Source organism: Fundulus heteroclitus, chromosome 7, assembly GCF_011125445.2.
Source record: "Fundulus heteroclitus isolate FHET01 chromosome 7, MU-UCD_Fhet_4.1, whole genome shotgun sequence".
NCBI lineage: Eukaryota > Metazoa > Chordata > Actinopteri > Cyprinodontiformes > Fundulidae > Fundulus > Fundulus heteroclitus.
Window position 1 is genome coordinate 30,516,840 of NC_046367.1, and position 144,179 is coordinate 30,661,018.

A 144,179-nucleotide genomic window follows, 5' to 3' on the forward strand; every position below is an offset into this window, starting at 1 on the left:
AAAAGTTATTATTAGGTCATGAACAACGTGCACCTAGTCGTTCTCAACATTGTTTCTGAAATTAGTTTCCAAGTCCTGGTAAATTTTTCCTGTTTTCCTCTTTTTTTTTTTTTTTGGTGCAGTTTTATTTGTGTGTGTCCCACGTGTATCTATATATATGAACACATACATGTATATCTCTATCTGTCCCGCCCTGTCCTGTCGTGTCCTGTCAGCCCAACAGGTTAGGGAAACTGGCTGAGCAGGTACTGTGGGATGAGAGCGGCTGTTTGCTCAGTCTGTGTGCTTTTGTGCCCGTTTGTTCTTTCTCTTGCATGATGTTTAAACGTGCTTTGCCTCAGTTCACATTTATCCTCATTTGCTTTTATTTTTCGTTTCAATGAGGCTTGGCTTCATTTAGCTTCATTTGTTTTTTGTTTTAGCCAGTTTTCCTTGCAAAAAATTGGATTCTCACCTATCCTTTGAGAGGATTTATTAGCTGTCATTGACCACATTATACTGATTGACTATTGTTTTCACAAAATATTTAGGAGCTTTTTTTAAATAAAGGATTTGCACCTTTTTAGACATCTTTTTATAAAGATAAGAATAAGAAACTATAGCTTGTTCAGCTTCAGATATAATCTGTAGCTGGTTTTACAATGTTAACTGTGTCTTTTGTTTCCTGGCAAACACTAACAGAGTTGTTGATATTTTCCAACAACGATCTGCCGCTGAAACGGCTGCTATGCTTCACGGATTGGCCAGATTGAGCTAGATTAGCTCGTTTTCTTCACCTCACAGACCTCGCTCGCTCGAAACAGCGACTGCTAGCGTCGGCGCCGTCCGCACATTGGCAAAGGAGTAATGGAAAACATCGTTTGCTGTCGCTGGGTGTGCCGCAGCAAAGATAACAAATCCCACCACAGATGGGATCAATTTCTGCTTGAGGAATGGTTCGGTTAAAATCCCGCTGCATGGCCGGCGTTTAATCACAACAAACAGTTCACAGGGTTTTAGATCCTTAGACAATTACAGGAGGGGAGTAAAGTAAAATCATATTTATTTATTTTTCTGGTGGAGTTCCAGGAAAATCAGCCGTGGGTGTTTCCCTCCGTTACTACAGTAGATGGCATCAGAGGATGTGATAGAGGAAAATATCTCTCTGTACATGGTTGAGTCCTAACTCCTGTGGCCTGGCTTCTGGTCGGCTTCTGGCTGCCTCTTGCTTTCCCAGCAGCTGTTTCATAACCAGCTTCCTCCACCTCCTCACACAGACCGCACACAGAGGTCACATCAGGGCTCAACCGGCTTGGTAACGTCCCCTTCTCTCTGTTTTCTTCCAGGGAACATCCGGACCAGATCCCACCACTGTTTATGTGGACATGAGAGCTCTACGGCACGACAGGTAGTGGGCAGCATTGCAAGACTGCCAGCACAAGCAAACTTAATATAATATAATATAATAATTATGTTTCTGCTATTTATTTAATGTAAGTCATTGCTCATTTTGTTTGCCTCGCCAGGGTTCGCCTTGTTGAGAGAGGATCCCCTCACAGTCTGCCCCTGATGGAGTCTGGCAAGGTGAAAAACAATAAGCACAAAAAGAACAGATGTTTTATTTTATTTTTTTGTTGTACAGAGGATTCACTTTAATTAGTGAATGAGTTGTTAAAGTGAAGCATGGCTGTCTGCTTGTGTAGATCCTTCCTGGAGTGAAAGTGATCATTGCCAACACAGAGACCAAAGGGCCTTTAGGAGACTCACATCTAGGAGAGGTAAGTGCAAGACTAATAATAGAACAAATAATGAAAAACCAGGATAGAAATATAAAAAATTCAAGCTATAGAAAAAGTTTCCAGCAGACTAATTAATCCAAACATTTGCATTTTCATATCCTTAAACTTTAATGTAAATTACTAAAGCTTAGGACAAGAAATCCAATTGAAACTTTGTTGGTAAAGCCATTTTTTTTTCATAAATCCAGGTTATTTTGTAAATATTTTCAGACCATTATTTAAAGGTGCTGGTTTTTTCTTTCACCCACCATTGGGTACCTTTTGTTGTTCTTTTCTGTTACATACCCAACTTTTTCAGATAACAAATGTGCATACAGACAATTAAAGGTATTCCCTTAGAAAATGAATATATTGAGAAATGTTACGACCAGTTGAAAGTATTTTGGACAGTCAATCTAAATTCTCCCCCCTCAGAAAGATAAATACACTACGTTAGCATAAAACCTGTTATGATGATATAAAATAAGTTTAGAAATAAAATATGAGCACAGTTTAGTTTAGCTGTAAACTTGAGATTAAGCAAATTTTAACACGGAAATTTGTTGCACAGCTGTTGTATTGATTTAATTAAAACACCTCAATCAAGAGGCACATTGTAAATCATGAGCAAGGCTCTGTGCAAGATCTAAAACTTGCACCAGAAGAAAGTGCGACCTTTAGTGTAACCATTAGTGATGGTGAACCACCTGAGTCAATGTCTTCAGGAAAGGGTTCTTTTCTCAAAAGCTTAATTTGCAAATTAAACCACCTAATGGTCTCGCTGCGAGAAGGGATAAAAATGTAGAAGTGCCGGTACTACCTGCCCACTTAAAGCGCTGCTTATTGGGAAAAATCAACTATCAACTATGCTCACATAGTTAAAATCCTCCTCTTCCATGCTGGCTCCATCCTCTATCATCTCCTCACTCTCTTCAGTCTCCTCCTCTCACCTAAACTTCACAAACTGTCTCCAAACTATGAAACCTCTATCCAAACTCTACTCTCCAAACTATCAAAATTTTATCAAAAACCTGAACGGACCGCAACTCTCCAACAATCAACCTTTATCTGTGTCACAGGTCTGGGTGAGCAGTCCTCACAACGCCACGGGCTACTACACGGTTTATGGCGAGGAGGCGCTGCACGCTGACCACTTCAACACCAAGCTCAGCTTCGGAGACACCCAGACGGTCTGGGCAAGAACCGGTTATCTGGGCTTCCTGCGACGCACTGACCTCACTGATGCTAGTGGAGGTGAGTGCGATGGATACCATTTTAGAAATGCCTCACTATGGAAAGCTTAGTTAGTATATCTCTATTGTTACGTCTGTAAATGTGTGACACAAACTCCGCACGCGTTTTTGTGTGTCAGAGCGGCATGACGCCCTCTATGTGGTGGGCTCTCTTGACGAGACTCTGGAGCTGCGGGGAATGAGGTATCACCCCATCGACATTGAGACCTCTGTTATCCGTGCGCACAAGAGCATAGCTGAATGGTGAGACACCTGCAGCAGCTCCAAAAAACGTCATCATAATCTGATGAGAAATATCCAATATGTCGTATTCCCTCTCCTCCCTTAAATCCTCCTTCTTCATGTCTTCAGTGCGGTGTTCACATGGACCAACCTCCTGGTCGTAGTGGTGGAGCTGGAGGGCTCCGAGCAGGAGGCCCTGGACCTGGTGGCGTTGGTGACCAACGTCGTCCTGGAGGAGCACTACCTCATCGTGGGAGTAGTGGTGGTGGTGGACCCCGGCGTCATCCCCATAAACTCCAGAGGGGAGAAGCAGCGGATGCACCTCAGAGACGGATTCCTGGCCGACCAGCTGGACCCCATTTATGTGGCGTACAACATGTGAGGGGTCCGTCTACAGGAAGCCCCCTCCCTCCTCCTGTGTTTTTTATTTCTTCCCTCTCACGGAGCAGCGGGACAGAAATGGCTTGTGTGAGCTTGGCCTTGATTGAAAGACCCTTGCTCTTCAGAACACATGGCATAAGACTGAAACGTTGATACAACAATTACAAAAAAAAAAAAAAAAAGACAGTAGAAACCTCCTAGCAGGTATAAAACTGACTAATCTCACATCTGTTTCCCTTGTGGATTTTGTGCATCAGCAAATAACGTTTTTAAAGGGCATTTTTCTTTTACTGATGTGAGTTTTGGGTGTGTGACGTAACTCTGGACCCCTCAAACCCAGGTGCAGCACAGCGGGATGTTTAGAGTGCCAATAAATGTAATTTATTTTTGTTGAGCTCAAAAAAGGTTGAATGTCGAGTGTGCGCTCGTGCCAGTGCACCAAATATGATTAAAACGTCATTTTGATGCCACTTTATGCTACATGTCCGACACTTTTCATGGAAAAACCCTTAATTTCAGGCCACATCGTGATTATGCATTGATGAAGGAGCACACAGCTATGGTAGGATGGGTTGCTGTTATTACACGATGTGAGTCGGAAACACAGAATTGCGGCTTGTGCTGCACGTTTCACACACTCCTCCGTACCGGTGTATAGATATAAGACCCAAGACACCGTTTTCAAAGGGTTTGCTGGTCATTTTATTTGATTATTTCACTCCAGATGAACACTGGTTTGTTGTTAAAAACAGGAATTATCAGAGAATGATAAAGGATATAATGAATATAATGAGGGAGGATGCAGCGCTCTCTTCTGGTGGCTATTGGATATAGCAGCCTAACTCACTGGAAACTGCACTAAAATATAAACCAGCCACTTAGAACATGTTCAGTTTCAATACGAAAAGACCCTAAAAATGTTAAACTAGCTTTGTTATACAGGCGAGGTGGGGTCTGGCAGAGAGAGATATCATGACTCTGAATCGAGTCAGACAAGTCACAAATGTATGATTTTTGACTTGACTTGATTAAATCATACCAGACTCGTATTGGGACTTCAATTGGACTTTCATATCAATGACCTGTAGAAAGTTCACCTTTATACAGTTGTTTAAATGATTCAATTTGTTATTTTAATAGTATTTTAATCAGCATTGTTTTGTTGGAAGTTTGTGAAGTTACTTTTTTTTTTTTACTAGGTGATCTGGCAAACAATACGTGTTTTAAAAAGAAAAAAAACATACATTTTTGAAAATACTATTTTAAGGTCAAATTAAATATTTGGACTTGTTTAAAGTTCAACATATAAAGTTTAGTACTCATCTGGTACTCATCGGGACTTGACTTGTGTAGCAGTGACTTGGTCCCATCGCTGGGTAGAGTAGGATGAAAACCGAATTTCCACTTCCTGTTTATGAACGAGCTAACCTTAGCTAGCATTTCAACGCCGATGAGTAAAGCTTCTTCAGCAAAGACCAGAGCTGACCGGCAATAAGCTAACTTCTGCTTGGGGCCAATGCAGGTGGGGACCAAGCCAAATAATAGTAGTTCTACCTAAGATCCATTTATCTACATACGCTAATTGGCGACTTCATTGGGTACACTAGTGCAACTGCTTGCTAACAAAAACAGTGAATAAGGCAATCATATCAAACCCATTCAATGCTGAGCATTTCAGGAAGTGGTTATCTGCTGGGATTTTAACACACGATTATCTCTCAGAAAAAGAGAAGATAGAGATGTGGTGTTGATGTCAGCGGTCAAAAGAGAATAGACACACTGTTCATCATAATCATGTTAGAACCATGGTTTGCAGAATACTGTTGCTGAATGCACAAAATGCCGAAAGTTAAAACAAACAGGCCCGCTGCTTAATACACCTGTCAGCTGAGAACAGAAAATTGAGGCTAGGATTCATGGGCGCTCAACAAGATTAGACAATAACAGATTTGAAAATCATCGCCTGGCCTGATGAGTTTTCTGCGACATTCAGACGGTATGGTCAAAGTTTGGTATAAACAAAATGAAAACATGGATCCATTTGGCTTTGTATGAATGGTTAAGGCTGGTGGTGGTGACTAATGATGTGGGGGGGTATTGTCTTAGCAGACATTTGGACTCATTGGTCTCATCAGAGCATTGGTGAAATGCCAGAGCCAACATGAGTGCAATTGCCGACCTTGCACATCCTCCAGCAGGATAAGGCACCACATCACAATGCTTCGATCATCTCAAGCTGGCTTGTTGAACAGGACATCAAAATCACTAAAGTCCTCCACAGTCACCAGATCTAGACAAAATAGGTTGCCTTGGGATTTACAATTTGGAGGTCACTGCAAAATCATTTCAATTAGAACGGAAACCTCTGATAAATGGTTAAGAGACCTTGTTAGCCACAAACAAATGAAGACAGTTCAATAACAAGTAGCAAGGTGTTGCTAATAAAGTGGCCAACATGCTCTGTGTAGTATTATACGTTGTGCTCACATTGGGATTCAGCTGCACGTGTGACTCACATCGCACAGCAACTCGCATCAGGTAATAACAGTTTGTTGTGTCACTAGCCTTCAAATAATGTCGAGTGCACGTTGAGTCCTTCACGTAGTTTTTTTTTTTCTTTCTACATCTTAATGTGTAAAATAGTAGCTGTTTATAACATGCGATGCAGGTGATGTGAGAGATGTAGCTTTGAACGACTTCATACACCAAGTGCTGATCGGTTTAAGTCGAACGACGGACGGGATGAGGATGATGATTGTTGATGTCTGTTAGCTGTGAGCTAAAGGATATAAATGAAGCCTTAAGAGTTTTTAATGATGCCTGTTTCTATCCCAGCTTAATTTGACAGCAGTGCGAGGGAGTGTGAATATGCAGATTGAACTTAGGTTTGGTTACAGGGGTATCTTGTTTTAGGTTGATAAAAGCATCAGCCACTGCAAACACTCCTTAATTTTATTTTTCTCATGATTGAAGGTGGGTTTTGTAGAAATGGACTGAAATTATTTCCAGCTGTAAAGGGGTTTTGTTATCTTAGGCTAATTTTTTTTGTGCCATAACCTTGAATGAGAGTTTGAGCTGCAAATGTACCATGCAAACCCAGTTCCTAATATCCTCAGATCATCCTTTCATGGTTTCTCTTTTTGTTTGTTGCTCCTTTAATTTTAAAATCCCCCCTCAGAGGCAAACTCCAACCTTGTAAGTATGTACAGATTTTGTGTAAATTATTTTTGATGAGGAGACAACAGGAGACTTCAAATAAAGCCTAATTCTGCTATATCTGTGAATCTCTCACTTGTATAAAAAAGAGGGTCTTTCATGTGTGAAGCCTCGCAAAGGTTTTGATGGCTGGAATGGACGCGTCGAGAATGAGATGAATTAAATCCAGCACCAAGAGAGGATGGCTGAACTCTGAGACTGCAGGGATGTTGCATAATTTGGAGCAAAGTTTTCTGGTAATGTACAGAAAGATAAAATGGTCTAAGATGATGGTTAGTTGTTATTATTTTGATAACATGATTTGATATTAAAATAAAATTCCAAAAAATACTTTTGACTTAAATTGTCTGTTGTTTCCACCCACTCAACATATTAGTCTGCTTCTCAGCAATGACCAGTAAAATTAGTTTGAAACTAATGGGTGGCCTGGAATGGTCACAAAAACTTATTTTTTTCCCTCTAAAGGCCAAAATCTAAGGTATGTTATATAACAATAGAGGCATATTCATCTATTGTTGTTGAATAGACGCAGCTGTTTACTTTCATCCAAATCTTGGCATTTCTATGCCATAAAACATACTACTTTACTCATGAGATGTGAATAATAATATTTCTAGAGCACAGATTATGACTGCCTTCTGCTCTATGAAAGAAGGTATCAGAAACTAGAACCGCAAGCAGTTCTGAGCACTGGGAGGTTTTAAAAATGTACAAAAATCCATAATTTATTGTAACGTGCCAAAATATTTGCAATGCCTGTTGGTATGAAAATTATATATTATGCTTAAACTGGTGAGTTTTGAAAAAACTGTCCACACACTGCAAAAAGGGAACTAAAAGTAAGTAACATTTTCTTAAAATTAGTATGTTTTTCCTTGATTTGAGCAGCTAAATAAGACTATTTGCCAATGGAATGAGAATTTCCACCCCTAAAATAGGATAATTAGATATCCTGCATTTGAAATAAGATGATAGAGATGAATTGTTCTTATTTTAAGTACAAAAATCTTATTCCATTGGCAGAATGATTTACCAGCTCGATTCAAAGAAAAAATACACTAATTTCAAGAGGATTTTACCTACTTTTAGTTCCCTTTTTGCAGTGCATCGTCTGATTGGCTACATGTCTGCAGTCTAACCAGGTTCAGTTTGGCTTTGATTGCTGTTGATGCGTTTTGGAGGAAAACAGGTTTCACATACTATGCAATATTGTTACTAGCAGCGTAACTCTACGATTAAAGGTGTGTTCATACTGAACACGAATGTGGCAGCCCGAGCGACAGATTTACATGATATCCCTAGGTACGTGTAAACACAGGAGCGATGTGACGCTAAGCGAGGCCACAGGGGCGATTCTAGCGACGCAAAAGGAGCGATTTGAGCGTTTCAAGCGAAGCCAGAGCGATACGATGCCTGTGATGGATACGAAGCAACAGTTGTTGGAGTTGAAAAATCTGAACTTTTGTGTGTTGTCACACTGCGGCAACCAATCAGGAACTGGAGGTGGCTGTGATGTGGTATGAAAGACGGCGGCGGACATGAAGCCATTTTCATTCAATATGGAAGAAAAACTGACAGTGGCGGTCTGCCAATAGGCCTCAGTTGTATGATTCATCCGGTTATCACCACCCTGACCAGTCCAGAAAGGACCAAGCCTGCAGAAGAGATTTCTGGCATGTCGCCCGCCTACACCGGTGCGCTGTCAGGTGAGCAACGGCATGCAAAAGAGGCGACATTGTGGCGGGAATTCGCGTTCTGCCTGAATGCACCTTTATGCTGCGTTCAGACCAAAAGCCTTTTCAGCGTCAAAATGACATCCAACGACTCAACTTGGACGCTTGTGCACATAAAAGTGAGACGTGCTTGTCTAGAGCCTCAACGCTCTGACGGCGCGTCTGACAAAGTGGCTCCCATACGGAGGTGCTACCCTGGACTCTTTGAAAAAATAAATATATATATATAATCTGCACCGTGTCTAAATTCACAAATAATTCAGAGGCGTTTTGAGTTTCACCACTCACTGCAGGAGCACTATTGATGCTCTCCCAGCCCATCAGTGCCCACATCTCCCACCAGGACACCAACGACAGGTGCCTCATTTTGGCTGAAGAGTATCTATCTGTCTCAGGTTAGTGAGCATCTCGGTGTTAACATTTATCAGTGATATGAAGTAAAAATATTTTTCCTGTTGGTAAATCCCCACTTTGTCACATAGCAGAGTCTCTCTGATTGGTTGACGCCCGCATCCAGCTGCAAAACTTCAGATTTTCCAACTCTCGGACACTCTAGAGGCGCTTAACGCATGTCAAACCAAACTTTCAGCACAAAACGCGCAGAAAGTTTCAAAACGCGCAGCGCAAGATGTGCGTGACGCACTGCAGAACCTCTCGAAAACCAATGTGCGTCAACCATAGACTTTGCATGTATATCTGATGCCCTTGATTCTCAAAAGGCGTTTGGTGTGAACACAACATTAGAATGACTCAAATAACATGCAAAGAGATTTAGTCTCTGCAACTAGCAGGTCAGTGCGTTCACACCGAACGCGTTTTTGCCGACAGTCGCCACATTTGCATACTTTCACTTGCCTGATATATCACTGGAAATTCGCATGGCAAGCGACAGACCAGATATACAGTAGTACAATGGTGCTATCTAGGGACGATTTCGCTTACCTGCCATTACAGTCTCTTTACTCACTCTTCTGCAGGCTTGGTTCAGTTACTGATTCAGGTAAATATAAAAATATATTTGTAAACACACAAACTAAAAAGAAAACTCAGGATTTTTTTCGTCATGGTTTGGAGTATATTTATTTTACTAAAGGTGTCTATAAAACTGATAGCCAACAAGGCAAACCCAGAAGAGTGAAGCCTAAATTTGGTCTAAACATTGATTGTAAATGAGCAGAAATCTGATTAACCTAAAATAAAAAGAGGTTCATTTTCTTGACAAGGCTTTTCATTACAACCCCTACCAATTAAACAGAATTGTTTACGGTTAACAATATTACTCCATAATTTAAGTCAGTATTATATCAGACATGTTGAAAAAATGTAAATTGAAATTTAGTTCTCAAAGACATACTAAAAAGCATGGTGTGACAGAAATATTTTTTTGAATTAGTCTTGAATACATTACATAAAAGAAGAAAAGAAAAAAAAATTAAATTCAATGTTTTTTCTGTATAAACCACAGTTGGACATGATTCATGTGTAAAGGGAGCAATATTTATTTAAAGTTTTTTGTCAAAGCTCAATTAACGGCAACTAAAATATATTTATAAATAGAGAAAACAATTCCAGTTAGGTTACAGTACTTAATTTGCGGTTGCATATCTAAAACAAGCCAACACACAATACTGTATAATGGGTCATTGTTTATAGGCACCGTAGTTTCATTATTTTGAAAAGCAACAGTACAATTCTTTTATACTTGTGCTTGGCAAGATGGTATAAATGCATACATAAAACTAAAATTAGGAACATTTTAGATAAGGTAAATATAATACAATATAACGTGGAGTCTAACAGCATTAATAATTAACTCCTAACTAAAATTAAAACACGTAAAAATTATACTATAAACATATTTGGTCATGAAATTAAATGGATAGGAGTATAACGCCTCCAGGAATATAGTGTAAACATGTTATAAAATCATAAAACGGAACTGAAACATAGATAAAAATAAATGCAAAAATTCAAAATTACAATGAAATAACATCACAATACCCAACATAAAAACAGCAAAAAACATAATACAGTATACAATATTTGTTCCATCCTGCTTGTTAAAACAGTATATTAATATAAGAAATGGTGAGAGTCAATATGTGCATTGACACTGAAAAGCTGCACAGAAAATATGAAATACATGTTAAAAGGGTGATTACTCTGAAATATCCTGCTTTTTAAAACATGCTTTGAAATTAGACTTTTCATAAATGAATCCAATGTTTTTTTTTTGTTTGTTTTCTGTCTTGAAATAGAATAATCAAGATACATTTTTAATTAAACTCTATTGTACTGTTGATGTTTTATTACAAAACAAATAAATGGTTTACAAAGCCAGAAAGCATCAGATTTTAGCATTGATCAAGATCTGAAAAGTTATCGCTCGAACTCCAATCTAATTTATATACGCGTCTACTTTGTCGAGTAGCTCAGAGGCCTTGTTCACTGCTAGTACTCCATTTTCCGACCTGAACCGCTCATTAGGAATGTGGGGATATGGATGACAGTTGGGATATTGAGTCTTTTTGGCGTCCACTCCCAGTGACGTCAGTTCGTCCACAATCTGAGGCAGGTCCCTGAGTTGACGGTGGTAGCAGGAAACTTTTGCTGCTGTGGCTGAAATCGAGCTGCCGGTGGTGTGTTTACCACTATGTTTGTATTCTGCTGCAATGAGAGCTTTCTCCACGGCCTGATGGACTTTAAAGAGACACCACTCTGCCCTGCCTTCACTTGTGTCTGCATGAGCGGCGTTAAGATCACAGCGAGCCTGTTTATACCAGCGTCTGGCTTCCTCTCTGTTTGGCCTTGGAACGTTTGTGTTATGGGTCCAAAAGTTGTAGGAATGGAAGCCTCTAGATCTAAAGAATCTTTCTCGACCACTTCTGTGACGTCTGGCCTCTTGGTTCCATTGCTGGTAGAAGTCTCTGTAATTTGAAGTTCTGCTTGAATTGGATGGATTTGTGAGCTCTTCGATTCGATTCTGCAAATATTTAAAAGCCTCTGTGGTGAGGAACTGGCTGTCAGGATTTTTGTCAGGATGCCATCTAAGGTAAAGTCTCCTGATGGCTTTATTCCTCTCCTGTTCAGGAAGTATCCAGATCTCAGCCAAACATTTGTCAATTTCTCTTTTAGCTTCATCAAGAGAGGCTGGTAAGGAACTTTGTGTGGGCTGTGAGGAATGAGGCACACCTCCTACCAGTACCTCCAGCTCCATTGAAAACGTATTTCTTGTCCCTTCTCTTTTTATCTTCTTGTCTCGTTTAAATTGGTACAGGTCAAGATGACCAACTTCCACTGGTTCATCACCTCCAATATCTATCTTGTATTTCCAGGAACATCTTCCAGATTGTCCAGGAAGCTCTTTGATGATAACTGCATAAATGTATGTGTTGTTGGTGCTGTATCCGACATATTCCCCCTCCTCAAAGTTGTTCAGGAAGCTCATGTCCAATGAATCATGCCATTCATCTGGAATATCTGTCCCTGGGTCTGGTGGATTGAGAGTTTGTCTTTCAGTCTCAACACTATCATGGATGTCATTATCAGCCAAGGTTTGCTGCACATCTTGCAGATCATCACACATGAGAAGCTGTCCAAGCACTGGCAGATGAACTGATGCAATTTTGTGGTCTAAAAGAGCATTTATCCCCTTTGTCAAAATCATGTTAACTTTGTTTATAACCTTAGGAGCCATGTCATTGTTGTGTTTCAAGAACAAGGTAAGACCTCGTTGTTCTTGTTTGACAAAAACATCAGTTTCTCTGGCAGTTTTGTGTAGCGGCTCTCCATCCAGCCACAGCATCGTTTTTAGGGATTCACAGCAGACAATCTGAATACTACCAAACAACTTTAAGCACATCTCTGTTGCTTCTTCTTGTGTCATTTTACCCTCGGTCTGTTCTCTGAGGAGACAAATGAGTCCATGTTTGAATGCTTCTGAGGAGAGATGCTTATCAAACCAACCACTGAACTCACAACTGTTCCCAAGCTCACAAAGCTGCATGTTTGACTCCACAACTTTCTCCTCAGTGATCTGGGATAACATTTTAGGCTTAAGTTTCTCAGGTAACATCTTCACCAGTCGATGGTGTTCAAAGATGTCACTCTCCAGATGACATGAACTGAGTTTCTCCAGCAACAGGAACCTATCCTCCAATCCTTCTTCCAATCTTTTGATCTCAAACACTGTGTCGTTGTAGTAGAGTGAACTTGATGTGTGCAACTTTCTATCGACTGCAGGAAGATACAAAGTCTGAACATCACCACTGACAATGTGGTTTTCTTGATTTTTCATCAAGAGAAACAAGTGCTGAACTGCTCGTTTTACCGTGATCAGCTGGTTTGCATTTAGCTGTTGTTTATCACAGGAATCAGCATAAACAGCCGCCAGGACATTACAGTAATGCTCTGCAGTGGCTTTCTCCTTCACACCAACTTTCTTAAAGAACTCTTTATACATTGCATCTTGTGAAGAAATTTCGTATAAGTATGGTCTGAACTCAAGATCATGATTAAGTGAGAGACAAACACCATCAGCTTTAAAAAGCACAGTGTCATTTTCAACTAAGACAACAGGAAGGCCATACAATGAGTGTCCATCAAAGTCATTGGCTTGCAGGTAGGCATACGCACATCGAAACACATCTGCACGTGTTTTGATCAACGGCTCACTTTTACATGGTGACTGACAGATGTTTCCCATGTTTCTAGTCACATACTGTGAAGGTGGTTGTTGGTGAGCTCCTGCATTCTTCATCTTTTGTGGCAGATTTTGAGAGATATAAACTGGCAAATGTATGATTGGCATTGAGGACCAAATCAAATCCTGATGTTTAGGATCTCCATGAATCAAAGCTCCTTTGATCTGAACAGCAGTATTCTCTGAAGCAAATGGTTGGTGGTAGTTGCAGAGATCTTCTCGAATCTTAACTGGATAAATGAACTTGATGTCAGCAATGCTCTTTAGCAACCTTTCGTCTTTGTCTTTGCTCACTTTAGTCAAGGCTTCCCTGAAAAGCAGCTTTGAGTTCTGTTTCAACTTTTCAATGTTTCTGGTTTCTTTTGCTTCTGATTCCAGTTGGTATGCAAACCTGATTATGTCATCATTGGTCACCTCATGTTTCATTCCTAGATCTCTGACCAGCTGTCTTGCTTTTTCTGTTTTATATTCATCTCCCCCAGTCAGGTATGTCCAGAATTTCTTCGGCACAAATTTCTCTGGGGGAGCCATTTTCTCATAAAGCTCAACACTGTCATCATAGTAGTATGAGGCAGTCTCTAGTTGACCTTGGGAACTGGAAATGAGCTTTACAGACTTCAGTGAGGAGATAATGTTGTCCTTGTACTTGGAATACTCAAAATTCATACAATCCATTAACAATAACAACTTTAAGCAGTCAAGAGTCTCTTTCTCGCTGAGTCTTTGTACAAATGGTAGAATGAACTTCATAAAATACTCAAGATCATCCAGGATTTTAATCTTCAGCATCTCTGACAGACCCAGATTTTCTGAGTTGTATTTCAGGAAAGTGTTTTTGCTGTTGCAGAGGGTGAACAAATGTGGAAATGTCTCTGAATGTTTACTGTTAAGGACAAACACTTCCTTATGTCCATCAATCCTCACTCGTTCACCAAGTGTTGTTTCAAATATTGGTAAAGATTTAAACTTCCTCTCATATTCCTGACGGGTTTTGGACATGGATACTCCTGACTGCAGGAAGTTCTGAAATGCCTTCATATCACCACTTGACAAGCGTGAAAACTCAGACTGGTTGATTTTACATACTTGGTCCAGCACTGAGCTTTTATCATTCACATCCATGAGTTCCTGGTGTAGAATTAGCTTAAACTGTGGGTGCGTTTTTAAAAAGAAGAGAGTATGTAGTTTTAAAAAACCAAGTTTGCAGAGGATGGATGATATATCTTTTTCTGAGACATATGGGATTATACTTGGCATGTCTTTCATTGTTTGCAGGAGATGCTGGTTGTTTAACCTTGAATGCACAACAGGTAGGATGTAGCAGTCACTGAGGAGTTCTCTCACATCCCTTAACGTCAGACTTTCATCATCAGCACTGGATGTCTCAAGTTTAATTTCACTTACGATGAACCACCAAAGGGATTCCAGCCACTTCAGCATTTCTTCACTGGGCAGATACAAACCAGTGTCTGGATTAACTGCACAACTTTGAAGAAGTCTTTGAATTATTGGTTTTAAGTATTCTACGGCGTTTGGAAGTGTCAGTTTCTTGACGAGGTTAAAGGTTTCCAGAACACGGTGCTTTCCATTGATTGTGTGATCTGCAAATCTTTCTTCATAGCCAAAGAAAAGCCTGTCATAAATTGATATCAGTTTAGGAGATTTCGAATTAAACTTTCTCAAAACCTTATCTTTTGTCAGAAGAAGTGGAAGCCCATCAAGCAAAGTCAAATCATTCTGCTCATTTTCCTTTAACTCAGAATCCTTCAAACAAAAGTCCAGCAGTTCTGAGCATCTTTTTTTATCTCTGATTAGAGTGGCATTCACAGCCAAGGGTAAATCCATATCGGTTTTGGTTGGATCGTTAAGGGGCTTTGCTTGCAAAAACGCACGCACAGAAGCAGGATTGACTTTTAGCACTTTAATCCCAGCTGACTGCATGTTTTCCCAAATGTTGTCCATGTTTGAGAAAGCGGGAACAAGTTTCATCCTGAGAGTTTCTAAAATGAGATTGATCTTTTCATTTTCTGTGTCTGTAAGGTAAGGTGCTTTAACAGAATCTGTTTCTGTAAGGGAACACCAGTCAACAGAATACTGTTTCATTTCCTGATTTGCAGTTTTACTAGTTAAGCTCTTCAGCACAGGAATTACATCAAGACCCTTTTCTTTCATGGACCTGTATACTTCCTGTATCATTTGATGCCACTCTGGACCAACATTTGTCGATATAGTTGGCCAAAAACGCAAGTATGACTCACTGACTTGATGTCCAAGACTTCCAAGGAAGGCTTTCTTTATGTTAATTTTAGTTCGTATGTAATGCAAGAGATCTGCATATAGTGGAGCAATGACTAGTTGTTTCAAACTCTCATTCCAGTTTAACTTCACACTTTGGCCATCTTCTTTCCAAAGATTTTTCCTGGTTGCATCTACCTCAAAGTTTCCATTCACGTGGACTGGCAGTCCAGTTTTTCCGGGCAATGGAAGTGAACAGAACACAGCCCCTTCAAAAGCATTACTGCTGTACAGGCTGGTATAATGAGACTTTGTGTTCACACGCGCAGCAATTGCTCCATGAGGAAGTTGGTTAGTTAGCTTTAGTTCATCATTGCTTTTGTGTGAACCAAACTGTTCAGCCATAATCCATTCACTTTGTCTTTTATCTGAGGTGGAAACTGAGATGTCATAAAAGGTCTTGCATGGGGTTATTGGCTTCTTAGACTGCAGTGCATTCTTTAGTTGTTCAGCAAACACATCCTTTTTTACTCTGCTTTCTTGTTTCAGAGTTCTTTCAACAACGAGGGTGGTCTTAATGTTTCTTGAATTGTCATCAATTACATGAACATTTATCTTGCAGATATTTTTCAGGAACAGTATTAGTCCTTCTGGATCTTCAGACAGGGCAGAGATCAGTTCATTCATATCATCTTCAGTTACTTCCTGGTGGGATATTTTCGAGCCTCTTGCTTCCATAGTTGTCCTCAGAGGCAATCTGAACATGGTGCCTTCTTTAAGAGGGAATTTCTCAGGAAGAAATGATGTGTAGACATCAGTGTACATATCCTTGAAACCACTACCTAGTTTGTAACCAATGCCCGCTGGAGGTTTGTCTGAATGATTTTCAATGTATTTTTGATTGGGATCAGAAATGCAAAGTAATTTGTCTCCAGTTAGAATGGAGGGACAGTCAGTAAGGTGGTAAACAGAGTTGAAGCCAACTCCATATTTACCTATCTTTCCTCGTAAGTTTTGTTTCCCTCCTTCTCCTAGCTGCTGGATGCCTTTCAAGTCATCATCAGAAAACACTTTGTTGTTGAACACACAGAGGGCTGGACCCTGCAGATTATTCCATCGTTCCCCAAACGTTTTTTCTTTGCCATGCTGCCGTTTGTCCCAGATGAAATGAAGTTCTGTTGCCTCAGCATCATCAGCATTCTGGATCAGCTCTTTAAGAATGTCCTTCTTCGATGGATAAGCCGAAATTATGTTTTTAATTCGAACAGTTAGTTGTTCTTGCTGTTCAAAATGAAATGAAAAGGGGGAAAAGTTTTCAACTGTGATGTTTTCCAGAGTATGGTGCTTGGTTGTTTTGATTCCAAAGTGGATAGCCATTGGACGAGGGATATGTTCATGACACAGTGTGATACCCGAAGCAACTGGCATCCATGGGCTGTCATTGTAAAACAGTTGTTTGGCGGGTTGTAAAACTCCATGTTCGTTTGGTACAAAACAGTCTTCAGTTGGTTTTTGCTCTGCCTTAAATATCCCTTTGGTTAAAATTGTGAGGCAAATTGATAGATCATTTTTTGGCAGTGCTTTGTTTACATGTTGGGAGTGAATCTTTCGAAGCACAGACAGAAACTGAGTGGTTGTGAAAAACTTTTCAACACCGACAGTCTCCCAGAGATTCCTGAAACTAGAGAAGGCACGTGGAAGTACATGGAGATATGGTTCAGCTTCAAACTCCTCATTTTCAGCAACACAGTTGACATTAACGAATGTGTTGCCAATGAGGATGAAAGGGAACGAATTGGCTCGTTGTGAAATTAAGGTGGTATTCTGACATCCACTGATTGACTGATCCAGAAACTTATAGCACTCATATGCTATTTTGTGAAGCATAGATGCGTCAGCTGACTTTGAATGCTTACAGGCTTCTTCTAGCTGTTGAAGGACGATCTCTGGCTCTGGACTCTTTTGTACTCCTAAACCATCTAGGACTGGATCTGCGTTGTGTATTTTCAGTCCTGTGTTATCCAGCACAGGATGAATCATGTTAACAAGCAGAGAGGATCTGTCACTGAAAACAGCTGTGGGTTTTTGAAGCGTTGTGTTTTTATTCATCATTATGTCACTGGGGGAAAATGCTGGGAGAAACTGAGTCATTCTCAATGTTTTCCAGTGGGGAGAATTTTTGTTATCCAAGTGGTCCTTCATAAGTTCAAGGAGGCACTTTACATTCTCATATGCTTTCTTTTTGTCTAGACTGAAGGTTTTAGCCATCGTGCATGCTTTGTGGGTGATGTCCTCCAATGTAAGATGATCATTTGCCATTCCAAGTTCCAACAAACGTTGAATCCTTTTGGGTGAACAGAAGTCCTGTTTGGTTCCACCCAGCAAGCGTCCGTCTTTTGGCTCAAAAAGACAAGCCGCTCTTCCAGAGGGATTGACAAGTTTCCTGATATACTGGAGTTTTCCATCTGTTGTGGGTATGCAAGGATAACATGTCAGTAGATGGTCAATCTTTTTCATATTCAGGTCAACAGCATGCAGCACAAGTGTGTCTCTGGTCTTAGGGTCCATGGTTCCAAGGTTTTTGAACACTGCTTCTTGATAGAACTTCTCCCAGGTCCACGTCCTGTTTTGTAAAACCTGTTCTAGGCCAGCTTGCTTGAAACTTTTTCTTAACCACAGTGGAAGAGGGACAACACGGTTTGGTGCTTTTATATATTTCTTACACACTTGAGAAGCAAGTTCACTGATTTTGTCATTTTGCTCAATGCTCTGGTGTAGAAAGATGGCATTGTTCATAGAGCACCAGTGTTCGCCATCAAAAAAGAGCTCCGGACCACTGGAGGGTTGAGCAAGGTTAGAGTAAAATTCATCCACCAAAGGCTTGAAAGTATCACTCACTTTCTCTCTCTCAGGCCAAAAAGTGTGATAACAGTAGGCTTCAAGTTGCTTGTTTTCAGACATTTTCTTTAATGCCGAAAGTGCAGTAACATATGCAGTCACCAGAGGATCCTTTAGAAGAGCCTTGTTCCATTCATGTTTTACTCCACTTTCCCACAGACCTCTTCTGTTGCTCATCACAGCAAATGTACCATTTATATTTACTGGGAGACCAGTTTGAATGGGAAGAGGAAGGAAGCAAAATGCCTGTCCCAGTAGATCAGTTTGTAGAGGAGAGAATTTTCCAGACTCTTTTTCTTGTTGCAAACGCACAGCAACGCCTCCAATGGGCAAAGAGTATGCAGCTTTCTCCTTTGCCTCAAGCACCATTTCCAAAGACTGACCTGTGCCAAAGCAGTTGTAAATGAGCCAAAACTGTTGTTCAGTTTCACCAGAATGCTGGCTAGTTATCTGGACAATTTGCACTGTGGAGCTATCAATGACCTTTGTGCGTATAATATTAGCTTTCAGTGATTTCTCTGCTTGTTGCTGCTTTGTGACAACAGTTTTAGGTGGAACCATTATTGTATCATCAACAGTTTTAAAGATGTTTAGAAGAGTTGGTATTTCTTTATCTGTCAGTGATGTTGATATATTGTTTGACATACATTTTAGAGACAACATGTTGACATTCCTGAGAAAAAGCAGAAGAGTTTGAGAGTTCTTTGTGAAGTTTTGCTGTAAGGCAAGGATGTCCTGTTTGTGGTACACTTTTTTGCAAATTTCTGATCTCATTGCCTCTTTTTCACTTCGGAAAGGTAGTTTGATTAGAGTGCCATCATAGGGTTCTGGAGGACATTTCTGGGTGAAGTCACAGTCAAAAATACTTTCATATGGTCTAAAGAGACCAGGAAAGCAATGGAAAAGTCTCTTTTGAGAGAGATCCAGTTTGATTCCAGGGTTTGTACTCTGCTGGATGTGCTTTCTCAGGTGAGTCACATTTGGATCAAGTATGAGAAGTTTATTACCACTCAGGATGGAGGGAATATCTGTCACGTGATAAACAGTATTGAATCCAAGTCCGAACTTTCCAATCTTTTCTACTTTATCTTGCTTTGAGGCTGAGCCAACTCTCACAATATTTTTCCAATCGTCCTCGGTAAACTGCTTATTGTTAAAGGCCCAAAGACATGGTCCCTGGCAAAGGGCCATGTCTGGATCAATGAGACTTTCAGGAGGATCTTTATGTTCTCTGAAATCCACCAAGAATTTACAGGCATCAGCTCCAGCATCCTCTGCATTCTGAATGAGCTCTTTGAAGATGTCGCCTTCTTCATCATACTCTTTAAGGATGTTTTTAATCCTCGTAGTTATTGGCTCAGATTGTCCACACTGTTCAATGCCAATTAACTCTGGAGCAAGGATGTAGTTACTGAGAAATCTTATTTTAAACCATTCAGCTGTTGCGATTGGGATTTCTTCATGTAAGAGATACATTTCCTCCTCGCTAAATTGAAGTTCTTTCAGTTTATTTCTACTTACATCGCAGAGGAGGGCTTCTGATTTTGGTTTAAGGGTAAACTGTTCATCTTCTGTAATGACTGGCACTGGGATGTCACCCTGAACTGTTTGCTTTGTTTTCCACAACCAGTTGAGAATCTCAAGGGACACTTTCACCTCAGCCGGACTTGCAAATGCGTGTTGTCTTGCTTCGATGTTTTGCTTGATAGAATGAAGAATACCAACTATGTCTTCATTTGAAAGTGAAGTTCTCAGACCAAACTTCTGAAGCAGCTTCTTGTATGGCAAAAATTCATTTGGCACTTTCCTGATGTAGGAGCTCAGATCCAGTTCCTGTGGGTAGTTAAGAACCAAGTCACGAGGAGAAACAAACTGGTCATGGGCCCACAGCCAGTCTGGCTCTATGTCCATCAACTCTGCGAATGCAGAGATGTTTTGCTGCATGTGGCTGTAAATGCTATGTAGTTTTCTTTTAAAATCCACATTGGTATCAGGATCATCCATGTCCTGTATGGTTGATTTGAGCAGTGACAGCTTCTCAATCACTTTCTCTGGTGGAGGCAGACGTTTTAGGCCGAGCTTGGTGTTAACTCTGTCACTGAGCCTCCCCATCAGAGGCATCACCTCACCAACAATGTCTTCATACACAGTGTGTCTCATTTCCTCTGGGCTGTAGAAACGCCTTTTTGTAGATCTGTCAGATAGATGTTGTCTTTCAGTACCAGGCTGATCACATGGGACCCATTTAGTCATCTTGAGATTATTAAGTTGCACATTTGAAAACTTTGACAGTAGATCATAGCCATCCAACATTTCCAAGATGACCTGACCTCTTTTAAGGGCCTCAGTTTCAGAGTTCTCTTTTTGTTTTTCAATCATTGTGGTTGCATGCATCAAATGCTCAGGTGTCAAATCTGACTCTTTGTTTATCAATCCAAGATGGGTGAGGCTTTGCAGCATCTGTGGTGTTTCTGTGTATACAGATGGGGGAAAGAAGTCTGACTCCAAGATCATTTTAAAGGTTTTAATTCTTGGATCAAAAAAGTCTGAAGCCTTTTTCTTTCCATCAATGAATCTCAATTCCTTACACTTGTATTTTAGGGACTGGTTTTGAGAGAAAAGGATGTCACCATGCTGCAAAATCCATGTCATTATGTTCTTGGTTTCTTGATTGCTGCAGGCACCGTTCTTGATGTTGTCAATCAGAATAATGCCTACTTCAGCTGGGCCTAAGAGATTCACTTTCAGCAGCTGTAACAGTCTGCGATCAGCCTCAGTTGCACACTGGATAACTGAATCAGGCACAGGCAGCTCCGAGGGTATATCTGGACCAGATGTTAGAACCAAAGCTTGTTTTGATTGAGCTGTGACCCAAGATCCTGTCATAGTTTGAAACAGAGGCAGTGTTATTAGCAAACCTTTCTCTTGACCCGAAAGGGAACTCAGATGGGAGAGATAGTCTTTCAGTTCTTCTCTTGATGTTTGAGACTCAGACTTCATGTCTCTGATGATTTGCTGGGAGTTTAAATTCAACAACACCTTCATGACACTCCTTGGAGATGGGTTTAAGACATAATTTTCAAGGTCTTCGTGCTTAAGCCACTCAGTTCCTCTCACCACTGTGCCACCAGCTTTGGTCACCAGCTGAGCTATTTGGTTGGGCAAACTGTTCTCACCTCGTTTCTGAAAAATGAGGGTTGTCTTCTGTTGTAGTTTTGCAAGTGAAACAGGATGACTGACAGAGAGGGGACTGACAGGTATCAGGGGTATTTCTTTAAAACAACTTAACTCATTGTAGTGAGAGTTGAGAAACCTCCAGAATTCTTGGAGCCAATCTAATGGTGGATGGTGACTGTTGCTGGTGTCCCAAGTAACAAGTCTTTTCTCCGTCTTCCTCCAGTCCTGTGGCAGATGTTTTCTTGTATATTGCACTACATGGTCTTTATCAATGTTGATGACTCTGAATAGTTCTGAAAAACATATGAATAACATATTTAATAGTTATTGCAAAAAAAAAACAAGACAATTTCATCATAACAGTTGTTTAATAAAGTCAAAGTCAACATAACATACTTAGCTTGGCCAGTTCTGTCAGGTGGGTTCTGCAGGTTGAACTTAGATCGTGCGGGATGAAGAGGTTTTTGCTGTATGGCAGTAGCATTCTGGTGAAAAGATACATTTGTTTATTGCACTTGATTTTTACGTCACAAAAGCTGAATCAAGTTTCAGTGACAAAAATAGGTTAACCATGTACTAATATTGCTTAGAATAAGAAATGTCCCAATCAAATCGCATGTTGTAGATTTACTGTTTGTTTTTTTAGACATTGAATCTATAACACTGAGCTTTTATCCAGTGCAATTATGTATAAATTCAACTGCAACAACTCCCCTGCAAAAATACACCTGTAAACTTTCACCTAGAAATATTTGTCTGCAGATATTCCTCTGCAAATGTATTGACTTTCAGGTTACTCAAGCCAAAGCAATAAGCATTAGATTGAGTCAAGCAGCTTTTAGCTAATCAAATTATACTGATTTCATCCTGTGACACACTAGAGCGTCAGGTGTGTTTGGGGCACCAGTTTCTTAACAATTAGCCACAAACCAGCTAACTGTTAAGAGACTGACCTCCGCCTAATGCACTGGTGTGTCACGTCATGTGATCAAATCAGCATAATTTGACTGACTAAAAGCCATTAGACTGACTATAATATTGATTGCTTTGGCTTAAATCACCAACATGAGTCACGCTAGAGTCATTTTTGTTCGCAGGCAAATTTTTGAAGGTAATTTTTTCAGGTGAATATTTGCACGTAAATTTTTGCTGGTAAAGTTTTGCAGCTAAGTTTTTGCAGGTTAAATTTTTGCACTTCAATTTAATGTAAATAATTTTTTTTACTTGATTTAATGATTTGATTTTACAAGATTAAAATTCAGTCTTAAAAAAGTCTGATTCTAATGAGACTACATTTCTTCTTTGTCCTGCAACTTGTTCTGGTTGGTTTTCTCAGATCATATTGCTTAGATGTTCCCAGCACCCAGGAGAGGTTAGCAGAGATGCCTAAACATCAGTCATCATATCTTACAATATTCATAGAAAAGCATTAGGTTTGGGAATAAGGAACCATTATTTTATTTACGTTTTTCTACATGAAATTCCCTAGAACTGAATAGAAATATTTTACACATTCAAACATCAACAAGTTATACCCAAACAGAGAAAAGACAGGCTGATATGAACTTACTGTACTAGTTCCAGTGTTTTGGATGAATATATTTTTAGCAGGAGCAATATATGAGTTTATTGAAGACTATAGCTGTATGTCTGGGGTCAGAAATAATAATGTGCGAATTTCAGTTGTGCCTTTTCGAGAGAATTATTACAGCTGTCTTAACCTAGGTTAACAAAGCTGCCACAATGGAGCAGGACATTGATGCTAACTAAGGCAAAAACTGGGACAAAATGCTGTTTCTGTGGCTGATGGGCAGGGCTCTCAACTCTCACGCATTGACCGTGTGACACACAGATTTCACTGACTTCACACGCTCACACGCAACACATGGCATTTCTCACGCATAAAAATTACAAAGCCCATCTGGGCTGCGGATAATCCGTTCACAGCTGTCCATCCAGAGCTCAGTCTAAACCCCGCCTTCTACCGAGCTGTTTAAGCTTCTTTCACAACTTGTGGCCATCAGTAATTATTCCTGCTGCAGTTCGTGTTAACAGAGCAGCAGGAAGAGCGGTCAGAGTTATAAATAAACCGCCTACCTCAAAGACTCAAACCGAGGCATAAATTATGCTGGTACCAGACATTACCAAAAAAGTGGGGTTTTTTTCTACAGTCTCTTAGGAGCCAGTGAGACGCAGAGCTTAAAAAGCTGCGCCTATACGCCTCAATTCTGGGGTTGCAATCCATAGAAAGCGCTATATTTCCTATAGGATTCCCCATTAAAAATTATTAGTGGGCTAAAAGCGAAACAGAAAGTCATTATTCCCTGTGCTTCGATCACAAACAAAACGCGCTCAGAGAACGACTTCAAACTTAGCCTTCTGCTAGCGTAATCACTCACCAGGGCGCGCTGCGATCTGGTGCTTCAAGGAGTAAATTAACTGTCCTAACAACTGAAGCGAAGCCATTCATACCTTTCATATCAAAACCAATAAATAAATACAGTATCAGACATACCAAACAAACCATAATCTTACCTTGGAAATTCCTTGTTATCAATCAAAGCAGTGTCCTCCTCTTTGTTTGTAAAAGATCTGAAAGATCCATCACTGAGTGGAAGTAGCTGAAGGCCCTCCAGTTCCCTGTATTGTCCATCACTCAGTATGTACTCCAAAACACAGAGTTTGTCTTCCTTACTGATGTTATGAACACCAGACCTGCGGAGAACCTTTCTGAGGAAGCTGGGAGTCACACACTTTGGGTTACTGTGTGGATAGGCTTCAATGGCCCTCACTGCCTTAGCTGGTAAACTCACAAGATTCTCCCCACAGGAAACCAAAGTTCTTTTAATGGCAGACAGTGTGTCAGATGTTGTTGGACCATTACAGGGCATCACAGCCTCTGATAGAGGGATAAACTGGGTTTCATCTCTGGCAAGAGAGAGAACAGCCATGTTCTGATTGAGTAAGTGATGAAAAACATCCACAGCGACATTGAGCCATTTGTCCTTGTGCTGCATTTGAGTAACATCAGGCCACAGGTTGTACACAGAAGACACAGAAAGAGCACTTTGTTGACAAAGTTTGATGGCATCTTGAATGATCTTCACATATGCTTGTGGGAGCACCTCCTTCACCAGCAATTCATTCCACAAGGCATGCTCGTCATGTTTCTGGTCTTCTTCTTCCCACTTGATGTGCCTTCTGTTGTCCGTCAGGCCAAAGCAGGCGTTAACATAAACTGGGAGACCGGTCTTGTTGGATTCATTGTTTGGCAGAGGGAGAAAGCAGCTCAGTCTGCCCTGACTACAGTCTCTCTGCTCATCAAGGGGGAATGCCAAGTCTACTCTGGGTAAAAAACTCAACTTTTTTGCAAGACGATCAAGGTTTGGCACCTTACTCTCTTTCATGGTGCATGTTGTTACAAGCCATTTTGTTTCTTTGTGCTCCTCTGAACTTTCAGTTATCAATCTGAACTTTGTCAAACCTTCAACATCTGACTTATCTTCTTGTTTCAGAAGACCTTCTATTGGTTCTGAGGATTTCACTTCAAGTCTGGTGTTAACAGTACCATCCTCACTAACATGGATCAAGGACACCGAGCTCACACTTTTCAAAAAGAGGAGGCTTAAATCTGCATCTGCGACGAAGCTATCAAAAAGCTCCACCACCTTATCTGAATCATACAGATTGTCTGAAATCTCTGATGCCTTGTTGCGTAATGGGAACCTGAAAAGTGTCCCAGAGAAGTACTGATTCCCAATGATTTGGGACCATTCTTGTTTGCCGAGAAGTGAAACTATGTCTCTGTAGGGTTGGAACTGGTCATGCATCGTCATCAAAGCTTCTTTGTCATCAGGTTCATCCAGAAACCACCAAAACCCCTTATCACCAAATATTTGTTCTTGCGGGTCCATCAATCCAAGGTGTCCTGAGCTGAAAATACTGGGCACATCTGTTGATAAAATGAAAGCATTATTTCCCATTATATTTTCCATTAATGATTTCCAAAATTACATCTTAAGTAAGATTGTTAAGTGCATGTATGTTACCAGTGTTATGAATAGATTTTACCTGTTATGTGGTAAACAGAGTTGAACCCAATTCCAAACCTCCCGATTTTGTTGGGGTCGTTGATTTTGCCGCTTCTTCCAGCCTTTTGAATTCTTTCCCAGTCTTCACCAGTGAACACCGCATTGTTGTAAGCATAAAGAGCCGGACCTATGCAAAAAATTCAGCCAATCAAAAAGTGAATGAATGAATACAAGTGTTTGACATCTCCTCAGTATATCATTCTTAGTGCTTATTCTGAAATTAAGCTTCAATTAACTAAATGGAACTGCTCATCTTTGTTGTAAAGATAGATTCAACATGCAGGAAAGTCATTTTTTTAAAAGGGGTCTGTGTAAAATGGCTTTATCTTTTGCAGTATTATAAGAAACAACTTATTTAACAAAACTCTCACAGTCTTCTGTAATTGTAAACAGCATATTTATGCCTTCTAAAAATTAACAATAGGAAACAACAGGAAAGGTAGATAATTGAGATTCTAAAATGGTAATCTTTGATTAAAGCAAATAAAGACAATGGATATTCTTCATTAGTAAACTGCCACGAAAGTAAGTGTAGCCTATAACTTACATCAGCATAACTTCGGGCTGACATGTCTTTCTCAACTCATCCCAAATATTTACAAATTAGCATTTATACCTTGGTATTGTCCAAGATTGTCACTCCAAAGACTCTCAGTACCATAGCTCCTCTCATCGTGGATGAAAATCACCTCCGTTGCTTGAGCATCGTCAGCATTTTGAATCAGCTCCTGTTTCACAATAAAATGTATAATTAATAGAAGCCAGGTAAGCTCAGAAAGACAAGTCTTGATGCAGATGTTCATCTGGATGAGGATTCAATTGACTTGGACCAGATGTTTTGGTTTAAAGATGAAAATGCTTGTGAAAAATGTATTGAGCAATTGTTTTGCACCATTGAGTGTTTTAGACAAAGCTCTAACCTAACCTATTTTGGATTATTATAAGCATGTATTTTAAGCTAGTGTGCTACAATTATAATAAACAATTTCATAAATGGGATGAAAATGAAGCCGTTTTAAGCAATGTAACCTCACTATGATAAAATTACAAAAATAAGACTGGACAAAACAACTCATTACCTATAATCGTAAATCAGCATCCGTTAGTATTTATACAGACGTTATAAGTTTTGCAATTTACTGCTGCACTGAAATAACTCTAGTTTTGTAATATAAAAACTAGTGCTGTCAAACGATTAAAAATTTTAATTGCGATTAATCGCATAATGTCGATAGTTAACTCGAGATTAATCGCAAATTAATCGCATATTTTATCCTTTTATTTCTGAAAGTGTAATAGCCTGTTTGGGCATTTTAATATGCAATTTTGCAATAAATGACGCTAATAAAATACATGCTTGTACAAAACATATTTTTATGTTATTTTTCAAGCACTTTTCAGAATTGGAATGAAAACATCCTGGTGCCAAATGTTAAACTCTGGACTATAATGGCTAAATGATTAATCATGACACCCTGATGTTTACACCATGTGTAAACAAATGTGTAAATGAATACCTGTTTTCATGCCGATATATTTTTTTTGCCTCTTAAACAAAGCTAGACATGGTATTATGCATAAACATATAAATTAATAAAAATTGTACATTTCAATAAAGTCATAAGTTTTGTTCATTTCTTCACTCTCTCTCTCACACATCTAATTCTGAGCTTTCACACCAACAACAATAATTTCTTTGATTATTTTTGCTTGCTGTTTATATCCATATTCATACAGTTTAAGCCTGGAAAAAGGTTTTAAATCTCCAGGTCATTCCAGTCTTACACTTTGCTTGTAACTGGGCAGGAGCTTAGTACCCTGAATGAGACTGTTTAGCAACTGTTTAGTAACTCCAGGTCCTTCGTTTGGCAACGTGATTCAGCCTTAGTTTGTCAAATACAGAGAAAACAAATTAATAAGCATTAAAGTACGGTTAATGGGTTGGGTTTCTGCAATTTAATCAACGTGTAAAAGCTCATCTTCAGAACCAATGTCTGATAAAATGGTGATCTGCACCATGTAATCTACTTTCAGCAGTTATCACCGGTTATTGCACCGTAAACTGCAGAAAATACGTGCAGAGTTGCTCTCTCTGCCTTTACTACCGTCGGCTCCTATGGCGGAGGGATATTTCAGCTGGATACAAAGTGTGGGCAGTGCAGGCAGGTCTCATAATAACAGCTGTTTCGTCACTTATTTTAGAGCCCAAATAAGCGATTTCACTTTCAGAAACGTGCCCAAAAAAACCGCAACCCGTGACTCATGAAATTTAGAAGCGCTTTTAGAAAAAAGAAGCCCAAAGTCGCATGTGTCCGAGGGTAAAAGAAACTTCGCGCTCACTGATGGCAACAGTGAGCGCAGCGCGGGTCTGTCTTGCTACAGTTTTCTAGCACTCTTGAAACTACGGAAAGCGCCAAGGGCAAAAGAAACACAGTCCGGAGAGCGCGGCGGGGGGAAAAACATTAGGGCGATTAAAATGGGTTTGCGTTAACGCCGTTAATAACGCGTTTAACTGACAGCACTAATAAAATCATTTAGAACCAGTCCACAGCAAAGTTAATAAATGTACTCCATCAGTGACGTGTTGTGCCTTCAGCCAAGTGGAATAAAATCCGATTGTCTGGTGCTGTAGGCTACAGGCCCCAAAGAACTGCCCCTCATAGCAGGGTGAGTGACACCGCAACAAAGCTAAGCTCTCTCCTTCGCATCATCCTCTTTTCCGTGGGCCCTTGTGAGAAGACGTCTACACTAGAGAGGCGTAGCCACCAGGGTCTGAATGGAGTTCAGTGACCCATGAACATGTGCTCAAACTGTAAACGGAGCTAAATAAAGTCTGTCTTCAGCGGAATCAGACGCTGCAGTAAGGACCCAGCCTCTACAGAAACCAGCTTTTAGGATTTTTCTCAGCTTTTGCAGGAAAGCTCATCCAGGACTGCTTGAAGTGCTTTCCTGCCACTCCAGCACAGAACTCAGCCGCGCTAGGAAGGCTGTGTAGAAATCCCCACGCTTTTAATAATTTAAATGGTTTACTTTTAATGTGTTTTTACTGTTTTGTTTTAAGGTTTGACTGACGTAAACAGACCTGGAGCTTACAAGTGGAAGATTTGTAAAGTGAAATATACCAAAGGTGGTGACTAATGTTTCAGACTTTGACTTGAGTCTCAATTACAACGAGGGACGCACGACACGTCTTTCAGTCTTTACTGATTTTGAGAGGACTTAGAGTTCAAAGTAGCAGATTGTGGTTTACACGCCTAGCAACAGTAAACAGTTACAGGATTAGATCAAACATTTCCCGTTTTCAAAGTTATGATTTCATGTTTGGAGTTATGAAAAACCTTACAATTTTCCAGGTGCAATCTCTCCAAAGATTTGAACTTGAAGTGGGCGACTGCACATTACAGATGTTTAACTGTTCCTCTACAGTTAGTTTAATCTTAGCATCTTTCACCCACATTCATTTTAAATACATTGTATAAAGGTTCCTTTAAAGATGTAAGGATAAATATATTTTAGAAATACATTTGTGGTTAACTTTACCTTTAAGTGCCTCCAAAAGAATGTTGATCAGATGAATTTGTTCCTTGTCTATTTGTTTAATGTTTTTACTAAAGTAATCTACTGCCTTTAGATATCTGAAAAACGTTTGATGTATCTTGTGATAGGTTTCTCTAAGCTGTTGAAAGTTTTTCCAGACCTTTATCTGGAGATATTACAGAAACCTCTATTGGTCCATTGCTTAAATCTAGGATCTAGTTTTGCTGTATCAAATGTCACCCATCGTAAAATTCTTACATTACATTCAAGCATCTTTTTTTTTTTTTAAATTGCTTGAACCAGATGTTTAAGGAGAATGCACTAGATTGGGACAGATTTTATAGAGAAAAGTTTTTTTTTTTTCTCCCTGGAATCGTAATGTATGAAAACAAATTATTGGCCATTATTTATCCCAGATGGAATCTGATATCATCCTATTCCATTTTTGTTATTTCTAGAGGTAGGGATTTAAAGAAAAAACAAAGAATCCTCCTAACATAATAATATGGTGAAATTAGCTAATAACATTCCCTCTAACCCTGACCATTCTCTGAATCATCAACACTGACTGTTACCATGTGGTCAAAGATAAAGGGTTCCACAGCTTAATAAGGTTAAACTGAGAAACGCTGTAGCACATATTCACACATTATTTGTAATTGTGATACTTAAAGGAGCAATACAAGCAAAACTTCACCACTAGGTGGACCCTTGAGTACTGTCTGTAGACCAAAACCATATGTGACAAGCCACGCCTCTCTCCACCTCCAACCCAGCTGCAACCCGGCACCCCTTTCGCCATCTCTTCTCACCCGTAGCCTCATATGCGCATATTTGCAAAGGATACATTCACAGCAAAGCAGCATCACCTTCCAGAAGAACATAGCTAGTGAAGGAGTAAGTAGCTCATAACTTTATAATGCTGTTAGCAAAAGAACATTTCGATCTGCTGGGGGAGCTCTACGCCATTTTGCTCCTATGCTACCCTGCTCTGATGGTGGTATTTTATGGGCAGGGAGGGGCTAAGCCCTGAGAGGCAACTGCTCACAAGCATGTTTGTGTGAAGTGATACCATATTCCATATAAAAAGATGCCTTTAGTTCTTCACATTATTTAAGTTATTTTTATCTAAAATTATAAAATTTTGCTTATTGCTCCTGTAAAGACACACGAGGGACTCAGTTATTGGGTTTAACCGAGCCGCTAAGTCCGGATTTGACATCACCACATGTTCTGTCCTCCGCCATCATGTGAGTCGATACACGTTTTTGCAACCATAGATAGTCCCTAACTCCATTCAATTTGTGGCTGCTTCCCTTTTGCTTTACGTTTTTTACTGGTTGTTAAAACACCTAGCAACGGTTGTTCTTTGTTAGCACTAACAACTAGAACTAATTAGGCCTTATTCCAAATCCCTCATAACACATATTGGTTTCTAAATAAATACATATCAGAGCTGAACTATATTACTGAATAGTTTTTTATTAGTGTTGCCCATGGCATTTATTGAGAGTATTTATAACTAAACTATAGTTGCACACCAACCTATAGCAATGCAATATTGTAGACAAATTATAAAGGATGCTTTTTGTAAGATAATGTTTATTTGTGATTAGTAGAGACTTGATATTTAAGTTTTAAACTGAAATTGGGTTATGAGACTTTGGATTTGACTAGGAGAAAATGTCTTGTCAACAGCTCTGTAATAAGCAGGAAATTGTGTTTTCACATGCAAAGTAATTCCTACAAAGCTATGATATCGCCATATAAAATACTACTTAATATTACAACTATATACATGATATTGTGCCATTGAAACATGTAAGAAACATGGACAAATAAAGAAAAAATAGGAGTAGCAGGCTTGAAAAGCTATCTACAGCAGATGAACAGTGTCTGGACAAAAATAAAAACCTGACAAAAGCATCATTCTCCAATGAGTCATGAACCAAATTAATACAGTTTGGGTTTTTTTGTTTGCCTTTCAGGTTGTTTTAGTAATAAATAGCAATTATTATAATCATATTTTGAAAACCATACCAACCTTCAAAATTTGCCCACCATCAGGATATCGACGAAGAATACCTTTCAGGTAGTCAATGAAGGTTGGTGCTGTTGCCCCAAAGGACCTCCTAAAGAAAATAACAGTGAGAAATGAATCATTAAAAGTTATTAAATGCTCATGAATTTAAAACTGTTAAACTGTAGTGTCATGAAAAAGTAGCAAAATGATTGCCAAAGTCATACCAGAAAATCCTGAAGCTGCTGTCACACTGTTTAGTCTTTTCTTGTCTAATAATTTAAGGTGACATATTGATAAACATGGCATGTGGGTCTAAATATAAGAAAAGTTATGAAGATTTTGTGAACCATACACTCCTGTCAAGTCACTGAAACTTGTATGTCACTTTGGATTTAAAACTTTTTCTGTGACGTCAACGTCTGTCTTTATCTATTTACTTTATTTTTTTTTTTTTTTTAAAACACATACTTCAGGATCAACTCGAAAGTTCAATGCTTCCTGAAATTGTTGTACAACTAAAAGGCAAATTAGTTATTTAATTAAACAAAATAAAATAATTTGCTTTTACTTGACTTTTTAATTTTAACTTTAAGCTAAAAAACAGAAGTTCTATGTTACTCCTACAAAAGCTCATGTGCACTATTTACCAGAGGTACACTAAGAAACCTGACCTTCCCCGGAAATTTTTCCATTTTTTCCACAGGTATACAACAACATACTTGCTACTTCCTTGTTTCTAAATAACAAAGAGCTATTTTCAAACAAAGAAGCAATCTGTTTTTCAGTAGTAGGATTTTTCAGTATTACCTACAAGCATGCAATCATTAAGCCTTATAATTATATAGAAGTTTTTTGTAATGATAACAGGATTAAGACATTATACATTGTTTATAACACATGTATGCATTTGACGAGGGGCTCAGAGGACACTAAAATTGACCTATGAATGCTACAATTCTCACTTTTGAAAATAATCAGTCGCTGCATACTTCAGCAAATGAAGATGTGTTTTTCTTCTTCTTGATATTGCCGATTATTTCAAATACCTTCCAGTATTGGTCCCTCTATATGTGTCATAGTGGCGTAGATTTTCACATGACAAACTTTAAATATTGGTAATGCATCAATACAGGATCACAGTACAAATATTGAGATATCAACACTTAACCTGCTCTTACTTAACAAAGTGCAGCTAACTAGGCTGGCTCATGTTAAGTTTTGTCACATTATTAGTCGGCATACTGCATATAGTGCATATAGTATTTACACACGTGGCAATTTTCTCCATATGTTGTTGCTAGTGAAGCATCATTTCATAATCACCTTGTAATGTAAATAAAAGTTACCATTGTGTGTTTTGCACTGGTTAATCTCACAGGATGAGCTTTCCACACTAACCACTGCTTTTGCAATAAAAGAACGTTGAGTGCTATTGAATTGCCTTTGTTCTGTTTAATCCCAGCTATTAATCAGGACATCCATCTAATGCAACGTCTTATTCTAATATTTCAAGTAGTTTAAAAACAGAATCAACAAAAAGCTGACGGTGTCATGCCATGATGCCGATAGCTCAGACAAAACAAGTTATATTATTTCAAAAGCTTGGGAAGAAATCAGCGTCTAAGTAAGCTTCTGCTTTACTTGTGAAGGAGGAGAGGTGGGGCAGCTTACCGGGTTTGATTTCTTGTCTTCCCACTCATCCTTCTTGTGTTTGTTGCTGTAAGAGAGATGTTGTAACATGAGACGATGCAACATATAATCTTTTGCAATGACTTCAAATTTTAAAAAATTAACCTAATCGGGGTAGTTGCTGACAATAAATGACTTCACTCCAGCAAATCTTTGCTTATATAAAACTAATCCTGAATACTAATGAGAACGGGAACTTATTAGGTTGGTGACATTTCCATAATAATGAGCACAATGATTCATTGACAGCAAAATAGGATTATCATTTAAAATGTCTTCATTTGTAATGTGAATGTTTAGAAATATGTAATCAGAAGTATGAGAATGTAAAAAAAAACAAAAAAAATAACACTAAAGATTTCTTTTTCGTATTTATTTCTGTTTAAAGGAATAAATACATAAAATAGTAATACAAATAGTGGATTTCAGTTAGATAGCGGATTGATTTATGAGATGGTTGGCTTATTAAACAGTCAACACAAGCACTACAGTAAAATATTTTGGTGTCAAACAGCTTTAGAAAACTAAGTGATCCAGTTCCAACTGAGACGTCACGTTTACAACCGAGTCACAAAATTCTGCCTGCAAGGCACTAACATCAGATCTCAGGAAGCTGTTGGGGGGGTGCTTTAAAGTAGACTATGGTGGATAATAAAATCAACGCATATGTAGGAAACACAGAAAGGCACACATCACTCCCCGTTTCTCGTTCATGATTAACTTTTGCATTTATGTCCCATAAATTCTATTTCCGTTATTTTGTACGCATGAACCCTGTAAAGATGCAAAGAAGTGATGGGTATTACCTGAGTCATCTCAGAGTAGTTGCTCGTCAGTTCCTCTGAAACGCAATGAATGATGCAGGTTGGGTCTGCCGTTTATAAAGGATCGCTCCACATTAATCCTCCCACCATCGCAGTTCTGTAGCTTTCATTTCTCACGAAGAGCAACTCTGCTCAAAACAAAAACCGGAAACTAGGGCATTTCATCAAAAGCTGCGCTTCACGGATTTTGGCAAGAAAACGAAACTTACTGGAGAGAACGAGAGTCACTTCATTCAAACAACCGCTAGATGGCGCTTTGGTTAACGAGCTGTCCTCACTGGAGCAGGGTGCCCACCCCCTCCTTGTTTAGGGCCTAATCAGTGACACTTTTTTAACTCTTAATCCCCCAGATTTTATTAGTATTTAGTTTAAAAAGTAACAGTTTAGTAGTATTTTAGATATCATAATAAACCTATTGGACAATAGCATTTAAACATCCTGGCCAGACCGCTTTAAAGTCAAACAAATTCACCCCAAGCTAGAGGCAAACTAAACCATTTTTAAATTCTTTGCAGATGTTGGAAAAAACTGCTAACATGGCTGAAAGACTTGATAATTTTCAATTATATGTGCCTGCTGAGCCTCGGCCCCCCTGTAATAAGAAAGGCGTGTTTTCAAATACTTCATCCAGCAAGTGAATTTCAAAATTTTAGTTGTCCTGTGATGTCCTGAGATGGACTGGTGACCTGTCCAGGGTGTAACCCGCCTCTCGCCCAGTGACTGCCGGAGGCACTAGCCACACCCCACCTCCACGACCCTGCAAGGATAAGCAGGTATAGATAATGGATGGATGTATGATGATCTTAACATTATAAATCTAATACTTATTTAAATTCAATTCAATTCAATTCAATTTATTTATATAGCGCCAAATCATGAAACATGTCATCTCAAGGCACTTTACAAAATCAAGTTCAATCATATTATACAGATTGGGTCAGATTATACAGATTGGTCAAAAATGTCCTATATAAGGAAACCAGTTGATTGCATCAAAGTCCCGACAAGCAGCATTCACTCCTGGGGAAGCGAAGAGCCACAGGGAGAGTCGTCTGCATTGTACATGGCTTTGCTGCAATCCCTCATACTGAGCAAGCATGAAGCGACAGTGGGAAGAAAAACTCCCCATTAACGGGAAGGAAAACCTCCGGCAGAACCGGGCTCAGTATGAACGGTTATCTGCCTTGACCGACTGGGGTTACAGAAGACAGAGCAGAGACACAACAAGAGAAACAAAAAAGCACAGAAGCACACATTGATCTAGTAATCTGTTCTACATTAGATGGTAGTAGCGGGTGAGCCGTCTTCTCTGGATGATGTCACAGTTAACAGAACGCCAGACCAGGTGTACCTACTATGAAGAAAAAGAGAGAGAGCAAAAAGTTAAAAGCTGAAATGACGACAGTCATTTCAATGTAATACAATGCAAAACTGGAGAACAGTAGACTGAAGAACAGTAGAAATCAGTAGAGTGAGAAAATTAGACCCTGATGTCCTCCAGCAGCCTAGGCCTATCACAGCACAACTATAGAGATAGCTCAGGGTATGAGCCACTCTAACTATAAGCTTTGTCAAAAAGGAAAGTTTTAACATTAGTCTTAAAAATAGACAGGGTGTCTGCCTCACGGACCAAAACTGGGAGTTGGTTCCACAGGAGAGGAGCCTGATAGCTAAAGGATCTGCCTCCCATTCTACTTTTAGAGACTCTAGGAACCACCAGCAGACCTGCAGTCTGAGAGCGAAGTGCTCTGTTAGGAACATACGGGGTAATCAGAGCTCTGATATATGATGGAGCTTCATTATTAAGGGCTTTATACGTTAGAAGGAGAATTTTAAATTCTATTCTTGATTTAACAGGAAGCCAATGAAGGGAAGCTAAAATTGGAGAAATATGATCCCTCTTGTTGATTTTCATCAGAACTGTTGCCGCAGCATTTTGAATCAGCTGAAGACTTCGAACTGCATTTTGTGGACTTCCTGATAGTAAAGAATTACAATAGTCCAGCCTTGAAGTAACAAATGCATGGACTAGTTTTTCAGCATCACTCCTGGACAGAATGTTTCTAATTTTGGCGATATTCCGGAGGTGAAAAAACGAAACTCTGGAAACCTGTTTAATATGGGATTTAAATGACATGTCTTGGTCGAAAACAACACCAAGATTTTTAACTTTATTACCAGAGGCCAAGTTAATGCCATCCAGATTAAGTGATGAATAGGTACTGTCATAATTTGTGTTTTGTCTTTGTGTTTTGGACTGTCTGGACTTTACATTTCCTTGATATTGGGACCGGCCCACCAACGCTTGTTTGTACAACGAACATCTCAAGTTGCAGTGTGCATGCCCAACACGCTCTCACTAGACAGCCATGGGGCACAAATCCTCTGGCCCCAAGCTTGGATCGTCCAATCAAAATACTTGAATTGCACACGTTATGTTTACGTTTTGCCGGGTAATGGGCGACCATCTTGGTAAGGCCAATTTATTTGTATAGCACATTTCAGTACAAGAACAACGCTAAGGGCTTTATATGATTAAAACATTGGAAAATAAAAGCAAGTAAAAAAAAAAGTTGCCATAAAATGTAGGAAAATTTAAACAAAATAAAACATAGGAAAATGGAAACTAAAAGCAAATATTAATCTAGCGTTGGTTGTCGTTGTTGGCTCATTCAAGGATTGATATGAATCTTTTCTATTAACGTTATTAGTGAGCCTTTATTTGTAATTTTATGTATAAAAATGAAACTACCTTTAGCTTATATGAAATGGATTTTCTAGTTTGTTGGTTTATGCAAATTTATCTGTTTCATTTAAAATTGATCAAAGTCATGCATCACAAAAAAATAGTTGCTGCTAATAGGTTTTGAGTTTTTGTGCCCCACTTAACTTATCATGCCAGAGACGGCCCTGGTTAACACAAATACTTAATCAAATGATGCAGCATGTAGGTCTAGGTGTGGTGAGACTTGCTGTAGTTCAAACCACAAATCAGCATGGGGAAGAGAGGGGGTTTAGGTGACTTTAAACGTGACATGGGTCATAATGGAAGATGGGCTGGTTTGAGTTTAGCTCTAACTGCTGGTCTCCTAGAAACTTCTCACACAGCCATGTCTTGGGCTTACAAAGAATGGTCAGGAAAAGAGAAGATCCATTGAGTGGTAGTTGTCAGGAGTCAGAACTAAAGTGTCAGAGGAAGAGGTTAGAGTGATATTATTAAACAAAAAGTTAACATCAGCTTAAATAACCACTTATAAAATCAAGGTATGCGGAACACATTCCCTGAACGCACATGCTGATGCTCACTTGCTAGATGCTGATTGAAGTCAACAGCAAAGGACCACGCCAGGTTCCTCTATTGTCAGCTAAGAACAGGAAACCGAAACTACAGTTTGTGCAGGCTAATGAAAGTTGTCAAATTACAAACTGTAATATTACACCCTAGCAAGATTTCAGGCTGCTGGTGGTGTAATGTGTCGGGGATATTTTCTAAACCCAACAGCCCACTTGAACATAGTTCAAGTGAGCTATCTATCTATCTATCTATCTATCTATCTATCTATCTATCTATCTATCTATCTATCTATCTATACATATCAGTTGTATATATATATATATATATATATATATATATATATATAGTATAAACCAAACCAAAAACAAGCAATTTTACATATAAATGGTCAGGTAATTTGGAACAGCAACCTTTCACTTGGTCCCTCTCAAAAACTCCAAATTCAAATTCATAACTATTTGTGTCTTTCCAAACATTAAAATTAGTTCAATAGTTTATGGTATCAAAATGTTATTATACATGTCATGATCTGCAGTTGTGTTCTGCTCTCCTTTGTGTATAGTTATATTGTTTTTGTCACTTCCACAATTCCATGCCTTTGCTTTTCCCCCAGCTGATTGTTTTCCGTTGATTGTTCTCACCCATATTTGTTACGTAGTTGGTTCTCAGTTGTATTTATGTTCCTGGTTTGTTACCTGCTGGATTCACTCCATTGCACATCGTTGGTCCTCATCGCTCTGTTCTGCTGTTTATTTTTGTTGTTCCTGGCTCCTGTGTTCCCCATTCTTTGCAAACTTCCTTGTCTTCAAAATTAGACTCTCACCCCTGGCTCTGCACTTTCCCTACCATTCTTTGGATCCTCACTAACATCACAACATGACAATAAACTCTAAAAAGTGCTTTGAATTTATTATGTGTCTTTGGTATTTGCCAAGTTATCACCTAACCAGGTTTTCAGTTTATTTCTTTTATAAAACTTTCTTTTGCCTTATATTTTAATGCCACTATCATGAAGCATAATTTCCTCCGACTAGTTAGATATCATTGAAAGGAATAGAAAGATACTGGATTCTTTAAAATATAATATCTATGGTGTCTTTAAACATATATTGGGTGCACATACACACATATGTGAAGATATTTGTTTTGTTTATTTTATTGCCCCAAATGTTAATATATTTATATTTAGTGTCTGTATGCTGTAAATGTGTGAAACCAAAGTAACATTCCTTATTTTTGGTCACAAACTTAGGCCAATAAAACAGTTTTTCATTCCGTTAGGGCAGTGGTGTCCAAAGCGTGAGCCGGGGTCCATTTGCAGACCATAGACTAACACGAACTCTAGAATGATTTGGCTCACCAGCACAAGTGGATGATGCAGATGGAGACGTTTTATTTCCAAATGTGACATAATGATTACAGACATGTTAACATCTTACATTTGAAAATGTTAGGCACAATACAAAGTATTTATCTTTTAATGACCATACTTTTTTTGCATTTCCATTAATTTCAGAGTAAATAGAAATACTTCTTTATCAATGACTTTTAATTAATGCAATAATTAATTAAATAAAATCAGCATAATTATAGTTTTTTCTAAGAGTGACTTAAGTGTTGTGCTCATTGCTAAGAATAGAGAAAGAAAATATAAAGAATAATCAAATTTCAGCCCAGAAGAATCTGCAAACTGGATGACCATTTTGAATAAGGCAAATGTCCAAAGCTCTTTGTTTTGGATCTACAATAATTTACACATCACATTCCAACGGAATATCTAACTAATCGTTTTAGTAAAATATTGCATTAAGATGGTGACATCTTTTTATTTTTTCAAGAGAAAATACCCATCTTTAATTGCAAGCACAGGGCAGTGAACTCCAAATTAAGTTTGCTCTGTTATTTCAAATACAGATCAGACTGGATATCTAAACAACTAAAGTACAAAATAAATTTTTACCATCCTTTAAATCAGCATCGTAATAACTGTAATTTTTGCCGAATATTCTGTTGTCAAAACCTTGAAATACTTTTGAATTGTTGTTATACCAAACTCATCAATTATATCTGTCTGTTGAAGGTATTATAGCATCGAATATAGTTGTAAGATAACAAAATACGCAACAGTAACAGTGGTGCCTTGAGCTTATCTTTCTAAAGTAGTGTTAAAAGGAAACCAGATCTAAGAAATTAATCATATGAGAAAAAAAAGCATTTATTTTAATACATTTAAGTCATTACTACTAGATGGAGTCTAAACACCATTACTTTGTAACTCCTACATTTTTACCTAATTCAATAATAAAAATCAAACAAAATACAATAACATAGAAAATAAGTATATTTCATTAGACTGCAATGGTTGCTATGTACTTATATTTTAATAAAATGGTAAAAGGGTAGTTGCCATTTTTAAGCTTTTCCCCTAAAAAAAATTAAAAGAAACCTTTATCATCTTGTACATTCAATAATCAAGGTTGAACATTTGACAACAAAGTCATCAATCATGCCATCCTTCTGCAAATAGACTGCGCTGCATGGTTACTATAGTAAAGAAAACAAAAAAATATCTATTTGTAAGATTAAAAAAGGTTTAAAGGAGTCTCAAAAGATAGAAACAAAAACAGTGTTTACATAGTGATCAAACTATAATAGAAAATACCCAAAACATATTCAATCTTTGATATTCAAAATAATAGTTAAACTACACAATTAAAATAAGCTGAAGTAATAAACTTTCCATGGAACTTGACTTAATAAAAATATAATAACGTAAGATGAAAAGCTAAGTCTATATAAATGTTCAAAGTGGGAAATCAAATTGACGAATAAAGCCTCAAACCTTTTCAATATTTGCTTCATACTTAACATAACAACATAATTATTTGTAAAGAGTAATAAACAACAGTAATGGTCAAATATTCATATTTAAATTTACATTACAGAGTTACTAGAATAATTTTGAAAATCTTTATATGCATAAAAAATATACATCAAAGTATACAACTTTTACTCTGCTCCTCATTTAGAAGCTGTATTCGGATTCTAAATGACAAAACATGCTGCGATATCTCCTGTTTTCATCACAAATACACAAAGATTTTAGATGAGAAGTGAACCCCTTTGAGATTGTAGTTTTTTAATCATATGATTGATTATTCTGGCTGTTTTTGGACTCCATGAAGAGTGATTATTTGACCAATAGAAAATATGACATTTTAAAATCATAAGTTTCTTAAACTTTTTGTCAAACACAACAGAAAGTTAGCTCATACTGATGTTGTCATAATTTAATTTACATATGCGTCTACTTTGTCGAGTAACTCAGAGGCCTTGTTCACTGCTAGTACTCCATTTGCAGACCTGAACCGCTCATTAGGAATGTGGGGATATGGATGACAGTTGGGATATTGAGTCTTTTTGGCGTCCACTCCCAGTGACGTCAGTTCGTCCACAATCTGAGGCAGGTCCCTGAGTTGACGGTGGTAGCAGGAAACTTTTGCTGCTGTGGCTGAAATTGAGCTGCCGGCGGTGTGTTTACCACTATGTTTGTATTCTGCTGCAATGAGAGCTTTCTCCACGGCCTGATGGACTTTAAAGAGACACCACTCTGTCCTGCCTTCACTTGTGTCTGCATGAGCGGCGTTAAGATCACAGCGAGCCTGTTTATACCAGCGTCTGGCTTCCTCTCTGTTTGGCCTTGGAACGTTTGTGTTATGGGTCCAAAAGTTGTAGGAATGGGAGCCTCTAGATCTAGAGAATCTTTCTCGACCACTTCTGTGATGTTGAGCCTCTTGGTCCCATTGCTGGTAGAAGTCTCTGTAATTTGTAGTTCTGCTGGTATTTGATGTGCACGCTGTAATCACCTTGCCCTTACTGAGCTCATCAATTTTATGCTGCAAATACTTGAATGCTTCTGTGGCGACTGAATGGCAGTCAAGATTTTTGTCAGGATGCCATCTAAGGTAAAGTCTCTTGATGGCCTTTTTTCTCTCCTGCTCAGGAAGTATCCAGATCTCAGCCAAACATTTGTCAATTTCCCTTTTAGCTTCATCAAGAGAGGCTGGTAAGGAACTTTGTGTGGGCTGTGAGGAATGAGGCACACCTCCTACCAGTACCTCCAGCTCCATTGAAAACGTATTTCTTATCCCTTCTCTTTTTATCTTCTTGTCTCGTTTAAATTGGTACAGGTCAAGATGACCAACTTCCACTGGTTCATCACCTCCAATATCTATCTTGTATTTCCAGGAACATCTTCCAGATTGTCCAGGAAGCTCTTTGATGATAACTGCATAAATGTATGTGTTGTTGGTGCTGTATCCGACATATTCCCCCTCTTCAAAGTTGTTCAGGAAGCTCATGTCCAATGAATCATGCCATTCATCTGGAATATCTGTCCCTGGGTCTGGTGGATTGAGAGTTTGTATTTCAGCTAAAGAACTGTCACGGATCTCATTCTTAGCCAGAGTTTTTTGAACATCTTGCAGACTGTCACACATTAGGAGTTGTCCAAGCACTGGCAGATGAACTGATGCAATTTTGTGGCCTAAAAGAGCATTAATCTCCTTTATCAAAGTCATATTAACTTCATTAATTGCTTTAGGAGCTATGTCATTGTTGTGTTTCAAAAACAAGGTGAAACCATGTTGTTGTTGTTTGACAAAAACTTCAGTTTCTCTGGCAGTTTTGTGTAGCGGATCTCCATCCAGCCACAGCATCGTTTTCAGGGATTCACAGCAGACAATCTGAATACTGCCAAACAACTTCAAGCACAACTCTGTCGCCTTTTCTTGTGTTATTTTACCCTCGGTCTGTTCTCTGAGGAGACAAATGAGTCCATGTTTGAATGCTTCTGAGGAGAGATGTTTATCAAACCAACCACTGAACTCACAACTGTTCCCAAGCTCACAAAGCTGCATGTTTGACTCCACAACTTTCTCCTCAGTAATCTGGGACAACATTTTAGGCTTAAGTTTCTCAGGTAACATCTTCACCAGTCGATGGTGTTCAAAGATGTCTCTCCCCAGGTGACATGAACTGAGTTTCTCCAGCAACAGGAACCTATCCTCCAATCCTTCTTCCAACCGTTTGATCTCAAACACTGTGTCGTTGTAGTAGAGTGAACTTGATGTGTGCAATTTTCCATCGACTGCAGGAAGATACAAAGTCTTAACATCACCACTGAGAATTTGGTTTCCTTGATTTTTCATCAAGAGAAACAAGTGCTGAACTGCTCGTTTTACCGTGATCAGCTGGTTTGCATTTAGCTTTTGTTTATCACAGGAATCAGCATGAATAGCTGCTAGAACATTACAGTACTGCTCTGCAGTGGCTTTCTCCTTCACACCAACTTTCTTAAAGAACTCTGCATACATTGCATCTCGTGAAGAAATTGTGTACAAGTATGGTCTGAAGTCAAGATCATGATTCTGTGAGAGACAAACACCATCAGCTTTAAAAAGCACAGTGTCTTTTTCAACTAAGACAACAGGAAGGCCATACAATGAGTGTCCATCAAAGTCATTGGCTTGCAGGTAGGCATACGCACGTCGAAACACATCTGCACGTGTTTTGATCAACGGCTCACTTTTACATGGTGACTGACAGATGTTTCCCATGTTTCTGGTCACATACTGTGAAGGTGGTTGTTGGTGAACTCCTGCATTCTTCATCTTTTGTGGCATATTTTGAGAGATATAACCTGGCAAATGTATGATTGGCATTGAGGACCAAATCAAATCCTGATGTTTAGGATCTCCATCAATCAAAGATCCTCTGATCTGAACAGTAGTATTCTCTGAAGCAAATGGTTGGTGGTAGTTGCAGAGATCTTCTCGAATCTTAACTGGATAAATGAACTTGATGTCAGCAATGCTCCTCAGCAACCTTTCATCTTTGTCTTTGCTCACTTTAGTCAAGGCTTCCCTGAAAAGGAACTTTGAGTTCTGTTTCAACTTTTTAATGTTTCTGGTTTCTTTTGCTTCTGATTCCAGTTGGTATGCGAAGCTGATTATGTCATCATTGGTCACCTTGTGTTTCATTCCAAGATCTCTGACCAGCTGTCTTAGTTTTTCTGTTTGATATTCATCTTCCCCACTGAAGTATGTCCAGAATTTATTTGGCACAAATTTTTCTTGGGGAGCCATTTTCTCATAAAGCTCAACACTGTCATCATAGTAGTATGAGGCAGTCTCTAGTCGACCTTGAGAGCTGGAAATAAGCTTTACGGACTTCAGTGAGGAGATGATCTCGTCCTTGTACTTGGAAGACTCAAAATCCATTAACAATAACAACTTTAAGCAGTCAAGAGTATCTTTCTCGCGGAGTCTTTGTACAAATGGTAGAATGAACTTCATAAAATACTCAAGATCATCCAGGATTTTAATCTTCAGCATCTCTGACAGACCCATATTTTCTGAGTTGAATTTCAGGAAAGTGTTGTTGCTGTTGCAGAGGGTGAACAAATGTGGAAATGTCTCTGAATGTTTACTGTTAAGAACAAACACTTCCTTATGTCCATCAATCCTCACTCGTTCACCAAGTGTTGTTTCAAATATTGGTAAAGATTTAAACTTCCTCTCATATTCCTGACGGTTTTTGGACATGGATACTCCTGACTGCAGGAAGTTCTGAACTGCCTTCATATCATCAATTGACAAGCATGAAAACTCAGACTGGTTGATTTTACATACTTGGTCCAGCACTGAGCTTTTATCATTCACATCCATGAGTTCCTGGTGTAGAATTAGCTTAAACTGTGGGTGCATTTTTAAAAAGAAGAGAATATGTAGATTTAAAAAACCAAGTTTGCTGAGGATGTGTGACATGTCTTTTTCTGAGACATGTGGGATTATACTTGACATGTCTTTTATTGTTTGCAGGAGATGCTGGTTGTTTAACCTTGAATGCACAACAGGTAGGATGTAGCAGTCACTGAGGAGTTCTTTCACTTCCCTTAACGTCAGACTTTCATCATCAGTGCTGGATGTCTCAAGTTTAATTTCACTTAAGATGAACCACCAAAGGGATTCCAGCCACTTCAGCATTTCTTCACTGGGCAGATACAAACCAGTGTCTGGATTAACTGCACAACTTTGAAGAAGTCTTTGAATTATTGGTTTCAAGTATTCTACAGCGTTTGGAAGTGTCAGTTTTTTGACAAGGTTAAAGGTTTCCAGAACACGGTGCTTTCCATTGATTGTGTGATCTGCGAATCTTTCTTCATAGCCAAAGAAAAGCCTGTCATAAATTGATATCAGTTTAGGAGATTTCGAATTAAACTTTCTCAAAACCTTATCTTTTGTCAGAAGAAGTGGAAGCCCATCAAGCAAAGTCAAATCCTTCTCTTCATTTTCCTTTAACTCAGAATCCTTCAAACAAAAGTCCAGCAGTTCTGAGCATCTTTTTTCATTTCTGATTAGAGTGTCAGTCACAGCCAAGGGTAAATCCATATCGGTTTTGGTTGGATCGTTAAGGGGCTTTGCTTGCAAAAATGCACGCACAGAAGCAGGACTGACTTTTTGCACTTTAATCCCAGCTGACTGCATGTTTTCCCAAATATTGTGCATGTTTGAGAAAGCGGGAACAAGTTTCATCCTGAGAGTTTCTAAAATGAGATTGATCTTTTCATTTTCTGTGTCTGTAAGGTAAGGTGCTTTTAAGGAATCTGTTTCTGTAAGGGAACACCAGTCAAGAGAGTACCTTTTCTTCTCATGACTTGCAGTTTCACTAGTTAAGCTCTTCAGCACAGGAATTACATCAAGACCCTTTTCTTTCATGGACCTGTATACTTCCTGTATCATTTGATGCCACTCTGGACCAACATTTGTCGATATAGTTGGCCAAAGACGCAAGTATGACTCACTGACTTGATGTCCAAGACTTCCAAGGAAGCCTTTCATTAAGTTAATATTAGTTCTTATGTAATGCAAGAGATCTGCATATAGTGGAGCAATGACTAGTTGTTTCAAACTCTCATTCCAGTTTAACTTCACACTTTGGCCATCTTCTTTCCAAAGATTTTTCCTGGTTGCATCTACCTCAAAGTTTCCATTCACGTGGACTGGCAGTCCAGTTTTTCCGGGCAATGGAAGTGAACAGAACACAGCCCCTTCAAAAGCGTTACTGCTGTACAGGCTGGTATAAGGAGACTTTGTGTTCACACGTGCAGCAATTGCTCCATGAGGAAGTTGGTTAGTTAGCTTTAGTTCATCATCGCTTTTGTGTGAACCAAACTGTTCAGCCATAATCCATTCACTTTGTCTTTTATCTGAGGTGGAAACTGAGATTTCATAAAAGGTCTTGCATGGGGTTATTGGCTTCTTAGACTGCAGTGCATTCTTTAGTTGTTCAGCAAACACATCCTTTTTTACTCTGCTTTCTTGTTTCAGAGTTCTTTCAACAACAAGGATGGTCTTAATGTTTCTGGAAATGTCATCAATTACATGAACATTTATCTTGCAGATATTTTTCAGGAACAGTATTAGTCCTTCTGGATCTTGAGACAGTGCAGAGATCAGTTCATTCATGTCATCTTCAGTTACTTCCTGGTGGGATATTTTTGAGTCTCTTGCTGCCATATCTGTCCTCAAAGGCAATCTGAACATGGTGCCTTCTTTAAGAGGGAATTTCTCAGGAAGAAATGATGTGTAGACATCAGTGCACATATCCTTGAATCCACTAGCTAGATTGTATCCAATGCCCGCTCGAGGTTTGTCTGAATGATGTTCAATGTACTTTTGATTGGGATCAGAAATGCAAAGTAATTTATCTCCAGTGAGAATGGAGGGACAGTCAGTCAGGTGGTAAACAGAGTTGAAGCCAACTCCATATTTACCTATCTTTCCTCGTAAGTTTTGTTTCCCTCCTTCTCCTAGCTGCTGGATGCCTTTCAAGTCATCATCAGAAAACACTTTGTTGTTGAACACACAGAGGGCTGGACCCTGCAGATTATTCCATCGTTCCCCAAACGTTTTTTCTTTGCCATGCTGCCGTTTGTCCCAGATGAAATGAAGTTCTGTTGCCTCAGCATCATCAGCATTCTGGATCAGCTCTTTAAGAATGTCCTTCTTTGATGGATAAGCTGAAATTATGTTTTTAATTCGAACAGTTAGTTGTTCTTGCTGTTCAAAATGAAATGAAAAGGGGGAAAAGTTTTGAACTGTGATGTTTTCCAGAGTATGGTGCTTGGTTGTTTTGATTCCAAAGTGGAAAGCCATTGAACGAGGGATATGTTCATGACACAGTGTGATACCCGAAGCAACTGGCATCCATGGGCTGTCATTGTAAAACAGTTGTTTGGCGGATTGTAAAACTCCATGTTCGTTTGGTATCAAACAGTCTTCAGTTGGTTTTCGTCTTTCCTCAAATATCCCTTTGGTTAAAATTGTGAGGCAAATTGATAGCTCCTTTTTTGGCAGTGCTTTGTTTTCATGTTGGGAATAAATCTCTCGAAGCACAGACATAAACTGAGTGGTTGTGAAAAACTTTTCAACACCGACAGTCTTCCAGAGATTCCTGAAACTAGAGAAGGCACGTGGAAGTACATGGAGATATGGTTCAGCTTCAAACTGCTCATTTTCAGCAACACAGCTGACATTAACAAATGTGTTACCAATGAGGATGAAAGGGAATGAATTGGCTCGTTGTGAAATGACAGTGGTATTCTCACATCCACTGACCCACTGATCCAGAAACTTATAGCACTCATATGCTATTTTGTGAAGCATAGATGCGTCAGCTGACTTTGAATGCTTACAGGCTTCTTCTAGCTGTTGAAGGACGATCTCTGGCTCTGGACTCTTTTGTACTCCTAAACCATCTAGGACTGGATCTGCGTTGTGTATTTTCAGTCCTGTGTTATCCAGCACAGGATGAATCATGTTAACAAGCAAAGAAGATCTGTCACTGAAAACAGCTGTGGGTTTTTGAAGCGTTGTGTTTTTATTCATCATTATGTCACTGGGGGAAAATGCTGGGAGAAACTGAGTCATTCTCAATGTTTTCCAGTGGGGAGAATCTTTGTTATCCAAGTGGTCCTTCATAAGTTCAAGGAGGCACTTTACATTCTCATATGCTTTCTTTTTGTCTAGACTGAAGGTTTCCACCATTGTGCATGCTTTGTGGGTGATGTCCTCCAATGGAAGACGATCATTTGCCATTCCAAGTTCCAACAAGCGTTGAATCCTTTTGGGTGAACAGAAGTCCTGTTTGGTTCCACCCAGCAAGCGTCCATCCTTTGGCTCAAAAAGACAAGCCACTTTTCCAGAAGGATTGACAAGTTTACTGATATACTGGAGTTTTCCATCTGTTGTGGGTATGCAAGGATAACATGTTAGTAAATGGTCAATCTTTTTCCTATTCAGGTCAACAGCATGCAGCACAAGTGTGTCTCTGGTCTTAGGGTCCATGGTTCCAAGGTTTTTGAACACTGCTTCTTGATAGAACTTCTTCCAGGTCCACGTCCTTTTTTGTAAAACCTGTTCTAGGCCAGCTTGCTTGAAACTTTTTCTTAACCACAGTGGAAGAGGGACAACACAGTTTGGTGCTTTTATATATTTCTTACACACTTGAGCAGCAAGTTCACTGATTTTGTCATTTTGCTCAATGCTCTGGTGTAGAAAGATGGCATTGTTCATAGAGCACCAGTGTTCTCCATTAAAAAAAAGCTCCGGACCACTGGAGGGTTGAGCGAGGTTAGAGTAAAATTCATCCACCAAAGGCTTAAAAGTATCACTCACTTTCTCTCTCTCAGGCCAAAAGGTATGATAACAGTAGGCTTCAAGTTGCTTTTTTTCAGACATTTTCTTCAATGCCGAAAGTGCAGTAACATATGCAGTCACCAGAGGATCAACTTGAAGTGCCTTGTTCCATTCATGTTTTACTCCACTTTCCCACAGACATTTTCTGTTGCTCATCACAGCAAATGTACCATTTATATTTACTGGAAGACCAGTTTGAATGGGAAGAGGAAGGAAGCAAAATGCCTGTCCCACAAGATCAGTTTGTAGAGGATATAATATTCCAGTTTCTGTATCTTGTTGCAAAGGCACAGCAACGCCTCCAATGGGCAAAGAGTATGTAGCTTTCTCCTTTGCCTCAAGAACCATATCCAAAGACTGACTTGTGCCAAAGCAATTGTAAATGAGCCAATACTGTTGTTCAGTTTCACCAGAATGCTGGCTAGTTATCTGGACAATACGGACTGTGCGACTGTCAATCATCGTTACGCATTGGGAATCATGTTTCAACAGAGATGTCTCAGCTTGACATTGTTTAGACAATGTAGCTTCATTTTCAATCGGTATGTTCACCCCTGTTTTTGATACAGAAAGGATGGTTTCTACCCCATCTAGTACTGTTGGTATGGTATTAATGATACTTTGCAGGGACAGTGCATTAATGTTCTTGAGGAAAAGCAGGATAGTTAATGATTCTTTTGTAAAGTTTTGATATAAGCCAATGATATCTTGTTTGTGATATACCTTTTTGCTTATGTCTGACTTTAGAGCCTCTTCTTCATTTCGGAAAGGTAGTTTGATTAGAGTGCCATTATAAGGTTCTGGAGGACATTTCTGGGAGAAGTTACAGTCAAAAATACTTTCATATGGTTCAAAGAGACCAGGAAAGCAATGGAAAAGTCTCTTTTGAGAGAGATCCAGTTTGATTCCAGGGTTTGTACTCTGCTGGATGTGCTTTCTCAGGTGAGTCACATTTGGATCAAGTATGAGAAGTTTATTACCACTCAGGATGGAGGGAATATCTGTCACGTGATAAACAGTATTGAATCCAAGTCCAAACTTTCCAATCTTTTCCAAATCATCTTGCTTTGAGGCTGAGCCAACTCTCACAATATTTTTCCAATCGTCCTCAGTAAACTGCTTATTGTTAAAGGCCCAAAGACATGGTCCCTGGCAAAGGGCCATGTCTGGATCAATGAGATTTTCAGGAGGATCTTTATGTTCTCTGAAATCCACCAAGAATTTACAGGCATCAGCTCCAGCATCCTCTGCATTCTGAATGAGCTCTTTGAAGATGTCGCCTTCTTCATCATACTCTTTAAGGATGTTTTTAATCCTCGTAGTTATTGGCTCAGATTGTCCACACTGTTCAATGCCAATCAACTCTGGAGCAAGGATGTAGTTACTGAGAAATCTTATTTTAAACCATTCAGCTGTTGCAATTGGGATTTCTTCATGTAGAAGATATATTTCCTCCTCGCTGAATTGAAGTTCTTTCACTTTATTTCTACTTACATCGCAGAGGAGGGCTTCTGATTTTGGTTTAAGGGTAAACTGTTCATCTTCTGTAATGACTGGCACTGGGATGTCACCCTGAACTGTTTGCTTCGTTTTCCACAACCAGTTGAGAATCTCAATGGACACTTTTACCTCAGCCGAACTTGCAAATGGGTGTTGTCTTGCTTCAATGTTTTGCTTGATAGAATGAAGAATACCAACTATGTCTTCATTTGAAAGTGAAGTTCTCAGACCAAACTTCTGATGCAGCTTCTTGTACGGCAAAAATTCATTTGGCACTTTCCTGATGTAGGAGCTCAGATCCAGATCCTGAGGGTAGTTAAGAACCAAGTCACGAGGGGAAACAAACTGGTCATGGGCCCACAGCCAGTCTGGCTCTATGTCCATCAACTCTGCAAATGCAGAGATGTTTTGCTGCATGTGGCTGTAAATGCTATGTAGTTTTCTTTTAAAATCCACATTGGTATCAGGATCATCCATGTCCTGTATGGTTGATTTGAGCAGTGACAGCTTCTCAATCACTTTCTCTGGTGGAGGCAGATGTTTTAGGCCGAGCTTGGTGTTAACTCTGTCACTGAGCCTTCCCATCAGAGGCATCACCTCTCCAACAATGTCTTCATAGACAGTGTGTCTCATTTCCTCTGGGCTGTAGAAACGGCTTTTTGTAGATCTGTCAGATAGATGTTGTCTTTCAGTACAGGGCTGATCATATGGGACCCATCTAGTTATCTTAAGATAATGAAGTTGTGCATTTGAAAACTTTGACAGTAGATCATAGCCATCCAACATTTCCAAGATGACCTGACCTCTTTTAAGGGCCTCAGTTTCAGAGTTCTCTTTTTGTTTTTCAATCATAGTGGTCACATGCAACAAATGCTCAGGTGTCAAATCTGACTCTTTGTTTATCAATCCAAGATGGGTGAGGCTTTGCAGCATCTGTGGTGTTTCTGTGTATACAGATGGGGGGAAGAAGTCTGACTCCAAGATCATTTTAAAGGTTTTAATTCTTGGATCAAAAAAGTCTGAAGCCTTTTTCTTTCCATCAATGAATCTCAATTCCTTACACTTGTATTTGAGGAACTGGTTTTGAGAGAAAAGGATGTCACCATGCTGCAAAATCCATGTCATTATGTTCTTGGTTTCTTGATTGCTGCAGGTACCGTTCTTGATGCTGTCAATCAGGATAATGCCTACTTCAGCTGGGCCTAAGAGATTCACTTTCAGCAGCTGTAACAGTCTGCGATCAGCCTCAGTTGCACTCTGGATAACTGAATCGGGCACAGGCAGCTCCGAGGGTATATCTGGACCAGATGTTAGAACCAAAGCTTGTTTTGACTGAGCTGCGACCCAAGATCCTTTCATAGTTTGAAATAGAGGCAGTGTTATTAGCAAATCTTTCTCTTGACCCGAAAGAGAACTTAGATGGGACAGATAGTCTTTCAGTTCTTCTCTTGCTGTTTGAGACTCAGACTTCATGTCTCTGATGATTTTCTGGGAGTTTAAATTCAACAACACCTTCATGACACTCCTTGGAGATGGGTTTAAGACATAGGTTTCAAGGTCTTCGTGCTTAAGCCACTCATTTCCTCTCACCACTGTGCCGCCAGCTTTGGTCACCAGCTGAGCTATTTGGTTGGGCAAACTGCTCTCTCCTCGTTTCTGAAAAATGAGGGTTGTCTTCTGTTGTAGTTTTGCAAGTGAAACAGGATGACTGACAGAGAGGGGACTGACAGGTATCAGGGGTATTTCTTTAAAACAACTTAACTCAATGTAGTGAGAGTTGAGAAACCTCCAGAATTCGTGGAGCCAATCTAAAGGTGGATGGTGACTGTTGCTGGTGTCCCAAGTAACACATCTTTTCTCTGTCTGCTTCCAGTCTAGTGGCAGATGTTTTCTTGTATATTGCACTACATGGTTTTTATCCATGTTGATGACTCTGAATTTCTCTGAAAAACAGATAAAAAATTAAAATTATGTTAAAACAGTTGTTGTATTAAAGATATTTAAGGCAGCATGCACAAAATAATGTTTCTGTTATATAGTCAACTTAATTTACCAAGTTTAGCCAGTTCTTTCAGGTGGGTTCTGCAGGTGGAACTGAGATTGTTGGGGATGAAGAGATTTTTACAATTTGGCAGTAGCATTCTGCAGATAAGAACAGAAATAATATTGACTTGATTTCACCTTCCGTCACCATAACACACAGAGCAGTTCAGGACATATTAATAAACACCAAGCGTTAGCATGGAACACAAAGAAAAGGTAGTTAGAAATACATAGTTACTAATCACTATGTCTCTTTTTGTTGCAAAGTCAATTTTGATGGAGTTGGTCTGTCAGGCTTTCATAGATAGAGTTCATATTACCAGTTGGCATTATATAAATACATTCATTTTACTCTATGCTGTGGTATGATTAGGACTGAGTGTTAACGCTAAGTCTTAACGCTAATGTCTAGTCCACACATAGCAGGTTATCTGGGAAAACTGAGACATTTTAACGTGCCTGTCATCCACACATAAACAACATTTTACGTCCTATAAAACAAATAATCCTAAAACTCCGGTGAAAGTGGAGATTTATAAATGCCCCGGTATTGAGCCTGCGTGTACAGCCATTGTTATATAGACAGTGGAGTAAAAGATTAATGCTGTCAAAGAGGAGCTGATCTCTACATTGTTGTTGTGATAGACTGTTAACAATATATGTCTAATCAGTGTTAAACTGGACAAATTCGCTAACTTTTGGCATAGTTTATTTCCAATTGACATTTCCTGTTTTTGTTATCGAGACTTTATATTAAGCATAAATGGAATGTTATACACATTATAGTTGGTTCAGAGGCCTTTTATTTGTCTGTTCCTACAAGCACAGCTGCTCCAATACGCTGAAGTGCAAAGGAGAAAAAGCGCTTAGTGGTCAGCTGTTTTACACGGGCACAATACGGTTTAACATTGCTTTTATTTTGAAGGACTGTGACTGGCTGACAGAGGTTGTAACTTTACTACACTGCCCCCTATGCGTCTAGCATGTCTGAAACAATAGTGAATTTACATGGGTTTTTGTGGATTAAAACCTTGCTAAAAAAAACTATCCTGTGTATACAGTATTATTTTTTTAAATGGTGTGGGGCAGATATTCGGTTTTTTTAAAACTCTGCTATGTGTGTACAAGACCTAAGATGTAATGCATTGAAATAAATCAGACTGATATGAATTGAATTTGGACTGGAATTTATTCTGTAATATTGAGTTCCAATGAGACCCGTCTGTCTTGTACAGTAATTTGAGAGGATATTTCCTGAACTAAATTCAATCAGTCATCAGTTGCCTGTTTACATATTTGCAAAGATATACCTATTGAAGAGTTATAACTCCAATGTCAATTAGTACACACAAGCATTTAACTGCAATGAAATGAAGACAGAAGAATGACAATGTCAAATATTATAAACAAATTCTGTCTGAATTTCCCATCATGGAAAAAAGATTATGTACCATACCTATAAATTAATAACTGCCAAAACCGTGTGTGAATACGCCAAGAAACCTGAGTAACTATGACAAATAGAAGGATATTCACATGTATCTTAATTTCAAATCTGTTTCCCCTGGCTCAAACATATGCTATCAATAACTAGTTAAAGAAAAGCAAAATATCAACCAGATAACTGTTCTGACAGTCCACATCTAGGTCTTAAAACAGAAGTCGACAAGCTGAAAAGCAGCAGTTCTGCTATCTAGACCAACATGTCAGCCTGTTCCAAACCAGTTTGAAAAAAGGTAAACCAGAAAATAAACATTTTACCTTGGAAATTCCTTGTTGTCAATCAAAGCAGTGTCCTCCTCTTTGTTTGTAAAAGATCTGAAAGATCCATCACTGAGTGGAAGTAGCTGAAGGCCCTCCAGTTCCCTGTATTTTCCATCACTCAGTATGTACTCCAAAACACAGAGTTTGTCTTCCTTACTGATGTTATGAACACCAGACCTGTGGAGAACCTTTCTGAGGAAGCTGGGAGTCACACACTTTGGGTTACTGTGTGGATAGGCCTCAATGGCCCTCACTGCCTTAGCTGGTAAACTCACAAGATTCTCCCCACAGGAAACCAAAAACCTTTCAATGGCAGACAGTGTCTCCATGTTTGTTGGACCTTTACAAGGCATCACAGCCTCTGATAGAGGGATAAAATGTGTTTCATCTCTGGCAAGAGAGAGAACAGCCATGTTCTGATTGAGTAAGTGATGAAAAACATCCACAGCGACATTGAGCCATTTGTCCTTGTGCTGCATTTGAGTAACATCAGGCCACAGGTTGTACACAGAAGACACAGGAAGAGCAGTTTGTTGGCAAAGTTTGATGGCATCTTGAATGATCATCACATATGCTTGTGGGAGCACCTCCTTCACCAGCAATTCATTCCACAAGGCATGCTCGTCATGTTTCTGGTCTTCTTCTTCCCACTTGATGTGCCTTCTGTTGTCCGTCAGGCCAAAGCAGGCGTTAACATAAACTGGGAGACCGGTCTTGTTGGATTCATTGTTTGGGAGAGGGAGAAAGCAGCTCAGTCTGCCCTGACTACAGTCTCTCTGCTCATCAAGGGGGAATGCCAAGTCTACTCTGGGTAAAAAACTCAACTTTTTTGCAAGACGATCAAGGTTTGGCACCTTACTCTCTTTCATGGTGCATGTTGTTACAAGCCATTTTGTTTCTTTGTGCTCCTCTGAACTTTCAGTTATCAATCTGAACTTTGTCAAACCTTCAACATCTGAGTCATCTTCTTGTTTCAGAAGACCTTCTATTGGTTCTGAGGATTTCACTTCAAGTCTGGTGTTAACAGTACCATCCTCACTAACATGGATCAAGGACACCGAGCTCACACTTTTCAAAAAGAGGAGGCTTAAATCTGCATCTGCGACGAAGCTATCAAAAAGCTCCACTACCTTATCTGAATCATACAGATTGTCTGAAATCTCTGATGCCTTGTTGCGTAATGGGAACCTGAAAAGTGTCCCAGAGAAGTACTGATTCTCAATTATTTGGGACCATCTTTGTTTGCTGAGAAGTGAAACTATGTCTCTGTAGGGTTGGAACTGGTCATGCATCGTCATCAGAGATTGTTGATGTTCTTCATCATCCAAGGACCACAGAAACCCTCCATTTCTTTCTCCAAATATTTGTTCTTGCGGGTCCATTAGGCCAAGGTGCCCTGAGCTGAATATGCTTGGTACATCTGTGGGTAAAATTAAAACATGTTTTCCCATTTATCATTCTATTCAAAGTCCTAAAATACTTGCTAAACCCATATTATTTACTAGCAAATACACTAAATAAGACATTCACCTGTGATGTGGTAAACAGAGTTGAAACCGATTCCAAACCTCCCAATTTTGTTCGGGTCGTTGATCTTCCCACTTCTTCCTACTTTTTGAATCCTGTCCCAGTCATCATCAGAAAACACTGCATTGTTGTAGGCATAAAGAGCTGGACCTATGCAAAAAAAAAAAAAAAAATGAATAAAAAAAGTTAAAATTTATATAAAATCAGATATTTAAACAAATTGTATAAATTAACTTTTTTTTCCTCCCCACAGTTTAAAATCAAGTCAGACTAAATGTAACATGGTCATTTAGCAATATTACCATTATGTCTATTCTAAATACCAAACTAATAAAAGAGTGATATTTTAGACAATTGTCTACATTTGATTTATTTTAATTAAAAATTAAACAACGTTACTATGGCTTTAAACCCATTTGGGACAACACAAATAATGATTGCAGGGACTTCTAAGCTTTTGATATTCTTTGTTTCACAACATTTTGAGTTAAACGGAGGTACATTTGTGGATATACTTTAAGTAACATCAAACATGCCATTTTTTGTGACATCGTGAGAAAACAGTCAGAGACAGAATCGTGGAAAACCACAAGTCTATGTCTTGCGCACATATTGGATTTCCAAATGGGCAGTTATTCTAAGCATATGCCTGTGCAAATTCTCAGTTAACCAGGTCATGGAAACAGCAAACAGGAAAAAAGAAAGTATGGTTGCCTAATTAAAGCCCATCTGCTGTAGCATACAGCCAAATTAGTTACAAAGTCAACTGAGGGCAACAAAGTCAATGTTTCTGAGAGGCCATGACAAAGACCAGATCAGAGTCCTACAGAAAACCTATGATAGAACTAAAAATGTGTCTGCCTTTAACTACTGTTAGAAGCTTGTGGAAGGATACCCATAAAATACTTAAGGTGTATTGCTTAAAAGCCAATTGTAGCAAAGACTGAGGAGACGTCTGTAAACCTCAGGACTTGAAATTTTTAAAATCTGGCAAATTTAATTCCATAAATAGTTTTGTTCTTATTGCTAAATTGCTAAAAATGGGAAGAGTGCAGTTTGGATTAATGTTAGACTGTGATGAATCAAAGATTGTGTATCATTTTATGCAGCGTTTCTGAATACCTGGTCTCAACTATGTCTCTTGATGTGTGACATTCTTTATCACACTTCAACTTTAAATATAAGCTTTAAGTAAGGAAGCTAAAACAACAAGCATTTAAAGAAGTGAAGAAAACCTCCGTAAAGATATATGCTTCTCCTACAAGTGAAGATCCTTTTACTTTGGGCAAATAATTGTTCCTTAATAAAAATAATAAATTTAACTTTAAAAAGCGCCTTTTAAAACACTCAAGGTCACTTTACAAATAAAGATAAAAACAACTAAAAAAAAAACATCATCAATAAAAGTTAAAATCACAGAGAATAAAGAGTATTGAAGAGGTGTGTTTTGAAAGGCGTGTGTTTTATTATATGAAATGTCCTTATATCAAAATAAATACCTTGGTAATTTCCCAGCTCATCAGCCCAAAGACTTTCTGTCCTGTAGCTCCTCTCATCATGGATGAAAACCACATCCGTGGCTTGGGCATCATCTGCGTTTTGAATCAGTTCCTGAAAATATATATGTGACTGTTAAGAAGGCCTAGAGTAACAAAACCCACTCTACAATTTTAAAAGTTCAAAAATAAAACCTTTCTACTGGTAAACTTGACGCTGCTAGCACCAGTCATAGCTGTGACAACTTAGCTTCTTTAGCTCTGTCTAGCATTTGTTGTATGCTAGTTATTTTACAGCAATATTTTTGGGGAAATTATTTTAACAAAATGTTAATCTAAGGCTTTGCAGTCTAAGGCTCTGCAACACAATCCAAGGCTTTGCTGCAAACTTTTCTGAGATCTATTCATATTTTTCATGAAAATTCCTGACGTCACGTTTAAAAAGCTTTAAATATTATGTTAGTTTGTCTCACATCACAATATTTTCAAGGGGATTTGCTGTGTCCATATTTTCTATGTAAAATCAGTTCATGAATTAATAAAATCTTGTGCAGGGATAAAAAAGAGTTAGTCTTAAAAACTAACACACACCAGCAAAGCCTTAAGCTATTTGTAAAAGAAGCCTTTAATAATTTTTTTTTTTAAATCCAGAGATATGACACAATATCTGATAAATGTTTTACTATTGGATACATAATTTTAGTACATCACGCTTCTACCTGGCTGATTCATACCTAAGCTAAGTGACAAATAGAAAAAGAAGCAATTTTACAATCAGAATTTGAAAGCCAAACCTTCAAAATTTGTCCACCATCTGGATATCGACGCAGAATATCTTTCAGGTAATCAAGGAAGGGTGGTGCTGTAGCCCCAAAGGAAGTTCTAAGATAAATAAGAGTAAGAAATGCCAAAACTTTAAATTGACACAATTTACTCTACGCTAAACCAGTTGTGTTTTTCTTTTCAAATTCAATTCATTCTTGTTTAGAATTTAAACTGGCAGCATGTTGAATTTTAGACAATTCATATACAACATTTATGAATCTATAGTTCATTCAAACAAAATCAAGTAATTTAAAAAACTCCTCACATTTCCATAATGGATTCAACAAAAATAGATTCAAATAAAGTATCAGTGATGAATTCCATTTAACGCTTTCAGATGCTTGATGTAATCACAAGCAGCAATGCAACAACATTCATTCAAAAGTAGGTTTTTCCAACTTAATGTAAGGTAGATTAAACACAAGGTCAGTGAAATAAAAGCAATTACACTGAAGCTACTCTTTCTCTGTGTGACTTTCTCTTAGTAAATAACAATCACTTTTGATATGCAAAATGTATCCTGAATTAAACTGATTTATGTATATGGGGAAAATATATAAACCATGGAGTGAGAGCTAGCTGCACTAACGCTACATAAACCTCATTAGAGTTAGTGTAGCTGTCCTAAGCACTTAGAAAAACACTCACAGGCTTGAAGAACCTTTAAAAAATCTATTACACTTAACCAAAGAAACAGACATGTATCATTAAGAAAGAGAATGGCAACAAACGTGATTACAGAGTGGTCACTAACTGCATATGAAATTCAAGATTTTCCTATTACAAAAGAGCAAAATTACAGCCATTGAAAAAAGTTTTTTTTGTATGAGCCACCTTGATAAAATGGACTTTGCAAACACTGATACGAAAATAGGCAGCAATGGCCCTGTAGTTAGAGTATAGTACACTTGCGTCCTAGAGAGGCAGTAAGGTTCTAGGTTCAACTCCCACAGACTGCCACTCTGGGTCCTTGCTCTCTGGGCACTCCACAGTGGCAGCAAATTTCATTGGAATTTATGTAGCAATGAATGGCAACAAACGTGATCACAGGGTGGTTATTAACTGCCTAAGAAATTCAAATGTTTGCAAACACCGACCCAAAAATAGGGAGTGGTGGCATGGTGGTTAGAGTACAGGTTGCTTGTGTCCCAGAGAAGCTGCATGGTACAAGGTTCAACTCCCACAGACGGCCACTCTGTGCTCGGCTCTGTGGGCACCACACAGTGGCAGCCTACTGCTCCCCAAGGGATGGGATAAACGCAGAGGACAAATTTCATTGGAATACCTTGTTTTATTGTATTTCTAGATCTAAATGCATGAAAACGTCTCCTCTTATCCCTTCTCAACAATACTGACAGTATGTTCCAACTTCTGTTTAGTCTGATAATAATTTGCATGGTGTAAACATTTACTTATATATAGAATTTTCCTATAGCTTTTCAAGCCAACTGCACATAATTTGCTTGCAATTTGTTTATTTGTCTTTCCTTTCTCACGCACACACAGCAGCAAAGTCATTACATTTATGGTGAAATAAATATTATTCACCTCAAAAAGTGATCTCAAAGATGGTAGAAGAGTAAACTCAAATATTCTATTGGGGCTCAGGTAAATCTGATTAGAGACCAACAGATCATCAAGTCTCTCAGTTAATATGCCTGAAAGATAAAGCCTATGAAGAAGAGCAGCTGCAGAGAGCAATTTTGCTCAACAAATTAGGCCAAAATCACCTCACATAGGTGTAACTCTTTTTTATCGTGGTATCTTTAAATATTATTGGCAATCCAGTATTTCACCCTCACATGTATCTGAATATCCTTCCATTTGCCTTTCACTTTGCTGCTGGAATGCATGTATTTTCCCCATTGATGGACAATAAAACATTTCTAAACAAAAAAAAAAAAAAACTACCTGCCAGGAGGTGAGTAATGCATGTTTATACATAAATATAGATAGATAGATAGATAGATAGATAGATAGATAGATAGATAGATATTTAGCTCTCTTTAGACTTTGCACTCCTCGGACTTTTCATCCTAAAAAACATAACTTAATTTATTACAGACCATTGTTGTGCTCTTTTAACAGACTGATCAACACACATCATCTGATCAGAAGAGATGCACAAAATCCAAGATCACTGCTCACTTGTAAGTTCTCTGACAAGCTGAACTGGTTGCTGTGTTCGAAAGGCACGGCATAAATGCAAAACAATTGCAAATCTTACCGGGATTTATTCTTCTTACTCATCCTTTCTTCAGTTGGTTGCTGTAACAGATGTAACATCCAATAATGAAGGACAAAATAAAATCTTTATATTGTCAGAAGCAATAAAATAAAAATAATTAAATAAACAAATGAAGCTTTATTGTTATATAACAAATGTTGACTACATTAGCAGGGTACAATGCCAATTCAAAAGGATAACTAGTCAGTTGCCAACTAAAATTAATGTGGTATTTCGGCACTCTTGAACTATAGTGTGTAAGACATCTGGGATTTTTAACGTATTGCATAAGTTTGAGGTATGAATAAAAAGTTAGAGATATTGAATTTAAATCAACCATTTACCTTACCTTGACCACATCAGTGCAGGATGTCTAAAGAAGTTATGTTTCACCTGCCTGTTCCATATAAAGGCTGGTGATGTCCTGCCCCTAGTCACACATGACACTACCCGGGCAGTTTCACTTTCATCTTTAAATCAAAGCCAATTTATTTCAGCAGAAACAAAACTAGGACCGTAGCCAATCACCTTAAAGAGCAAGGTTCCTCCCATTTCAGCAATAAAATGAAACCTGGCACAATAACTTTCCTGGACTCAGCGCTTAGACCAGGTATGTCCAAAGTGCGGCTCAGGGGCCATTTGTGTCCCCTGTGCAGACTTTTTGTCCCCCCCCCAACTGTATTTGAATAATGATTTGGTCCACCAGCCCAGATGGTTGATGCAGATGGAAGCTTTTAGTTTAGGGCAAATTGTGACAGAAAAGTTAAAATCCTACAATTTAAAATGTTAAGCACAACACAAAGTATTCATCTTTTAATAAACACACTTTTGACATTCTCTTCAATTTCATTGTAACATCACTCCAATTACATTTAATTACTCAAATGCAGACTTTGGTGCATTAAAATCTGCTTTGAATTCAGTTCTTAAAACTGGCTAATTACAGCAAGTGTTTTCAAAGAACAATGGAGCCAAATAATTGCTGTGTAATATATATCTATACTACCATACATAACCCACCACCACATTATATATAATATATATATAGTATATATATATATATATATATATATATACAGAATAGATAATACATACAATTACATAATATAATATACATAATATATAACATATAATATTACATACTATATAGACATATATATAATATAGTAATATATATATAATATATATATATATATCAGAAACTTCTATATATCTAATAGATATACACTCTGACACATGTAAGAACTTAGATATATAACAAAGAGACAGAGAGAAGAGAGTACACAGAGAGAGAGAGATAGAGAGACAGAGAGAGACACAGGGAGAATATAGAGATAGAGAGATAGAGATAGATATAGAGATACAGGGAGACAGAGAGACAGATAACAGTAGAGATACACAGAGACAGATAGATATAGACACAGATACAGATAGAGAGACACAGAGACAGAGAGACAGAGGGACAGATATATAGAGGAGACAGAGAGATACAAGAGAGAGACAGAGAGACAGAGAGAGAGACACACAGAGAGACAGAGAGACAGAGAGAGAGAAGAGACACACAGAGAGACAGAGAGAGAGAGACACAGAGAGACACAGAGAGAGACACAGAGAGATACACATAGAGAGACAGAGATACAGAGAGAGACAGAGAGACAGAGAGAGAACACATAGAGAGATAGACACAGAGAGAGAGACACAGAGAGACACAGAGAGACAGAGAGAGAGACACAGAGAGACACAGAGATACACAGAGAGACAGAGAGAGGACACAGAGACACAGAGAGAGACACAGAGACACAGAGACACAGAGAGACAGAGACAGAGAGAGACACAGAGACACAGAGAGACAGAGAGAGATACACAGAAGACAGAGAGAGACACAGACACATAGACACAGAGAGACAGAGAGAGAGAGAGACACAGAGAGACATAGAGACAGAGAGAGAGAGAGAGAGACAGAGGGACAGATAGATGAGACATATACAGATATAGACACATATATAGACAGATAGACATAGATAGACACACATAGACATATAGAGAGACACAGATAGAGAGAGAGAGATAGAGATAGAGAGAGATAGAGACACAGATACACAGAGACAGAGATACAGAGAGAGAGAGAGAGAGAGAGATAGAGAGAGACACAGAGAGACAGATAGAGACACAGAGAGACATAGAGAGACACAGAGACACACATTGAGAGTAGAGACGGAGAGATAGGAAGCTAGATATAGACAGATACGAGAGTATAGGTAAGAGAGAAGAGATATATATAGATAGATATATATATATATATATATACATATATATATATACATACATACATATATACATACATACATACATACATACATACATACATACATATATATATGTGTGTGTGTGTGTGTGTGTGTGTGTGTGTTTGCATATCAGGAGCGTGTAACAAAAGTAATTTATTAAAGTATGTCTGATTCTGATTTAACCTTTGGCTCTACAATGATTTACACATTAATTTCCAGCAGAAATTGTTACTAATTTATGTATTTAAAATTATATTTTGTAGAGCAGGTTAAAAAAAAAGGTTCGAAAATTTTGTGTTCATCTTTTGCCCTTCAAGTTCCCTTAACTTGATCATTTTGGCCCATGTACTGAAAAGTTTGGACACCCCTGGCTTAGACTGCAGCGTTGAGCGCCCTAAACGCCCAGCGGGCCGTCTAGTTGCTCCGCCGCTCGCTAGATGATGCTGCAGCCCGGCTTCCGCACAGAGAACCGGGGCCGCCTCCTTTAAGAAAAGAAAAGAAAAGAAAAAAAAAACCCGACCGAACACGAGCCAACAATATCTGAAATGTGTTTATCATGCGCAGTTTGTGTGGTTATGTTTTAACTGCGGCTCTCGGGGAGAACGCCTTGGACGACAAAGGTCTGGTTTGTTAGGGGGGAAATGAGCACGGTACGTGAAGTCTTTGTTATTTACGGCGCTGCAGGCCGCTGCACGGCGATAGGACCTTTGCTGGGCGGTTTTCGGATATGCAGATATGTTCCGTCTTGCTTGGCCCACTTGCGGTGATATAAATGGCACGTTATGGGAAAAGAAATAAGTTACGAATTAAAAGATAATGCGGGGATATAACTCGGGTAGGTTGGAGGATGAGGCTGTTCTCCTGCGGGGTCCACCGCGCCTGCAGTAGCACACTATGACTGCCTGATAATGTGCTGCAATCTGACTTGTGAATGTTTGCTGTGCTGTACCTTCTGGTTACAAAGTTATGTATGTAAGACACGTGCATCAAGCAGGAAAAAAAATAAATAAAAGTTAGATCGGGCCATATTCTTCCACTGTTCTGTGGTCCAAATCTGATGCTCAAGCCCATTGTTGGACCTTTAGGCAGGGGACAAAAACAACAAAAAAAAGTTGTCTTACTCCTTTCTTGTTCCTCTTTTGATAAGAGGGAGATCACTGGAGATTGGGGCCCCTATAAAGCTATAATTATCCAGCTAGCAAACTTTAGCTCTTGTCAAACGATCTATTTTTAACACTTGCATTATATAGGAAAATTTTGACCAATCTGTATAATCTGATTGAATTTTACTTTGTAAAGAGCTTTGAGATGACATGCTTCATAAATTGGCGCTATATACATAAAACTGAATTGAATTTCCTGCTTCTAATGCGTCAACTTTGAGGACCAAATGCCTTGATGAACGGATGTTATTTTTGCTGGTTTTTAATATTATGCCTCATCTATGTCCTCCTAAAAGCTGGGAACCTCTTTGACCAGTGGCGCGTTTGCATTTCTTTTGCAGGTTATCAGGTTCTCCTTGGTGCAGTTGTAAACATCAGCATGCTGGACAAAACCGACGAGCAGCGGCAGGATTCCAGCCTCTGCTCAGACTGTGGATGCAGTTTCGGCCCGCCGCAGCCGGACCCCCACCCCGATCCCGCCCCGGCTAAACAGACGCAGGCCGACAACGCAGATGCTCCCCCCAGATGTCCGTCCTGTGTGGCTGGAGCCAGCAGCAGTCCCCCCAACGGCCAGCGGGCCCAGCGGAGCGTTCGGCTGGACCCTCACACCTGCAGCATATGCAACAAGACCTTCATCTCGTCCGCCCACCTGAGCCTTCACCTCACCTCGCACAACAAGGAAAGGAAGTTCAGGTGCAACATCTGTGGAAAGTTCTTTCACCAGTCCTCCCACCTGATGGCTCACAGGGTGATCCACAGCGGCGACAAACCTTTTAAGTGCCCTGACTGTGGGAAAAACTTTGGACGCGCCTCACACCTGAAGACCCACCGTCGGCTGCACACGGGGGAGAAGCCGTTCAAGTGCACCTTCTGCAGCAAGTCGTTCACCCAGAAGGCCGGGCTCCTGGCACATATTCGGCTCCACACCGGGGAGAGGCCCTACAAGTGTAACCAGTGCGGCGAGGCCTTCCGCTCCATGTCCAACCTGCTCTCCCACAAGGCTCAGGAGGCCTCTGGAAAGGCCCGGCCCGCGTCGGCCCCCGTTTCCGCTCCTGCCCCTCCGGTCGGCCAGCTTCAGGGGCCGCACGGCAACATGGTGGATCTCAAGTGCGGCGTCTGCTGCCGCACGTTCGTGCGCTCGTCTTACATCCGGCTTCACATACGCTTAAAAAAAGGCCAGCGGCCGTATCACTGCAAGGTGTGCAACAAGACCTTTGTCAAGCTGGAGACGTTCGTGAACCACTGCGACAAACACTTGAGGCAGAAAAAGGAAAAATATGGGGTTAAATATGAAGTTGTTAAGCCGCCGCTGTTTGTTCCGCTCTCCAGGCCTCCGTCTCCAGAGGCCGCACCACCTCAGGAGTTGTCCTCGGAGATGAACGCACACTCCAAAACAACAACAGACATCAAGAGTGAGCCTTAAGACTTGAGGTGCTTCAAAGCGCTTCTGCTTCAGCACCGATGTCTCGACTTTTGACATTTACCACGAATGTTTACAAAAAAGAAAAAAAGAAGAAGAAATCTGAGAAAATGGGTAGTATCTCCCAAACTACATTTATTTGCCCAGTGCAGTATTTTATTTAAAAGAATGACCTTATGAACAGTTTTTGCTTTATGTAACATTGTGGGTGTGATGATGAACATGACAGAAATCTCGTGTTGGTAACAAGTTCTTATTGGGATCAAACTTGTTGATGTTGATATACTTTGTTGCTCAGGTATATCTGTCCCACTTCCTCTTTTTTTTCTAACCTGGTTTTAGTGGTATACAGCTCCATATGTGCAGACATTTACAAGAGGTAAAAAAAAAAAAAGGGCCAAAATAAGATCGCATGGTATGAAATCAATGGGTAATGATACATGTGAGGAAAAAAAGTTAAACATGATCCTATGTTTTATACAAGGGTAAAGCAGCAATTATTACTATTGCTGCTGAAATACTATAACAATAATTATGCCAACTATACGTTTATTATTTTCACGTTATTAGGTCTTTTTTTGACCCTATAGAACCTTGTTTCTTCCTACAGCAGACTTGTTGCTTTATCTTCAATAATCTAGCAAATAAAAATAGTGACATAAAAAAGTTAAATCCAACTATAATTTCATAGCAGTTCCAGTTTTAAAAGCTCAGTGAAGTCAATCAAAAATTTGTGAGAGGTGAAACCAGAACATATCTAAAATATCTCACAGGCGCATGACGGAGAGAAACTGAAGGTGTTTCTGCAGCAATTATTAGCGATAACGCAGCAACCGATAATTCTGTCACAGTAATTGTAATTTACAAATTATGCTGTTACTCTAACCCTTATGAAGAAATAGATGTCAAAAAAACCTTAAACTAATTTCTTTAAGGCAGACTTTTCTGTTTGGCCACTTTTTAGGAGCAAGGAGGAAATGAGAGAGGAGCTCCAGTTGGGATTACAGCCTTGTCATCTAAAGACAAATGCTTATTTAACGGTTTTTATTCAGTACATATATAGCACAAAAGCTGACATAAAATCATTTAAGTGTCCCAAAGGAGTATTTTACACACACAACAGCAGCTGCTTCAGTTAGACCTAAAATCTGTTAAAGGTGTGCATTGCTGAAGCTGTGATTGTTTTGTATCAGCGAACATAATCCCTAACAAAATAGCTTTTGCAGTGCTTCCCCCCTCATTATTCAATAATTTCCCCTAAGGTTAGCTGATTTAAATCATGCATTCCTTCAAACTGGCTACAGTGTAAAACGGTGGTTTTCGACACGAGCGGCTGGATTTAGATCAGTTACCGCTGTTCTATAATTTATAGTTACTATAAAATATAAACTGTACAAGAGTTTAAATGGAGGAAAATGCAAAAAACAATAAATGCTGCAATAACAAAACAGAGAATTACCCTAGTTCCTGTAAGAAGCTCCAACTGTGGAAACACGCAAATATTTAAATAAAACCCCTACTAAATGTATTGGTAGGTTCTTAGACGTTTTTGCTGCTCTCTTTTTTGTAGCATAAATAAAGTAAAACATGCTTCTGTTAGTTGGATAAATCACCAGGCTGTCTGCTCAGATATCTGCCCCTCACGTTTTTTTTTTTTTTACAACAGCCTTACCTTAATTAGATCAATGGGTTATGCTTCATTAGTTACCACACAATGACTTCTGTTTTTTTTTTTTGTATCTCTGCATATTATATTGTCTTGTAAACAGGGGTGCGGGAGACCACTTTTAGCCAGTTGACCAGCAGTGCAACAATGCAACAGGAGTGTTTAGGGGATGGCATCCCTTAAATAATCAAATTTAAACAATTTGTGTTTTTATGTCTTATGGTGTACCTTGTTACAGGTAATCAACCCATTCCTTATTTATTGTTCACTGTAGCATGAAAAGCAACTGAACAAAAATCTCCATTTGTGTTAAGTGTTTAAAAAAAAGTTAAAAATCTTTTGAAATCCCTTCATCGGTAGGAATAAGTGAAAATTTAGATTAAGCTTCTTTTAAAAACAATTGTAAAGCCTTGACGAGTTATAAAATAAACATTAAAACCCTATTTTGTTCTGAAAGAGTATCTTGAGACACGCCAAGTTCAACCCGGCTACTCCTTCAATGAACCCTGTTATTCCTCCATCAGAGACTCCTCGGTTTCTTCTCTTCAGACACGTTCTGCTCTTGCAGAATGACCCATGGTGTGATCACCTGCTCCTGTAGCGGTCGGACGCATCACTACACACTCAAATGTCCAGCCAGGTTTCTCTCTGGGCGTCACATTCGTAGCAACCGCTTCTGATTACTGGTTGGCAGCTGCTCACGGGCAAAGAGCGGGCACATTAGACTGGTTTACTGTTGATTTGCACAGCCGATGGGTGATTTATAGTCACCTCCACATGGGGAAATGTTTTGTCCCAACCTAAAGACATGAAAAGGAGGTTAACAACTGCTATTAAATAAATCAGACTTATGGGTGTAAAAAGATATTTGCCTGGCAGTTGTCGGTGCTGCTGTTGATTTTCCAGTGCAGCGTAACGGTCATGTGGCGTCTCCACACGGGGTTTCTGCGCAGGATAACATTTCCATGGATGGAGTCCCCGGCGTTCACAGGGGTGGGCGTGTCCAGCATGAACAAAGTCTGCTTCCAGTGGGTTGGACTGAGGATTAAAGCATAATTAATTGGGTTTCATTTCATAACACAGCTGGGTCTCTGTAAATTAGAATATCAAAAAAAAGGTTATGTATACCAGTAATTCAACTCAAACTGTTAAACCCAAGTTATGGAGTCATTACACAGAGGGATTTATTTGAAGGATTGATTTCTGTTCATTTTAATAGGTTATGGCTTACAGCCAATTAACACCCAAAACAAAAATCAGTGTCTCAGAAAATTGATATATAAATTGAAACCCATCAAAAACAACATTTAACACAGAAATGCTTTATTAGGACCTACTCAGACAAGAGGAAGACTGCTGGCTTGACAGTTGTCCAGCAGAGAGTAATAAATTAAAAAAAACCTGCATGGAGGCTAAGCCGCAAAAAATGTTGCTAAAGGAGCTGGCTGTTCAAAGAATGTTGCATCCGAACAGATTAATGGAAAGTTTAGTAGCCATTTAAACGGTGTGGACCGCAGCTACAGTCAGAGCTTCAAGAAGCCCGGCATGCAGGCGTATCCAAGAAAACGGGTCTGAAGCGTTAACGTTTCCTCAATGTCAAATGTATTCATTTAGCGCATAAAAAAAAAAGCGCTTCACTATTTCACCAATATAATAGCCTATAGATGAAAACTGTCCAAATTTAATAAAACAAAGAAAAGCCAGAAGAGTTCTAAAAGCTATGCGGTGTCTCTCTCTGAATCAGTCAAAGTGGAAAAGGGGAGAGCTTTAAAGAGACATTAAAATCAATCTCTGGCCAGAGTGGAGCGCACATGTTGAGGTAAGATGCTCTACAGGCGTGGTGTCTGAAGTCAGCCCTTTAAAATTGCCGGGTCCTTACAAAGCCTCTGGAGAACCCGAAGACATGTTGAGCGGGTAATTTAGCCATTTAAACCAGCTGCGTACGAACAAGGACACGTCTAAAACCTGCAGGGACGGGAGGTGGACACCCCTGCTCTAGGGACACATGGCGAATGCTCAGTCTTCTCCACGTTTAACTTATATCTCAGAACATCGAGGAGAAAAGCTTGCTGGTTGATCCTGGATGTTCACGTTAATAATAAACTGGACTGGACTCATAAAACCAGAAGCTCTGTACAAGAAGGGCCAGAGCCGCCTCCACCTCCTGAGGAGGCTGAGGTCCTTTGGAGTAAGCAGGCCCCTGCTTGAAAACCGCCTATGACTCTGTGGTGGCCTCAGTCATCTTAAATCTCTGCTTTATTTTTATTTATTTTTCTGTATCCACATATATACACTGTATATATGTGGACGCACTGTATATACCTCATGCACCATTTCCTCCTTTTGATCATTGAGCCTATGTCACACGTGAATTTCTCCACAGAGAGATCAATAAAGTCGATCTTATCTTATAAGTGCGCAGATGTTGAATAGATGTAGACAGGATGAGGTCAGACCGTTTAAGATCTTTCTCGTTTTAAATCGCTACTAATCCAGGGACATCGACAGAAAAAAAATCTTTACAGGTGTCTTAAAATGAACAGAAATAAATGCTTGAAAGTGATTCATCTTTGTGTAATGAATCTATAAATGAGTTGTGAATGAAATTGCTTCAACTTACTTCTCGGTTCTACTTCAAAGTACTGTGATGCATCGGTATGTGTGGATTTAATCTGATACTTTGTTTTTTTTTTTACTCTGAGTTTGGTCCGGTGTTTAGCTCCACTGTTGCTCCTCCCGTCTCCAGGCTTTCAAACTGGACAGTGAACCAGGCCGTAAATCCGTGGAAAACTCCAGGCTTCGCCACAGAAAACTGAAACTCACCCTTCACTTCCTGAGAAATGAAACTCCGCTCTTAGTATTGAAAGTCGAGCAGATAAGATCTGCAGCCGCTTGTAATCAGGAAATCCATTTGATACCTCAAGGTCTCTCACTTGAACAGTGTACATGTTAAGGCGGATGACGTCACAGGGGACAGAGAGGCAGTCCTCAGGGTCAATGAGGTGGCTGAACTTCGGCTTGGTGAAGAACTCCTGCTGTGCCAAAGGCCTGAGGGGATGAAATATCAATCAGGAGCTAAACATTAGACTGAAAAAGGATTAAAGGAGGAATTCAAAGTAGATAAAACAGTAGGATCTGCAAGTGAGCATTATTTCTTATTTTAGTGTACAAAATAAAATTCACTTCAACTATTCCTTAAGTTCTTACAGAAGCTACATCTTTTTGTAGTCAATATCCCTTTATTAAAACGATTTAGTCACTGTTCTGTGTTATTTTACTTGTTCTCATTACACATGGGTTCAAAACTGTAACTTTATATAATGCATGGATGTAACTACAGGATTATGAAACGAGATTTGAGTCTCCTCCAGTTTTTACACGCCCCACTTCTCTGCTGGGGAGACAAGCTTCACCCAAAAGAGGAGCAGCAATTTAATGATAATAATAATAATAATACTATCCGTTTTATTCAAATTACATTTTTCAAGTGGAAAAATTATACTCTTTTCGAGAATCTATGTAAAGCTCTTGATTGGCATTACTGCAATCTAATCCTACTTGTAATTTCTGACCAACTTCTGTTATTTTTTTCCATTGGAATATAAAATAAATACATTTTTAGAGATAAGCTCCAAGTCTGGGTTTGAGGGACTCTAGCCATCACCCTAAGCTTTAGCTCCCTCTACAGGATGTTTGTCAAAATGCAGTACTCGAGGGCCAGCGTCCTACAAATTTTACATGCAGCTCAACTTCAGATTTCAATCAAATATTTTGGTAATCTGCAGGACTTTGTAGAATCTGACTGCACATTAAGGATTTAATTCAGCTCTTTGGTCCTATATTCAGGAGTGTAGAACACCCGTCCATCGAGGGGTAATTAAAAAATATTTAAACATGTTCAAGTAACAGAAATGCTAAAATAAATGGTTTTCTTACAAATCTACTCTTGAATCTGGATTAGTGGTGGTCATTGTAGCTATTGTCATTTGTCATTTTGTTTTGTGTGTCTATTGTTGATGCTGGTGGTCATTTTTATTTAAAACAGCTGTAACTGACAGCAAAAAGTGTTTGGCTCTGTACCTTGTAAAAGCTTAAACTGTTTTTTTTTTACTGACTGACCAGTTTATTGCAATAAGAAACAGCAGATCACATTAAGAGGTGCAAAAACCACTGAGGGAAGCTCCTGTGTCAAGTAGTTATGTCATATTGTCATAATGGTTTGGGCAAAACATTTTCATCTTTAGTTTTAAGTTAAGAGCTCCATTTGCTTTCCTGCTCCCCTACACTACGTGTCACATGACTGAGTAAGAAATACCAAACCTCAAAGCATCAACCTACCAACTATACATCTAATTTAAGGCTCTGAAAATTAGTAGGCAGTAAAAAAAAAAAGTGGATAAAACTGTTGATCAGTTACAACAGTGGCTCTTACTGCAGCGGGGTGAAGTCCAGGCCATACGGTCGCTCCCAGAAGGCCATTTTCTCTGAGTAGTAGCTGTCGGCCTGACATGGAACCAGAGTTAGAGCGGCTGAGGAGGGCCACATCACACCGCCGTCCCGGAGCCAGCGGTCCCTAGCCAGGAGAACTGACTCCACCATGAACTCAAACTAGGAGAAGGTGAGAAGTTGAGAGAAATTCAAATCTTAAAAAGGAGCTGATATCAAGGCATAATCATAGCACAGACATACAAACATAAAATGAAATTTCTAGAAAAAAAAAAAAAAAAAAAAAATCAAAATGTTCAAGATATTCTAATTATATAATCAGTACCTGTAGTTTAAGCACGGTGGAAGTTATAAAGATTAAAAATGTAATAAATAAAAAGGACAGGAGTCTCATTAAACGTCAAGTAAAAGATAATACGAAAATCCAGAAGAGCATAAATGCAATAAACGATCAGAAACTTGTTTTATAAAAGTAAACATTGATTAAACTTTGGAGGGATGTTGTTCCACAGCTGATGTCCATGACCTGAACGGCTTGATCTCTTTTAGCGCTGAGTCTTGTCCGCAGAATGGCTAAAAAGTTATGACTTTGAGGACATCACAATACATTGTTTGTTAAAAAAGATTAATAAGAAAGACAGTGTAATACACACAGTGGTGGACACAGTTGCACTAATACGAAAACAGATAATTGCAGTGCTAACTTTTTTTTTTTTTTTTTTTTAAATCACATTATTGTTAACGGCAAGTTTAGAAACTGTTTGCAGGTGGGTTAGTGTCCGTTTTATTAGGTTTCAATAACTGTAACTACGATAATGTTCACAACAAGATATTCATCTGCCATTTATGTCACTGTCCTGGCTCTTAATACACATCCACGCAGACTTCTCCATAACCGTAAAGGTGCGTTCACATTGAGCGCGGAAGTGGGTCGCTGCCTGGCTCCAACTCCTCCATACAAAACATCCAAGGGAGATTTTACCAGTATGAATAAAATAGGAACAACTTTTTTATTGAACCGATTTTTATTTGTGCTTTTCGATTAAAAAATAATGTACATTAAATATATGATTTATTGCTGTTACAGCAATAAGTAACTCAAAAAGTCATGTCATTTATTTCACGTTTGTTAAAGAGTGATGACAGAGAGGAAAAGTGACCTCCATAAATGGTCAGCACTGTGTTCCAGGACACCAGCAGTGTTCCCAGCTCCGCCACTTTGGGCTTGTCGAGTTATACTGTTTACAGGGTAGAGGTAATAGAGCTGGTTGTTTGTTTCTCTTGCATTAACTGGCAACATTCTCACTATTTTTACCCCCCTAAAAAGCAGCTGCCTGGGCACAGAATGACAGAACTTTCTTCTCATAAGCATTCACTGCCGTGTATAAGTTAGTTTAAAAATCATTCATCCTGAACTAAAACAGCTATCCCATCAAACCTGCAGCGATGCACACGTCTGTCATCTGCTGTGTGTATGCAGCACCTTTGTCTGTAGATGTGTAACACAGACTGAGTGACAGCCAGTGGTTAGCGGCTAACGTTAGCTTGCTCAAATTTCCTTATTTATCATCGGTTTAACGGTTACAAAGCTAATATTTTGCTTTCAGAATATGAATTTGTGAAGCTAACTTCTTGGTTAGCTGTGACCACCACTTAAAACACATAAATATGTTATTTGACCCCACATGTTGAACTGTAAAGGAATACTGAACACTTTGGTTTGCCTAGTCCAGGTGGTCTGGAGCGCCAGTCTCTTAAAACCTTTAGATATGTCCCAGTTCCAGCACACCTGAATGGAATGGCTGTATTCAGCTCTGCAGAGGCCTGCGGACAAGCCATTTATATGGTTCTGGTGTGTTGGAGAAGGGATGTGTCACAAAATTGGACCTGGACATCCCTCTTCTAAAGAGAACCACCAATGAACAAATTATTTGATTCAGGTGCGCAGCAGAGAGACGTGTTGCAGGGAAGCAGCGCTCAAGGTCCACCATTTTAGACCTCTGGTTAAGAGGTCTGGTAATCACACTAATCTGAGCTGAATGAAAGTCATTAACAATTTTTATTTTCTAGTTCATCGGGCAGGTTGGAGTTTATATAAAAAAAAAGACCATGAATATTTTTTTACACATGAATCAAACATGGAGGTAGAAATTATTCTAAAATTACTTCCAACACTGGACTCGGTGGGTGTACAGAGTGTATGTACATTATAGGAAAATCTATAACCAGCAGCACTGATGGTTGAATAATTACCAGCAGGCAGTTGCCCATCCACTCAGACACCAGGATGTCCACCTGCTCTGGCAGCTCCAGCTCCTCCGCTCGCCCCTGCAGCACCGTGACCACCTCCTCACAGCCATTCTGCTTCACCAGCTGCCTGGTGTGCTCCACCATGGAGCTCGCCTCTACAGCATACACCTACAGAACCACCAATTAATTACATCAGCGTGGACGCGAAGCTGCGTTTTCACTGTAGTAACACTGTTTGCCCGACAGATGGGGGTATAAATGCAACAATAAGTAATGTGGGACGCTATTGTGGCTTTGATGGAGCAGTCCTGTCATTAGAAGTTTTTTCAAAACTTGTCACAATAAATAGAGATTGATGAATTGAGATTTTTTTTTGACAGATCCACACATAGTAGCGTATAATTGTGTATTAAAAGGAAAATGGTGCATAGTTTAAGCTTTTACAAATAAAATTCTTAAAATGTTGTGCACCTATGTATTTAGCAACCTTCACTTCTGTGCATCTAAATCAAATCCAGCACAGCAAATCGTCTTCAGAACTCACCTAATGTGTAAAAATCCCTCAATTTTACGTAATTTAACTTGGGTAAAAATACAGCTGCTGTGCGAAAGCCCCAGAGGTTCATTAGAGAATATTAGTGAAGAAACAGCATGATGAAGACAAAGAAACAGAGCAAACAGGTCAGAGGGAAAGTTAAATGGTTAAAAGTTTGTATTTGTATAGCGCTTTATCAAGTCTGGTCTATGGGAAAACAGTAAGTGAGAAGGATAAACTAACACCCTGAACACATCAACTCCATCGAGTATGTTGGTGGTGGCTGCATCATGGTGTGGGGATGCTTTTCTTTAGGAGGGATAAGTAAGCTGGATGGAGTTAAATACTATCCAGGAAGACAACCTTTTACAGAGACTCCAAAAGAGTTGAAACAGTGGCAGAGATTCCACTTCCAGCAGGACAAATCAGAGATACAGCAGTCCTAAATTTGAGTTAGAATGGCTTAGAGCTAAGTATAATTGAGAACTTTTTGCGAGACTTTCAAATTGTTGTTTAGAGACGCTCTATCAAAGCTTGAGTTACATTGGAGTCACACGTCTGAGTGTCACACTTTTTAGCTTTTATGTTAAAAAAGAAAAATAAATGAAGCCATGTATCATTTTCCTTCAGTTTCACAATACGTTGTGTTGGCCCAGCATGATCAACTATGATGGATTTCACTTGAATATCAGTTATTGTTTGGCAAATGCAGAGTAGCTCCAGGGGTTTGGATTTTTTTTTTTTTGAAGAGTTTGGCAAATGAGAACCTTTCATCAGACAAAAATCATTAATCGTATTCATCTAGACCTCGTGTCTAAACGACCACGCGTGCCGCCCCGCCGTATTTACCGCTGAGGGCTGAGCCAGCTGAGCACAGAACAGGCTGATTATGCCGGTCCCACAGCCGAGGTCCATCACCACCTTGTTCTTCAGAGAAGCGCTGTTGCTGGCCACAACCTGCCGGTACGCCTCTGTTCGGCTCCGGTCCGACAGCATCTCCAGGTGAAGCCTCTGTGGGACAAACGACCAGGTAAAAAAAACAACTGTGATATGGCTAAAAAAAAACAACAACAACAAAAAAAAACATGGTTGACAAACGTTTATGGCCTCAGTTTGTGGGTCAGCGTCATGGTAATGTCCTCATCCTTATTAATGAAGGTTACTGGAGGTACCTCATTGTTTCACAGTCAAGCTGGTAGCTTCAATCACCGAGACAAAGTGTTGTTAAAAGAAAAGCCAGTATGGCAGCACATCCTAAGTCTGACCCAAGTGTTGCTAAAATAAACTGTCTACAAGGAATAAATTTACATCTGAAATTCAAAATAGTGCATAATGCCTTTCTGTTCATCCTCAAGCACAAATCAGTCACAAAACTCAGATTTTTGGCAGAGTTGATGAAACGTAGTTATTGAACAATTTGGTTACTGTGGAAAATCAAAGTCGTTGTATCTAAAAGAACATTTGTATAATCAGAAAGTGGGTTGTGGTTTTATGTATGCCGCCCCGCACTAGCAGCAAAGAAAACACAACAGCAGAGGGGTCATTTTATTGAATATGCTAATCAACCAGTTTGGCTCATTGATCCTTTTATCTGACTGAGGTTTGTGCAAATTATAATCTACAGCCCTGATCATGGCTCTGAAATATCAGCAGCCTGACTGCAGCGTGTATTGATAAATCCATAGGGCCTGTCGGTGGATCTGAGGTAGGGGACAGATTAGTAATAACGTCTTTGTCCCTGTGCCATGCCCTTCGCAGTTTTGTCTTGTACTTACAATGCTGTCCATACAAAGTGCGACCAAAGCTCTCTTGTATTCAGTGCTAATTAAAGAGCAAGAACAACCATAATCAGAGCTGCAGAAACACAAAAGATGCATATATTTGTGTTCCCTGTTCTAATTCCCACAAACTAATTGCAGATTTTTAGAACAGTTGCATTATCTTTCTGGGCGTCGTTTATTTAGATATTCCTAAACGACCTGCCAATGGACTATTTTAAAACAATTAATAAAAACTGATGTCCTGCTCCAGAGCAAAATGTGCACCAACATCGCGAGGAGAATTTCCGCCTCAATCCGGTTTGCCAGCGCGAGCATCTTGGTGACTGCTAATGTAACCGTTTCTGTTGTTTGCATTTTTACGGGAGCCTTTAGTTTCTGATGCCTTCCAGGTGTGACATACTTTCAATTTCTTTAATGACGCGGTCGTATTAACAAGCCGTAAGAGCTGCGGTGAAGGTTTGTCCTCTTTGTCCTTTGACGGCACTTTAAAAATCGCCCATAAACTGAAACGCCGAAGCACTTTAAAAGCACCAGCTCAGATGTTTACGTGGCGTAGCGCTGGGACTCGCACTCCTGTAAAGTTTATTTGATTATTCAGTCAATTTTTGCAACTGGATATGCAGTGCAATGCCAAAGAATCAAACTCGTGGGACAGCTATTTTTATGCTTTGTCGCGTTCCAACCACAAAGTGGAAAGGCTTTTATTAGGATTTTATTCCAAGAGAACAACACACAACTGTGAAGTGGAAGGAAAATCTGATTTGGTTTTCAGAAATGTTTACAGATAAAAGCATAAAAGTGTGTCTTGCATTTGCATTCAGCACCCTTGAGTCGATAACTAGAACCATCTTTCGCTTTCGGAGTACAGGCTGTCTATATTAAACAGGGTTCCTACATCATAAGGCAAGTTAAATTCAAGACTTTTTAATGCCACTCGAAATAAAAAGTTAAGACCAACTACATTATAAACACAAGATAAAAAAAACAAAACAACTGCTTTCAACAACTTTACCCAAATGTTTATTTTAACATAAACCATTACTTTCTGGTCCAGTAGAATGTTTAAAATTTTGAAAAAAAAAAAAAAAAAAAAATCCATATAGGAAGAAAAATAAAAGCACATAAATGGCAGGTATATTTTTTTAACAACCATTGAACTGAATTCATGAACTTTGTTTTGTTCCCTAGTAAAATAAACAATAAATCAGTTATAAAAACCACAACATAATCAGTGATAACTCCTTTTGGTAGCTATTAGCTCAATCTATAAACTGTGGTAACAAATCTAAGACCTATAAATGACTGATTTAAGACATTTAAATACAAATTAAGGCCTTAGTTTTATACTGAAGAATTCAATGCCTTTTAAGACTTTTTAAGGATCTGCAGGAACCCTGATTAAAAGACTGAAGATGTTTTTACAGTCTTCTTAGCAAAATAGCTCTACATCTGATGAAGAGCATCCGTTAATAAACTGACAAACTTACTAATGCATGGACATCCACTAATGTAAGCATTTCCTTTGTAGCTCCGGCTGCATGTCTAGCGCCGCCGACCTGCCTGAAAGTAAACCTTGCCCTCAGTCTCAAGTGTTTTCCGTGCAACTCTGACCAGCCTCTACGCTCCTGCTAAAGAGAAGCGTCTTGACAGCATGAAACAGCAACAGTTCGGCCTAGACCTCCTCTGACCAGAGCCCCCGGCGTCTTCCACACGTTTGCTGTGTCTCGTGCATGGCTCGTGGCAAAACGCAAACACGACTTCGTATGAACGGCTTTAAAGAGTGGCTTTCTTCGTGCCACTCATCCATAAAATGTGTTTTTTTTTTTTAGTTTTTTTTTTTAGGTGTGCCCCCCTGAAAAAGTGCAATGCCCCCTTAATTTGTTTCTGCAGCCGGGTCAGCGCACAACATATCGCTGTCCCATCTACAGTAGAGCTTCTCCCTCCTGAGCTGTGGATCTCTGCAGCTCCTCCAGAGTAACTAATTATGTGACTTCTGAAGGCAATTTGTTCCACCTGATTTTATGTTGGGGTATTAAAGAGGTGCGTAAAACCTTAAAAAGTTTTGCTTAGAAAGATAAAGCTGCTATTCTCTCTTCCCCCTACACATTTATACACTTTATGGTTGTGATTTAACAAAATGTGATAAAAGGTTTTAAGGGGTCAGAATACTCTGCAGGACTCTTGCTTCAATTGTAAACCTACAAATCAGTAGAAAGGTTCCCTAAATAAGAGCCATGAGTCAGTGTGTGAGACCTGAAGATAATCGAAACGTGTGAGAAGGACAGTTCTGTGTTTCTGACCAGCGTCCCATAGCTGCCGAAGTATTCGTCGTCCTGCCAGGGGTCCTCTGAGGAGGGGTCGCCCCCCGCCGGCGCAGCGCCCTGCCGCAGGTAGCTGCCAGGAACATACCCGACGAGCCCCTGCAGCTCTGCCCACCACCAATCTGCCGAAGGCTTGCTGTGCACAAGCAGCCTGTCCCCGGTGCTGAAACTTAGCTGCGAGGAGGGGGAAATGAGGGAGTTAAAACGGGTTAATGTCTGTTTGGTAGCGAGTTTGACTGACAGAAGCTTAACCTGCTCAGAGCCGCTGGCAGTGAAATCACACAGAGCCACATAGTCCTCAGGGGAAGCCTCCTCCTCCTCTTCTTCCTCATCTTCCCTCACCGCCTGCATGTTCAAACCTGAAGCTTCGCCAGACGAATCTAGTCTCCCTTTCAGAAAACTTCACTTTAAATCCGCTTTAACTTCGGAACCACCGCGGGCGGGTAAAACTCGTCCGCTCGCTTTAAAAGCACCACTTCCTGTCTGTGACGTAGGCTTGCGCGCCTTCGCGGCTGTCGGGAATTTCGACACCTTTTGTGCTCCGTCAAAGATGATCGGATAATTCAAATGGTTCAAAACCTTCGGCGTGTTTATTGCAACACATTAAACATTTTTTGACTGTATTCGTGGTTGTACTTTGGCGAGTGCAGTTGAAGTGAAACGATTTGAAATGACCAATCGCTCTCTCCACATGTTGCAACTCACTGTTTCGTAATCTTAGGACATGCTTCCCTTAAACGCACCGTCAGCTCTCACAAACTGTATCTCATTATACCAACACAAACAAAAACTGAACTTCATTTAGATTTTAAAATTAATAATTTTACTCAATGGTTAACTTTTTATAAAAGAAAAAAAAAACTATCTGAATAAATCTGGCCACTTTTAAAAAGTAATCACCCCCCCTTGTTGACACCTTATTTAACAGTGATTATCCACAGTTTAGGCTCAAATTCAATCCCCACGCACAGGCCTGATCACCGCTAAGCATATAGTCATTTACATTTATCAGTCTGGAAAGGGTTACAACGGTATTCTCTAATACTCTGGGAACCCAGCGGACCACAACGAGAGCCATTATCCACAAATGGAGAAAGCATGAACAGTAATGGAGCTTCTAAGGAGTGAACTACTCTAAGAGCTAATCAAACACTGAGCCAGGGGGCCGCAGAGAAACCAATAACTACATCCAAAGCACTGCAGGTCTTACTTTGCTCAGCGTTTCTGATTATGCTATGAGAAAGAAAGTGGGCTAAAAATGGCATCCATCCATGGATGAGTGCTGTAGGCAAAAGCGGAACTTTTTTGGAGGAATGTGTCCCACTATACCCTGGCATATAAATGCAAACAGGATTTCAGAAAAAGGACACTGTGATGGTGGTAGTGTGACAATGTGTGTGATGTGTGGTAGTCGCTACGCTGCCACTGGACAACTTGCAGTCAGACGATCGAAAACATTTCAGGGTGACAAAAAAAACAAAAACAAAAAAAACCAGAAATATCTGAAATGGGGCAACCAGTTTTTCATGGTACTGTATCACAATGGATCAGTAATCATTAGACAAAGGTGAGATTATATAAAAATATCATTTATTATTTCAAAACAAAGTCTCCTAAAAATGAAAGGAAAGTTAAAATGGTCCATAGTTCCAAAAGGACACCCTCAATTGAAGAAAAGTCATATCTTCAGCATTTTCTATCAACCTAATTTGTGAAATTTCACATCTTCCGAATCCTGTCACACATTCTTGGTGGAAACGTCAGCTGTTGTTTGTCTTTGACTTCAGAAAAGGCTTATGAAGGACATCATAAAGTCGTCTCGCCTGTCAACACAAAATGTCAGCATTGTAAATCAGGATGTTAAATAAGCTTTTGACATGTTTACATGATGGGCCTTTTCTCAAGATGTATTTTTCACCTTTTGTGGTCCGAGGCCCGGACAGAGAACCAAGTCTTCTTTAGAGGCATTGATGATTCCCTCCACAGACTGGGGGAAAAAAGTACAACATATGTCATCTGTATACTGCCTGCATCATTCGATCAGAGTCAACTGAAATGGGAGCAGCTACCCAGTACTGAACATATTTCTAAGTTTAGACTTAAAAAAAAGTGACATTTTATTTAGCTTCTTTGAAGCGCAAGAAATATATTGATAATTCTGGAAACAGCTTAATATCAAGCCACCCTAGCATAGCCTTGTACTTTCTTTGCAGAAACACTCACCGAGAAAGTGGATAGCAAGGTGATGGCATCCGTTTTGTTTACAGATTTCACAGTGGTCAGGCAATCTGTAACCTTTAAAGGAAACAAAAAAATCTGTCACGTGCTAGTCACATGTTGATTCAGCTGTATTAGTATTATATAATCTTTCTTTCATAAATAAGAATAGTTTTTTTTGTGGAAATAAAAGAACAGCATTACCGAATTTCAGAATACAAACTTGCACACGTACCTTTGAAAGATAGTCTCTTTCTACTTGCTCCTTCAGAAGGTCTGCTGGCTTCTTCTCATATGACTTGTATGTTTCCAGGTAACGTCCTGCTTCTTCTGGACTGTTAATTCAAGATTAAGAAAGAAAAAGGAGAGAAAAATAGCCAAAAATAAGATGTATATGGCTATGTAAAGCTTATCCAAGTGTTGTCATGCTTAATGTATACCATTAGGCAACATGTCAGAAAGTAGAGCTCATCTACTCTTTACACATTTTAAATATGCTAAAGCTGGGATAAGCAATTTCTTCTTAAGAATTTAACACAAACGGTTTCTCTGAGCACTGATGTGTCATTTGTTACTTTTACCTCCAAGCCAAGATAAGAGTGCAGTCAGCCATGATACAGATGCTAGCCAGTTCCTTTAATGCATGATGAGGATCTTTCTGTAAATAAATAAAAGATATACATTTTATTGTAACACATTATTCTTACTGATGAATCAAGATTATTATAGTTTGACAGTATACTTTTTTGCAAAAAAGGGACAATTTCTGCAATCTGTTTTTTTTTCTTTTGTTGCATGTGGTGCCAAAAATAGTAACCAGCTGCACTGTCGTATGCAAACTCAATTCTGTGGAAGCACGATATACTTCACAGATGAACAGCTCTGCAAGACAAGCTCACGTTGAAACAGTTTAACAGTAAAAACGGCATCCCTTCCTCTCTGCTCACAACTTCATTTTTGTTACCGGTCTGAACACATCTAGCAACGAAGAGTTCAAGAGTTTTAAACGACACGTGCAAATAAATTGGCTAACAATAACTAAAGGAAATTTGGAATCAGTTCATGTTTATTTATCTTTGCAGTCATTTCAAAATAATTTTTAAAATAAGCATAACTTGGAAATAGTCTTGTTTATTACGAGGACACAAACTTAATTTGAAATCCTTGGATGACACTTTTTATTAGAGGGCATATCACAGCAAATTAAAAAAATGCTAGATTTCGAAACACTTTAGAAATATACAGATTCAGACAAATATGTCCCATTCTACTATAATGATTATAGTGTTTGGCTGCATCTCCTGTACCAAGCTTAAATGTGAGAGCACTGCTGTTGTTATTAAACATTACAACATTACTTACCACGTCTACTTGAACCAGCAACACACGTAAGGTGAATGAATTTCCAAGCTGCTTTAAACGGTCATGGATATAGTTTGGGTTCAAGTTGTGATACCTCAGACTTCAAATCCGGTCCAAAGCCATCATAGAATAGAGAAAAATCAAAACACAGAATACAGTGAGGGTTAGGGTAAACTTCACTAATCAAACAAAAATACATCTATCCATGCAGCAAAGAAAATTAAATAATTAAATAAAAAAATACTATTTACAGTTTAGGACAGAGGTGCATGACATCCCAATGTGCTGTCATAACATCATCAGTGTATGCAATAATAATAATAATAATAATAATAATAATAATAATAATAATACCAGATTGTACTGATTTCTATGCAATAATAGCAAGCACGTTTTAGGAATTCAGCCAGGCCAAAATTGAGATATTTGACATCCATATGCATAAACAACATAAGTCAGAGTCAACATAAAACAGAAACAAAGTCCTGTTTAAGAACAGCAGTCGGACTGTTGAATTAAAAGAAGAACTTTGGCATTAATAACATTATTGTTGCACAATGTCTCCCACCCCATGCATGAAGCTGTTGTAGAACTGGAGAGCTCCTTCAGTGACAGACTGCTACATCCTGAATGCACAAAAAAGCGTCATGAGAGATCCTTCCTGCCAGCAGCTGTTAGACATTATATCCATCACCGCTCTTAACAAACTCCCATCTGCCCTGCTGGTAATTGCAGTTTTTGCAATCTGGTAAATTGTCTGTTGTTGTACTGTTATGCAAAAACACACGTGCACGTTTTATTTTCATACAACCCTACTGAAGGTTGCACATGTCTTTAATTTGAGTAAGCTATTTTAATAAACGTACAATATTTTATAATTTCAACTGTATTGTACAGTCTCTTATTTTAATTTTTGGATTTATTTTAGTTTTTTCCTTTGTGTGTATCTGCGTTTGCCTTTCACTTTGCTGCTGCTGGGACACCTGAATTTCCCCTCGGGACAAAAAAACATATCTCTGTTGCATTATATTGTATTGTCTTCTATTCTATTTAAGAAGCCTTTAAAAAAGCTTTAAACTTTTTCTTTTAACAAAGAAAACCAGATTATAAACTAATAGTGATGTGTTCTGTACTAGTTTGCTATGAAATCTGTAGAGCCATCATACACAGAACCTAAACCACAAACTTTCAAAAAGACTAGACAAATGTGCCATATTTTGATAGTAAAAGCCCTAACTTTAAGCTTTATTGTTTTTTACTAAATGCTTAATATGTATCCTGAAAGTAAGGATATACTCTAGCCAAATACCAAGCTATTTGTAGGTTGTTACTTTCTCATTAAGCTCTCTTCCTATGGTAGTAATACTAAAGATTCTGAAATTTCTGGATCTGGATGTCCAATATTTTTGAAAAATTTAAATATGATTGCATATGCAATCATATATCAAAGTACAATTTGGAATTACTTTTTATTCAATTAAAATCCATTTGTCAGGAATTGATGCTTTGCTTGCCAATAACTCCTTCAGTTTGCGGGTGAGAAACGGCTAAGTTTGGACAAGGTGAATTTAAAGCTCCTGATATAACAAAAATGTTTATATGCTGTTGCATAACTTTCCTCCATGTCTGTTTTAGGACAATTTGTTCCGAGGACAACTTTCTTGTTCAGTTAATAGCCGCCCAAACACCACCCACCTGAGGAAAAGAGCACAAGTTGTCTGTCCCAAGACATAATCAGGCACAACATCTCCAAACTCCCAGGGCACGCTCCTCACAAACTTGAGAATGGGATTACCCCTCTGCAGAGGCAAAAACAAACATGCGATGCAATCTTAAACAATTAATAAATCAAAGCTGATAACCATCAATAAGCACGTGGATGAGATTATACACAGTTGCACATATAGACCGATACATGTATAAGGAGCACTATTTCACCACTAGGTGGTGCTTGAGCACTGTCTGTAGACCAAAACAAAACCCAACCCCTCTTTTCCCTTCTTATGTAACAATACAAAAAAAAGGTTAAAAAATAAAACAACTGGACTTCTATTCTGAAGCTGAAGACGTTTCACTTCCCATCCAGGAAGCTTTCTCAATTCAAAATGTCAGCAGTGGTGTGCGTCGCCTTCTGTGTGCATATTGGTAAAGTACAAATACACAGCAAAGCAGCATCACTTTTCAGAGGAACATTTCAAGTGATGAAGTGAGCAACTCATAACTTTATAATGCTGTTAGCAAGAAAACATTTTGATCTGCTGGGGTGCTCTCCGCTGCTCTGACGGTGGTATTTTAGGGCAGGGAGGTGCTATGTGAACAAGAGACTGGAGAACACGCTTCATCTGAAATATCATCACCTTTAGTTCTTCACATCATTATTTTTAGTTCGATTTAAAACGCTGAAATTTCCCTTATTGCTCCTTTATCACGTCCCAGCTTACCTGTCGAGGGCTGACAACAATGCTGTTCCCAGATCCCACTGGTTTGGGACCCAGCATGAGGCTTGGATCAGGCTTGGCACAGCTCCCCTCAGGCAGCACCTGTTTGTCATCGTTCTTTTTCACCTCCTCAAGCTGAACTTCAGTCTCTTTGACGCAGTCTTGAACCGATTCAGATCCCCGGGTGCTGGACGACACGGGCTCTGGTTCCCCTCGCTGCAGACTGCTGACTCCAGATCCACCTGTCCTGAGCACTTTGGGGGGAGCATCTCTCTGTGGGGCGGCAGCCGCAGTTTTTTTACTCTGCACGGCGTACTCTGCGTAGGAGAGGGGCTGCGCACACGATTTTGTGACCGGCTCTGTGGCAGATGCACCTGGAGCGGTTGTGTTTTGTTGTCCTTTGGATAAAGGCTGAAACTGTGGCTTTGGCTGGAAGACAATCATACAACGGTGTTTTTAAAAAGCGCAAATCAAAAAAAAAAAAGTGAATTGGTATAAAATAATATGATCCACGATACCGTTCTGGAAATAGCATTTTGAAAGTGGATCTTTAAAATGAACGTTCTTTTAACAGGCGGAAGAGCTAATCAGCTAGCTACAGGGCTGGTTGCTATACAAAGGTAAAATACGGACCGGCGTTCTTTCTTTGGTGAAAGCAGAATCGTCCAGGTTGATGTGAAACCGCTTCTTCATGTCTCCGGATTTATGAAAAACGTTTCGCACAAAAACATGCTCTAAATATATCGGCAAACTTTTACAGACATCTCCAGATAGGTACAGAAAAGAGGAGCGCGCCGCTCACACTTCCGGTACCGAAACTACCACATTAAAAGCACGGTCTACAACAACATGAATCAAGCTCAAAAATGTTTTTCCTCTCTTTTTATCTTCTTACTACTGATTATTCTGTCATTGAATAAAAAGCAATTAGGTAAGTTGCGTAAAAAGTAGCATTTGCTATGTTTGAGATTCAAACTGACCTACTATCTTGCATTACATGGACTTTTTTTTATAAAGTGGAGAGAGGACTGAGAAACACAATGAAATATCTCCTTTTTTGCAGGCTTTGGACAAAGGATCCCAAAATATATACTTCAAATACATTTTCAGTAAATCTTTAATGTCAAACTGCACTGTCTTTCCACATTCACTTCACAATTGACCTATAATTACTTATTACACACTGCCTACTTGTGACTTAAAGGCTGTATGCTGCACAAGATGTCGCAAGTCTCTATTCTGTGATGTGCACTCCTGTGGAACTTAATGTTGCTAGTGTGTGTTTTGTTTTCTCAGAAGGCTTTTCTGAGCATCCTTCCTGTTGACACATGTTCATCTGTGTAAAAACAGCTGCTCTGCCTCGTTTCCATGTTGTGGTTTGCAGGGGTGGAAAGTAACTGTAATTAAGTACAGTTTTTTTGTACTTTGTGCTATTTTAACATTAACAGTAAAATTGTATCAAAGTAACTGTACATTTACTTGAGTACATTGTTTTGGAACTCTTTCCACCTGTGGTGATTTCACAGCAATAACTCATAAATCACTTTCTTGGAATCAGCTTGGACATTTTTGTCAGCTCCTCTGATGAGAAATATGCGGGCTTTATTTATTTATTTGCATGATTTAATTTCATAACTGTATAAACCTATTAAAATATATGTGCCAGTTATCCATCAGCTTTTTTTGTAATAAAGAAATAAACTTAAACTTTAAAAGACATTTATTCAGTATAACAAGATCTACATGAGCCACGTGTTTGTGCTTAGCAATCTTTATTTCACTTCTATAATTTTTTGGGGGGAAAAAAACCTATAACTTCTAATATTGTTTTTGAATATTTTTTAATTAATTTTTTTTAATTAATTCTCCATTAGTCAAAAACCTAAAATGTGCCATCTCCGTTGGTTATTAACCAAAAGGCAGGTTGTTGCAGGGCATCACTGAACTAGCGACTATTAACACATGTAGTTGATCCTATTAATGGTTTTGTTTTGGAGAGAGACTGTGTTAAATGTGGAAAGACTGGCCCATGTGTACGTCGAGAGAATAGGTTTAGGTTGATAGTGATTCCACCCTTTGTTGTTTTCCCCTCCTTCTCACCACATGTGCATTGAGTGCAATCACTGCTACAATTAACTTAATGTTCTCACGTTTTTTATGTCCATGGTTATACCTCGCCTCATGTTTTTGTTAATCTGTATCATCTTTTCTTTTTTTGTTTGTTTATTTTATTTTAAATAGTTTCTTCCAACCTTTTGAAGCTAAATAGGCTCAGATTACAACATGCAGAGAAATATATTGTAATTAGCTTGTATTGCTAATAGTGGCTAGCCCCCTTTCACTGAGCGTATCGGTGGTAAATCCCTCTAGTTTTGAATTTGGAACTAAATCACAGTTAACTTCGCAAATAATTGATACTAGATCTCCTTTTTGAGACACTCCAAGTGACCCTTACAGCATGAAAAGCTGGGCTTTTCGTGCTCAGGGCAGGTGTCTGCTGTGTTGTTGCCTGGGAAACAGTGACGCAGCCGTTCAAACTGCGCAGCATGGCATGCTGGGATACCTCTTTCCATCATGGCGGAGAAGAGAGTAGGCTAACGTTGACGGTTAGCATATTCAACAACTTCTTGATTTCGCGCGATTCAGCACCGTATTCACCTGGCCTCGACACTCGCATCTACACGAACCGGAGCGTTTTGACTTAAAACTGGTAAATATGTGCTGCCCGGTTAAAAACTATGATAAAGGAGCAAGCTTGCTTTGTTGACATCATTAGCAGCTCTATATTAGCTTTATTTGAGCTGTTAGTGCGTTGTCGGTGTGTGGTGTGTGAGGCCGCGTCTTCCTACAGGAAGGATATTTTGTCTCTTGTGGCTAATAATTTTGTAAACGTTTTAAGTCGTTTGTGGAAATGGTGCAGTGCGGTGTATTGTTTTATTACTTATCAGTTTAAGCTGGCTAGCTAAAGCCAACGGCTGCCGTATGTGGGTGAATGTTAGCCAGGGCATTGTAGGCCTGACACTGGTCAACGTTATCTAACGTGTGCACGGGTTGGCGATGTGCGCAACTTTGTTCTCATTTCGCTTCGCTTTCAGCGCCTCGTTTAGTATTTAGTCCCGTTTTGATCCGGATCAGCTAAATTGGTTAGATTCATTCATTTTAGATGTAAAACAGATTTTTTTGGGAATCGTATCGAGTGCCGCTTGTTTTGGCATTATTTGATAAGGTATTATCCATGAAGTGTTATTATGTGGTGTAACCATTTGCATTACTCGATGGATTGTTGCCGTTTGCAAAGCGTAGTTTAGATTCTAGTAAAATGCAGAGTCTGTACGTTGCAAGCAGATACGCACGCTGTTATAGACCCATCGTCGGTGTTTCCAGATCATCGCACATGTTACGTAGTCCCAGTGGCTGAGTTGCATCCGTGTTGTCCGCGCTGTTCCAAATCAAGTGCACTGCTGTTTGAACTGTTATTCCCTTACAACAAAGGTGTTGTTAATTAATATTTCTGAATAATTTGTGAAAATCCTACTACATGAAATGTTTTTTAAAAAATTATATTTTCTCAAAAGCAAAAAAATAACTAAAAATAATTAAAACGCATTAAAATACCTTTTGATGAACACTCAGATCATGTTAGTTGGTTAAAAGTTAAGACACTACAGCTATTTAAATACTGAAAATTTATGGTATCTAGTGTCCACCAATTTAGATGAAATTTAAATAAAAACATTAATGGATTATAAGATGCAGAAAATACATTCATAACTTTACAATTCCTTTTAAATAATATCATGAACTGTTTAGCAGATGGTGTTTAGTTAAGGATCTGCTTTATTAATAGTTAGAACAAAAGTCAGTTAATTTTAGGGCTGGGCCAAGTGGCCAAAAAATATATAACAATATATTACTTATATATTATATACTATATATATTACGATACTATATAATTACAATATCAATATAAACAAAATAAAGCTTCAGAACTACTGCCAAGAATGCTCATAAGAGAAGCCTGTGCAAAAGTAAGACGATTTCTTTTGCTATGACTATAAAATTCCTCCAATATAACATTTTAGCTATACTTGCTTTAAAAAATAAAACATAAAACTCCATAAAACCCAAAATGTCAGTCAGTGACAAATGTTGTAATCATAGACTTTGATGTATAAATGTCATATTACCTTTATTGAATCAAGTTATATCGTGATGTATATTGATATTGAATTATTGTCCACCCCTAGTTAACTGACTTAAAATAATTTATTCAGCTACAAGATTATATTGTTTACTGTATGATATAATATTTGTACTACTAAAAACAGCAACAGATGCATGAAACAAAATTATAATCAGATTGCACAAGTCAAATTGAACGTTATATTTCCTGAAAATCCTGAAAGTGGAAAACTTTTCCAATTTACAAATATGAAATATTTTCAGTCTTGATTGCATGTGGGTTAATTCAAGGATATGGTCACTTATCAAATTAAAAGCTAAATTTTAATTTTAAGCTTCTAGATATGTAAAACTAACTGGCAGATTATTTGGTTGGTTTAAAAGGATCTTGTCCTGTATATCAACAGGGTTTTGTTGGACCTAAAAACCGTAACAATAAACTACAGCTATGTTATCGGCAATAAAAAGTGATAACAAATTACATTTAAGCATAGAAGATTCTCCAAACTGAAACCCACAATAGCAGACGTATAGCTGATTTTTACTGGCGGATGGCACAATCACCAGTTAACCAATTGGACCTCATACAGCAGCCACAGCTAATATTTAGCTTTTTTTTTTTTTCTTACAAATAATACGTTTTGTCAAACCTAACTTGGGATGCTTTTACATTGTGCAGAAATTTCTTACATAAAACTTTGGGACTGTTTTCTGAAGTGGAAGATCACTTGAAAGCCTTTGAGCAACACTTGTCAGTGTTGGCTTAATTTGTTTTTGACTGAGATTGTGTGTACCGTTTTAGTGCTTTTAGGGCTTCTAAAACTGGCAGCAGTTTAGCTAATGGAAGGGTTTATTTTTTTAGCTAAATTGTGGTTTGAAGCCAATATATTAGCCAGCTGACAGACGAGCAGTGCTCTTTTGCTGCCAATGATATGCACGTGTGTGAATACTAAATGCATAATAAGTGCTGTGTTTAGCCATAATGCATCTTTAGAGCCTATTAACTTTGGTTTCTTTCCCAGCATTGATTAAGAGAGATCCACTCCAGCGTCATTAAGAGGGTCCTTTACCACATTTCTGTGCTGCTGCGATGGAATGTGCAGTGGAGGTTCCATCAGGTACGTAATGTGTAGCACTCCAATGTCTGCATTTAAACAGTATCTATTTATTTATTTTTAATGTGCACTTTTTCTATACACATCACATTTTAGAAAACTAAATTACGTTTTACTTCTACAGTAACTTTTTAAATTAATATCCTGTGTGTTTGATAGGATTCAGTTGTAATTTCTTGAAAGAATAATTTGCACTAGCATTTACAAAACATTGACTTGTTACTGGACATTAACCACCTGAGGCTGTTAGGGTATCATTTCCTGGAGAATTGCACTGTGTTTTGTGGATAAGAAAAACAGACTTGTTTGCCTTAAATACTGGGTTATGTATACAGGTGAGGATGAAAAGCCTGAGAAAGACGATGTGAACGCCAAGGAAGGCACTGAGGTACCCCACAAGAAAAACAAGAAGCACAGGAAACACAAAAGCAAAAAGAAGAAGCGGAGGAGAAAAGGCGAGAAGGAGAGCAGTTCAGAATCTGGCGCCGAGTCAGATGAAGAGCCTCCACCTCCACCGAGAAGGACCACTAGAGCCAGGTCAGAGAAAAATATAATTTGTTTTTTTATTAACATTTTGGGGATGCAAGTTTCCGATTAATGAGGTAATGTAACGATTGATCTCATCGATCAACTAAGGACTTATTGAGGCCATTTACAAAACATCTGTGGAGAGACTGGAGGTATTGAGGGGTGGTCTACATGAAGTCAGATTCCTTGTTTTTGCTCTTAGACTTGGCAAATAAAGTTGATTCTTATTAAGCATAAACGACTAAAATTTCATCAAATCATTGACCCTTTTATTCACCAAGAGACAAAGGTATCATCTATGGTGAGAACGTCAGGGGACATGTAAATAGTGACCCTCTGTGCACAAAGATACAGAACAGACATGGTTATGGTTTTTATTTTCTATCAAAGAAGATAAACTACATTGTAATTCATTAACCTGATCCCCAATTCAGAACTGGATTATGCTGCAGGTACGGGGAGGAGTTTTTTTTTTTGGTCAAGGCCCACAATTGATTTGCTGTCATAATATTTTCTTAATATATATACATACATCATAATAACACAACAACAAAATAAAAGGAACATTGGGTGAAAAATATATTATTCAATATATTAGACATGGAAAGTAAAATAGGTTCATCTTTTGTTTTAGTGCCAGATTGGCAGCTGTGACTGGAAATGAACACACTGGACCGAAGGAAGAGAAGAGAAAAGATGCAATTATTGGTACGTTGAAGTGACACACAACCATAATTTGTGTCTTCTTTAAAAGAACCCAATGAATGCCTTTGTAATATTAACCCTGGCTGTTTCCTGTGGTGTAGATGCAGATGGAGGCTCGAAACCCAAAAAACATAAAAGGCAAGCTGCGAAAAAGAAAAAAAAGAAGCGAAAGAAAGATGAAAAGCAAGAAAAAAAATCGTCACGCTCGCCTTCTGACAGCAGCTCAGCTTCAGGTTCTGACTCTGACGGGGAAGGAGGTAAAACAGCGGGCAATGGGAAACATTCCCAAGTTGCCGTGCCTGACCTGAAGGAACCAACAAGCCGACCGAATCCAAAAGGCGACCAAGAGGAAGATGAGGTAGCTCCCATCTCAATGCAAAAGCCTGAATTGCCAGAGGTTAAGAAGGAAGAGATAGCAGACATGGATGTGTCCTGCACACAAGAGATGGTCAGTTGCACCAATGAAATTGAGAAGGATAAGAGATCACCTTTTGTTGGCCAAGATGAGATAACACAGACAGATAGTGTTGTGGTTAAGAGTGAGAGCAGCTATGGAGAGGCCAAATTCATGCACGCTCAGGAACTACCTGACATCATCCCAAAACAGGAAGGTAGTACTCCAAAAGATGACCTAATCCAAAAAGACCAGGCTAGTTTGCTACAAGGGGGAACGGTCAAGGAGCACGACTCGCCCAGGTCTTTATCTCCTTCTAGGGGATTAGAAATAAAGAAGTCAGAATCGGGCCCCAGTCGGTCACCGTCCCCCTGTCTTAGCAAGCAAGAGGCTGAGGTTCAATCAGAAGAACCTAAGAAAGAACGGTCTAGAACCCGTTCTAGGTCAAGCTCAAAGGAAAAGCTGCCTTCAACTCCTCAGAAGAGTCGAAGCCCCTCTCGCTCCAAGTCCCGCTCTCCCACTCCTAAATCCAAGAAAAAAACGCTCTCTCCATTCCGAAAGTCACAGAAAACAACCAGCCGCCGATCCCGTTCCACCTCCCTCTCTGTCACTCCAGTGAAAAAGGGATCAAAATCTCTGAGCAAGTCCAAGTCTCCTAAACGACGGCGGGGTTCTGTGTCCGTTTCCCCAAAGCGACGCAGGAGCTCTCCCTCACCCAAAAGAAAAGTGTCACGATCCCCTAAGCGTGGAGGGCGGAGGTCCCCCTCCCTGTCTCGGTCTCCAAGGAGAAGACGTAGGTCAAAGTCTCGTTCCCGTGGGGGCAAAAGGCGCTCCAGGACCCGGTCACCAAGGCGAGGCGGCGCAGTCGGTCGACGTTCATTGTCACGTTCCATCACAAAGCCCCGCCGTTCTCACTCTAGGTCTAGACGCCCTCTTGCTCGCTCTAGATCAAGATCAACAACAAGGCGTGCAGGAGGCAGACGCTCCAGGAGTCCATCCTTGTCACGGCGCAGGAGGTCCCCTCCAACCAGGTCCCGCCGCTCACGGTCTCGGTCAGCTCGGCGGAGCAGACGGACCCGTTCACGATCCATTGCAAAGACGAAGCGCAGCCGGCGCTCCAGATCCAGGAGTCCTCGCAAACGGACCAAATCAAGAAGCCCACCCCCCCGGCGGCGATCCAAATCCCGTTCGGCGGTCAGAAGGCGATCTCGATCGCCTGCAAGGAGGAACCGGTCACCACCGAGGTCAAGCAAGCGCTCAAAGTCCCGCTCTCTGTCTCGAAGACACCGATCACCGCTGCCGAGCAAAAAGAGGTCAAAATCTCCAAGAAAGAGTGGACGGAGGTCGAAGTCTAAATCTGTCTCTAGGGGGTTGAACAAATCTAAATCCAGGTCTAGGTCTGAATCAAGTGATGGAAGGTCTGAAAGTTCCTCTTCAGCCAGATCCATATCTTGCACACCAGTTAAAGAGAAGAAGGCTTCTCCTCCTGCTAGAGAGAAGGCTTCCCCTCCTGCTAGAGAGAAGGCTTCCTCTCCTGCTAGAGAGCAGAAGGCTTCCTCTCCTTTTAGAGAGAAGGCTTCTCCTCCTGCTAAAGAGCAGAAGGCTTCCTCTCCTTTTAGAGAGAAGGCTTCTCCTCCTGTTAAAGAGCAGAAGGCTTCCTCTCCTGCTAGAGAGCAGAAGGCTTCATCTCCTGCTAGAGAGAATTTTTCCTCTCCTGCTAGAGAGAAGACTTCCCCACCTGCTAGAGAGCAGAAGGCTTCATCTCCTGCTAGAGAGCAGAAGGCTTCATCTCCTGCTAGAGAGCAGAAGACTTCATCTCCTGCTAGAGAGCAGAAGGCTTCATCTCCTGCTAGAGAGCAGAAGACTTCATCTCCTGCTAGAGAGCAGAAGGCTTCATCTCCTGCTAGAGAGCAGAAGGCTTCCCCTCCTGCTAGAGAGAAAACACCAGAAGTGTTGGAAGTGTTCAGACCTGTTGAAGAAAACGGATCCCCTTCTGTTGAAGCAGGTAAAACATTTTGAGATAACAAAAACAAAGTCATACATAGATTTAAGCTGAATGTTTTCTTGATGGAAATCTTCAGATTTTGAACTTGCCTTCCATTGTGGTTGTATCCAGCAGGCGATCAGCAACCATTGCCCCCCGCAGCTGACGCCAGTCCCCAGGGCGGGAGTTCCCCAGATAAGGCGCAGGATGAGCCCGTTCTGGTTCAAAACGTGCAAGGTCCCAGTTCAAGATCTGCTTCCCGAGAGCGAGGCAGTGGCTCGGATGCTTCCGATTCTTCCGAAGGGTCAGATGACGATGAGGAATCTCCAATCAAAATTGTGTCAAAAAGCAAGAAAAGCTCCTCAGGTTCAGCCTCTCCAGAAGTACCAAAGAAGCCGCTTTCCAAGTCCCGCTCACCCGCTGATCGCAGGAAAGTTTCTCGCTCAACCTCAAAGATTGCATCCAGAAGAAAGTTGTCCAGGTTTGTATTGTTTGATTTGTTAAATGGTGACAAGATCTTAAAGGAGTTTGTTGTCTGTGAGCTTGCCAAATTAAGTCTTCAGGAAGTGTAAAATACCTTATTAAAACTGCATGCCGCATTAGTAAATGGAAGAAAGTTGATTCTTGACTTATTCTAGACATTTAGCTGCTTGAATGCGTGCAGTTATTAATTCTTCCAAATGTTTATCGTTCCATAGATCCAAGTCTCCAGTTAGGAAAAGAGACTCGGTCTCTCCGTCACAAAGAAAGAAGCGACGGTCCAAATCTCGGAGTCCCGTTCGACGGCGCAGATCCCGTTCACGTTCTACCACGCGACGCAAGCGTTCTGTCTCCAAGTCACGAGCTAGAAACCGCCGATCCAAATCCCGCTCTCCAGCTCGCAAGAGACGGTCCCGTTCACCAAATGTTCGGGGAAGGAGGAGATCCAAGTCCCCGGATAGGAATAAGCGCTCCAAGAGCCGCTCCACAGGCCGGAGGAAAAGATCCAGATCGGGAGACAGAAGCAGGCGCTCGCGGTCCCGCTCCTCAGATCGCAGACGCAGGTCAAGGTCACGAGGCCGAGGGCGACGGCCAGCATTTCGCAGTCGTTCGTTTGACAGACGAGACAGATGGAAGAGGGAACCAAGTCACTCTCCGGTTGTCATTCTCCGCAAGCAACGCCGCTCAGGGTCCCGATCTCGACGCAGCCCTAGCAAGACGCCTCCAAGGCTCACTGATCTGGGTAAAAAGTTTATTTTGTGAATAAAGAAAGTGTATGCACCTTCCTTCTCTTTTGCCCTTCCCTTTGTCTCATTTTCACCCCTTCTCTTCTCAGATAAAGACCAGCTGCTTGAAATAGCCAAGGCAAACGCTGCCGCCATGTGTGCCAAGGCAGGGGTTCCCATTCCTGAGAGTCTTCGGCCAAAAGCCATTCTCCAGCTCCCTCTCCCAACGCCATCCCCTGCCCCCATTTCATTACCTTTACCTTTACCTCTGCCAATGGGCATGGGAATGCACAACATGTCCAGCATGGGTCCAATGGGCTTACCAAGTATTCCTGGAATGCCCACAATGTCAAACATCACCATGAGTGCTGCTGTGGCAAGTATGACAGCAGCCACCATGACGGCCGCCTTGACCAACATGGGTGCGCTTGCAGCTATGCCGCCCCTTGCCCCTCTTCCCACCATCACTAATAAACCACCCCCTAGCCTTGCCCCACCAGCGCCGTCTCTAAACATGGACCACATCGAGGAAGCAAAGAGAAAAGTCACTCATCAGGCCAACATACATACCATTAAGGAGCTGACGGAGGTAAGTGGATCTTAGAGTGTAACGAAAATTATTTCCCTCTGGGATTATTAAAGTATTTCTGATTCTGATTAAACGTGTTACAGAAAAGAAACAGTAAATCGAAACGTTTGAGTTTCCACACCTTTAATTTAATTTTTTTAATGTTGTTTGGTTAGATTTCTACTGAGAGGACCTGAGTGCTTTAAAATCTTGTATCTTAGTGATGCTTAAGCTAAGTCCTCAGTGAACCAGCCATCTTTGACACACAGTATGATCAGAACCACCATCAAACATCAGGGTTTTCGTTTATTTTAAAAACTTGATTTTCATGTGGGAGTTGACCAGAATTGAAAGTGCAATCAATTACAAGCTGTGAAACATGCCTGTAAAACAATATGCAAACACTGAAAGTATAGCAAAATAAAAGGCTTCACTTCCCTTGTCTAACAAAAAAAAGTGAATTAGAGTGCTTCATATTAGGGTAAAAAAGTTTTCCTTACAATATTTTGTCAATATATTTTCCTAAACATAGATTAAGCATTGAATGCTGAATCTCTCTTCATGGAAGCCCAATGAGTACATTTGCAAAATAAAATGTTGTCTTGACATAAATCAAATCTTAACAAAATTGTATATTTGAATTAATCGATTAAGTGGATTTATCGCCCAGCCCTTATTATGTGTAACCGCGCACAGTACTCTACAATTTCCCTTGAAATACATTATCGGCTTGCATTGCTGACGGACGTTAGCCTATTTACTACTCACCTAGACTGCAACAGTTAGAAAATTCTGCAGGTTTTCCCATTTGTAATTGTAAGGCACTTGCCTCAGCCTGATGGATGGAGTCTCCTTACTGTAGATGCCCCAAACGGACCCATATTTTAGGCACAACATGCTAAACTGCAAAGAGATTGTTAGAAACCTAGATTAGAGAAGAATGAAGAAAATGTGGATTTGGTGCAACAGGTACGAGCATTTTAATAACATCGCAGTTGCACGATTTTTTTAAATTCAGAGACGTTAGCACTGATGTTATCTGAAATAATACTAATATAATAAATGTCACCGAAAAGCTTGCATTGTTTTATTGCATGCTTATCGAGCAGAAATGCCATCTGTGGAAAAGTGGAAAATGTATTAAATATTTAAATTGTATTTTTTTTTTTTTTTTTGTTTAAAACTAACCAATGTTTGTTTTTGGTCTTTTTTTTTTTTGCCAGAAATGCAAGATGATTGCAAATAGCAAAGAGGAGATGGCTATTGCTAAGCCCCATGTGTCAGATGATGAAAGTTAAAGCGATCAAGGACACAAGGTGAGATCTTCAGTTTATTCTTTCATTTCTTTGTCTACTTACAAACAAAAACAAGGTTTGTTTTAGATCACTTTAATTCAAGTCACAATACCTGAAGCCAATGTGTTTCATGAACAAACACAGGCGCATTTCAATAAATTTGAATATCAGCGAAAAGTTGATATATTTCAGTAAATTAACTCAAAAGGTGATGCTCATGTTATATAGAGTGATAAAGTATTATTTTCTGTTTATTTAGAAGATTTCGTCTTTTCAGTTACTCATAATATTACTATTTAAGGCAAAAGAAGAATTGTTGCAACAGAAATGTTGGCCTAGTATTTTGTATGTTTATATACTGTGATCATGGTTTTCTGAACTACTGCATCAGTGCAGTGGGGCATGGAGGTGATCGGCCCGCCAGATGGTAATGAAGCATAAGTTGCTTCGAAGGCAGCCTTCGTTTCATCAGCATTGTGTCCCTCATCTGCCTCCTCGCAGCACCTTATAGGGTCATAGGTTTGCTGACCAATCAAAAACATTGATGCTTTGGTCAATAAAGCAAGAATAAATACCTGAAGCGCTCTAAAATTCACCCTTCCTAGACCTGTATTAATATGCACCTCAGCTCATCACAATGAAAGTCAACAATCCACACCAAGTGATGTCGCAGAGTGAGTTGTCAGATAAGTAATTAACAAATCCGCCGATGTCTCTAACACCACAGATGTAGTCGGTCATTTAAATTGCATTATTATCCAGACATACAACACAGCTGAAAGTCAACTGAGTCACATTTCCCCCAGTTATTTCCCCTAAAATCGCCTTTGCAAACCCGCATGTAGAGCTTTACAGACACAATAGGAGGGGAGAATAGACAATGTAGGACAAAGCAAGCAGCAACACGCATAGAGGCTTTAACCCGTAAAACAGCTCCACAGTAAAGCTGATGGCTCACTTGCACAACTTTATTAGTTACGTGCACTGAGGTGCAGAAAAGCGACAGGACATCCCACATATATAGAGTTTGTGCTTTGGGTGAGTCACTTTATAACGCAGGGACCCCAGCGTGTTTAATTGGCTCCAAAAGCTGTGACAGCTAAGATACCTATAAGAAATAATTTACCCACGTAGCATCCTGATGATCTCTGATCCAAAAATACATGACTTATGAATTTCTTGTTTTATTTAGAGGTATTGCAGCATGGTAATCCTTTGTTAAAAAATCCTATACTTACAGTATTCTACGTAGCTTTTTAATTGTTTTATATGAACCAACAGCAGAGCTGATTTTAGTAATGCATTTCTTGTAGCTAAGGTTTCTAAGTGACTTGATGGGAGGTCAGTAGGTGAGGCTCCACTGTTTCCCACGTTGGACTGTTTTCACACTGTCAATTAATGTAGATAGAAATGTTCCAGGCCACATCTGAAGGTAGTCTGAAGAAAACTGTCCTCTGTTGTTTTTTTTTTTCTCACTGCATTCACACCAGTATTCGACTTTGTCCAGACACGGCTGGGTTCAGGACGCACATAATTTCTAGGTGTGAACCAACACCAGTCCATGACTTACTTGGCTTTCCAAATCATAGATGACTTTGGAAACTTCACACTTGGCTTTAAGCACTTTGGATTCTGTGCCTCTCCATTCATGCTCCTGACTCTGGAACCTTGATTTGATTCTGGGACTTACTAAATTTACTTTCATCTGAAAACTTTGGACCACTGACCAACAGTCTAGTCCTTTTTCCTTCTAAGCTCACGCAAGATACTATTAAAGCCGTCTCTGGTTCAGGAGTAGCTTAACCCATTTTTGTCTGGATTTGTCTTTGTGTTGCAGCTACTGAAGCTCTGACGCAAAAAATTATGAATTTCTCCCAATTTTTTGATTTTGCTTTGAAATCTTCATGTTTATCCCTGTGGTTTGTGATACCAGTGGACCATAGTTTTTCCTTCCACTAAACTTTTCATTAATGTGATTGGATATAGCACATAATTGGCCAGCTTCTTTAGCATCTTATGTGGGCTATCCTCCTTGTGACTGCCTATTGCTGCTGGACAACTGATAAATATGCAATTTTCCTTATGAATGTAGACCATAACGTAACATTTTAAAAATGAAAAAATCCTATTTATTGGTTTGATTGGTTCTGGGAAACTGATTTGTTGGGGTTTATCATCTGTAAGTTACAGCCATTAAAATAATAAATAAAGAAATAACTGCTTAAAGTAGTTCACTGTGTGTAACTAATCTATATACGAGTTTCACCTTTTAAATTCAGTTACTGAAATAATTGCCTTTTTTAAGTGTCATTTATAGAGATGCACTGCATATTTAGTCAATCTTATGCGTGTCTATTTTCCATTTCCTTCGTTTTGGGATTCTGTGTTTTTTCATAACTAGAGGGGTTCATTTCAGCAGCATTAAGTGTTACACTTTAAACGTTGTTGAATTGACATCTATTGCTGTCAGTTTATGATTGTCTCCGGTGAAGTGGGGACATTTCTTCATTTAGGATCCAGCTAACACCCAAATAACTTTCAGCTTCTTGCCTTTCAGCATCTATTCAGGAGTGGGGTAAAAAAAAATTAACAAATGATCTGTACATATCGGGCAATTTTTCTGTATAGATTTTCTCTTTTGGCTTGGTTTTCTCACTGTTGCTCCTTTTTCTGTTATCCAGTCTTTACTTCAGAATCAATCATCATTTCTGATTAGCCGAGTCATTTGTCAATAACTCATTAAAACTCCCTGAACCTTTGTTGAGCGCGTGAAAAGACTTTTAGCAGGTTAACCAGAAATGCCGTCAGTTTCAGCAAGTTGTTGGATTAAAAGCAAGCCATAAATCCATCTTCACCTCTTTATTTGCTTCTTGTATGCCACCAAACACTGTTTGACCAGTTATAGTAAGAATAATGTTCTGTGTTAATGATTTTTTCCCCCCTCCAAATACTAAATATACCTTTCCTGTTTGCAGCCACTTCATTTGAACGACTGAGGCAAAATGTAGGATTCTCTTGAAGGACCTTCTTTCCCACAGTCCTCTCTGTTAGCCCGATGGTCTGACAGAGCGGTGAAGCACCCTGGTTGTTGCAGCTACAAAACATCGGAGCGCCAGCAAGGCCAACTGCTCCCCACTTTGTTGTTTTGTTTGTATGAGAGCTAGAGACTTGCAGACTTTCACCTGTTTTCCTACTGACTAAACAGGCCGCACTGAGGTGCACAGTTGTATGACTGTACAGTGAGTTTTAGTACGTTTGTGTCGATGTCTTTCACCACCATCCATGCAGAGCAGCTTCTCACCTAGATAAGACAGTTAGAAATCCCGAGGAAGAAACGAAATGAACTAACTTCTGGGACGAATGCTTTTGTATGCGTTATACATTTCTCCGAAACTGTTATACCTTTAAGTTTTTTTTAGGATTTCATTAAACAGGCTATTCCTTGTTTTGCTGTACTCTTTTCAGTTATCTGTAACCCCCTGTTTTATGATCAAATAATGCAAAATAGGTTAAAAGAAAGTATAGCTCCTCACTTGTGATGTCTTTATACAAATTAGGAGTCATAAAAGTAAAAACAGAATGCAAGATCCCGTTATTTAGAACATTTCAGTATGTTGACTGCAAAGGAACTACATAACCTGCTGTCCTGCTTGTGTGCAGAGTACAGCACCGATGTCATCTTTGATCTGCTATTTAGTTCTGAACGGATTTTCCTCTGGATTTAGATCTTTGTTTTAAGATCATTTTAGAGGCACAAACTGCTTAGGTTATGTTTTCAGAATAGCACCCATCGGTTAATATGGATATCTTAGATGAGTGATCAACTTCGATGTGACGATGAACCCCCAAGCTCTAGTAATTTAGTTTTTTGTTGTTTTCTTTTTTGTTTTTTTGTTTTTTATCCGGGGTTCTTCTAGCTTAAGCTAAAACGATTACACAGTAACGTGTCCTTAAATACGTTGCTCAATAAAACTCTTCAAAAACATTTCACTTTCATTCAGATAATACACGTTAGTAGTTTTAGATGAATTCAGTAGTAAATTTGACCCTTTTTTAAGTTTCTCATTTAATTTTATCACTTTTTTTAAATCTCTATGATCTTTTCTGCAGAAAGCTGACGATATCCTGTGAAATGTTTCCGACAATCAGGGTATTAAGATGCTTGCGTTAAAGGTCAAACAATGGGTACATGGACATGCATACACCTTCTAGCTTTGTTTTCAGGTGGCTTGTTGGTTAAAAAAAGGTTATTAATGTGGAAACATTAGAGCCCAACAAACCCAAACATTTAAACACTTAGGACCTGGAAATGCTCTTATCTCAGCCTCACTCGTGTGCGCGTGCTTGTTTGCCCCGTTGAATAATCGAAGAACAAAGACAAACTTGGTGCTCATAGAAAAACAACAACTGTAAGGGACAAGTGTATTCTGATTAAAATGAGATATTGTCATAATTATCTTCATTGGCGGGGTATGTAATTGTGATTCCATGCAGCTTTTTCACTCTCATGCCCAAGTTTGGTAAAACTATAGAAAACGAGCTCTGAAGATTTTTTGTCAACTTTAATTAAACTTGCTCTGTACAATGTCTTGTTATAACTATCATAACATTTTAGGGTTCTTTTTGTTTCTTTTATTTCAACATGATATTGTTGCTTGCTTTGTATATAAACGTGTTGATGATTATTAAAAACCTCAACAAATCTGTACACACCATTTCTCTTAAATTCTTCACTGGTAGTAATTGAATTTGACTGTGCAAGTTTCAATAAAATTTGAATTATTGATTACCGGCTGTAAAGCTATTTAAAGAACGGCGCAAGAATGTTTCGGCCATCACCATTTTTAATAAAGGGATTTAAAACTGAAAAGCTGTAAGATGTTATCAGATTGGATTCAAGCATCAATACACAATCTGAGTCAACGTTTAAAACTGATTTAAAAGCTGATCAGCTAAATAAGTCAGTGACCTGTAGCATAAATGCAGTAGGTCATTGATGTTTCTTAGCTTGGTTAAAAGTAATGAAAGTATAGATGTCTTGTGCTTCGATGCTGTAATTCCTGCGGAGTTTCAGAAAAGAATCAAGGATGAAAAGCAGCTGTAGACAATCTCTCCTACAGGTGGCGCACTTTCTCTTTATGTCCTCTGCGAGCTGGGGATAAAATTAGCATTTCTTTTCTATACCAAGAAAGTCCAGTCTCCTGTAGTCAATGACACTGACATGCTATGAACAGCAGGACAACGAAGAGACTTGAGAGACAACCATTCATTCACTTTCATGCCTCTTTAAATGTTTAAAATATGTTTTTAGAATTGGGGAGGAAACCAAGTAAGGCTTTTTATAAAGAACCCTGAAAACGGTATGATTTAATTACAGCTGTAACTTGTGTTTAAAAAAAATATTGGGCACCTGGAACAAAAGACCCTTGTGTCCTGCAAGGATATGGCTGGTGACAAAGATGAAGCTGTCACTGGGTATAAATGGTGTATTCAGGAAATTTAATGTCAGGATGGACAGGGTTTCACTACTGTGTGGAATTACAGGCAAATTAACTGTAAAAAATTCAAGGAAGTATGAAAGGGAATCATTTCATCCTTGCTTTTTATAATATGCTGGATAATATTTGCATACAAAAAGTGGTCAGTCCATTGCTCAGTTCTTTCTGAAAACGTTTCGACGCCTATCCAGAAATCTTTGTCAGTTCTGGTGGCTTGCGCTTGAGCAACCAGTAGTTGTGCTGCTGTTTTTAAGGACATGGAGGCCCATCCTCCTAAGCCACTGAGCTATATTATACACTGGAGTGCTGATTTTGCCAAAATACTGAAGTCACTGGGGCTTAAAACTTTTAAAATGTCAAATGCCATATACTTTTATGTTATGTTCTAAAACTATCAAGTACTGAGAAAGTCATGTGCTGAAATATTTTGTATTTTATTAATTTAAATATACATATATAACATTTATAAATATATAAATAACAATATACAAAAACATATTTACATATATATATACATATACACATATTTTTATATACATATATGTATATTTAATATGAATAACACGTAAAATATTTCAGCACCTAATTTCCTAGTAGTTGATAGTGTTAGTAAATCCACTGACTGTAGAATTACCTGTGAAACATTTTCACAAAGCCAGAAAACTGCTTGTTGTTGCAACCAAATCCTATGGGATTCTGTGGGAGTAGCAACATGGCGGCCAGTGACTTCAGTATTTTGGCAAAAGCAGCACTCCAGTGTATTATATAGCTCAGTGTCCTAAGCACATTCTAAGTCAGATGGGCATCCATGTCCTCAAAAACAGCAGCACGCCAGCTACTAGTTGCTCAAGTGCGAGCCACCAGAACTGACAAAGACTTTTGGATAGCTGTCAAAACGTTTTAAGGAAAAACTCTGGTTCCCTTCGATTTAAGCCTGTTTGCTGTTGCGATGAGCCGGATAACTGAGAATTTGCTCAGGCATTTCCTCTAGGTTGTTTGCAATTCTTTCAATGCAGCCTTTAGAGAACGTATGCTCCCTAAAGCAAGCATTTCAAATATCGCACATTTTGGCACAGGAGTGTGGTGTAGATGGATGCTTTCTTAAATTTTTTAGGGTGTTTTGACACCACTGTCCTAAAGGTTCAGTTGGAGTCTAAAGTCTGCCTTGCTTCCCTTTTTCTTGCTGGACAAGCAAAAAACTGCTCCTTCAAAGAGACATTGGATCCAAAGTAAAGTATGGTCTGCTGTCTGTGTACCTTGTGACCATACCCCTGCTGAAAATAAGACTAGCAGCTTGAAAGAGGCTGTCCTGAGCTCCTGCACCAAAGAACCTGAAAGAATTATAGATTCCCGAGATGAGACGTGTCCTTAATTATGTTGACGAAGCAGTTTCCCTTCCACTGCCCTGAAGAAGACGGCATTGAAGCTACAACCCTGCCTGCTCGAATCTAAACAGATCCTCGCCCCAGCCGCCATTTTTTCTCTGCTCATCAGACCTGCCACCACTGACTGGCCCTATCAGACATCCTCCAGTTCATCAGAACGGCTCATGTAAAAGGTTGTGTCTGGGCAGAGAAAATGAGTCTGGGTTAAAATAATTCAACAATTTTTTTATTTCTTTGCGTTTTACTTTGTGGTGTTAAATGTATGACTTCTTAAGGCCCCTGAGCCAAATGCTACAAATTAGTTTAGTAAAGCTGACCAGTGCTTTTTCAGTTTTATTGGTGTTTCCTCTCATTAACCTGCATGAAATACAGTACTTTGCAATAGTATTCACCCCTTTTTTTTTTTTTTTTTTTTTTTTACCTATTTTGTTACATTTCAACAGCTAAATTACATTTTTTGGAAATCTTATTTTGTGTGGTTGATCTGCACACAATAGTCTAAGAGGGTGAAGGGAAATGGAAAAAAAAAATTCACATGATCTGTCAGTATAAACACATTTTCTGAAAGACCCCAGAGGCAGAAGCATCACTAAGCTAGAGGCATCACACCATGAAGACCAAGGAGCACACCAAACAAGTCAGGGACCCTATGTTAAAAAGTACAAGTCAGGGCAGGACTATAAAAATATCCAAATCTTTAATGTTCCACCGGAGCACCATGAAGTCAATCATCTTCAGGATACGACAATAGGACCACAATGAGCTGTACTCTCCTTAGAGCTGGGCTTTATGGAAGAGTGGCCAAAATGTTTTTTAAACATTAGATAATGTTAAAAATAAGAGGGCACCTTTTGAATTTGCCAAAAGGCACGTGGGCAATTCCCCAAATGTAAGGCTAAAACTGAACTTGTTGGCAACTAAGGTAGGTGCTATGTCTGGGTCAGACCGCACACATCCCATCACCCCTAAAACACCATCTTCACAGGGAAACATGGGAGTGGCAGCATCATGCTGTGGGTTGAATACTTTAAAAGGCACTGTATTTGTAAGAATTTGAATCAATGCGTTATGTGTTACCATAATGAACTTTTGGATGCAAAACACATCTTCTCTGCATGCACACAGATTACACATAACATGCAGACACAAGAAAATGTTTCGACACTTTCTTTTCAAGAAGTGTATGAAAACAGGACTTCATGATTATTATGTAATTGTGTAATCCTATTTTTCTTTAACACAACAAGGAAATTGTATCTTTCTGTACTTCGCAAATTCATAATCTAAATCTTTCAAAAGAAAGCATGACCTTAAGTGGAATTTAATGACTAAAAGGAATAGCCTTCCTCTGATTTTTGTCTTTGCTACTGGCTTAATTGGTGCACAGGATTCCCGAAGCAGAAAACATGCAGGAGCAAACAAACCCAAATGGGTAAATTTGCACCAATGGAGTTTGAAAGGGTGACGTAACAACCGCACAGCATTGTGGGATTCTGGGGCATCTAGAAACAAGTTTCTGCTTGTTTACACCACCTGCATCCACAATTCTGCCTTTGTTTTCTGTTTTTTGTTTTGTTTTTAATAGTTAAAAATATGGTACAAACGTGCTGTGTGATTAACCATCACACTGGTTCACGCAATCACTTCAGGGGAAAGAACAATGTTCAGTTTTCCAACGTGGAAGAAAAGCTAGCTTGGATGTCTGAACTAATAAAGAGAAGCTGAATAGACCCTGGATATCGACTAAACCGAACTTTCAATGCCATATCCTGATGCATGTGTCCAAGGTGTTTTCAGACTAGTAAGTTTGAACCAAAACTTATTATGCTGCTTGCACTAGCCAAGCCACCTGTGAGTAGCAAACAAAGTGAAAGTAAAGGAGACTCTCTATTTCCTCTAATTCCTTGGTTCATAAATTAATCGATGAGCCCCTAAATATTTCCAACATTAATGCAGAATGGATGCCTGGGTTGGAGGAATTTTAAACAAATTTGTCTGCCAGAAGACACCGGTGTAGAGGAGGACCACTGTGAGGTGAAGATGTGTTGTTTACGTACCTCTGAAATGATGAGTTTTCCCTTTAAGATGAAAAATTCTGATACCTTGGACCCACCCAAAGCTGCATTGTCCATAAGCTCTTGAAGACGAAACATTTCTGAATTCTTTGTCGGCATGAAAACTAACTCCATCGACGAGACGGAAAGCAAGCTCAGCTTCTGAGAAGGGTGGTGGGCTGCAACAGGTCATGTAAATCCTTTGTCCAGTTATTATTCTTGTATGGATCAATCCCACCGATCCTAGAGATTCTTTCAAAATAGCGAACCTTCAGAACGGCGTCTAGCTTGTCTCAGTACAGTCCACCACCTTTCTCTTTAGTACGATCCATTTTCAAGCATTAAATTTATCTTTCTCTTTAAACGCGGCAACCGAATCAGCAACGTAAACAATGGTGTTGCCCTGGAGAATGGCGACCGCAACCCACGATGAATTGCTAGATCATGTGCCCTTTCGAGGCCCATTTTTTTCCTCAGGTTGTATTTATTTCCTCTTCAATTACAAATACAGCAGTTGCTGTAGTAATAATAGAGATGGAGAAAAAGTTTAACTTGTTATTGTTTACTTAAACCATATCCTAACCGGGTGACACATTCCTCAAAACCTTATGAATAACATCTTAAAGTTTGGAATAACATCATTGTTGCGCTTCTTAACAAATAATGCTGCAGATTGTAAAAGACAGTGGAATAATACATCTCTTTAACTGATTGTTTGCCTGTATATATATATCTTCAAAGCCGTAGGCGTATGCTGTAAAATAAATAGTGCAAACTCAAATAGGCTCTTTTAATTCAAGGTTATGAGGCAACAAACCTTGGAAATTACCAAGTGGTTAAATACTTCTGCAACCCACTTGAGCTCTGCATGGTCTTTATAAATGTGCTTATAGTACTCAGTATCGGTACTTGGAATTGGCAAGTATCTAAACTGAAGTACTCGTACTTGTACTCGATCTGGAAAAAAAACTGGTATTGGGACACCCCTAGTATTAATGGTCCTTAAAGGTACATGTGGGACTAGAGGGGTTGCTGCGCAGTGACACTATCTTCTTTTTTATTAGCTGAGCTGTTAAATGACACAACATTAACATTCAGTTATCCAAAATTTTATTGATCTCTAATTCAGCAAATCCTTTTCATAATGCTAATTGATCAAAATAGTGCTTTATTTTCCCTTCTGCTTTTCATTGTGAACTCATTAGAACATATAGCAGTCATTGTTCTTGCTATGATTTAACACCTCACCAGGCAGGTATTCACAAAAAACACCTCAGAGATGTTAAGGTGCTAACTGCTGGTAATCAGGGGGTGCCTTATTTTATCTTAATTTAAAATTTCTAATCTTGTTAATAATTGCCTTTGGTCATTTATAACTAAACCAAACCTGTTGTTACAACAGTGTCCTGTCAGTTATCTGGCACATTGTCAGCATGACCTTCTCGAAACTACCATGAAGCTTTCCTGGAATGTGTCTCCAGTGGCATTAGAGTAACCTTCAAAAACCCCTTCAGGAAACGTTTTCTAAAGAGTACCTGAAGGCCAAATTTAATTTTAAAAATTAAACTTTTAGAAAACTTTCAGAGAATGTTCCCTAAAGGGTCCTTGAGGGCTTAAAGCAACGTTCAATAGAAATGAATGAGATCTTCCACAAGCAGAAAGTATGCTTGCTGTTTCAGAACAGCAGAAGCATGTCCCTAAAATCTTGCTGAGTGAAACTGTAAGTCACTCAGATCTAAAGGGGACACTTCACACCCTGCCCTCCAGGTTGCAGAGTGTTCCACTGAACCCTGTCTGGCCTTTTTTGTAGTATGCTGGGGGAAGGTGTAATGTACAACTGATGGCTTATCCACCTGTAGCTTCGCCATCCTTCAGCTTGGACTACAAAATCGCTGTCGGAAATAAAAATGACGGATTCGCATGTCTGATAAGCTGGATGTCTATGACCATGAACAGTTCTGAAGCAAATACTGTTACGCAATTGTTTATTAAATGTATTGGAAAACAGGGAAAACTAAACGGCTTGAAACATATGCCCCAAAAAGAATATAGAGAGATCTACGCAGCACCTGGAGCGACCGCATTCAACTTTTCAGCATTATTAGAGACTCCAAGATCACAACAAAATGTATTTAATGGCTAAAAAAGTAGATTTTGTTTGATATGTCCCATTCAAGAAGTCTTTTGCTTCTTAAACTCACAGTTTCTGTATGTTTACCCATTAAGTTCAACAGAACTTGTGAATGACGGTCACAGTAAATATTGACTTATAGTAATAGCATTTTTATTTCTTTCTTACCAACTTACTTACCAAAAATATCTCCCTTAGCCATGTGAAACTACCATCTTCATTTCGCCTTTCGTTGTTTTCTCAGTTACTGTGTGAGGGCGGGGGTTAGTAATCTCCTTTAGCTACAGTCTCCAAAAGAACAACTCAGTTTAAATTTCCCAGGCCAATTATACTCATTTAATTTGTGGACTGTAATTACTTTAATCAGTCAGTGTCTGCATGTGTGCCCATTTACACACACAGCAGTCACGTCTGCGTGGATATGTATGTGGGCTGCATTCTGAGCAGCTAGTGAGTCATTGGATTTTGCAGATCAATGGCTGCCAGTCGATAGACGGCTGAGTGCTTTGCAACGACCACCCTGTCCAAACACTACACATTCTGTCAAGCGGCCAGGAAGGAGGTCACATAACAAATTTCCATGCACAGCCCCCTTGCTTTCCATTTCCCCTATCTTAAAATTGCCTCACAGTCCACCCGTACACACAAGGACAGGCACACATGCACAGCGGATAAGCCGTGGTATTCAGCCCGTGGTGGAGTTCTGAATCAGACCAGGACTTTTTTTACACTGAGGCAGGCTAATGAAGACAACAGAGACAGCCAGGACAAAAAGGAGAAAAGAGGATTTGAAAGAAGGGAGAGGCTCGACGAGATAAAAGCCGACGAGAGTGAGGAAAGAAAAGAGGGAAACCAGGAACAAAAGGGAACATAAGATGCCCAATTTTACTGAGAGGGATTTAGAGCACAGTCAAAAATCGGAGCTTTGTCCGTAACTGTGAGGGGTCAATGCTGGGCTGTAAAGTAAAAAGAAAGGTAGTGAATTCGGCTGCACTTGTTTTATTGTGGCATCAAAAACCTGTGTGGGCGTCTGCCTTTCTGCTCAAGTGCGTTTGTTTTCAGCAGAACAGAATCATTACTGTATAAAATCTTACGGGAGCAGTACAGTAAGCTGCAACAAAGCACACAAACGTGGCATACATGTTGCACTCATGCATATATGTTTTATGAAGGCAGTAGAAAGGAGCAACTGTTCCTGATTTATGGATGAGTGACTTTAGCCCAGCTGAAATATTCATGAGAACTAGGAAGTAAAGGGGCAGTATCACTTGATTACTTCTATGAATGTTGTGTTATTTAAGTATGCGTAAATCAGCACATTTGTTAAAAATATTCAATTATAAGTGACATGGGGTGTTTGTTGGGGCAGTGGTTAGCACTGTTGCCTTGTAGCTCGAAAACCCAGGGTTAGATTTATGTTGTCCACGTGCGTGACTAGGTGTTCTTCGGGTATTATGGTCTCCTCCCAAAGTCCTAAAGCATGACTGTTGGTCTCTAAATTGCCCCTCGGTATAATTGTGTGCATGTATGGTTGTCTATCCTGCGTGTCTCTGTGTTGCCCTTTTATCGACTGCCAACTTGTCCAGATGTGCCTAGCCTCTCATCTAATGACTGCTGGACACAGGCAGTCCTCAGGCTGATTATTTCAGCTCGAAAACTTTAGAATGAAAATTGTTGGTGTAATTTTTTTTTCCCTCTCTGAAATGCCATTTTAGTTTTATGCTGGATGTATAGCAGGACGAACACCTCTCAAAAAGTTTAGCTTTGTCTTGTCTGGCCACAGTATTTTGTCCCAAAAGTTTTGAGGGATCATCAAGATCTGAAATATGCTTTTGTTATTTGTGGCTCAGCCGTAGTTCATCGCCTTGCAACTCTCTCAAGAACACCACTGTTGCTCAGTTTCTCACGGCTGAGTCATGGACGGCAACCTTAAGTAAGGCAAGTGAAATGTCTTGAGATTTCTAGGTTCTTGGACTGTCTTGGACTCATGACTCTTGGACTGTCTTGGACTCATGACTGTCGAAGAACACACCAACCTTCAGCTCAAACGATGGCTTGAGGTTCGAGGGCTTAAAAAGACTGGAAAACTGGCCGAGTTGATGAACGGTAAGCTTTGTTTTTTTTTTCCTGCGCGGCGATCATGGCAGCGTCGGCCGTTTTTTTTTTTTTTTTTGTTGTTTGCAATCACCGTCCAGGAATGGGTATATGTTTAATGTTTGTCTCATTTGAAATGTTTTTGAGTAAGCTATCCTGGTAGCAGGCTATCATGTTAGCGCCTGCTACCATGATAGCCTATATGCTGTCATGGTAGCAGGCGCTACTTTATTAACATGTCGGCCACCAAAATACTCTTACCTTGACTTGATGTCGCTGGAATTGGGTCAGGATGTTCTTCGGTTGTGCCCTTTCCTCCGACAAAATGCTTGCTACATATGTACTTGAATTTGGTAACTTTTTCCGGGTTGAACTGTTGTGTAGGCCGACCGCCCCGGTCCCAGCGCACACATTTCTCCTTGGCAGTCTTGAAGAAAACATCCTTCATATGCGGCCGATCAGCGTAACTCGAGTCGCTGTTGCACGTTCCATAGCAACAATGTTTAAAAACCATGGTCTTAGATTTGGAAAAAGCAGTCGTTTACCGAGTAAAACCTAGGCTAACGCACGTCTCTTTTACAGCAAAACAACGGCGGCTTTCCGGAGTTTGCCCCACTGCGTACCACGTGATGTGACGTCATCGTGACGTTGTGTTTCTAAAAATAGCTCGCGCGCGGTACCCCATTCAAGAATTGTACTTTTTGAACTCTTAGCATGTTAATCTGAATTTACAAAGAGAAGGCGAATATTCAAGCTGTTATTAGTCTGAGTTAACCAGTAACGACCTATTTGCAGACCAAGATTTTAGGAGGAAAGTAAAATGTTAGTGTCGTCCACATATGTAACTTAGGTTTTTGTCCTATAAACTTCTTCAAGTACCTGTGTTTTATAGACCAGATCTAATCTTGTTTTAAATGTTATAAATCTTTTTTTCCCCCACCAAGTGTAAATGACCCGTTAAAGTGGGATTGTGGTGCATTTAGAAGCAAAATCCCTGTCATTTGTTTTCAAGAAGAGAAAGTTGGATTTTGTAGGAATTGAGACCTAGCTGCTTGGGTTTAAAAAGCCTCCACGGCGTTGTGTATGTGTTGGAGACATCTTTGTCATTATTTTTCCTTGTGTGTGATAGCTGCAGGATTGTGTTTGTGTGTGTGCGTCTGGGTGTGCTAGTTTCAGTCTGCTGCATGAGAGTTCGAGCAGAGGTGGTGGTGCTGTGAGTCTGTGTGTGAGCTGGTTGTCACAGCAATCATGGCAGAGCCTGTGATGATGTCCAAAGAGATCAAGGTAGATCAAGGTTAAAATGTGTTATGTGTAAGAAAGAAACGTTTCCTTTAGTATCCACACTTGTGAACTCATCCTGTGCTCAGGAGTCAAAAATGAGTGTTGCAGATTAATTTTTTTTTCCCTTGAAACATAAAGAGTGAATATAACAATGCACTGTTTGAAGCGCCTTTCAGATCACTCAAGGACACTGTGCAGAACAAGCAGAACAATAAAGATAACACAATAAAAGTTATGATGAACCAGCAAACACAGAGAGTATGCACTTTTGAACAGATGGATTTTGAGTTCAGACTTGAACGGGCAGGGTGTCACCGTTGCAGATGTCTGGGGGAAGACAATTCCAGAGTTTGAGAGCAGAGCAGGAAAAAGCTCTGGCTCCCCATGGTGCTGAGGCGGGAAGAAGGAACAGTGAAGTCAATGGAACAGGAGGATCTAAGGGTACGGGCAAGAGGAGCGATGCAAAGAAGATCAGAACAGTAGGGGAAAGTGAGGTTTTGGATTGCCTTGAATGTGTACAGAAGGATACTGGATACTATTCTGAATCTAACCCAGAGCCAGTGAAGCTGCTGTAGGACTGGAGTGCTGTAATGAAATTAGGGAGTTTTGGTGATGCGAGCTGCTGGATTTTGAACCAGTTGTAGCCTATGCAGGGACTTTTGAGGAAGACCAAAGAGAAGAGAGTTACAGTTGTCAATGCGGGAGGTGACAAGGCTATGGACGAGAATTGATGTACAGAGAGGGGAAAGGGAGGGACGAATGTGATTAATGTTGCACAGATGAAAAATAGGCAGAACGGGTGATGTTATTGATGTGAAAAGGGAAGGAAAGAGGGCTATCAATGATGTCACCCAGACCTCCTGAGGTGAGGGGGAGACTATAGAACCATTAAGTGAAAGGGATAAACAATCAGCTTTGGATAATAAATAATTGGTTCCTACGAAGAGGGTCTCAGTTTTATCACTGTTCAGTTTCAGGAAGTTGGAAGTAAACCAGTATTATATTTCAAATAGGCAGGAGGTAAGGGAAGAGGGTGAAGAACTAGTCTTACATGAAAGATAGAACTTGGTGTCATTTGTATAACAGTCAAAATGGATGTTGAATTTCTGGAATATATATATATATATATATATATATATATATATATATGTTATTTTTTTTTTCTGGAATATATTGCCCATAGAAAGAATGTAAGTAATGAAAAGTAGAGGTCCCAGGACAGAGCCCTGGGGAACGTCGGTTGTGACGGGAATGGATGGGAACCAAAGGACTGAATGAACAGAAGTGAAAACTCATATAAAAGTGAAACTGATATTGTTCTTAATTGCAATCGTTGACCATGTTTTAATAGTATTATTTTAGATTTGTTATGCTTCTAATCTTGATTATTTTAGGATTTGTTATTCTAGATTGTTTTAAATCTTGTTTATTCTAGAACTGTGAAGCACCCGTATCTGTAATATCTTTGAAGTGTTTATTGTGATAATGGCTTACAGAAAAAGAAAAAGAAAAAGAAAAATTCTCCAAAAATGTTAATATAATAAACCAATTTTATTCATTTTTATTTAACTTTTATTTATACAGGTATTCTCTTTGAGATCCAAGATCCCATTTTCAAGACAGACCTGTTTGATTAAACAAAAAATAATAACATTTTACACAGAAACAATACAAGGAATTAAAACATTCGACTCAATGAAATAAGCTAATACAATATGACTTATGAACAAGAGCAAGTTGCATAAGCACATTGCTCTTTTTATATTAAAGTGGATAGTTTCAGACCCTGCTTTAGAGTATCCCATGTAGGCGGAGCAGAGTACACAATACAAACAGCTACCACTGTACAGTTTATGCAATCAGGTGTTGGTCAGGGCTCCTTCTACATAAATGACTGTATCAATGCTGGAATGCAAGGAAGCAGTATACCTGTGGCACTACTGAGGATTTATCTAAAAGTTCCTGATAGACAGCTGGTTTCACTTTGGACTTAGTAGACCAACACCAGCAGATGACATGACTTTTCAAATCATCACTGTGAGACTTTTATACTGCAATAAATGAGTATTAGGGACATTGGTTTCTTAATGAAATACAAAAATGTCCCTCTTTTTTCTAAAAAGAGGACATAGGACCATCGGGCAATATTCCAGTCCCTTTTCTCCTGGGTCCATCTTCTGACGCCTGAGACTTAGAGTGGCTTAACACAAGGAGCACAACCGCTTTATTTAACATGTGAGGTGGATGTCCAGGCAAGTGATTCTCCCCCAAACCCTGGAATGGGTCATAATTTTCACATGCACCTTTTTTTAATCACACTTTTTTCTTTCACTCAACTTTCCTTTATTATGCTTGGATACAGTGTCTTACCCCCCTTCTAGAGGGAGTCAGTGACTGTCTGCCTGTTGGGACATCTCTCATGACAGCAGTCTCCCTGTTGATTGGATGGGCCCCAACATAATATTTCTCTCTTTTTAGTATCATGTCACGTTGCAATATTACGTACAAATTCTGGGAAACTAATTGTTGACATGTTTTAAGCTGTGAACCGAAATCATCAAATATAGCTGAAACAAATCCTGAAATATTTCACTCAGTGTGTAATTAATGTGTTTCAGTTTTTGGCTTAAATTAGTAAACTATATTAACTTTTCAGTGATATACTAATTTACTGAGATGGACCTGTATGCTATACAATAAAAATGAAACCAAATGGCTTCTGTTGTATATACTACCTTTATATGCAGCCACACACCACAGTTAAATGCTGGGCTACGTATGTGTGTGTGAATGTCTCCACTGGAGGTTTCAGTCCATTGCTGACAAATAATCCCCTCCATAATGCGTGTGGCACAGAGTCCTGGATGTTCCAGTCTATTGCCTGTGTTTATATCCATTGTGTGAGTATTGCGGCTGTGGCACTGAACAATGTAAGGTCATGACACAGAAAGGTGGAATGGCACAGATCACATGTTTCACAGGTGCGCTGAAGCAAGATCTAGTTCATTGTTCCTGCCAACATGATTAACAGAAACATTTTTATTTGTGTGCCTCTGGAAAGGCAAGGCTGACAGAAGCAAACACATAAACCCAAAGTGTGGTTTTCATTTTGGATTTTTGTTGGACAGTTTGTCCATTTCAGCTGTTCAGTGATAAAACATTTAAACTAAGCAATGAGGAAAATCTGATAAGATAAGATAAGATAGACTTTATTGATCTCACAGTGGAGAAATTCACGTGTCACATCGGCTCAGTAATCAAAAGATGGTGCCGAAAGGAGGAAAAGGTGCACAAGGTATATACAGTGTGTCCACATATATACAATGGATCGAGAAAAAATAGAAATAAAGCAGAGATTTAAAAGTAAGACATTGTCCTTCCTGGTATGGACAGAATAGGCTACATCTGATCACTCTTCTGTTCTCATAATTTGCCCCCCTGCAACAGGCTGATCAAATATTGAAATTTGCAACTGGCTTATCAAATATTTAAGCTTACCTCGGGGCACCGAAGTACGCATATTATCTGATCTGAGATCTGAAGTTCCTTTTCTTCCCTTTCACATATAAATCCTATTGCGTTGTATTATTGTTTGCTTTGTCCTGGAGAGGCTGCAAGCTCCTGGATTTGAATCCCACAGACTGCCACTCTGGGTCCCTGAGTGAGCCCTTTAACCCCAATATGTTCCCAATAATTCAAATTGGACAAATGAGAACAAATTTCATTGGAATGTTTGTTGCAATAAGAAATAAAGATGATCATTATTATTGTTTACTAAACAAAAATATACCTGGATATCTTTGGACAAGCCTCCTGTGTTGGGTATCACGGATCTAGTAAAAATGAGTTATTACAGCCAAAAATGAGACGAAATTGAGACGACTAACCATCTTTGTCATTGCAACATCTTTGTCATTGCAACATATATTCCAATGAAATTTGTTCCCTGCATTTGACCCATCCCTGGTGGAGCAATGTGGGGTTAAGGGTCTTGCTCAGGGACCCAGAGTGGCAGACTGTGCCAGCTGAACCCAGAACCTCCAGGAAACAAGCGCAATTCTTTAACCACCAGGTCACCACTCCCTACTAAATGTATAAGGTGTAAAATGTTCAGGTTTTTGAACTTCATTTTGCATAATCCTGTAAAGTGCCTTGCAAAAGTATTCACACCCCTTGAGTTATTAACGTTTTGTCAAAATTACAAATTTCCCCCCCAGAAATAATCATCTAAGATGTGAGCCAGTTATGTATGTTTATCAACCCCATAAAGATCTCCGCTCAACCAAGGGGCCTTTGAGGTCAACAAATCGGTACAGAGCGTCCCAGCAGAGGGTGTATTTTAATCTGAGTAGAACAGACTATAAATCAATCTTTTATGTTAAGGTTTCAGAGGTTTGTTAGAGAACATTGGCGAGGAAACAGCATCGTTTAGACCAAGGAACACAGCAGACAGGTGAGAGCTAAAGTAATGCCAAGGTTTGAAACCAGGTATGATCATAAAACAATATCCCAAGCTTTGAGCATCTCATGGAGCAGAAATGGCCGTCCACCAAGTCTGACAGGTCAAAAAAGGAGAGCATTAATCAGAGGAGCAGCCAAGAGGCTCTGTTGGAGGAACTTCAAACATTCACAGCTCAGGTGGTAGAACGTGTCCACATTAAAACTTGCGCTTTACAACTCTGTGCCCATATTCACAAAGATTCTCAGAGTCATCTCAGAGAGCTCCCATCTTAGTCTAAAAATTCCTACCTAGGAGTCTTACCTTAATAGTTATTCAGATAGCCGCTGAGAGCGACTCTGAGTAAGGAGACCAGGCTTATACGAACCGGGCAGGCGACTAGGGAGGTATTTTTTTCCATGACACATAAGGGGGAGGCATGAGCCCTGAGTAATTAGATTTTTTTAGTGTCTTTTATGAGAAGAAGGATTTGTGCCATTTTGAATATTAGTCTATATTTCATTTAACATTTTATATAATTGTTCTCTGATCTTAATTTTTTTATATATATCTGATTAGGCTATATATTTGCCACTTTTTGTATAATGTATATTTAAGTTCTGATAACTTATTCAGTTTTGTGTGGATACGTGCAACTGAGAAATGTCTATCTTTCATTCATATCATTGTATATTGCTATAATAAAACAAATTTTGTAGTTTTTTTATGGTGGTGGTGGTGGGGGGCACTTGGAGGGGTCTCACTCAGGGAGCGATTCAACATAAAACTGCCACTGAAGACCTGTGATTGGTTCACAGTACAACAAAAACAAAAAAACAAAACAAAAACAATGTGACACGAAACTTAGCAAAATTAAATAATTGTTACACAGGATCAAAATGCTTGATCATCATCATCCTTATTATGATTTGCCTGTTTTGGTCATTTTACTGCTCCATTTATTTGGTATCATTGTGCACTCACCTGTCAATATTTTAGTATGATTACCTGCTTGTATAAAGTGGTCGTATTTAACAAAACTACCAACATAAAATGGAGAGAAAAAACCCCAGAGGAGCAGCGCCTCTGTCCGCACAGTTCCGGGAGGAGAATTTAGGAGTGGTGAGAGGCAAATTGATCCTTGTATCACGGCACAAATAGGCGGATTTTGAAGCACATCTTGGTGCTTTTGTGCACCAGCCTGGAAAGTGAGAAGCGCTCTGTGAAGCAATCAAAAGCCAGAGAGGAGATGGCATCACACAAGCGAAATTTTAAATGACACCATCTACTGACATCATCATGTACAATACTGAAAATACATTCTCACCTCTTTTATCTTGTTTAGAGTGTGTATTTAATTTTTCATTACTTGTAAAATGTTTAATATTGAGAGTTTTTTCGGTAAATAATATAAAAATTCCTCTATACTTTATTTTTTGTAGATTTCTCTAATTTTTATTCATGATTATATGTTTCCTCTCATTTATTTACCCACAAAATTGTGTTAATAGAGCTGCACCTTTAGTCAGGCCACTGAAACAAATCAATTTCCCCCTTTGGGGATGATAAAGTTTAACTTATCTACATTTTAGTAACTGTATGATTGTTAAATAAGTTTATGTGCTCATTTCTCCCACTGTTTAGGTGGTGGATCAGCCAAACAGCTCTCTTTGTTCCCATAATCTTCCCTGCTTAAGACACTTAGGCTCGCTGTTGACACGATCCCACCGCGTGGATCAATGCGGTGAGACTGGCATGGGCGGTGGAACAAGAAAGATGTGAAGTCAAGAAGCTTTGAAGTCCTCAGTTTCTCTGTCTTTTTATTTTAGCTCAAAAAAATAATCCAAAAAGTGCAAGTGCAAAAACAATACTGTGCATGGAGGTATAGCAATCATGGTTACCTAGTAGCAGAGAGCAGCAGCACAGCAGGTAACACTCCAAACTCAACTCTAGTTGGCTTTTTAAAGGGGTCACACCCAACTAGGTAAAACCACTTAAAACCACTACGGGTGTACAAACATTAGTTCTTTCAAAACCCATGTAAATTTCCTCCATTCAAAACCCACCAATAATTATGTTGAAATAGACCCATCAATTAAACCGACAAAATCCCAAATCATACACAATTACAATGAATAACTATCCAACAATTCTAAAACCATTAAACAACTGGGCTTAGGATGCTTTGTGAAAAACAAAGCATCCTACTGAGGTAAAATTCTAAGAATAGTCTGCAAAAAATGTGAGACTATAGGGGGAAGGTTCACCTTCCAACAGCACAACGATTCTAAGCATGCAGTCAGAGTTACAATGATGTCAGTTAGATCGAAGCATCTGCAGTGTTAGAATGACGAAGTTAAAGTCCCGTCCTAAAGCCAGCTCAGAAATATTTTCAAGACTTGAAATGGTTGTTCACAGTTGCTCCCCTTCCTGTCTGCCTGAGCCTGAGCTGTTTTGCAAAGAAAAATGGACACAAATGTTTTAGCAAAGCTGGTAGAGGCCTAGCCTAAAAGAGTCTTGAATCGTTCTTTGCCCCAATCCCAGATTTTGTTTGTAACAACAATGAATAAAGCAAGCATTGTTTTCCTTTAACTTCAAAATCATGTGCTGCTTTAAGTTAGTCTACCAGTAAAAACCCTAATAAATTAAACGGACGTTTCTGGTTTTTATAAGACAAAATCTGAAAACGTTCCACAGGCATGGATGCTTTTACAAGCCACTGTATTTTTACTGTATTTAAGAAACACAAATGCTTCAAAAACCACAAAGATGGACCTGTGGGATGAAGTAATCTTTGAATATTAATGTCTTCTCTCAAGTTAAAAGAGGCAACGTTATTCTAAAAATGAAATCCTTTTTTGGCATTGAAGAGGTTGCTTTTGTAATGACTCTGTTATCTTTCTAAACAGGGATTAATTTTAAACCCCTGCAGAATCCCGACCTTAATGTTGGAGGAGATAATTTGTAATTCCCTTGATCCCTGTGTGTCCTCGGGGTTTATTCTGTTGAAAAATCTTTTAGAATATGTCTTCAATTCATGCTTATTGGTTTGAAACTCCTAGAAGAAGAAATAATTTTTTTGAAGAGGATCAATGGTTTCACGGCATTAATAATTGCTTAGAATTAAATAAAGCATGACATCTTTGAGTCCCAATATCTTCATAGCAAACATTAGACTTAATCTACACACCAGCGTCTTGCTTGGGTGGCATGCCAGAAGAAAAGCATTTTTTTCTGTCCTACGGTCACAAACATATTTTTGTGGCGTTTACTTAACTCTACAGGGACTTTAACTGAAAATTTACCTTTTCAGGAACAAACACTTTGGCTGGATTGTGGAACGAAGGACGATAACTCTCCTCATGCTCACTGTTAGGTACAGAGGAGAATTTTTGACGTTGTGGGTCTGTTTCTCTTCTCAAGGCCCGGGAAACCTTTGGTGGAAAGCATGGAACCATGGACCTTCTAAAATACCAGGGTATTTTACATAAAGATCATTTAGAATTGACCAAAAAAACTGCAAACAGGTTGTTATTGGTTATCTTTTAGCAGGATGAAGAGCCAAAACATGGCCAAATCATCACTGAAAGTGTTCACTAAACTCAAAAGCAACATTCATCTATATGGCCATCTCATTCCCCAGACCTAAAGGGAAGAGAGTGGGAGAAAAACAAAGGAATGACCTTCAATGAACTAGAGAGATTGTGCAAAGAGCGTTTACCCATAATCCTCTTTGCATGTTCAATATGTAAAACAACAGCAATAACGACAAAAAAAAAAGATGTCTTTCTGGAAAAGGGTTGTTGTACAAATTACATATGAACCAACAAGTGACGCAATGATAATTCATGGATAAAAGACAGCAATGCAATTAAAAATACATTTTAGGGCTTTTTAAACAAATTAATAGGGTAAAAAAATGTGGATGTTGTTATAAAAATGTATAAAAATATTTCATCCAAATGCCTGAAAAAGCATGATTACCCTCTTTATTAAATTAAACCGTGCATCCATTATGCATTTAGATATGCACGAGTTCAGCTGGATATACATTATCTGATGTATTTAAGGATTACCGTGACTCTAATTCATGTTCAATAAGCCATCCATCTGTAAGGAAAAAAATGGTTGTCACGACGTAGAACAGTTGGAAAAACTAATTGTGCTGTAAAAATACATTCTCAAGGATTTGAAAAGCTGCCCAGATACTTTTTAATGGCAACACATTTTTAATGCCCAGAGATTTTTCAACAGACTGAGACTCTTGTGTATTGAAACCGTTTGTTCATGCGAGGTGTTAAATCTGACTAGCTTTCCAGCATAAGCAACCCACCTTTTCGCCGTGCCAACACATTTACATCAGGCTGCACGGCTACACATTTTTCTCTGTGACATCTCTGCTAAAGTGAACTAACAGTTCCCTGACATAGCAGGACAGCCAAGAAATCCAGGTTTTTGTCTGTCGCTGCATGCATTAATTATGGATTTCATGCAAAATAGATCAGATCTGCAACTTCATTTAGTGGCCAAGAAGTATATGACTCACATGGCGCTGAACCCAATTCCTGTCCACCCAAATGGAGCCCACCCTAACTAAGAAATGAAAAATGGGTCCGTTTATGACATTATGGCCTTATTTTAATGGTCTGAGTTGGAGGATATTACATTCCTTATCTGACACTTAGTGGTCATTTAATATCTGATGAAAGCAGTGGAATATGCTGCCTGTAATTATTATCCTTGTGCATTATGAGCCTTCATATAGAGAACAACCTTAACCGTGTTTGCTTTTGCATGCCTTACATAATTTTTCCCGATCCAACTTATTCTAGCAACATGGACAGGACAGCTGTCATGTCACTGTTTTGGTAATTCTTCTGTTTTGCCGCAGGATATAGTTGACTTTGAAAATTCAAACAGTTTGTACGTTGTCTCCCATTGTTACTCGGTTTTGGATGCTTGTATGACAACGCTGACCTCCGTTTGTTTTCCTGGATGGAAACTCGGAGAGTCTTGTCTTTGGGCTTCTTCACGGTCACTTGCCAGAAACAATCTTACAGTATGAATCATGAATGAGGTGCATAGAGAGGAAACGGGTTTCTGTCTGTAATTGGATTTGATGGATTTGGCGCTGTCAGTTTTGCTGGCTGCAAACTTTGACTGTAGATACAAAATTATATCTCAGTGCTGACAGAAATTCACAGGCGGTATGTTCATACTTAATTATTCATGCATTTTACAGTAGACCAGACCAAAGTTTCTTCTGAAGTCAGAGAATATCCAAACCCACCTCAGGTTGTGCAGTGTCTGTACAGTGCCTCGTAAAAGTATTCCAATTTGTAACGAACCAGACAAAGGGCTCCGAAGATTCAGCCAGTCAAAGACCACATGTTACGAGATATTATCGTAAATCTAAAACTGGTGGAAGTCAGAAAACTCTGTTAGATAGAGGACAGGTTTGTGGTCATTAAAGTCAGTGTACTTGAAAGGACTCAAGAGGAAAGCCATTAAACCTTTTCGGATCAGCGCGAGGGTTTGATCTAGACAGAAAGCTCCTCCAGGAATTTGTCTGTTCTGGAATCCAAAAACGGATGTGACCATGTCTGTCTATAGTTTCCCTTCAGCCTGCATGCAGTAGAGGATCCCTCTCTTCTCGAGAGAGAAAGCAGGGAGTGGCAATCCAGGGTGATGACGCCACAGTAGGTAATGTGCAAACTGGACCTTGGGTAAGCTTGGGTTGGTACAAGGATGTCAGAGAGCCGGTCAGTAATGACTCCAGAACCCAGCAGGTAAAAAAAGAGACAGGCAGGAGTCACACACCTAGAGGCTAGAGATCAGATTGTTAATCTAAGGGTTTGGCAAGACTTGGAGGTTGGGACACAAAATGAGGGACAACCATAGTGGAGAAGATGTGCAGTGTTAGTGCTTTTCCCCCCAGACAGAGTTGTTTGCATGTCAGCTAACAAATCACAAAATGGACCTCAAATTTCTTTCAAAAGCAGCTTTTCTCTTGCCACTCTTCCATAAATACCAAATGTATAAAATGTAGTACTTACAGTTTTCCTGGTCAAAAGATTCTCCGACCTGAGGTGTGGAGCTCTGCAGCTGTTTCAGATTCACCGTAGGACTCTTGGAGGCTTGTCTGATTAATGCTCTCCTAGCCCGGCCTGTCAGTATAGTTGGACAGCCATGTCTTGGTAGGTCTGCAGTAGGTGTGCAATGAACTTTCCATTTTCAGATGATCGACTGAACAGTGCTAGACTTCTTTTTGGAGAATTAATGACAAGACCTGAATACCTGGGTGCAATTTATTTCAGATTTGTATATGCAAAAGATTTTACAAAAAAATAAATAAACATGCCTCATTTTCTCTCCACATCAGAATTGCACACATCTGTGTGTTTGGTCTGTTGTATACAGTCACTATAAAATGCACTGAAGTTTGTGGCTGTGTGAAATGTAAAAAAAAAAGTCCAAGGGGTATGATAATTTTGCGCTCTTTAATGTAAGATTGGCCTATTTTGGATGGAGGCTTTTTCTGCAAGTAGAGATGTTTAGCAGGCTTTTAATTTGAGGGCTCTTATCTGTTTCTGTGGAAAGAGTACTTTACTATAGAGGCTGCTATCGACTTTCTTTGCCCCTAAAGTGTTGTGCTTATTGCCCAGCTGACGAATGATCTATTGTAAAAGACTGTGTAAGGTTCAGCATGGTTCTTCCCATGGTGCACGAGCAGCAGTCTATTGCTTTGTATTGTCTTTTTAAAATTATTTTGTTAAACATTTCTTTACATCGATTTTCTATTCTTTTTTTAAAGTGAACCTCTGACATTGTCCACCTCTTCTATCCAGTTTTGTGATGTTTATGGACCGTCTCTCCTATTCTATTGAGGAAACACACACATGACAACAGTTATCATGCCTTACAAAAATGTATCCCTAACCTTTTCATATTTTTGCATTTACAGATTGGAAGCTTTTTATTATTCTTCATCTTCTAATTCGTCATCACCACAAAACAAATAATACATTATCCCTGGCTTGTTTTTATAGAATGTTCTTGGTAATACTAAACGTTACTCTTACTCACACCTCCTTAAATCTCTCTTACATAAACAGGCACCGTAATGTAAACTAAGCTGAATGGTTTATGAAGTAGTACGATGTAAGAGACTCTCTTTTGTATTCTGACCAAGAAGATAATAACCAGTGACTTGAATCGGCTTAGCCCTGTCGTCTAGCAGAACACATCATCAAACAGCTGCTAACTCTAGCTCACTCTTTAAATTACAAAAATCTAATTTGCTCCTGCTGTTTCCTAATTTTGGTTTCATTTTAATAATCTATGTATGGAAGGAGGATTTGAAGCTATCAGCCCACATAGGGAATATATCCTAGAAATTGCTATCCAGCCCTACAGTTCACATGGGTCTGTGGCATCATTTAGGAGTGAAATGGGGAGATGTCGGGAGTCAAAGCTTAATGAGACAATCATAAAGGTGAAATTTCATTTGGCTCTATTTGACGCATGTCCCGGATCATTTGTGCAGGAGATCTAAATATGGAAATTACCGTTAACTCCATCATGTATAACTTATATGATCTCCTTTCCACCACATTAACTTATTATTCTACTCAAACAGTTGCTTTTATGGTAATACAAAGGAGTAAAACAGTTTTGAACTATTACGTACTTTAAATATAAAAGTTTAAATGTATTTGAACACAATTTTCTTTTCATTCTTCTATCATTTTATACAGTATTTATTAGTTGTCTTTTGACTATGAAACATAATGGAACATCTGTCCATTATCTATACCTGCCTATCTGTGCAGGGTTGCATGGGGGCTGATGCTTATAGGGGACAATTTTCAATATATATATATATATATATATATATATATATACATATGTATATATATATATATATATATATATATATATATATATATATATATATATATATATATATATATATATATATATATATATATATATATATATATATATATATATATATATATAGCTGCTACAAGAATGGTTGTTTGTCCTGTTTGCTTCTGTGTTGCCCTGCGATAGACATGTCCAGGGTGTACCTCGCCTCTCGCCCATTGACAGCTGGAGATAGGCACCAGCACCTGGATGGATGGATGGATAGCTACTACAGACTGCAGCAGATATTTTTCTGATGCCATGGAGCTATCCATGGCAAGAAAATACAGTGAAATTTGACTTTATACTAGCTATTAAACACATTGTACAAAATAATTGTCCTATTAACTGATCCGAGCTAACACAGACTCAATTTATGAAAGCAGAAGGTACAACATACACATATGCAAAACACAGGAGAACTAGCATCAATAATTACCCTTTAATTTAACCATTAACCATGCAATGTTTATGAACAAAAATAGAGTTACTTTCTGCATATAAGGAGCATTTTGCTTTGGGACAAATTGCGATAGCTGATTGGTCAGAACCATAGCTCTCAACTCTCACACATTGACCGTGTGACACACGCATTTCATCAATTGCACACGCTCACACGCATTACTTTGAAAATCTCAATCTTACAATGAAAATCTCACTCTTGAAACGCACGCGTACGGACGCTTAGCGTCACGGCGGAACCAAATTGCGGTACAATGGTTTCCGCACGTCCAGTAGTAGCAGTAACACAGCTGCAAGGACCGCTGCCGCGCAAACAAGTTTCCCTCATCCAAAGTGAAACAGTTGTACGGTCCGTGTCGTGTGCGAATTAAATGGTAAGTCGTCATGTGTTATTACAAACTGTAACATGAAAGCAAAGTCCGTCTAAAATAGTGACCGTCTTGAATGGAACAACAGCACCCCCCCCCCCCCCCCCCCCCTTGGACGGTCTTCAATCGACCAACAGCACCCCCCCACCCCCCCTGTCAACAATCTCACTCTCAACAGTCGTTAAAAGTTGAAAGGTATGGTCAGAACTGATAAACCTCCAACAAGATTGATTGACTGGTGACATCACGTCATTCTAATTGAGATAATCTGTAAATAAATACATAATCATTATTCACACATAAAATCCTACTAAAAGTAATGATTATAACGATATTAACAAAGATCAAGCTGGAACAATAATGATGACCAGATATAATGGTGTACAACTAGCAACACTTTAGTAATAAAAAATAAATACAAAGAAATAACGCAGCAAATTTTTCTTTTAAATAAGCACATTTTGAATTATTCATGCATCAGGGATTAATAAAATCAACAGTTTTAGCCATCAAAGGAGCAATAAGCGAAATTTACCACTAGCTGGGCTTTTGAGCGCTGTCTGAGGACCAAAACAAGACGTGTGGCAAGACATACCTCTTTCTACCTCCAAAATCAAAGCACCCGACAACTTATCCATTTCAATTTTACATTTTTTGTCCAAAAAAAAAAAGAAGAATGCCCTGATTGCACGCGAGGATCAACAACACAGAGAGCTGGTGTGTGACCTTATACCATATTGCATCTAAAAAGATACCTTTAGTTTTTCACAAAACTGATTTTTAGTTCTTTGTATCTAAAATAATGAAATTTCGCTTATTGCTCCTTTGAGATTCAAGTTACGATCAGGTGATAAATACAATAAGGGCAACCAGATGTAACACACCCAAATGCACAGATAATCACACATCCAATTTAAACAAAGTTAATAATTATTGTAATTAAGATGGAATTAACGATTAAGCTGGAATTACAATAATATCAAACAGACATAAATGCTAAAGTGTCAAAATTGCAGAAATAAGTAAAGTATAAAAGCTTAATTAAGTCATAACAGAAAAGCTTTTGAAAAATTACACACATTTTTGATCACTTTTAGAACACTTATGTTCACAACTATAATTGCGGATTTGTTGAATTGCTGAAAGTAATTTGGGCAAAGCACTTTTAACCTTCCCTATGTGTATAACAGTGAAACTGCTGGTATGTAATGACAATACAACCTGAATAAAGACTGAACCATTCAACCTAATGAATATGTCACTATGGAAGATTAACTGGTTTCTGTATTTTTAACATCACATAGAAATTTCTCGTTTGACCGTACTGCGTCTCCTTTTGAGCCGGTAATGTTTAGATTACTGGATCTGAATATAAAACAGCGCCATCTTCTCATGACTTTTCTTTCTCCTTGGGGGATAATTTATACTATAAAGTTACACCAACTCAAAACAAATGCCTCATCTTTCCAAAAGAGGCTGGACACGCTCTGTTGGTGATTTAAAAACCACATTAGATCCAATTTATACGACCACATATTTTTTGAAAATCAACAACTCAGTGACAATATAGTTGCTTGCAAAAGATATTCACCCCCCTCCACTTGGCTTTTTACCTGTTTTGTTATTTAAATTTTTTTCCTTGTTTTATTTGATCGATTTACACAAGGTAGTCTATACTGGTGAAGTGAAATGTCAAGGCTTTACCCTGCTAGACCACGTGTCTAGCAGGGTATAACCCCAGTTGTAAAGAAAATTAATAAAACAAAATCAGGTCCCACAATATCACCAGGTAGTTTTTTTATCACTGAAACCTGAGCTCTCCTTCAATGTCCATAAATCTTAAGCAAAGCCAAATGTGACACAGTGAAGTTTAGAGTGAGGGGAGATGCATTGGATTAAATTACCATTAAAGATCCTGACAAATCTGAACTTCATCCCAGCTGCCTACACATGCTCACAGACACCCAGCAGTCCTTCAGTGCAGCCTTGTTGATAAATTGCAGGAGCTCTAACTTGGAAAAAAAATATTCAAAGTTTGTCCCCCCAAAAAAACAAAACTAAACTGAGCACCAATAAATTAAATAAAAAATAACTTAATTTCCCTCATGTTTCAGATATTAAAATAATCCATTTAGTTTATAGTTATTAATAATGTAACCTCTACTCATGCATAACGTTGCTTGTAATTATGTCTTAATCCCCTGTAGGGGGAAATTTGCCTCAAAACCCATACTGTGATACATATACACCACTAATGCCTGTTAATGCATATTCAGCACATGCCAAGATCATGTTGGAAGCACTTTGCCTCCTCATCTGATATTCAGAGTTATGTCCAGTTATGCTTATTTTATTATTTTGCATACACAATACCTAAATGCATAACTACTGTGTGTGTCATATTCAAATTAACAAACTATTGATTCAATTTAGACACTCTAAATTTAGACACTGCAAAAACACAAAGAATATATTATATTTATAAATCAATTTTGCCAATAAGTGTTTAATTAAAAAATGGGAAACTTGCATCAAGTTATATTTGGTTAATTTAGCTCATGGTTTGATCTCTATTGTGGGTGCTGGCTGTGCTGACGGTTGCTTAGGAAAATGTCCTACTGCCCCCCCATCCCTTGCCTCAGCATGATCCCAGGTCTGCCCTGCAGTGCAGCAGTCTAGAGGAGCAGGGATTATTCATCGCACCACCGTGAATTTTTGCTGACAGATCTTCTTCGAAAAGTTCATTTATATGAGTGTGGTTTTTATTGCCCCTTTCTTGAGAATCATCTGTTTCACAATAAGTTTTTTTTTGGAACCCCCACCCCCCCAAAACAATCAAAAAAAACAACACGATTTTAAAACAATGGTTCTCAACTCTGGTTCCAGGGGCCTACTGTTCTACATGTTTTAAATATGTCCCTGCTCCAGCACACCTGATTCAAATGACTACTAATTACCTCCCCAGGTACTGCAGAACCCTGTTAATCACTCATTAATTTCAGTCAGGTGTGTGGAAGCAGGAAAACACCTAAACACCTAAATCAATGAGGATGATGGGTCCTGAGGTCCAGGACTGAGAACAACTGATTTGGACACAATTTAGGCAGTTTATTAGTATACGGTGATATTCAATAAATTAGAATAGGCTCATTTACTTCAATAACTCAATTCACTAAGGGAGACACATCATATACATTAACACATTTTTAAAGCCTTTATTTCTGTTAGGATCTTTTTCCATTTCCAACTAATAAAATCACAGCATTCAAACATTAGAATATTTGGATAGACCAATAAAGAAGCAATTTTTTTTCATGCAGAAATTGGGTCTTAATGAAAAGTATGTTTCACATTCTAATTTATTTAATGACTTAAAAAAACATCACTTGATTTTTTTTTTCTTTTTCATCTGTCCACCAACTTTCATCCATCCACCCATCCATTATTAAGGGGGCTTGAAAGGACATGTGATTTTGCAATGCATTCTGGGATGCGGTCACCATTTTCTGGGGCAACAGCTTTACTTTTTTATTGCTGATTCAGATACTGTGCTGAGGGAGATAGAGATGCAAAGTGCTTGAAAATGGACAGTACTAATGAGATAAGCAATGGACAACCGACCTGTTTCGGTTGAATTTGCATGTTATCTAAGCCATTACAGGCCTTGGTCTGGTATGGTATAAAGCTTGTTACTCATCATTACTCCAGACTTTTTGAATTGAGAAAGCTTCCGGGAGAGGAAGCGAAACGTCTTCAACTACGGAAAACAAGTCCAGTTGCTTTGTTTTTTACTTTTTTTGGAAGCAATGGACTGTACCGAGACAACCTAGACCCTGTATGTAAACAAACGTCACCCTTTCAAGATCCATATCTTTTGATCTGCGCAGGGTCTTGGGGGGCTGGCAAGAGGTGGGGTATACCCTGAACAGTTCGGCTGTCCATCACAGGGCATGCTGGCTTTCAGCAATGATATCTTATTCCTTCACAATCCCTGTGTTCTTAAGCTGTTCTATTGTTAGAGAAAGTTAAGCTATTTGCTCTGGCTGTTTTATAAATAAACCGAAATAAGCATGACTATGGATGGCCCTCCCCTTATTGCATGCGTAATATATGACATTTGGGCAACTGCACACAGAGATACCCTTTGCTCTGTAGAACTATTTTTAGAACAAATCTGCATCAGTTTCAGAACTGAAATTAAAAGTTTGTGTTCCAGCGGGCCTAAGTCTTTAAACCTGGTTTCTTAGTGTATGCTTATGAATGCACTTATGAATATGTGTGAACTGGAGGGGGTGATGGGCTTCCAACAAGAGTTCATGTTGGCCCTTCAGACATAGTCATTTACTAAACAAATATAAAACATTATGGCACCCATGCCGGTCCACAAACACATCAAACCAAGGTCAGCTGCCAGAAGCATCCATCACTTGGCTTGCTCTCCCCAGAGAGACCCTGAACACTGACCCGCTGTTTGTTGCATCTCCGTTTAGGTGGATGTTTCATTGCACGGAGGTTTTCCACACGTTTGACCTTTTATTCTGCAAACACAGATAAGCTTTAGACAGCAGACAATACTGTTTGGGGTTTACACTGATATGATGGTTTTGTTTGAGAGAACCTTAACGATTGTTTATTAACTGGGGCTCATGCACCTTATCGTAACAGTGTGCACCTTCAACTGAAATTAAGTTTTCTTGTCAACAGTGATCAAATCTATGACAGTAATGTGAGATCAGCACTTGAGTAAACACGGCAGGAAGAGTGTGGCTGCTGCATACCTTAACTCTGATCCGACACATTAGACTTGATGCAATGTCTCCCACATGGGTGAAGTTAAAAAGGAGGCAGATGCCCCACTCAACACAAACGGACACAATGGAGATGGAGGTTTGGTAAAGTGAAGCAACAGGATTTCATTGACACTCCAAAAGGTTTTTACCTCCTATAGCAGCGCCTATAGGTCTCTGGGTGCAACAGCTGCACTATCAATTCCGAGGCCAGAGCCGTGGCTATTTGTAGCTCAGCGATACCTTCAGCAATAAATTCCCTGACACAAACAAAGAGGAACACACAGTTACAAGATGCACTGGTTGGAAATATCCTGTCCACACTCCACACCACCACCTCAATCCAGGGCTCTTACCTCACAAACTGGGACTTTACCCTGCTAGACACATGAGAACACAAATATTTTGAAACAGAGAAGCCCCCCCCTCCTCCCCGAAGTGATAAGAGTGCCTTATTTCATTTGATGCAAGATGACAGCAGGAAACTCCTCCAGGCTGCAAAACACGGACATCAATTTCAGGCACTGTGGGTTCACACAGGCAGAGCTCTCGACACAGAGACAAAGGCACGCTGATTATCATTGGGTATAAATATTAGATGGGAAAATATTAAAGGTTGCAGGTGAGGCAGACTTTCTATAAATTTTTAAGGAGAGCATTTAGGACAAGGGGGAGTATTTTTGCTCTGCAAAGCATTGTTCTGCAGTGCCTTTGTAGAGGTATTCATACCCCTTGAATTTTTTTCATGTTCCAACCTAAAACCTTTAATGTATTTCATTTGTGTTTTATGTGGACCCCCCAACAAAATATTGGATGTAATTGTAAAGTGGAAATCAAAGTTTGTATGTATTTTTTAACAACAAAATAAGAAATAAATACTATATATAACCTGAAAGGTGTGACACACAGCCATTTTTACTCTGATACCCCTGAATAAAATCAAGTGGATTACCTAACCCCAACCCTGCAAACCATGCAGAGATCAACAGCTTAGGTGGAAGAATCTCCTCCCAGGCCAACTATTGTCATGCACTCTACAAATATGGTCTTTGTGGAAGAATGCCAAGAAATCCCTTGTTGGGAAAAAAAAAAGCAAAAAAATACTCCTGTTTTGCGTTTGCTGTGTAATTCACAATAAAAATGTGAAAGGAAGCCAGAATTGTTATGGTCAAATAATACAAAACTATAAAGCTTTAATTTAGCCATGATGGTCCCATTAAGCTGTATTATCTCTTTATCCAGGGAGTTCTGGTTAAGAAGATGGCAGAAATATGATCTAAAACAGTTTCAAATAAAACTCTAATCAGAAAAGTTATAGAAAAGAACACAGAAAGAAACAAAGAAATTACAGAGGTTAGAACTAAATCAAAAAGGTGGATTACACATTATACCAACTAAATAAAATATGTTAGGGGTTGCAGAAGACCTGAGACTGGGGTGGAGGTTGACTACCTAACAGGACTGCAATCCTTAACATACAGCCAGAGCCACAATGGAATGGTTTTGACAAAAGTCAAAGCCCAGACCTAAATACAATTTTGCCAACAAGACTAGAATTTTTTTTGTTCATAGATACTCTTGGAATCTATGTTGCAAAGAAGATGGGGCAATTACCTTATCTGCAAGTGATAAACTCCCAGAGACAGACGCCAAAAGACTGGCAGCAGTGACTGCAGTAAAAGGTGTCTTGATAAAGCATTTTTTGTAAAAGTAAAAAAAAAATTTAAAAAATCTTGAATAATTTTTACCATGTCACAGTTATGCATTTACACTCTACTTTGTGTTGGTATGTAAGTAATGTCAATTAATACATTGGATTTTGTGTTTTCAATGTGACAAAAATGGAAAAGGTTATGGGCTATGAATATGTTTGGAAGAAAGAACCCGCCTCACTCTGTACATAGTTAGGTAAGATACTTTAAATCCAATCAAATAATCAATCAGTAAGAATTCAGGGTCTTCACCTGGCTTTAAACCTTTAAAAGCTGTTCTTAATTAAATAACAAAGCAAACAAGAAGAATGATTTACTCGATTAAAAGGATGCATTGGTCTCTCATGATCTCAATTTAATTGACTACAATTATAAAATGTAGTCTTGTGCCTTGTGGTCTAATGAACAGTTTCCGCATTGTTTGTTTGCCATTTTTCAGCTTCTAACCTTTGCCCAAACCGGTCCTCAGGGAATGACCAATTACCGAGCTGTTATTTTCACTGTGCGCCAGCCCAGACGTGTTATGGCTCTTCGCTGCGCTTGGATGTATGTTTGCTCTGGTGCTGTAAATAAATTCAATTCTCAGTCCCCAGGTCTGTGATATCCATATTACCAAATTTTTAAACACAGGAGATTTGAACGTGTCTAACTCAAGAGAGTGATTAAAAAGCAAACAACAGTTTTTTTATGCTTTATCTCCTTCCAGCTGTATAATTTTTTTCTTCCAGCCTCACTACTTGCCCTCATTTCTCCTTTTCTGCCCTATTCCTACAAACGCTTTGATCTCATGGCTCACGTTCCTCATTTTTACTTATCATGCAGGTCTCCTTGTCACCATCTGACATCCAATGACCTTTTCTCCCCAGTCTATGTCCTGTCCTACTGCCATGAAGTTGTGACAAATACCAACAGGGTCTGCGCCTATGCATTCAGGACTTCATGTGCTCAATCAAGTATTGCCGCAGTGCATAAGATTCATTACTTTTCAGGCTGCAGAGTGTAAATTACATGATTGCCCATGAGTATTGGTGCAGTCTTTCATGGTCTTTCATAATAAAGATTTTCTTTTTGTGACCTGGACTCATAATATTTCATACACCATACCACAACTTCAGAATTGGGTGCACAAATCTGAATTTATTCCGTTTTTTTTATCTGTTTCACAGAGCATCATACTTATACATAAAAACGTATAAATGTACATACCCTACACAAATATTTGCTTAAATGTCCCTTTGCAAGAAAAGAAAAATCCACACACTTTTTGTAGCCACCAGATCATACCTCTGTCATAATTCTGGTTGGGTATTTTAACCTCTATTATTAGCAGAGCAGGTTGAGCTAATTTAATATGTTGATTTTCCTGGAACAGATGCAGCTTTTAGCATAGTCCAAAACATTTTCAGTACGGTTGAGGCCAGGGCCATTTCTCAAGCTGAAGCCAAGCCTGCTCCACCAGCACCATAAACAGCTTTGATATATATTTGGTGTCAATGTCTTGTTGGATCTCCCATCTATGTTCAAGTCTCAACCACCTACCCAAACAGTTAAAACACCTGTAAAGTTTTAAGGACTAAGAGAGTATAACCAAGAACGAAGACTCTGTTTCAATGTATACTTCTTCAAGCTGATGTTAAATTTACAGGGTTCCCACGTGGACAGGCCAAATGTCTTCCGGAGAAAGGTTTTACTGTCAGATGAAACAAAGATAGAGCTATTTGAGGTTTGTTTGGAGGGATAAAGGTAAAGCTTTGGAATGTAATAACACTGACACAGCTATCAAGCACAGTGATGGCACTGGGGCAATGTTGTTGCTAGTGCAAGTCGTGCACTGCACAAAGTTAACTGGGACAATGAAAGAGGAGGATCACCGCCAAGTCCTTTAACATAATCTCAAATGAACTGCAGACTGGTTAGAACTAGGAAACCTTTGATTGTTTCAGACAGACAACCAACCCAAACAGTCATCAAAACTAGTTTTGGACTTGATAAAGCAGGTTAAGATTAGACTTCTTGAATGACCTAAAGACTAAGGTTGCACTTTGGTAAGATCTTGTTAGGCAGTTAGCAGGAATGATATGGACTTCATTTGGACTTTGTGTGTTTGTAAAATCAAATACCTGTAGAAGTTGCAATCTTTTGTTGCAGAACAAAAATCCGAAGGGTGGTGGGAATTCTATGTAAATGAACTGGGATCCCCGAAAATTTCAACTGAGAATTGTAAAAGCTTGGTTCTGCAGCAAGTGCATAATTGATATTATTGGTGCAGTTTTTTTTATTATCTTTGAATTATGTTATAAGATAGGGCACTCTTCAAAGTGCATGGATGTTCACCTGATCAATAAACTGGACTAGAGTCACAAACCCTGACGTTATTTACAGAACGGTAAAGAGCAGACTCAACCTGTATTTTGTTGTTGGAGCAGCAGCTTATCTACAGCCAAGACTCAGTGAAGGTGGTGGGAGGCAGAAGGACTCTGAAAAAAAAAATTCACTGTTGGACAATGTCTCCCACTCCATGCATGCAGCTGTTGCAGAGCTGGAGAGCTTCTTCTGTGAGACTACTTCTTCCTAAAAACACAAAGTATTTTTATCGCAGATCCTTCCTCACATCAGCTGTTAGACTTAACCATCACTGTTCCCAATAAACTCAATAGGTGTTTACATCCCTGCTGTTTTTGTGCTGATTATCCTTCAATTAAATATAGTCTATTGTTGTTGTTATGCATAAATACACATGTTTTTTCTAGACTCTTTAAATTACCCTACTTATAATAAGGTTATTTCTATTCTATTATTTTTTATTCTATTCTATTTGAGATAGTGGTTATCCAGACTACACTACATTGTAGGTTGGGTGATGCCGTAGGGACACTGTCTTAAGCAGGGTGGTGTTATAACCCCTACAAGTCTCCTTGTGGTTGGATTAGGAATTTACTTTTGCTCTGCAACACTGATTATTGTTACATGGAAAACCAACGGCCTTTATGTGCTCTTCATTTATTTATACATAGACCACAAATTAAACTGTCCCTGCTCTCCTCCACAGCTATACTGGCAGCGTTTGCTTTGAAGTTCATTTGTTTGCTCATTACACCTCTTAAGCACACAGTCTCCACTCATGCACAGCATACATCAGTAGCCTTGTTTCCATCCAATTGTCATGCAAATTTTGAGCGAATTAAAATGTCGCAAAAAAAAAAGGAAATGTGAGTCAATCGTTTCCATCCACTGGTTTGGAGGGAATTAACCAGGCTACGAAACTTGTAATTTTGTCTGAAGTTGACATTAAGCATGGACCTAGTAAACGGGAAGTAGAGGTTGCAAACTAGCATGGACTATGCACCAAAAAACTAGAGAATTTTTTAGGAATGTGTTCTATTGGGTAGGTTGTAACTAGTATTGGCGATGTCACATGCAGTCCGGAGACGCTGAAAAATAAATGCAACTCTAGCGTAATATGGGAATATCCGGGAAGACGGCGACAACAGAAACAGCTGATCAGTCATGTGAGGTAAATGTTTGCTAAGTCAGAACTTATTTGATAAAAACTTTTTTGCGAAAACTGAAGACATTATTTAGAATTTTGCCGTTTCCATCATCCTTTTCTCATGCAATATTTCAAAATGCGCATAAAAACATGGCTACTGATTTCAGTAACTTTCACGATTCTTATTGTCCATCCATCCATCCATCCATCCATCCATCCATCCATCCATCCATCCATCCATCCATCCATCCATCCATCCATCCATCCATCCATCCATCCATCCATCCATCCATCCATCCATCCATCCATCCATCCATCCATCCATCCATCGTCCTGGGCAAGCAAAGTGGCTGCCAGTCCCTTACAGGGTAATATTGTGGCATACAGGATCACCAACCTTTCACACACACCGATTCATGGTAGGTAGGTGTGCCCATATGTTTGTTTATTCTGATTTCATAATGCAGTCTGGCTTAGGTCTGTTGGTCGAAGCATTTCTGAAGCTTTTCTGTTCTGTCTCTCTTCGAGATCGGTCATGTTTTTCTCTACTCTCCAGCTTCACCTGCCCTCCGCCCTCTCCTGCTTCTGCTGCTATGTCTTGTCTCTCTGAACACTTTATTCTTTTCACCCGAACTCTGAAAACCATGGTTCTGGTAAGCTGGTCTCTCGATGCTATTGTTCAAATTTTTTTGACGGGTAGGCAACGAAAGGGGGACTCGTCCTGTTCCGATTTGACTCATTTTGTGGGATACACCCTATATTCTTGGATGGAAAACGGTGTGTCTTTCGACTTTGTCAGTCCTGGACATGGAGACGTATACGTGTTTGGATTCATGATACTTGGATTTCTACCTATTGGATTTGGTGGATTTTTGATGTATCAGCAAATACAGTGGATGTCAGTAGCCATTTGGCCTTGATCAGTTTACCGGCTGCATATGACGCACTCACTAAGGCAGTGAACGAACAGTTCTGGAAGGTGGAGGAGCAGGGCCGAAAAGCTGGATGTGCTGGAACGCAGACTGGCTTCGGTGGTTGAACTCAAGGGGAGATGGGATAAAATCTGGAAGTGAAACGTGGAATAGCCCAACTAATTTGGAATATTGGGTTCGCCATTTGGAGCCAGCAAAGACTTAAGGCTGACGGCAAAGTCAGTGCAGCTTGTCCTCATAACAAATAAAGTATTTGGATTATGCCTCCCCTATCAAAATCACTCCCTGGATGTTATGGCAATAGAGCTCAGAACTCTCCCCCGCTCCCTCCTTCCCCGCTGACATCTGCGGATGCTTTCTGAACTGTTGGCGGGTTGATAACATCAAGGACAATGGCCTCTAGAGAGTGTTCATGGAAATATAAACACTTTCACCCAAACAGACACACATAACTGATGCTCACAACAACATATGAACTTCATACGACTAGTCTCCAATGTTTACCTTCTGCTTATTTGTGTCTCGTCATATTTGTGCTTTTTGTGCCAGAGGTTTTTGATATCTCAAATGGTATCCTGTTATTAGGATAAAGTGTGAAATATGTGTTTTCCCCTCTCCATTCCTATTGTGGCCCCAATCTTTCCATAAAGTCAATGGCAGCACCCTGTGGGTACCGTGTAAGGCGGTGTCCTTGGCAGCGTGGCCTCAGTAAATCGTCTCCCCCTGAAATGTTTGTGTGATGTATGTGATGGCGGTTGTACTGAAACAATAATTTTCCTCTGGGATTATTAAAGTATTTCTGATTCTGATTTGTACTGGGGCTGATGGTCTTTGAAATTTTTTAGCCCTGGTTTTTGGGGGATCATCCAGGATTTTATATAACAACGGGGTCCTCATCAGTTTTCTAATGGTGAAAATTGTGGGGTCATAACAATTGCGTACATATATTTGTAAAAATATTATATATACTTATAAAATGGTTTCCCTGAGTGGTCAGACACAATAATAATTATCTTTATTTGTCATTGCAACATACAATATAATGAAATTCATCCTCTGCATTTAACCAATCCAAGGGAGATGTGGACTTTCACTGTGCGGCACCCAGGTAGCATTCTTGGGCTAAGAGTCTTGCTCAGGACCCAGTCCGGGATTTAAACATACAACCTTGCAGTCTCCTAAGGATGCAAAGGCCTGCTCTTTAACCACTAGGCCACCACTTCTCCCACAGATGTAGACAAATAAATAAGAAGAAAATAGAAAATACAGCTGATGATTTCCTGTGAAATATGTACTATTGGATTTGGGAAAAAATAAATCAAATAAAATCTAATAAAGGTCCCCATACATTTTCAAAGTTCTCTGCCTTTCCTTTAACAATATGGATCAGTTACTCCAATGAAATAAGACATTTGTTTAAATCCACATGCTTGTTGATTTTGATTCTGTTTTTCTCCATGTTCAAGCAATAATCCGTATTGCCTACAGGAGTCCAAATCAATCATAATGGAAGAAGCATGTTTTATCAGGTAGATGCATACTACCATCTGCCAGCATTTGTGGAGTTTGGGGCGATCCAATCCCATACACGGTGAAACAAAGTGCCTTTGCATTAAGGGCATTTAAAACAAACATTTGGAATGTCAGGGCACCATCAATTCAGCTTCCGAGGTGTAAGGTATGTACTTATCTACCACTTGTATTGTAATTGTCTCAGTCTTGTATTAAATGATGGTTTCTGAGCTTTTAAACATGCCATTTCCCACTAATTATGTTTTATGTCTTTTTGTACATCAGTCTTCCATGCCTCTAATCTGTTAGAGTATTTGTCATGGGTGGCAAACGTAAAATAAAACACTGAAATCTTCTTATTTTTTCCCCCAATTCCTTCACCTCCCAGTCTTCTAGGTGGGATGTTTGGCTTGAATAAAGTGTTGCAACAGCATGTACTTTAAAAAAATGCTACTTGGGAATATGATGTCATAGCCTTTTAAAGTTTCTTACAAGTTAGACACTGTTCCTCAAATGCCTTAAGAGATCTATTCAATTAAGGATCTCCTATTTTCTGAACCCCTGAACTTGGTCATGTTTCCTAACATCCACCTACTCTTCCTGCTGAGAAGGATTAATTACCATAGATTGGTGAGAAGGATAAATGGAATGGTACATCCTTAAAATGTTTAGGAGCAGTACACCAAATATCAACAGTGTAAACATATATCTGAGTGTGTATGTATAATTTTAAGCCTGTATGAATTAGAGAAAATCCTCAATACCGCACATTTAAATGTTCCAATCTAGTTCTTGTCTTTTAAATAAAATCACTGTTTTAAGCTTAAGTATCACTCCAGCCTGCAAAAAGAGGTTCAAACACAAAAGGACAAAATAGGTATGAATAGGTATTGATGCATATAATAAGTGTATGTTAACCTTTGACTGGAACCTCATTTACGCCACCGCTGTAGATGACATGAGATAGTTACATATGCACAGACATTACCACATAAACATTTGTCCTTTTTACATCAACTCATAAATTAGAGTGCAATCTTCCGCAAATAAAAATGAATCCTGCATAAACATAAAATCAATATCCAAAAAAACTTTTCTCAAGCATATGTACATTTTTAATGTATTTATAAAAGATTAACATTTTTAAATGCAACAGCTGCTGATTGAACGTTTTAGTGCATTGCTAGTTTTATGTCTTTGTGGGCATCTGTTTTATTTTTTTCTGTGTTAAACCACTAACCGCTTTAATGCCTCCCTTTGCAGAACACAGTGACCCTTGTGAAAGTGACAACTTGATCACTTCTGCAGCTTTATGGCCTCAAAGTAATAATCTGCAGATGTTCTCTGTCCCAGTAAGATGGCTTTACGTTCTGTTATGTGTGCCTGCTGTCTCACACACAAGCTATCTGAACTCTGATATCATCTGTGGGGTCACAGAGGATGTCACAATTTATTTAATGTTGCCTTGAATCAGGATAACTGGTTTCAGCTCTGGTTCTACCCAATAAACAAGTTCACAGGTGCTAAAGGAAACTGATCACCAATCACAATATCTTCAGGTACGGTGTTGCACTAATCCTAGTCCCCGAATGTAGTGCACTGCTTTTGGTAAATGCAAGTATAGCTCAGAAAATTTGAATATTTTTGACATTTTAGAAATTGAAACTGGTCTATTATATAGATTGATCACACATTTCAATCTGGAGAGACACCCACAGACAAAAAAAGAGGCAATTAGAGAGATTTACTGACATAAATTAGAAAAGTTATTTGGTGCTGATACCCTGGCAGATGCACAGAATGTCTATGAGCGAGGATGTTCATTTTAGGATTAGGATTAGTGAAGTCTCTTCCCCCGGGGTCCGGACACTGGTGGTGTAGGCCAGAGGACACAAGGAGTCCGGTGAAACCTGAGAGCACGAAGGAAGAGATGGGGAGGAGGAGGGTTGAAGCTCAGCTGAAGAGTAGGAGAATCCGTGGAAGGAGCGCCTTATGATGAAGACTTGATGCAGACTGGCTGGTGCGCAGACGCATGACCAGGTGATCAGTAGAAACAGACGCTCCAGCTTGAACTTTGGTCAAAATTTCATTAGGCTAACAGGAGTCCCATGCAAGTATTCAGTGCATAAAATGAACATACTTCTGAGAAACCTAAAATTTATGTTTAAAAGATATTTTTTCATTGATCTTATGTAATATTCTAATTTTCTGCGGCACTGAATTTTGGGTTTTCATGATCTTTAAACCATGATCATCAAAATTACAGGAAACAAAGGAGTGAAATATTTTACTTCATGTGTAATGAATCTATACAATGTATCAGTTTCACTTTCAAAAATATGTGACAAACAATTTTGAATGTTTCCACAACATTCTTATTGTTTGAACAAACCCGTACAAGAATCCAAACTTTTCATTCATTTTATCCTCATAGCCTTTGTTATCAGCGTCATTGTTTCATTTCAAAGAACTTGTCTGCTTCTGTATGCATTAAAATTGATGTACCCAGACAAATAAGGCCTTAAGTTTGTGTAATGTCGGTTTTGTCTGTGATGGCCCAGTGTTTCTGCGTGTCTGTCTTCGTTTTTCTTGGAAGCACTTTCTGACAAGTGCTTTATAAATAACTTTAACTTGATTTGATTGTTCTGTCGTACAATATCATGATAGGATTACAACGTCTCTTTAAAACAAAACTACATCATGAACTGATGTCAGGGAGATGGACAGTGAGGGAGAGGTTTTCCGACAGCATTATGTTACGCAAATGTACTTTGTAAAAAAATAAATTCAATATTTTTGAGTTCACGTCAACAGTAAAAAAATAAAATAAAAAATAAATAAATGGTATTTTTGTATTAACTGTGACATATTTAATTCAACCTTGTGCATACATATACATCATGACCTTAGGAGGTAAATTGGTATGTATATTTACTGTTAAAAATATATTTACATGAACTTTATAAAAAACAATCTATTTCTCTCACTGTTTGACAACAAATCAGACTGGATGGTTTTTGTTTTAGGTTTGTTAGGACTACAAAAGATCTTTCTGATGGCTAAATATTCACATGATTAGCAATAGAATATTTGAAGAGATCATTCTTCAAATTATTTTTAAATGCAGAATTTACTGTAGGCTTAGGCTGCTGCAGGACATCAGGGTCTATTTGTCTTACTCTGCTGAGTTTTCTTACTGTTCTCCAAATTTCATTGTTTGTTGTTATTTCAACTTCATCTTTTTTCTCTTTACAGTAGGTACACCTGGTCTTGCACATTTGGTAGCAAGACGGTCCTTGGTTCAAAGCTCAGCCTGGGATCTATCTGAATGGAGTTTACATGTTCTCTTGGTGCATGTGTGGTTTCTCTCTGGGTACTCCGGCTTCCTCCCACAGCCCAAAAAACATGAGTTTTAGGTTAATGGTCTCTCCAAATGGCACTTTGGTAGGAATGTGTGTGTGCGCTTTGTTGTTTGCCCTGTGTCTCTGTGTTGCCTTGTGATGGACTGGTGACCTGTCCAGGGTGTAACCCACCTCTCGCCTAATGATCTTTGAAATTAGGCACCCCCCCCCCCCATGCAGTTAAGAATCAGCATGCCAGCTGTGGCACCAACTGAACTCAATAGGATGTAAATCTGAGTCGTCTGCATATTAAAATGTAATAGTTTTGCAAGACCAAATGAAACAAATATGAACTAAATAAATGGCCCCAAGATGAATCCTTAAAGAACATAGAAACTTGAAGCACCTGTGAAAAAGGTGAATTTTCCCTTCTTTACAAAGAAAGTTCTACAAGATAAATAATACATGTGTCACCACAACAAATTTCAACCTCATCATTTTCCTCCCACTCGTCATCAAGGTCACTGAAAAGAAGAGTGTGATCCACCATATTGAGTGTTGTCCTTAAATTCAAGTAAATGAAAACACTAAATCTATCGCTGTCTAAATACAGTATTATATCTTTAAAGACTTTCAACAAAGTTTATTCTGTACTATGAAGAGTCCTGAAACATGTTTAATTGTACATAAAAGAGAACTTGGTTTATGCAACAGCAATGTTGGTTGATAATAGGTGAAAATCATGGAGATATTTCATCCTAATACTGACAAAATACTGAATAGTCTTGAATTTCTAAGCTTCAGGCCGATTTGCTTCAAAACCATTAAGACCAGTCATTGCAATAAACTGAGAAACACTCCTGAACTGTAAATGAACATAGTTCACTACAGGATCCAGATACATCTTGGTCTTGGGTTTGAACTCATTCAGAGAAGACTGATGCGAACTGGAGAACTCTCTTGTTCTCAAATGAACAAAAGCAAAGGGTTTGGAAAGTACATGCTTAATCTGAGACAAGCCATCTTATTTATGATAAAATGCACTAACTGTATCTGTAATATATGAAGACGTAGTAGTGTTCATGGGTCACTTATGAGCCCTTTAATGCTGTTATTCATGTTTTAGACAATAGAACAATACACATAACCACTATCAGAACATAAAGGTTATGATTATATAGTAAAGGAGTCAAATTGCCAAAATATATTCAATGAAATTCTGTATCCCATTCAAAACTTTTGATGCACTCCAAAATAAAACCCAAGTCATGATAAACTGCTGATTGTCTCAAACTTTACCTTAAAAAAAAAATAAAATAAAAAAATAGATTATCTATAAAAACATATTTTGAAGCCTGATACTACAGTACACACTGCAATTAAACTCACCTACAAAAAATACCATTTAAAAATTAATATTATAGTAATACTTTCACTAAAATTTGAAACTCTGAATATTTAAATGAATGTAAATGTGATGTTATGCAGCACACGGGGTTTGCACAGCGGAATGAAAGATTCATGGATAGGTAACAGAAAAAGTGTTTAAGACATCAATGAATATTTTAGGAGCGAGTGGGAGCTGTGGGAGCGACGCACAAACTGAGAAAGAGTTGGGCTGCTGAGAGACAGAGAGATAATTAAATAGATGGGCAACGCCAATGTGTTGGAGGAGAGACGCAGGGAAGCTGGAGGGATGTGACGAGAATGAATGGTGGACTGATCAGGAATAAGCAACGGAGTGAGAATGCAACATTAATTTGATGAGATGGATGAACGAGCAAACAGACAAACGTTGATGGGGAAAAATCTCTGAAACCTGAACTGCCTGACAAATATACAATGACTGTCAAATTAGGAATATGTTTTATAGGGAAATTGGGAAATTTGAAGCAAACAGTGGACTCAGACAAAGTTTAGACAGACGGAGACTGGAAAGACAAATCGGACGAAGAACTACTGGATGAAAAACTAATAACCAATATCATTACTGTGGCACATAAAGACAAGGTAAAGTCCCTGGAGTATGACTTTCATGAGGCAATGCTGACACCGAACAGAGCATATTATATCTTCACTGACATAAACAAGGTTTTTGTTTTCATTACTTTGGGACAGTGGTGGTGCACTTTAAGATGATGAGCTGGGCTTTTGATTTTAACCTGGATGTCCAGATTTATAGGAAAGAACAGACCAAAGCTCAGTTTACTTTTATCGGTCTTGTGCTCCACAGGATATGTGTTAGGGGTTAAATAGATACAGATGATGATATATGAGTTTGTTCAAGCCTCTGAAAAGCAAACTGATGACAGTTTAAACATAATAATGTTTACAGAAATTATGAACCCATCATAGCTTAGAAAACAACACTATCTGTCTTTCTGTCTGGCTGTGCAGAGCGATGATTGGAGAGGTCAGCTTTATTTATCTTTTTGCACACTTTAACAGGGCAGCTCCCCATTGCGAAGGAAATTATTGCTATTTCCATATCCTATGCAAAAAGTTAACCTAGCCATTTGTTATAATTTCTGCTCTCAATATTTTTTAAGTTATTAATGTTTCCTTAAATTCTGGTTTGAATAAAAAAAAAATCAATTTTGACTTTCTGTCTCTGTCACTGCAGATAAAGTAAGAAAAAAGTCAAGTCTCAAGCAACTTTCACTGCTTGCAGCTGTTTCAGCTCTTTAATGTTTCAGATCTGTGGGTTCACTTATAAATGTTTTTTTAAAGTTTCATGCTAGTTTTTACTGCAACAAAAGACCTACTTTTTCATCACTTCTTACAGCAGATGGAACTACTTTTTATGGTTCATATTATTGAGTTTGTTGTCATCTTGTTATTATTTGCAGATCTTACTCTAATAAAATATGAACTTGTTACAATTTATTTTAGGAGCAGCTACGTATGAAGAGAAAGGTCTGCAAATGTCTGATTGTTTATTGATTTGATAAGACAGCAACAGCCTGGACATATATATCGGTCTTAGATCACCTTCCTGTACCTGACGTTTTAATTTAAACAGTCAAATTCAAAACTATTTCAGAGGAAGTAATTCGTTTTTAATAAATGGTATACTGCAGCCACAAATCCAGAACTTTTTCTTCCTTATTAGTTATGTCTACAACCGTTTTTGAGTTTGTTGTGAACTGTCACCTTATACATCTAAAACCAGATATTTGTATAAAAAGACAAAATACAATTTTTTTCACAGTTTGACATTAAAATAGAATAAATATTTACTGTTTTGTCTATTTACTACATAACAGAATAACAGGGATCTCATTTACAAAGCTTGCATATGCACAAAATGGGGCCTGAAACATGCGCACGCCAATTTGCACAAAGTTCTACAAATGAGACCCCAGATGATGTCATAGCCTTTTTAAGCTTCTTACAAAATTTGACTTAACTGTAGACACATCTGTTGATGCATTTTAATGCATCACCTCTGACACACTGCTTTTTTTGTGACCATCCAAATGATCAATTGTCTTTTAATAATATTCCATCCTGAAATTCTGTTGACATCAATAAAGGTTCACTTACCTTGGCATGCTGCGTCCTTGGAGGGGCTGCCGCAGCAGAGTCCAGCATGTATTCCTAATAATTCAGCTAATTCAGCTTGGGACAAAGACGGACTCCCAACACTGAGGGAGCAAACCACCTTTTTCCAGGCAAAAAACATGACTTAGACAAGCTATCTCTCATCCCAGCCACCTCACTCTACAGTGAGCGAAGAAGTTTGTGGGCTCAAGTTGCCAACAAAACCCACATCATCTGCAAAAAAGGTTTCCAACCAGACACCATCTTCTCCTTGATTACACCTCAAGGGTATGTCCATGAACTCCACAAAGAGGATTGTAGCTAGCACTGGGAACAAGCTCGACCCTGCGCTGAGAATGAGGACACGGCACTCACTTTGGGGATACAAGGATTGGATGACTCTGAACAGTGATCAAGATTGCTCATACTCCTGCAGCACCACCCACAAAATACATTGTGAGACATGGTTGTAAACCATTTCCAGATACACAAAGCATGTAGACAGGAGAAACATACTGTCATGCCCCCTTCAACAATTTTGTGAGGGTAAAGCTAACGGTCAGGATGAAAGCCACATTCCTCCTCCGGAATGCAAGCTTCAAGAAACGTCTGTCTAACACCCTAGAGTAAACTTTCCCAGAAAGGCTAAGTAGTGTTTTTTTTTTGTTTGTATTCCTTAAAATTGGGACCAACACCCCCATGTGTCACTCCACTGTTGTCCCAATCCTACATGTGGCATTGATGTGTCAACTATGACACAGTTCTTCAAGTCATGTCAACCATGACACATCTCTTTAATGTCCAGAGCCTACAGCATCTCAGTCCAAATATCACCCACAGATGGCACCCTGCCACTTGGAGTGGGTTTTTACTGCATCTGCCACAGTAATGCATTTTCTCTCCATTCTTGAAGCCCTGTCTCCTCTAAGAAAGACATGACAATCTGAGAAGATCCACAAAGTGCTCCTTCCACCACCCAAGGATACCCTCAGTCTGGTAATACATATGCCTCATGGAGATAACAAGACTTGTTGTTTTATAGAATGTTCTTCATGTATTTATGCTTAAACCCATGTGAAAGGTATTTTTAGATGGGTTAAGTCACTGATTTGCATCTGACTTGTAATGCATCTAGGAGGATGGGCCTCCATGTGCTTAAAAACAGCAGCACTTCAACTGCAGGTTGCTTGAGTATAAATGACAAAGACTCCTGGATAGGTGTCGAAACGTTTTCAGAAAAAAATTGCAAAAGTCCGGTTGCCTCCAATTTAAGCCTGTTTGCTGTATTTTTAGATATGCTGACACACATGGCAAGATGAAAAAAAAAAAAAAACAAGAAGTAAGGCAAGCAAGACAGAAAAAGTGAGAACAGCAGCTTTGGAGTTCAGCTGAACAACTTCATTACAGTTCCTTGGGAGACTGCACAGCTCTAATTTCATTCAGTTTGATCATTAAGGTCCAATTTACTGCAGAAGTCATTCTGCAAACATGTCCTAAATATCCAGTTAAATATAGTACACTTTATTCAAATATGGCTCTTTTGATTATAGTCAACTCCAGTTTCACATCAAATCCCTTACAGTTCAGTACAATCTAATTATGAGGCAGTACAGCCAGATGCAGCATATCAGAAAATGTAACAACAATGTTTTTGTGAGGAATCCAAAGCATCGAGTTGAAAGAACTGTGCTCAGATTAAATCTCCCATGTGCAATCTTGAAATGATAAATTGAGTTTGCACAAATTTCAATATATAAAAGCAAATATTGTTTCTCAAGCTTGTTTTTTTGTCATCATCATCATCATCATCATCATCATCATCATCATCATCTCAGCAGGACAGCTCTTAACTGCCTTACCACAACCTGGGTTTTTACTCTGTAGCTCTGCTTATTAGCCTTGATTTTACTGGGCAACACCAAACATAATATGAACTTAGTATCCTTGAATGGTTAGCATTGAATTGAAACATGTTTCAGAAAACAGTGGGAAATACAATTACAGTTTATCAGTACATGTGCTCAAGAGTGAGATTTTGAAAAGCCCTATTACTGCCAGACCAAAGTTTTAATTACATTTTTCACCAGAGTTCCGTACACCATAAACATCTTGATGTGTTTTCTTTAACCAGGATTGGGGGGGAGCACATTGAAAAAGGTAAATATTTGCATTTACTAATTTGCT

The 144,179-nt window shown here is 39.1% G+C and overlaps 7 protein-coding genes across 8 annotated transcripts in view; 3 read left to right on the top strand and 4 right to left on the bottom strand.

Moving 5' to 3' along the window:
• The window catches only part of LOC118563740 (disco-interacting protein 2 homolog B-A-like), a gene marked incomplete at its 5' end in the record, with an annotated part of 6,575 nt that extends 2,780 nt beyond the window's left edge, over window positions 1–3,795 (top strand). Inside the window, 6 exon segments of the mRNA XM_036139474.1 lie at window positions 1,326–1,387; window positions 1,506–1,563; window positions 1,683–1,757; window positions 2,837–3,011; window positions 3,130–3,253; window positions 3,362–3,795. Coding sequence (XP_035995367.1) covers window positions 1,326–1,387; window positions 1,506–1,563; window positions 1,683–1,757; window positions 2,837–3,011; window positions 3,130–3,253; window positions 3,362–3,614 — 747 coding nt within the window.
• A 5,819-nt stretch (window positions 3,796–9,614) lies between these two features.
• Window positions 9,615–33,868, bottom strand: LOC105925064 (sacsin). The gene is made up of 8 exons (XM_036139475.1): window positions 33,721–33,868; window positions 32,897–32,942; window positions 31,247–31,334; window positions 26,282–26,393; window positions 25,646–25,792; window positions 24,110–25,526; window positions 21,971–22,059; window positions 9,615–21,867 (listed from the first exon to the last, which is right to left on the bottom strand). The coding sequence occupies exons 2-8, from the start codon at window positions 32,923–32,925 to the stop codon at window positions 10,961–10,963; spliced, it is 12,789 nt and encodes a 4,262-aa protein (XP_035995368.1). The 5' UTR covers window positions 32,926–32,942; window positions 33,721–33,868; the 3' UTR covers window positions 9,615–10,960.
• Window positions 33,869–38,432: 4,564 nt separating this feature from the next.
• On the bottom strand, window positions 38,433–59,198 carry LOC105937155 (sacsin). Its single transcript, XM_036139760.1, has 7 exons — window positions 59,176–59,198; window positions 56,918–57,005; window positions 56,127–56,238; window positions 54,631–54,777; window positions 53,098–54,520; window positions 51,347–51,435; window positions 38,433–51,236 (listed from the first exon to the last, which is right to left on the bottom strand). Exons 1-7 carry the CDS (start codon window positions 59,196–59,198, stop codon window positions 40,324–40,326), a joined length of 12,795 nt encoding a protein of 4,264 aa, XP_035995653.1. The 3' UTR covers window positions 38,433–40,323.
• Window positions 59,199–61,869: 2,671 nt separating this feature from the next.
• Window positions 61,870–66,039, top strand: LOC105931794 (zinc finger protein 226). Its single transcript, XM_012870646.3, has 2 exons — window positions 61,870–62,113; window positions 62,968–66,039. Exon 2 carries the CDS (start codon window positions 63,006–63,008, stop codon window positions 64,047–64,049), a length of 1,044 nt encoding a protein of 347 aa, XP_012726100.2. The 5' UTR covers window positions 61,870–62,113; window positions 62,968–63,005; the 3' UTR covers window positions 64,050–66,039.
• prmt2 (protein arginine methyltransferase 2) lies at window positions 65,782–77,519 on the bottom strand. Of its 2 annotated transcripts, XM_021320650.2 has the most exons (9): window positions 77,298–77,519; window positions 77,025–77,219; window positions 73,793–73,954; window positions 72,412–72,576; window positions 70,145–70,320; window positions 68,631–68,760; window positions 68,409–68,545; window positions 66,585–66,750; window positions 65,782–66,512 (listed from the first exon to the last, which is right to left on the bottom strand). In XM_021320650.2, exons 1-9 carry the CDS (start codon window positions 77,394–77,396, stop codon window positions 66,480–66,482), a joined length of 1,263 nt encoding a protein of 420 aa, XP_021176325.2. In that variant the 5' UTR covers window positions 77,397–77,519; the 3' UTR covers window positions 65,782–66,479. The 2 variants fall into 2 exon arrangements, with proteins under 2 accessions (XP_021176325.2, XP_035995370.1); XM_036139477.1 differs by having other exon boundaries at window positions 77,025–77,519.
• A 1,098-nt stretch (window positions 77,520–78,617) lies between these two features.
• On the bottom strand, window positions 78,618–83,883 carry ercc1 (excision repair cross-complementation group 1). Its single transcript, XM_012870685.3, has 9 exons — window positions 83,696–83,883; window positions 83,066–83,491; window positions 82,320–82,423; window positions 80,625–80,724; window positions 79,844–79,920; window positions 79,498–79,597; window positions 79,269–79,340; window positions 78,964–79,032; window positions 78,618–78,868 (listed from the first exon to the last, which is right to left on the bottom strand). Exons 1-9 carry the CDS (start codon window positions 83,753–83,755, stop codon window positions 78,806–78,808), a joined length of 1,071 nt encoding a protein of 356 aa, XP_012726139.2. The 5' UTR covers window positions 83,756–83,883; the 3' UTR covers window positions 78,618–78,805.
• A 1,723-nt stretch (window positions 83,884–85,606) lies between these two features.
• On the top strand, window positions 85,607–99,746 carry si:dkey-67c22.2 (uncharacterized protein LOC792544 homolog). Its single transcript, XM_021320663.2, has 10 exons — window positions 85,607–85,772; window positions 88,267–88,362; window positions 88,695–88,896; window positions 89,522–89,595; window positions 89,694–91,991; window positions 92,103–92,451; window positions 92,669–93,192; window positions 93,286–93,764; window positions 94,967–95,059; window positions 98,014–99,746. Exons 2-9 carry the CDS (start codon window positions 88,335–88,337, stop codon window positions 95,039–95,041), a joined length of 4,029 nt encoding a protein of 1,342 aa, XP_021176338.2. The 5' UTR covers window positions 85,607–85,772; window positions 88,267–88,334; the 3' UTR covers window positions 95,042–95,059; window positions 98,014–99,746.
• The last annotated feature ends 44,433 nt before the right edge of the window (window positions 99,747–144,179 follow it).

Bases quoted from the DNA above. Each gene is read 5' to 3' on its own strand.
- prmt2 (XM_036139477.1), bottom strand. From the start codon at position 77,396: ATGCAGGCGGTGAGGGAAGATGAGGAAGAAGAGGAGGAGGAGGCTTCC. The intron at 73,955-77,024 runs GTCAGAAACACA...TTTGTCCCACAG, and splicing joins TCGGCAGCTATGGGACGCTG to AGGCTTCACCTGGAGATGCT. The intron at 68,546-68,630 runs GTATCAAATGGA...TTCATTTCTCAG, and splicing joins TTCAAGTGAGAGACCTTGAG to GAAGTGAAGGGTGAGTTTCA.
- LOC105937155 (XM_036139760.1), bottom strand. From the start codon at position 59,198: ATGAGTAAGAAGAATAAATCCCG. The intron at 57,006-59,175 runs GTAAGATTTGCA...TATTTATCTTAG, and splicing joins AGTAAGAAGAATAAATCCCG to AACTTCCTTTGGGGCTACAG. The intron at 56,239-56,917 runs GTTTGGCTTTCA...ATATATTTTCAG, and splicing joins ATGGTGGACAAATTTTGAAG to GAACTGATTCAAAACGCAGA.
- LOC105931794 (XM_012870646.3), top strand. From the start codon at position 63,006: ATGCTGGACAAAACCGACGAGCAGCGGCAGGATTCCAGCCTCTGCTCA.
- ercc1 (XM_012870685.3), bottom strand. From the start codon at position 83,755: ATGAAGAAGCGGTTTCACATCAACCTGGACGATTCTGCTTTCACCAAA. The intron at 79,598-79,843 runs GTAAAAGTAACA...TTGAATTAACAG, and splicing joins ACTCTTATCTTGGCTTGGAG to TCCAGAAGAAGCAGGACGTT. The intron at 79,033-79,268 runs GTGAGTGTTTCT...TTTTTCCCCCAG, and splicing joins CCTTGCTATCCACTTTCTCG to TCTGTGGAGGGAATCATCAA.
- LOC105925064 (XM_036139475.1), bottom strand. From the start codon at position 32,925: ATGAGTGGGAAGACAAGAAATCAAACCCG. The intron at 22,060-24,109 runs GTAAGATTATGG...TCTTTTCACCAG, and splicing joins GATAACAAGGAATTTCCAAG to AATGCTACTGCCATACAGCA. The intron at 21,868-21,970 runs GTATGTTATGTT...TATGTTTTTCAG, and splicing joins GACAGAACTGGCCAAGCTAA to AACTATTCAGAGTCATCAAC.
- si:dkey-67c22.2 (XM_021320663.2), top strand. From the start codon at position 88,335: ATGGAATGTGCAGTGGAGGTTCCATCAG. The intron at 88,897-89,521 runs GTCAGAGAAAAA...CTTTTGTTTTAG, and splicing joins AGAAGGACCACTAGAGCCAG to TGCCAGATTGGCAGCTGTGA. The intron at 91,992-92,102 runs GTAAAACATTTT...GGTTGTATCCAG, and splicing joins ATCCCCTTCTGTTGAAGCAG to CAGGCGATCAGCAACCATTG.